At 43.0% G+C, this 144179-nt stretch overlaps 4 protein-coding genes across 4 annotated transcripts; all 4 read left to right on the forward strand.

The window, feature by feature from the left end:
- Window positions 1-18294: 18294 nt before the first annotated feature.
- On the forward strand, window positions 18295-56303 carry NUDC (nuclear distribution C, dynein complex regulator). Its single transcript, XM_060784516.2, has 9 exons — window positions 18295-18497; window positions 28005-28082; window positions 38053-38256; window positions 38622-38708; window positions 41753-41866; window positions 42919-43113; window positions 43869-43952; window positions 47240-47358; window positions 54744-56303. Exons 1-9 carry the CDS (start codon window positions 18402-18404, stop codon window positions 54793-54795), a joined length of 1029 nt encoding a protein of 342 aa, XP_060640499.2. The 5' UTR covers window positions 18295-18401; the 3' UTR covers window positions 54796-56303.
- Window positions 56304-61458: 5155 nt separating this feature from the next.
- NR0B2 (nuclear receptor subfamily 0 group B member 2) lies at window positions 61459-69680 on the forward strand. The gene is made up of 2 exons (XM_060784518.2): window positions 61459-62283; window positions 67367-69680. The coding sequence occupies exons 1-2, from the start codon at window positions 61761-61763 to the stop codon at window positions 67606-67608; spliced, it is 765 nt and encodes a 254-aa protein (XP_060640501.1). The 5' UTR covers window positions 61459-61760; the 3' UTR covers window positions 67609-69680.
- An 881-nt stretch (window positions 69681-70561) lies between these two features.
- GPATCH3 (G-patch domain containing 3) lies at window positions 70562-85171 on the forward strand. The gene is made up of 7 exons (XM_067473725.1): window positions 70562-70940; window positions 75814-76247; window positions 78922-79105; window positions 80769-80828; window positions 83101-83222; window positions 83466-83593; window positions 84813-85171. The coding sequence occupies exons 1-7, from the start codon at window positions 70601-70603 to the stop codon at window positions 85024-85026; spliced, it is 1482 nt and encodes a 493-aa protein (XP_067329826.1). The 5' UTR covers window positions 70562-70600; the 3' UTR covers window positions 85027-85171.
- Window positions 85172-89187: 4016 nt separating this feature from the next.
- On the forward strand, window positions 89188-104608 carry GPN2 (GPN-loop GTPase 2). The gene is made up of 6 exons (XM_060784517.2): window positions 89188-89265; window positions 91705-92137; window positions 96121-96277; window positions 98261-98421; window positions 100016-100146; window positions 103532-104608. The coding sequence occupies exons 2-6, from the start codon at window positions 91721-91723 to the stop codon at window positions 103602-103604; spliced, it is 939 nt and encodes a 312-aa protein (XP_060640500.2). The 5' UTR covers window positions 89188-89265; window positions 91705-91720; the 3' UTR covers window positions 103605-104608.
- Window positions 104609-144179: the final 39571 nt, after the last annotated feature.

A 144179-nucleotide genomic window follows, 5' to 3' on the forward strand; every position in this document is an offset into this window, starting at 1 on the left:
CTACATACAAAGTAATGCTTCATCACTGAAGGAAAGGCTACCCTCTACTCATAAATATTACATTGTTCTGCCCATGCTGTGGCAAGAAATTAAGGTGGCTCTGAGAGATCCCTGCTCATCCATGGAAACCCACAGTGTCATGTTTGGCGAGCTATACTCTCTTGCAATAAGATGAAGACCATGGGAAATCTCTGGACTCGATCAAGATTTTCTGACTTCAAGAGGCACATCAATAACAACTGGTCATGTTGGTGGTAGAGTCTGGGAGGGTTTCTCAAAATAGCTTTTCCAGGCTATAACAAGAAGAGCCATGCTATATAAAAACCCAAAAGCTCATTGTTTCTTACAATGGTCAACTAGAAGTCCCTGGGAACTCCGTAGGTATAATAGCCTGCTGCTCGTGCTCCCTAGCAAACATGTTCAGAGATACGCTGAAATGGTTTTCATGCAAAGTGGAGGTCCTATGGCTTGGAGGTTCCCTCCTTTAGCAAACAAGGAACAGTAGCTATTAGGCAACGAGTGGGAGCTGTGTGTGGCATAGATGTCCTGGATCCTTAAGAACAGTTCTGCTGAATTGAACTAAACCCTCTCCTAGCACAGCATTCACCTTCACCCTCTCGCTGCTAGCTACATGATTTGGTGAATGTCACTAGTAGGGCTGGAATGCAGTACAGTAGTTATGAGGGGCATTCATTAAAGATTTCCCCTGACCCACTTCTATTTATCGCAGGATGCTGAAACAGCACATGTGTAATGATATAAGTCTCTATAGGTTACACGCTAATTTACAACTCGGAACTGATAACGGTCTTGATTTGACATTTGCTGAAGTGATGTGAGGTTTAACAATGGACCCAGTGGAACACAGAGCAGTCCTCAAGTTCCTTTCCTTGAAAGGTCGCACACCAAAGGAGACGTTCAATGAGATGAAAGTGGTTTATGGTGATGATTCCCCATCATATGATGTAGTCAAGAACTGGCATTGTCAATTCAAATGTGGTCGGACTTCGGTGGAAACAGCTCCAATTCCAGGGCGACCCCACTCTGCTATTGAGGAACAAACACACCATCCAGGAAGTGGACGTCGCCATTTTGGAAAATCATCGCGTAATCATTCGCCACCTAGCCCAAAATGTCAAGATTAATGTGGGGTCCATGGAAAAAATCACCCAAGACCATCTTCACATGCATAAGGGATCCACTGGGTCCCCCAGCTGCTCACACCTTTCCAGAAGCAGGAACGAGTTGAATGCTCTCAGGCTCTATTGACAGTGATGTGCCATGGAAACCATGAGGCCTTTACAATAGTCTGATCACACAGGATGAAAGCTGGGTCCATCACTCTGATACTGAGACTAAAGTCCAGTCCATGCAATGGAAGCATCGTGACTCACCGCCCCCAAAGAAGGCACGTGCCCAATGCTCGGCACGCAAGGTCATGCTCACTGCATTTTGGGACCAGCACGGAGTATTATTAATGGATTTCCTAGTAAAGGGGACCATGATCACTGAGGCATACTATGCTTCACTGCTGCGGAAATTGCAGGAGGCCATCAAAACCAAGGGGAAATGTGGCATGCTCACCAAAGGTGTCCACTTTCTGCAAGACTATGCACCGGTTCACAACTCACTTGTTGCCCAAATGGAAGCATGCTCGTGTGGCTTTGAAATTCTATCACATTCCCCTTATTCACCTGACCTCGCACTATCGGACTTCCACCTCTTTCGAACAATTAAGCTATTTTTGAAGGGCAAGCATTTCTCAGATGATAAGACTCTGATTTCCGAAGTCACAACGTGGCTTTTGGAGCAACCTGTCAACTTCTACAAGCAAAGTGTTTACTGTTGCTTAAAAAGGTGGGAGAATTGTGAGTCGCTAGGTGACACCGATGGAGAGGAGTCATAACTGTGCCAAGTTTCATTGCTCTCAGTCCACAGGAAGTGGGTCAGGAGAAATCTTTAATGAACGCCCCTCGTAGTTACACTTTCACAGGAGTTAGGTACATGGGACCTTGTCAAAAGTGGAAAAATGTTAATAGCAACATTTTTCTTAGACACCTTTCTAGCAATCCCTAAATCAGGGGTCCTCAAACTTTTAAAGCAGAGGGCTGGTTCACTGTCCCTCAGACTGTTGGGGGGATGGACTATATTTTGAGAAAAACATGGACAAATTCCTATGCACACTGCAGATATATTATTTGTACTGCAAAAAAACATGAAAGAACAATACAGTATTTAAAATGATGAACAATTTTAACCAACATAAACTTACCAGTATTTCAATGGGAATGGTGAGCCTGCTTTTGGCTGATCAGATAGTCAAGTTAATTCAGATTGTTGTTGTTTTTTTGTGTGACTTGAAATTGTTTCAGACTTAGGGTGACCCTAAGTCTAAAATTTAGACCAGGGGGCGAGTAAATGACCTTGGAGGGCCGCATCCAGCCCGGGGGCCTTAGTTTGAGAACCCCTGCCCTAGATCCTACAGGATGACTCTGTGGTTAACTTCTGTAGGATGTTGATATTTGTGGGTTGGAAATCTTGGTCCTTTTCGAACAGGCATATCTTCTAAGGGATGCCCCCTTTTTGGAGTCTTGGAAAGCTTTTATTTTTATATTTGCTGAAAACAATTTCAAACATTCTTGTGTTTTGGGGTGTGTGCCCTTCATAAAGACAGAAATGTGCGCATTACATGACTTATGAATGTGGATAGTGTGTTAATTGTATAGGGAAGCATGTGGTGGAGATAACTGAAGTCAATACTTTCATTTGGGTAAATAGCACGCAAACCTTTTAGTACCTACTTCCTGATTGGCAGCCTGCATGTCATGACTTTCAGTTCTCCTTTACTGCTGTTTTGAAAAATCTGGCAATACTAGTAGCCTTTGATTGTTATCGTGTGCAAGTGAACCAAATGAGGTTTGGGAGGTGGAGGTTCAGCAGTCAGCCCTCCACTTTCACATCCCCACGAAAGTGGGGAAAACACACACACACACAAAAATTTATTTGTTCTCTAGGAATCTCTAAGACCAGCAGCATAACTGTGATTAACTTATGCTGGAAAGTGACCATAAAATCACACTATAGGACCTAGAGATTTCTAGACATAACAATTTAATGCAGCGTTTCTCAACCTGGGGGTTGCCAAACACCATCAGAAAATACAGTATTTTCTCTTGGTCATGGGGGTTCTGGGTGGGGAGTTTTACAGATATTTACATTACGATTCATCACTGTAGGAAAATTACAGGCACGAGAGACAGGGCCTTCTCCGTGGTGGCCCCTCAGCTGTGGAACTCTCTCCCTAGGGATATTAGATCAGCCCCCTCCCTCCTGACTTTCCGAAAAAGAGTAAAAACTTGGCTCTTCGAGCAAACATTCGGAACCCCGGAGTAAGCGGACAAACTAGAGTTGGAAATTGACCCAGGAACGGCCAAGACAATGTAATGGATGAAGATTTGAACAAGAGGACATAGTTTCTTTTTAAATTGTTTATTATGCACTGTTGTTTATGTTTAATTTGCACTTGATGTTTTTGCTTTATTAATGTATGTATTTTGTTTCAGCATCGAATTGTGCCGACTGTGTATACCGCCCTGAGTCGCCTTCGGGCTGAAATGGGCAGGATAGAAATAATGTAATAAATAAATAAATAAATAATACAGTTATGAAATAGCTACAAAAATAATGTTATGGTTGGGGTCACCACAACATGAGGAACTGTATTAAGGGGTCACGGCAGTTGGAAGATTGAGAAACACTGCTCTAGCTACTTATTCCAATAATAACATCGATTCATCACCCTTCCATTGGGCATAAATTCTAAAACAACTTCTTTGAGGAAAGGTTATTAGGGTCTCTATGACTTTGTATTGCCTCAGAGAACCCAAAGTTTGCCATTAAGACGATGAATGAAAATTCATAGTTAGCTGCGTCTTGGCAACTATGCCATTGATTAAATTTGGAAAAACAGATGAGTTCTTCTGAAAGTGCCTTCATTAGCTGTGAAACCTGTTTGCATTGACTTAAAAGTCAATTTGGAACTTAATGGTGCTTCTGCATGAGCAAACATAGGCTTGTGCTGTACATTTGAGGTGCTTTCTACACCAGAGAAAGACAAAGCTAGTGAAGCCACAGTAATAATTTGGATGATAAACCACAGACTGCAAAGCTCGTGTCTGGCTCTGCTTTTCCCAATTACAAGGTCACCGCTGTGTAGTGCCACCGAGGCCACTTTGTCACTGAAGCCCAAAATGTTCAGGAGCCAAGGTCTTGGCTGGGATTCGTGCAAATAACCTACCCTGTCCTCCTGCTCCGGGAACAAACAGACTCTGTGAGAATGGACTTCAACCCTCCATCCAACCAGCAGGTCCTTTTTGTTGGTGTATTGTCAGCCCCCCCCCCCCCCTTTAAAAAACCTGATGGGATTATGGTGATGACTTCTTTAAGCACAGAAAACCGTGGAGAGATGGGAAGATAATTTTGACTTCAGTATTTTGTTCAAGTAGAAATTCTTCACCTGTCTATATCCATGAGCGGAAATAATCAAGCAGATTTTTCTGGCAAGGCTGAATTGCACATTACAGAGGGGACTAGCCTGCAAACAAGGTTTTGGCCAATGCCAGGTCAACACACACAAGCCAGACCTTGATTTCATTGACACCAGACAAAGTGCACTAGGTGAAAGCCAGGAACAACCAGCCAGTCTGATAACTAAATAAAACACATCGTCCCCAGAACACAATAGCCCTGTGTAGGTCAAGAGGGTTAGAGAAATAATGGGAGAAAAAAGTACAAGAGTGCAGGACTTTCGTGTGCATGCAGCCCTTCTTGAAGTTAATACATCACTTTTGGTTAACATCCATCCATCCATCTGTCTGTCTATTTATCTATCTATCCACATCTGTCTATAGACATTTGTTGTTGTTGTTCATTCATTCAGTCGTCTCCGACTCTTCGTAACCTTATGGACCAGCCCACGCCAGAGCTCCCTGTCGGCCGTCACCACCCCCAGCTCCTTCAAGGTCAGTCCAGTCACTTCAAAGATGCCATCCATCCATCTTGCCCTTGGTCGGCCCATCTTCCTTTTACCTTCCACTTTCCCCAGCATAATTGTCTTCTCTAGGCTTTGCTGTCTCCTCATGATGTGGCCAAAGTACTTCAACTTTGTCTCTAGTATCCTTCCCTCCAATGAGCAACCGGGCTTTATTTTTTGGAGGATGGACTGGTTGGATCTTCTCGCAGTCCAAGGCACTCTCAGAACTTTCCTCCAACACCACAGCTCAAAAGAATCCATCTTCCTTCGCTCAGCCTTCCCTAAGGTCCAACTCTCACATCCGTAGGTTACTACAGGGAATACCATGGCTTTGACTAGGCGGATCTTTGTTGCCAGTCTGATGTCTCTGCTCTTTACTATTTTATTGAGATTGGACATTGCTCTCCTCCCAAAAAGTAAGTGTCTTCTGAGATCCTGGCCACAGTCTGCATCTGCAGTAATCTTTGCACCTAGAAATACAAAGTCTGTCACGGCCTCCACATTTTCTCCCTCTATTTTCCAGTTGTCAATCATTCTTGTTGCCATAATCTTGGTTTTTTTGATGTTTAGCTGCAACCCGGCTTTTGCGCTTTCTTCTTTCACCTTGATTAGAAGGCTCCTCAGCTCCTCCTCACTTTCGGCCATCAGAGTGGTGTCATCTGCATATCTGAGGTTGTTAATGTTTCTTCCAGCAATTTTCACCCCAGCTTTGCATTCATCAAGCCCCGCACATCGCATGATGTGTTCTGCATACAAGTTAAAAAGCTTGGGTGAGAGTATGCAGCCTTGCCGCATGCCTTTCCCAATCTTGAACCAGTCTGTTGTTCCGTGGTCAGTTCTGACTGTTGCTACTTGGTCCTTGTACAGATTCCTCAGGAGAGAGGCAAGGTGGCTTGGGATGCCCATCCCACCAAGAACTTGCCACAATTTATTATGATCCACACAGTCAAAGGCTTTAGAATAGTCAATGAAGCAGAAGTAGATGTTTTTCTGAAACTCCCTGCCTTTCTCCATTATCCAGCGGATATATACATAATAAAAGTGGAAAATGAGTATATGGCAGAGGTGTCCACTTACACAGACAACCTCCAAAAACAGGCTACAGTTCCAAGTGCTGAGAAGCTGCCAAAGATTCTCCCTCAAATGACATTGTAGGTTATAGCGAGTGACATGAACATGTTGCCCAAACCCTGCCAACGTCCTCCCCAAACACCATACTGCCCACTACCCAAGGAATGCTTTCATTCAGGGACAATTTCACCCTAGATTTGATGTGTTTCCTCCATCACAGGCAGGCATCCCAGGGTTCCGCAGTTTGGGTGTCCTCCTGGACTCATCACTTACGCTTGAAGCTCAGGTGTCGGCGGTGGCCGGGAGGGCCTTTGCACAATTAAGACTCGTGCGCCAACTGCGACCATACCTTGTGAAGGCGGATCTGGCCAGGGTGGTCCACGCTTTAGTCACCTCCAGATTGGACTACTATAATGTACTCTATGTGGGGCTGCCCTTGAAAATGGCTCAGAAATTTCAATTGGTCCAACGGGCGGCGGCCAGGTTGTTAACTGGCGCTCCTTACAGGGAGCAGTCAACCCTTTTGTTTAAGGAGCTCCACTGGCTGCCGTTCATTTACCGGACCCAATTTAAGGTGCAGGTTCTTACCTACAAAGCCCTAAACGGTTTGGGACCTGCCTACCTGTGTGACCGCATTTCTGTGTACGGACCTACACGATCTCTCCGATCATCTGGAGAGGCCCTGCTCATGCTCCCACCTCTGTCGCAGGTGCGACTGGTGGGGACGAGGGAGAGGGCCTTCTCGCTGGTGGCCCCTCGTCTCTGGAATTTACTCCCTAAGGACATTAGGCATGCCCCAGCTTTGGCAGTCTTTAGGAGGAGTCTGAAAACGTGGTTATTCCAATGTGCTTTCCCAGAATAAGAAATTCCCAGCAATCTGTCCTTAAATGCACTTTATTAATGACCTAGGATTGTTTTTCCATGCCCATCACTTCCTGAAAATTCACCATTAATCATATTTTACCTGCCATGTCCAGCATATTTTAAAATTTTAGTTATTACATTTGGCCCAGTCATAAGTTTTTTAAATGTCGTTGTGCTATTGTTAATGTTTACTGTTTATTTGCTGTTATGTGTTTTATTTACTGCTTGTACTATTGTTCTTTTTGCTTTGTTACTGCTGTGTTGTGGGCTCGGCCTCATGTAAGCCGCACCGAGTCCCTTGGGGAGATGGTAGCGGGGTACAAATAAAGTATTATTATTATTATTATTATTATTATTATTATTACCTGTGTGGAATTTGCATGGCCCTATCCAATGCCTCTCCTTAACCCTTTTCTACCCTGTAGAAATTGATCATGGCAGGGTTTGGGGTTGATTGCCCTGGGAATCTCAGGTTTGTAGTTCACCCTTATCCAGAGAACACAACCCAGCCAATGACAGATCAGGACCAAACTTGCCACACAGACCCACCATGGGCAACTGTGAATACTGACTGTCTGGGTTTAGGGGTGATTGCCCTGGGAATTTGGGATTTGTAGTTCACCTTTATCCAGAGAGTACTGAACCCAGCTTATATCAGATTTGGTCTACATTCGAGACAACAGACTCAACATGGCCAACTTTGAAAAATGGCAGGATTTGGGAAAGCCTGGCCCACGATTCTGGAAATTGTAGTACACCCACATCCTTATGCATTTTCTAATGGGAGCATTTATAAAAATAAAAGCAAAGACTGGCTTTTTTCTAATAAATAGCTTTATACATTACCAAACTGATATTACCAAACTTCGAAAAACAAACAATGCCTTTCTCAAATAACCCGGTCACCGGCAGGTTCCCAACCTAGTACATATATAAATATAGAAAGTGGTTAAAGAATCAAAGAAGGAAACTAAAATGATTTTTTTTTTCTGCAGAGGAAATCTACTGTGATTATGACACAGTAGATTTCCATTCCCACAGTAGAAAATAGGGAAAACTGGTCCTTCAAGTCCAGGACATTCTGCCCTTTGAATTCCCCTGAAGCTATATGTTGTATGACCAAGAGACAAACGAGATTTTTAACCCATTTTTCATAAATTCAGGCCAAACCAATGCAACTTTCCATCTCTTTGTCAACCCTATTTTCGGTCAGCATTTTTATTTTTGCAGATCAACAACTCACTTCCAGGAACCAGATGTAAACAATTTTGGGGAAAAATGGTCATGACTTTAAAGGGAAATTGTGCTGAGCAAAGAAGGCAGAAAGGGAAGCAAAATTCTGTGAAATGTTGTCCCTCCTGATGTATTACTTAAAGCAGTGTTTCTCTGCTCCTCACTTTACTTTGAAATTCTGTCAGCCTGAAGAATGACTGAACCAAGAGACATCTATTACTTTAAATACACTACAGTTGGCCTTCCCGACATTTGCGAGTTTGGTTATTCACAGATTTCATTAAATCAGTGGTTCTCAACCTTCCTAATGCTGCGACCTCTTAATACAGTTCCTCATATTGTGGTGACCCCCAATGATAAAATTATTTTTGTTGCTACTTCATAACTGTATTTTTGCTACTGTGTGAATCGTAATGTAAATATCTGATATGCAGGATGTATTTTCATTCACTGGAACAAATTTGGCACACATACCTGATATGCCCAAATTTGAATACTGGTGTATTTGCGAGGGATTGATTTTGTCATTTGGGAGTTGTAGTTGCTGGGATTTATAGTTCACCTACAATCAAAGAGTATTCTGAACTCTATCATTAATGGAATTGATCCAAACATGGCATCCAGAACTCCCATGACCAACAGAAAATACTGGAAGGGTTTGGTGGGCATTGACGATAAATTTGGAGTTGTAGTTCACCTACATCCAGAGAGCACTGTGGACTCAAACAATGTTGGATTTGGACCAAATTTGGCACAAATGCTCAATACTGAATGCCCAAATGTGAATCCTGGTGGAGTTTGGGGAAAATAGACTTTGACATTTGGGAGTTGTAGTTGCTGGGATGTATAGTTCACCTACAATCAAAGAGCATTCTGAACCCCACCAATGACAGAATTGGGCCAAACTTCCCACACAGAAGCCCCATGATCAACAGAAAATATTGTATTTTCTGATGATCTTTGACAATCCCTCTGACATCCCCCTGGTGACCCCTCCAGGGGTCCCGACCCCCAGGTTGAGAAATGCTTACCTAGAGCAGGGATCCTCGAACTTTTAAAACAGAGGGCCAGGTCACAGTCCCTCAAACAGTTAGAGGGCCGGATTATAATTTGAAAAAAAAACATGAATGAATTCCTATGCACACTTCACATATCTTATTTGTACTGCAGAAAAACACTTTAAAACAATACAATAATTAAAATGAAGAACAATTTTAACAAATATAAACTTATTAGTGTTTCAATGGGAAGTGTGGGCCTGCTTTTGGCTGATGAGATAGAATTGTTGTTGTTGTTGTTGTTTTTGTGTGTTTTCAAGTTGTTTCAGACTTAGGTTGACCCTGAGCGAGGGCTGGGTAAATGACCTTGGAGGGCCGTATCTGGCCCTCAAGCCTTAGTTTGAGGACCCCTGACCTAGAGGAAGCTGCCTCATAGTGATGAGATGATGATAATGATGTTTATTTACACTCTGCTTTTTCTCTTCACAAAGGAGACTGTTTTTTGTTCCATTTAGCAGCCCATGGGCAGCATGCTGTGGCTTTGCCCTCAACACCTTTGCCTCCAAATGCCCTCAAATACCTTCTGAAGGTGGAGAGGGCCTTTCTGCCACATTTTGAGGCCCTTGGATCCCATTGTTGTTGTTCATTCATTCAGTCGTTTCCGACTCTTCGTGACTTCATGGACCAGTCCACGCCAGAGCTCCCTTTTGTTCATCACCACCCCCAGCTCCTTCAAGGTCAATCCAGTCACTTCAAGGGGACCATCCATCCATCTTGCCCTTGGTCGGCCCCTCTTCCTTTTTCCTTCCATTTTCCCCAGCATCATTATCTTCTCTAAGCTTTCCTTTCTTCTCATGATGTGGTCAAAATACTTCATCTTGGCCTCTACTATTCTTCCCTCCAATGAGCAGTCAGGCTTTATTTCTTGAAGTATGGACTGGTTGGGTCTTCTCACTGTCCAAGGCAGTCTCAGAACTTTCCTCCAACACCACAGCTCAAAAGCATCTATTTTCCTTCGCTCAGCCTTCCCTAAGGTCCAGCTCTCACATCCATAGGTGACTATGGGGAATACCATTGCTTTAACTATGCGGATCTTTGTTGCCAGTGTGATGTCTCTACTCTTCGCTATTTTATCAAGATTGGTCATTGCTCTCCTCCCAAGATCCCATAAGATGAACAAAAAATTGCAAAAAGATGTTTTGCTACCCAAATACATTCCAGCCTAGCGGCTATGAGGACATTTCCGGCAATTTGAGGCTGTTCCTGGGTCACTTTAGCCCTAAGAGAAGCCCATTTTAAATACTTGGGTTACTTCTACTGACTTCCTGTTGTTAAGAAAAAAATCCTCCTCGGCGAAAAATCATGCAAGATGATCTGAACTGATAGTGAAAATGTCCCACTTGTTCCCTTAAGGGCATTTGAAAGTTTAAGAAACTGCTTTCTTTTTGCAGAAATAGATGTGACAAGAGGGAGTGGCCCTCCAATGTTTCCTAAGGGGCTAATGAGTTCCCCCACCTTCTACAACTGTCCACCTCTGATCTAATGCTTTTGGAAAGGCATGACCTTTTAGAGATCATAACCTTCTGGAAACATAACCCTTTTGGAGATTAATTGCCATTCACACTATTTGGAATAAGCATAACCCTTTGTACAGTATTATCTTCCTAAGAAGAGTTAAATACTTGTTTGAGTGAATCTTCTCCTGAGTAGTAAATTTCCACTAGTATTCATGCGAAGAAAATTAGGTTTCTCAGTTGTTAGACTGATATACCTGGTTATCCCTCTGAACTGTTAGGAACAAAGATACAAAATATATAGATCAGTGGTTCTCAACATTCCTAATGTCGCGACCCCTTAACACAGTTCCTCATGTTGTGGTGACCCCCAACCATAACATTATTTTCGTAGCTACTTCATAACTATAACTTTGCTACTGTTATGAATCGTAATGTAAGTATCTGATATGCAGGATGTATTTTCATTCACTGGACCAAATTGGGCACAAATACCCAATACACCCACATCTGAATACTGGTGGGGTTGGGGGGGATTGATTTTGTCATTTGGGAGTTGTAGTTGTTGGGATTTATAGTTAACCTACAAGCAAAGAGCATTCCAAACTCCACCAATGATGGAACTGAACTAAACTTCACACACAGAACTCCAATGACCAACAGAAAATCCTGGAAGGGTTTGGTGGGCATTGAACTTGTGTTTAGGAGTTATAGGTCACCTACATCCAGAGAGCCCTGTGAACTCAAACCATGATGGATCTGGACCAAACGGATACTCAATAGGTCCAAATGTGAACACTGGTGGAGTTTGGGGAAAATAGACTTTGACATTTGGGAGTTGTAGTTGCTGGGATTTATAGTTCACCTACAATGAAAGCATTCTGAACCCCACCAACAAGAGAAGTGGGCCAAACTTCCCACACAGAACCCCCATGACTAACAGAAAATACTGTGTTTTCTGATGGTCTTTGGCAACCCCGCTGACACCCCCTCGTGACCCCCCCCAGGGGTCCCGACCCCCAGGTTGAGAAGCACTGATATAGATGTTCAGAAGTGTTGTTTCAGTTGCCCAAAAACATCTATTCTCCCATAAAATATATTGCTTTTAAATCATGCTCTCAAGAGAATAAAAATAGTATTTTTTGTTAAAGTAACACAGTTGATTTACTTACAAACTTCATGTATTCAGCATACAAGTACATTTCTTATTGGCTGAGAATTTAAACAGTAAGTTCTCTAAAGTATTCTGTTTCAATCTCTTTATTCTTGCATACAGGCTAACACTCTCTTTAGTCTAATACATTACTGAACATTGACTCAATACAGACTGGCTACACACTGCAGCATACTGACTGCTGACTTCTAAACTGCACTGTACTGCTTCTGATGCAAAACTGATTTCTAAAATGGAGTATCAGACTGAATAGGGCCAGATCTGGTCACATGGTCTGTAGTCCCTCCCACAACCTCAAACAACATAGAGTTAAGGGAAAACGGCTGCATATCAAAATATACAGACAATAAACAATCTGAATTATATACATAACAAATAACTAGTATAGACTTGTAGAAGGTTGCTATTTCCAACAATTCCAAATTGATTGCCTGGATTGGGCAGCATCTCGCAATGATTTCAGGCATTAATATTTGCAGACCTACCACAAGATGCAAGGAAATGAATTTAGAATTGTGTATAGTCTTTGTCAGGAGCCCCCGGTGGCGCAGTGGGTTAAAACACTGAACTGCTGAACTTGCAGACTGAAAGGTTGCATGTTCGAATCCAGGGAGGAGGTGAGCTCCTGTTGTTAGCCCCAGCTTCTGCCAACCTAGCAGTTCACAAACATTCAAATATGAGTAGATCAATAGGTACTGCTTGGGTGGGAAGGTAATGGCGCTCCATGCAGTCATGCTGGCCACGTGACCTTGGAGGTGTCTCCAGACAACGCCGGCCCTTCAGCTTAGGAATGGAGATGAGCACCAACCCCCAGAGTCAGACATGACTGGACTTAATGTCAGGGGGAAACCTTTACCTTACCTGTCCCAGTACCATTTAGGAGGCCTGTGCATCAGTTAGTTTCCCTTTTAAGAGTCATTTAAATATTTTAAGGGTATCATCTATGTTGGTCCTAGTAATACCAACCCATTCAATCTGTCTTTGCAACTTCTTATACTGCCTTGCCTTGTCTTTTAGAATGAAGGAAACACAACACAAAAACATTTAAGAAAAAGTCGCCTGTGTCCACTGGGTGGCAGATTAGAGCTGAGTGTGCCATCAGATTAAATTGGTTGTGAATTAGAACCTGCCTTGTATTAAATCAGGCCTCTCTAGCCCCTTATTGTCATCTCTAGTTGGCTCACTAGGGTTTCAGGAGGGACTCTTTCCTAGCTCTTCTTGAACCTGATACTCTTGGTATTCACTGGGTTTGGTTCCAGGACCCACCATGAAAACCAAAATCTGAGGATGGGTCATTCCATGCCAAGTGGTCTAAAATTTTAAAAAGTTCCCACCATCGGGTTCTCCAATTTTGTTCAAATTTTAGCTGTAGCACCAGTCAGGTGTTAAACTAAGTCTCCCAAAAATTGAGGTCTCTAACTGCAATAGTTGCTGATGTAGCGCCCTTATTTGAAGGGTAGTCTGACAGCATGCATACAACATTTTTGAGGTCTAATAAAATTGAAACTAAATGTATAAGAATGGCTAGTAAATTCAAATCCTGTACAGCCCCCCCCCCCCCCCCCCCGCTGATTCCGATGAAATTAATTTTAACATTATGGATGCAAAAGTTGACTCAAAGTGGGCATCAAAATGTGACAAATCTTGACCAATATTCAGACTGCAACAATTTCCGCGCAAACGAAGATACGGACTTGAAATTTTGACCAAGCATTATGCTTGTGCTGGACATAATACTGCCCAATTTGCAACTATCCAGCATCTATAGCCACCTAAAAAAAGCATCTACCTGAATATGCTTGTGAATAGTATCATCTGAAAGAGAAAAGTTTGCTCTACAAGACTGATTCATTTTCATTTTGCAATGCAGCCATTAAGTATCCATTTACTCAGGTCAAAATATGTTATATTTTGTGCATTTATGCATTGTGCTTTCTGCATCCTCATGACCCTGCTAGTTACTGCATGGCTATTGGGCTTGACCCCTGTGGCGATGGGGATGCTGGTTTCAGTGTGATATATAACATACTAATGAGGTCGAACCCAGAACTCCCTGCCTTCAAGCTGATCTGACCTGCAGCAGGGAGTTTCTCAGTTCTCCATTGCCCCGCTTGGGCCAATCTGTATGAACGTGGCCACAGCAGCAGCTGCAAATCAGGAGCCTTATTACTTCGCTTTCTTGCCCCTTCTAACATTATAACTAACCCCCCAATAAAAGTATCAATTAATTGTAATCTTTTTCCTCTCCACAGTGTTACTTTGTGTCCTTTTATTGCCTCTAACCTCTCTCCGCATGAACCTTTCCTCTCCCAGACTGCAGATCGCTGCCGGTCCGCCCGGGATGCGAACCTGGCCACTTGTCAACAATGGGACATCCTGCCTTCAGGGAAGATCAAGATGTCCCATCCACCACTCTCATTGTCTTTGCCCCTTGGAATGAAACCCACACACAGATAGCATCAATCAATCCCATATCTGAGACAGAAGGATATCAAGGCTTGGCAGCAGTTCCAGCCACTTTTGCATGTTTCAACCTCTCAGGACAATACAAGGCCAGCTTGAGGAATCTCCGGATTATCGCCGGCTATCGGACAACACATTAAACCACAATAATCCAATCATTTTTCCTCTCGGTTCATTGTTTTCCCACTTGTACTGCTTCCTTGACTCCCATTGGCTCAGGAGCCGGAGCGGCGCTGGCTTCCCCATTGGCTGAGGGCGCTCAGGGGTGGCTCAACCCATTACGCAAAGTAAGCATTTGCAGTATAGATTATTTTGGCCAGGGGCGCTCTTGAGGCGCTCTTGGGGGAAAATAGACCTATGAGAGTTGTAGTTACTGGGATGTATAGTTCACCTACAATCAAAGAGCATTCTGAACTCCACCAATGATGGAATTGAACCAAATATGGCACACAGAACTCCCACGACGAACAGAAAATATATATCAGTGATTGGTTGGGGGGGGGGGGCGCCAAAACACTGTTTGCCACCTCTGGCTGCGCCTCCCTCCAGCAGATGACACCAACCAATCAGCGCAAAGCCGGCAGAGGGGCGGGGGGCGAGAAGTTTGAATCTGACAATCTGTATTTTCTATAAAATGTACCCTTTTCTCCCTTGCCAAACATGTCAACTTTGGCAAGAAATTGTGGTTTGACATCCGTACCAGCTGGGACGAAATAAAGACAACTCGGTGGCTTTTCTTCAACTTGGTGAGACTTTTATTGGGAAAAAATAGGAAAAATCTTGGGTGCTTTCTTTGTCTCGCCAGGGCTCCGGACTCTCCTTGGTGAGTCTGATTGGTCTTTGCCTCCTGGCAAAGACCCCTAAATTCTTGCTCAATATCACTTTGACCTGAGTAAATGGATACATAATGGTCGTGTGTATATGGCATTCTCTGTGTTAATGGCTCAGTCTGAGATGACATCTAAATAAAAGAGTAAAATATAATCCCAAGTACACACATCTGGATTCTTAAATACTTTCTTAGTGGAATAACAAATTGGAGAGAATTTAGGATGACACAACCAACATTTTTATCTTTCACTGCATGCTCTTCTAAAATCAAAACTAATTTTCAGCCAGATTGTGTCTGATACTATAAACATACAACCGTAAGATTTGACAAATGGTCATGGTCCCCACCCTTTTTTCTCAGAGAGTGCCATCTAACAGCTAATTTCTTATGGAAGCTTTGCCAGGAAATATAAATACAGGCACCAAATGCAAGTTTCATTCGCCTTGAAAAAAAATTCATGCATGACACTGCACAACAGGCGGCTGCTAGACAATAAAAAGTGTGCCTTGCCTCTCTCCCTCCAGGGCTGTTTTCTTTAATTGAGCAGAACAACACAAAACCTGTTTCTAGAAATGCACTATTCTTATTCTTTTTCTTCAGCATTTGTCCTGCTTGATGGCGGGGTTTGCTTTACAAGTTTACTGGCACCATTTCACCTGATCGTGCGCCTGATCAGGGTGTATGCCAGTACTCTTCAGATGGTTGTACAATGTGTCCAGCCAGCATTGCTTCAGTAGTCAGAAAAGCACCCACCTTGTCCACCTTCCGTAAGGACTTAAAAACTTGGATGTTCCGTCGCGCCTTTGATTAGGCAACTGGCTCGACCCTATCTAAGCTCCTGCAGTTTAGTTTGGCCTACCCCCACTAATCTCGACACTTTATTGCCAAAGGTATTCCCTCTAGATTGGCACATTTGAATTTTTGCACTTTCCCTCAGCTCTACTTAGGAATTCGCTGCACTTACTTGAGCTCTGATTCTGTTTCCAGCCATGATATTGTTTCTATGATGTTGTTGTTGTGACTGTGTTATGTTTTTATTTGATTGATTTTAATGCTGTTGTTTTTATCTGTGATTTTTGGGCTTGTCCCCATGTAAGCTGCCCTGAGTTACCTTGGGGAGATGGTGGCGGGGTATAGAAATAATTTTTTTTATTATTATTATTTAAAACACAACAAGTTGAGGCCACAACAAACAAAATCACTCTGCTGGCTGTTGTATTGGATCACACATCGGGCACTTCGCAAGTGTCTAGGACTGTGTGATGTATCGGCAAATAATAGGTGTAGATCCCAGTAAGGTAGCCTTTTGCAGCTGACAGATGGTAATTTTGTCAGCACCAATTGTTTTTGAGTGCAGGCCAGGGTCTTTAGGCACTACACCCAGTGTGCCGATCACCACTGGGACCACCTTTACTGGTTTGTGCCAGAGTCTTTGCAGTTTGATTATATTATTATTATTATTATTATTATCATCATCATCATCATCATGATTATTGTATTGTCAAAGGCTTTCATGGCTGGAATCACTGGGTCGTTGTAGGCTTTTCGGCTAGAGAGAATGTTCTAGAAGCATTCTCTCCTGATGTTTCACCTGCATCTATGGCAAGCATCCTCAGAGGTTGTGAGGTCAAGGTCTTTAGGCACTGCACCCAGTGTGCCGATCACTACTGGGACCACCTTTACTGGCTTGTGCCAGAGTCTTTGCAGTTTGATTATATTATTGTTATCATTATTATTGTATTGTCAAAGGCTTTCATGGCTGGAATCACTGGGTTGCTGTAGGCTTTTCGGCTAGAGAGAATGTTCTAGAACAGTGGTTCTAAACCTGGGGTCCCCAGATGTTTTTGGCCTACAACTCCCAGAAATCCCAGCCAGTTTAACAGATTTTAGGATTTCTGGGAGTTGAAGGCCAAAAACATCTAGGGATCGTAGGTTGAGAACCACTGTTCTAGAAGCATTCTCTCCTGACGTTTCGCCTGCATCTATGTCAAGCATCCTCAGAGGTTGTGAGGTCAAGGTCTTTAGGCACTGCACCCAGTGTGCCGATCACCACTGGGACCACCTTTACTAGTTTGTGCCAGTCTTTGCAGTTCGATCTTTAAATCCTCATATCATGACAGCTTTTCCAGTTGTTACTCTTCAATCCTGCTGTCGCCTGGGATTGCAACATCAACGATCCATACTTTGTTGTTGTTTATTATTTGGTCTCTTGCCAGGCATTTCTAAATCAAGAGCTGTCTTGCAAATGAATTTGACTTCACCTCGGCGAGTATGACCATATCAAGTTTCTATACCAGTGTTTCTCAACCTGGGGGTCGGGACCCCTGGGGGGGTCGCGAAGGGGTGTCAGAGGGGTCGCCAAAGACCATCAGAAAATACAGTATTTTCTGTTGGTCATGGGGGTTCTGTGTGGGAAGTTTGGCCCAATTCATTGTTGGGGTTCAGAACACTCCTTGATTGTAGGTGAACTATAAATCCCAGCAAGTACAACTCCCAAATGTCAAAGTCTATTTTCCCCAAACCCCATCAGTGTTCACATTTGGGCATATTGAGTATCCGTGACAAGTTTGGTCCAGATCCATCATTGTTTGAGCCCACAGGCCCTTTCCTGTTCCTTTTCCCTTTCCTTTTTCTGCTTAAGCGGCTAAGGGGGAAAAGGAAAGGGCCTGGGGCTGTTAGGAATTGTGGGAGTTGGAGTCCAAAACACCTGGAAGGAGGGCCCAAGTTGGCCCAGGCCTGCTATATAGCCAATTTCAATTCACTAGGTTCTTGTGGGTTTTTTCGGGCTATAGAGCCATGTTCTAGAGGCATTTCTCCTGACGTTTCGCCTGCATCTATGGCAAGCATCCTCAGAGGTTGTGAGGTGGCTCTATAGCCCGAAAAAACCCACAAGAACCTAGTGATTCCAGCCATGAAAGCCTTCGACAATACAATTTCAATTCAATTCTAGCACTTCCTATCGGCCCTTACAGAAGAGGCTTCGTAACCATAGCAACGGACGCCACACCACGAGGCCCAACGGACAGCCCGCTGACTTCCTCCGAGCCCTGATTGGAAGGCCCGCCTGCCAATTAAGCTCTCCCGGTCGGCGATTGGCCAGAAGCAACAGGAAGGGGTTGGACAAGGCCTTCGCTTCCTGTTCCTGAGGCAGTGCGGGCCGTGCGTGTCAGAGGCTCTCCGTCGCCTGTGGTGAAAGATTTCGGAGCGAAGAGGAGGCGAGATGGGCGCCAGCGGGGAAGAGGCGGCTGAGAGTGAGGAGCGCTTCGACGGCATGTTGCTGGCTATGGCGCAGCAGCACCCGGGCGGCGTGAGGGAGGTGAGAGGCCGGGCAGGGCGAAGAGGGCCTTCCTCCTTCCCTCCCTTCCGGAGAGACAGGGTCTCCTCTCAGGCCCTGCTGACCATTGTATCCCCCTGGACCGCCTCGCGGGAATGGGACTGGGAAGCACTGTTTTCCAGTGGCTTCGACCCTTCTTGGAGGGGGATTCTTGTTCGACCCATAACCGTTGACCTGTGGGGACCTGAGTTATTTATTTATCGTGTCATCAGCAACCATACCATTGTGTTACAATTCTAACAGAACAAAACAAATACACAGATTAAAAAGAAAAGAAAAAAACACAGATTTTGCAATTTTGGTAGTTGGTTAAATGTCCTTTGACCAGTATCTGGCCACTTGGAGTGCTTCTGGTGTTGCCGCAAGAAGGTCCTCCATTGTGCATGTGGCAGGGCTCAGGGTGCATTGCAGCAGGTGGTCAGTGGTTTGTTCTCCACACTCGCATGCCGAGGATTCCACTTTGTAGCCCCATTTCTTAAGATTGGCTCTGCATCTTGTGGTGCCAGAGCGCAGTCTGTTCAGCGCCTTCAAAGTCTCCCAGTCTTCTGTGTGCCCAGGGGGGAGTCTCTCATCTGGTATCACCCATGGATTGAGGTGCTGGGTTTGAGCCTGCCACTTTTGGACTCTCGCTTGCTGGGGTGTTCCAGTGAGTGTCCCTGTAGATCTAAGAAAACTATTTCTTCATTTAAGTCGTTGGCGTGCTGGCTGATACCCAAACGGGATGAGCTGGAGATGTCTCTGCCTTGGTCCTTTCACTATTGGCTGCTACTTCCCGGCGGATGTCAGGTGGTGCAATACCGGCTAAGCAGTGTAATTTCTCCAGTGGTGTAGGGCGCAGACACCCTGTGATAATGCGGCATGTCTCATTAAGAGCCACATCTACTGTTTTAGTGTGGTGAGATGTGTTCCACACTGGGCATGCATACTCAGCAGCAGAGTAGCATAGCGCAAGGGCAGATGTCTTCACTGTGTCTGGTTGTGATCCCCAGGTTGTGCCAGTCAGCTTTCGTATGATGTTGTTTCTAGCGCCCACTTTTTGCTTGATGTTCAGGCAGTGCTTCTTGTAGGTCAGAGCACGGTCCAAAGTGACTCCCAGGTATTTGGGTGCGCTGCAATGCTCCAGTGGGATCCCTTCCCAGGTAATCCTCAGAGCTCGGGATGCTTGTCTGTTCTTAAGGTGAAAGGCGCATGTCTGTGTTTTAGATGGATTAGGGATCTGTTGCTTTTCCCTGTAATAGGCAGTAAGAGCACCTAGAGCTTCAGAGAGCTTCTGTTCAACCATCTCAAAGTTCCTTGCTTGAGCGGTGATGGCACAATCATCAGCATAGATGAAACTCTCTGTCCCTTCTGGCAGTGGCTGGTCATTTGTGTAGATGTTGAACATGGATGGAGCAAGGACGCTCCCCTGAGGCAGGCCGCTCTTCTGTTTCCGCCATCTGCTTCTCTGGCCCTGGAACTCAACAAAGAAGCTCCTGTTTTGTAGCAGGTTTCCTATGAGGCGGGTGAGGTGGTAGTCCTTTGTGATATTATACATTTTTCTCAGGAGGAGGCGGTGGTTCACAGTATCATAGGCTGCTGACAAGTCAATGAAGACAGATCCAGAAGCAACCAGGGGACCTGAGTAAACCGCAGGGTTCAGGACTGTCCCCCATGTTATTTATGTGACCCTCCAGCTTTTTTGTGCCACCAAGTCCCATAATTCCTGGCTACTGAACAAGCTGGCAAAAGCTCCTGGGAGTTGGAGGCCCAAACACCTGGAGGGTCGCAGTTTGAGGATCTCTGACTATATAGTGTACTTTCAAACTTCATAATAATCTATATATATATAAATGCTCTGTGCATAATGAGTACCTTAAAAACAAAAGAACCAGTGAATGAAATCACACCAAATTTGGCAACAAAATGTCTCACAACACAAGGAGTGACCATCGCTCAAAAAAAATGGTTTTATTTATTTATTTATTTATTTATTTAAAAGTTTTGTATACCGACCTTCTCACCTCTCTTGAGGGACTCAGACCGGTTTCCAACCATAATATCACATACAATCAATAAAACATCATAATACATGTTACAGTAAAACATTAAAACAGCAATTACAGTCAATAACTATAATGGTCAGTCGTCATACTAAAATCGTTGATCATCATCCTCCATCCATATCTCAGGGTATTGGCTCACTCGTCGAATGCCTGTCTCCATAACCAAGTCTTCACCTGTTTCCTAAATGTCAGGATAGAAGGGGCGGTTCTGATCTCCAGTGGGAGAGAGTTCCAGAGTCGAGAGGCCACCACCGAGAAGGCCCTGTCCCTCGTTCTCACCAGACGCACTTACGAGGCTGGTGGGACCGAGAGCAGGGCCTCTCCAGACGATCTTAATAATCTTGATGGTTTTGTCATTTGGAAGTTGTAGTTGCTGGGATTTATAGTTCACCTATAATCAAAGAGCATTCTGAACTCCACCAACGATGTGATTAAATCAAACTTGGCACACAGGACTCCCCTGACCAGCAGAAAACACTAGAAGGGTTTGGTGGGCATTGACCTTGAGTTTTGGAGTTGGAGCTCACCTACATCTAGAGAGCACTGTGGACTCAAACAATGATGGATCTGGACCAAACTTGGCACGAATACTCAATACGCCCAAATATAATCACAGATGGACTAGGTTTATCATTCACCTACAATCAAGGAGCATTCTGAACCCCACCAACGACAGAATTGGGAGAAACTTCCCACACAGAAACCCCATGACCAACAGAAAATACTGTATTTTCTGGTGGTCTTTGGTGACCTTTCTGACACCCCTCGCAACCCCCCCCCCCCGGGGCCCCAAACCCAAGGTTGAGAAATACTGCCTTAAGGCCATCCAGTCCAACTCCCTTCACCAGGGCAAGAAAACATAAAGCCCTCCTGACAGAGAGCCATCCAGCCATAGGTATAGATAAATATATATGATTCTCACACACACACACATACATGTTTATGATATATATAGTACCATAGATTTTAAAAGGACCCCTAAAGAAGGACAATTATATGTTGCATGTTCCAGAGTAGGAAAACCAGACAATATTTATATCAGCACTGACAAAGAAACAAGAAATACTGTTTACGCACAAGGATTGAGAAATTACATATATTAGAAACCAACACTTTCTCATTACTTTATTTTCCAGATTACCAGACTGGGCCACAGTGATGCGTGGCAGGGGATGGCTAGTAATCTATATAAATACAAATGTAATGTTCATTTGTGGTATTCACAGAACTCAAAAACCACTGGGGCAATTGGCACCAAATTTGGACGCGATACACTAACAACCCAATTTCTATGTAAGATATAAATACAATATTTTCTATATTGTTATATAGATTACTATGTAATATGTTACTATTATATATTACATAATACAAATTAAATATACTTACAGAATAGAATTGGAAGGGACAGTCAAGAAGTAACGAGAGAAGGAGGGAAAGAGGAAAGGAATGAAAGGAGGAAGGAGGGAGGGAAAGAAGGAAGGAAAGAAAGAAAGGAAGAGAAGCAAGAAAGGAGAGAAGGAAATAAAAAAGTGAAAGGAAAAATATAGGGAAGGAAGGATGTAACCAAAGAGCAAAGAAAGGGAGAAAAGAAACAGGTAGAGATGGAAGAAAGAAGGAGATAAATAGGAAGGGAAAGAAAAAGAGGAAAGGAAGGAGAGAAAGAGGGAGGGAAGGTTGGCCACTGCAACGCGTGGCGGGTACAGCTAGTAAATAATAATAAAACTTTATTTATACCCTGCTCCATCTCCCCCAAGGGGACTCGGTGCGGCTTACATGAGGGCAAGCCCATCAATGCAGTACATCATAATATAAAAGCATAACAATAACCAGAAAATAAAATACATGAAATCCAAAGAAATATAATAGGCGACAACAGACAATATAAAAACATGCAATTAAAAACAAAGGATTTCACTGGGCAGGGCCACCTTCAAGGCTAAAATTTTAAAAACTCTGCGAGATAGGATGGTGCATATCATCAGGATGAGGATCCGAGAATGAGGGAGGATTCAATTGCACGAATAAAATGCTTCTAAGGACGTTTAGTGCAAAGTTTGGTCAGGGAGTTTCTTACATTCAATCACTGAAGGCACATTGGAATAGCCAGGTTTTCAGGTTCCTCCTGCAGATTGCTAGCGGGGGGGGGCTTGCCTAATATCTCTGGGGAGTAAGTTCCAGAGCCGGGGGGGGGGGCCACCACAGAGAAGGCCCTCTCCCTCGTCCCCGCAAGTCACACTTGAGATGCGGGCGGGAGAGAGAGAAGAGCCTCTCCGGAAGATCGAAGAGATCATGTGGGTTCATAGTTGGAGATACGGTAGCTCAGGTAGGTGGGTCCCAGACCGTTCAGGGCTTTGTAGGTCAATGCTCTTTGATTGTAGGTTAACTATAAATCCCAGCAACTACAACTCCCAAATGACAAAATCAGTTTTTTTGAGTAATGGTCACTCCTTGGGTTAGGAGGTGTCTTGTGGCCTAATTTGGCAGCAATTCGTCCAGTAGTTTTTGAGTTATATGATAATCCCCAAACGAACATTACTTTTTTATTTATATAGATTCCACATACTAGTCTATAACCCAATGTCTTTAAGCATATAGATATAGTATAACTGTACTAACTGAAGTCTGAAAGGAGACAAATTGCAATCTACCTCCTTAATACTGGTAGCCAAATTTTGTTCAGTTTCATGGTTTCCTCCTTTTTCTGGTTGAGTGGACCTAAACTGGGCTCTCTGGACCAATGGAGACTCCACCATGGATATCAGAAGAGCTGCAAGGCCAAGAACAAGCCACAAGAATAAATACAAAGATCCGCCCAGAGCAAAAGTGTTCTTACCATGCATCAAGGGAACCACTGAACGCATAGAGAAGCTGATGAAGATACACAACCTACAAACGATCTACAGACCCACTAAGAAAATCCTACAAATACTACGTTCAGCAAAGGACAAGAGGGATCTTCTCATCTTCAGTAGTCTAGTGTATACCATGCAGCTATGGACAAGTCTACATAGAGACTACCCAACACAGCATTGCCCGGTCACGAATCAAGGAACACAAAAGGCACTGCAGACTATTTCAACCAGAGAAGTCAGCCATAGCAGAGCACCTGATGAACCAACCTGGACACAGCATATTATTTGAGAACACAGAAGTGCTGGACCACTCAAACAGCCACCATGTCAGACTACAGGGAAGCCATTGATATCCACAAGCATGTGGACAATTTCAACAGAAAGGAAGAAGCCATGAAAATGATCAAAATCTGGCTACCAGTATTTAAAAAAAACTCTAAAATCATAACAGTAAAGAAAGAACAACACTCACAAAACAAAGGAATTCTAGACAGGAAACAATCAGGGCCAGTTAACACCTCCCAACAAAGGATTCCCGCATGCAGCAACCAGCCAGGCATTGAAGCTGTAACGCCATTAAATGCTAATCAAGGTGACCAATTGCTTCACACCTGTCTCAAACAGACAAGAGTTCTTTCTCACACCCTAGACATTCCACAGATATATAAACATCCCTTGCCTAGTTTCCAACAGACCCCTCAACCTGCCGTAGATGCAGGCGAAACATCAGGAGATAATGCTTCTGGAACATGGCCATACAGCCTGGAAAACTCACAGCAACCCAATACAATTACAAACATATAAAAAGTAAATACTAATATAGTCAACATTATAGGATTAAACGACTTACAATATTCAGATGTGAGTGAAAGGGTAAAATGCTATTTTAAAAGATGAAGGGATCTTAAAAACAACTCTGTTAAAATAATACAGCAGTCGAGCAAACCTTGATTTTACCATTTGATATAAGGTGTGTCATTTTATTTCACCATTGTTTATAACAGGAGTATCCATGAACTTTGGTATCCACCAAACACCAGTGGATGCCATGGGCCCACTGTGCAATGTGTTCCAATGTAGTGTCTTTCAGGTGCGTTGGACAACTTCTGTAATCTCCAGCTAATAAGGCCGCAGTTCCTGCCAAAGTTGGAAAATGTAGTCCAGTACATCTGGATCATGCTAGGTTGTGTGAGGCTGCTCTAAAAGACTTCCTTATGTCTTTTGTGTTGACCTTACATAAAAGAGAGAGAGAAACTTCTAACATGGTTATATATGTTTGCTTGCAGAAGTGAGTTTAGCTACTGTTTTCTCTCTTCGGGGAGTGGGCTTGGAACCCCATGGAGTTCTGGAGCCCAATAATACGTAATGGTAGAGAAGCTTCTCTGGAGGATAATATGCTTATCATTCTTCCGCAGTACAATGTTTAAGAAACACTTAACATTTCTTGTAGTGCATTGTCCATTCATGCAGTGTGATATTTAGGGTCAGATGTGTACTCAAGAGCTCTTCTAAGAATACTTAAATTTTTGTGGGAATATCATGATAGATGAGTAGATATCAAAAGGCATCTTTGAAGGGCCAATATGTTAAACTGGAAGATGATCAGATGCCAATGTGAAGGAGGGAATTTTGACATAAAATCATCAAGTTGGAAGAAACCGCGAGGAATATAAGCACTCAAACCTATAATGTACAGTACTGGCAAACTCCAGGGCAGAAACACAAGGTTCGGCGGGCTCAGATAGCTTTATTCAGGAAACAAGATTTAGGACACTACAAAATTATCAGAACTGAAAACTTTCAGTTATATACTTAAAACACCAAGTGGTTCAGACCTTTTTGTGGGTTTTCTTCCCATCTATCAACAACCTAAAAACATTCCGTCTTCTCAGGCTTTACCTCTCTTATCTCCTACTAAGTTTCTCATAGGGGTGACCTTACAACTCATAGCTTGCTTTCCCTTCCCTACACATCTGCTCAATACCTCAAGTTGCAAATGAAAAGCAATCCCTCTTCCCAGTATCATTAGCTGTGTAGCACATCCTCTCATCCTGCATTACAAAGCATATGCGTGATAAGCCAGCATGACAAGACCTATGATCCTGACAGCAACATACGGGCATCAAGCCTGTTAAAAAGCCTCCCGAGAAGGAGACACTGCAACAGCATATTTCACAGTCAAGCATCTCTTGCTATCAATAAGGTCTTCCTGATGTTTAAGTGAAATCTCTTACCTCTGTCATCTGACATGTTCACTTTGAACTAAGGAGTCCTCCACCCTCTGTATATCTGTAATACATATGCTCTATGTAACATGTAGCAGTCTCCTTCCTTATAGATTCTTTCGTCCTTTGTTGATCACCTTAATCTGTTCTCTGCCTTATTTTTTATCTTTACTATGTTTATTTTATCCTTACTATGATTATTGGCCACGGTGGTCCAGACTCTGGTTATATCTCGTAGAGATTACTGCAACGCACTCTACATGGAGTTGCATTTGAAGACTCTTTGGAAACTCCAATTGGTCCAACAGGCGGCAGCCAGGTTGCTCACCAGAGCGGTGTACAGGGAGCATACAACCCCTCTATTATGTTAGCTCCATTGGGTACTAGTCTGCTACTGAGTACAATTCAAAGTGCTGGCTTAAGCCTATAAAGTCCTAAATGGTTCCTGCCCAGTTTACATGTCCGAATGTATCTTCCCCCTCTGAACCACCTCGGAGATTAAGATATTCTAGGGAGGCCCTGCTCTCAGTCCCACCTTCTTCGCAAGCGCAACTGGTGAGGACGAGAGACAGGGCCTTCTCAGTGGTGGCCCCTTAGCTGTGGAACTCCCTCCCTAGCAACATTAGATCAGCCCCCTCCCTCCTGGCCTCCAGAAGGAGAGTAAAAACCTGGCTCTAGGACCAGGCCTTCAGAGAATCAGTGCAATAATATAATATATGTGCAATGACTACGGAATGGCATCAGACTACAATTTTTGGATTGTGTGATTTTAATATTGAATATAATTTTAAAGTTTTAATATGCATTAATTTTAATTCAATGGATTTTAAGCTTAATTTTGTATGTGTTTGAGGCATTAAATAGCTACCATATGTAAGCTGCCTTGAGTCCCCTTTGAGGTAGAGAAAGGCAGGATATAAATAGGGTAAATAAATTATTATATGCTATTTCTATCTATGTTGTGAATCTTTTTAATGAAATGATACCTACATATAACATGGGGTTACATTATACCTAACCATATGTAACATGGCTTTTAAAAACCAACAATTAATTATGAATTCATGATTGGTGTTCTATCTTACCCAATATGTTGTTTCTGGGAGATGCTTTGATAACAAATAGTTTGTTACTTGACATGTTGCCAGTGAACCAATGCATTGGATTAGATCTTCCAGAAGCACCATGAAAAGGTTTGAAATATAACCTTTCAAGACTACAATTCTGTATAATGTAGAAAGATACCAACCTTGAGCATTCTAGTCTGCTGACATCACAACCTCAAGAGAAATTCCCTGTATTCTCTGTGAAAGATTAATACATAAAGCAGGGGTCCTCAAACTTTTTAAACAGAGGGCCAGGTCACTGTCCCTCAGACTGTTGGAGGGCCGGATTATAATTTGAAAAAACACATGAATGAATTCCTATGCACACTGCACATATCTTATTTATAATGCAAAAAACCCACTTAAAAATCAATAGAATAATTAAAATGAAGAACAATTTTAACCAATATAAACGTATTAGTATTACAATGGGAAGTGTGGGCCTGCTTTTGGCTGATGAGACAAGATTGTTGTTGTTGTAATTGCATGCTTTTAAGTCGTTTCAAACTTAGGTTGATCCTGAGCAAGGGCCGGGTAAATGACCTTGGAGGGCCGTATCCAGCCCCTGGGCCTTAGTTTGAGGACCCCTGACATAAAGTAATGGCGAGCTTTCTCCATGGCCAAGATTTTCATAATTGTCACCATAGCCACTATTTTGGGCAACTGGAATTGACTTTCCGTCCTTCCCAGTCACTCCTGGGAGCATTATGTGGGTATCATTTGCTGTTTTGAAATCAGAGGGAGGACAAAGCAGCATTTTCATGCCAGAAATAGCCCTGGGAGGATACTGGATAAAATCTTTGGTCCTCTAAACAGCTAGTTTAATGATTTAAATTAAAGTGAAGTGATTGTTTGAATGGAAATGGCAGTCACATTAATGCGGAATGTGTCAAAACGTCAGTTAAAGATTGTTATTCAATACAAGGTCCATTTGAGAAAGCTAGGCCATGAAACCTCATTAAGTGTCCTACTCTGTATACACAGTTTCTAAAATGTGTACACAGTTATGAGTGGAGAAAGTACTTAATGCTGGTTTCTTGGTGATTTGTTGCAGATTTCTGGGCCAGAAGGATATTAGTTCTGCTAGAAGGTTCTATAACATGCTTGCTAACCTCCTTTATGTGGCCAAGAACATATTGCAAACAGGAAAAGCTACTACAAGGTTTTTGAAACAACTTTGGTCACCCCCAAGACAGTGTTAGGATTTTTGAAAAGAAAGTGTTATTATCCCTTGAAAACATCCTGTCTCTTTTCCTTACAGCTTGTGAACACCTTCTTCAGCTTCTTGAGACGCAAAACTGATTTCTTTGTAGGAGGAGAAGAGGGCGCTGCTGAGAAGGTATGTGACCAAAGAACCACCCCTCACTCTGTGAAAAGATAGTACATATCAGTTGCAGTCTGAATGACTTAGTTCAATATCATTTTGTGGCTCAAGCATGCCATTAAATTTCTTCCAAGTCTACTGTAATGTCTGGAATCTGGAAAGTAACAGAAGAGGCTACGTGAAGTAGTAACTGACCTGTCTGGGCAGGTTTATTCAATGGATGACACCAAAATAAATTTTTGTATTGTTTTTGTTTGCTTGAGTGGGGGGGAGTGTGGGGCTGTTCTTTGACCAAAGGCTAGTTTGAAAAGCTGGCAAACCAAAATGTGCTAATTTAACTCTGGCAGACAGCACAAGATCAATAATTTGAGTTTACTTTGTTCATTCCTAGAAAAGCTCTAAAGTCCACTTTCATAGCAGTGACATTGCAACCAAATAGAGTTTACCTAACCTATATGTGTGTGATTAGTGCTCCTAAATGAGGGGCGGGGAAAGAGCAACCCATAAGTGGCTTTTCACCCACTTTTCAGCCTCTGAAGCCCCCTTCTCCTTGAGGACTCTGGAGCTCCTCCTTTAAAAGGTCACCCTGTGTTCCAGCCAGGATCATTTACCTCCAAAAAGACCCAAACCACCACCACCATAAAGACATAGCTACTGGAGGCACGTTCCCCCTCTGCCCCTAATTTTTTTTTTTAAATATATGAAAACACAGTTTATGTCATTCAATTCTTGTGGGTTTTTTCAGGCTATATGGCCATGTTCTAGAGGCATTTCTCCTGACGTTTCGCCTGCATCTATGGCAAGCATCCTCAGATTTGCCATCCAAAATTTGGATGAATGTTCCATCACTTTTCAGACCCAGAGTCATGCTGTGTCTCATGGGTAGGGAGACTCTTGACCCATGCACCCCATTCTAAATGCTGTGTGATTTGGTTTCTTTTCTATTTGAAGCGAGGATTGGAATTTGACTCCACCCTCACTTTTCTAATATTATATCTCATAAGTAATCTGATGGCAAGTGTAAATCATCCTCAGGAATCATACAGCCCTCCAGATATTGTTGGAATATAGCTCTCAGCATTCTTCACATTGTTCTGGCTACAGCTGCTAGGAATCGTAACCCAGTCACAGCTGGAGAACTATATGGGTCTTACATCTGACGCAAATAGACCCAAAAAGCCATATTTTCTGAAAATCTTTAGAAATTTGGCTAAATTCGATCCATTCTCTATTATCAACAGACAGATTTTATAGTAAATATTTAATCTGTCTAGTGATGGCATTTTAAAAAAAGAAAGCAAAAATTTAAATTGGTCTGGAGTCTGTGTCTTCTTGTACCACCGCTATTATTTTGCCTGTTCTTGAATGTCTTATAGTAGGAAAATTCATGCCCCCCTCTAAAAAAAGTAAATGAGGTTTCTGAAGTAGAGGTAGGAATGTGATTACTGCAGCAAGGTTTATTTCCCTAAGGCCAGGGGTTCTCAAACTCTGCTCCACAGAGCCCTTGGGGTTGTTGATGTTATTATTTGATACATAACAATATTAGTACACAGCAAACAAGATCACTATGCTGGCTTTTGTATTTGATCACATGTCGGACGCTTCCCAAGTGTGTAGGACTGAGTGGTGTATCGGTGAATAATGCGTGCAGATCCAAATAGGATGGCCTTTTGTAGCTGACAGATGGTAATTTTGCTAGCACCAATTATTTTTAAGTGCAGGCCAAGGTATTTAGGCACTGCACCCATTGTGTTTATATGTTGGGTTGTTGACAGGCTTGTTCCATAGTCTTTGCAATTCTATCTTTAAATTCTCATATTGTGTAAGTATATAAATATAGAACTGCAAACTGTTATTATTGTTATTATAGAGGCTGGATGTCCATCTGTTGGAGGTGCTTTGATTGTGCTTTTCCTGCATGGCAGAAGGGGGTTGGACTGGATGGCCTCGGGGATTTTCCACTGAAATACTGCTAAGTTGGTTCAAATTGTTCTTCATTTTAAATAGTATATTGTTCTTTCTTTCTTTCTCTCTTTCTTTTTGCACTGTGTGAATTAGTTCACACAAACACTCTCAATTTATCTGCCACTGGCCCAGCCCTTGCCTGATAGATAGATAGATAGATAGATAGATATTTTATAATGTATCATATATAAATATTTCTTTGGTCTTAATGAGAAACCTGTGCTTCAAAAAGGACTTAGCAGCTGAAAAAGTTTGAGAACCCCTGCGCAGAAAATTAATTTTGAACATTTATCTCAGGGATAGGAAACTTGGTTCTCCGTGTTATTTAGGAAGCCCTGGACATTATGGCCAGAATATTTTGAATTTAAAATATTGGGAATTTTCAGAATCAGACTTTTCTCTTTTTGAATCATGGAGCATTCAAGAGGCAGTGTATGATCACTAATCTTAGGAAGCAGGAATGCTGTGCTACTCCTTAAAAGCCTAAGAAACAATGCCCAGAATCTCTTCCTGTTTTCAAACTGACAAATAGAATTTTGAAAGTTTAACAGATTTTTTAATGTATGATAAATCCACTAGATTCTGTGTTGAAAATTAGATTGCACATTATAGAAATGGGGCCAGAGAGTTATTTCTCTCTCTCTGATATAGCAGGCTGTGTTTTTGTTTTGTTTTTTTTGTTTTTTTGGTTGTTAAATCATCATTTGTGTTTATATGTTGGGTTGTTAAATTTCGTTACTATGGATGTATTGTTGTTGTATTTGGGCATTGAATGTTTGCCTTTTATGTTTGTAATCCGGGGAGATAGAGCGGAATATAAATAAAGTATTATTGTTATTATTATTATTATTTGAATGTATAATGCCCAGACAGTATGCTGTTTAAAGATTCCTTCTTTCCAGCACTATTTGTTTAATCTGAGAACGGCACAATGCCATCATGGTTTTTTGCTAGTAGGTACAAGTCTCCAACATGTCAGTGTCCAAAGGGCATATTAGATCACAGGTTACCGATTCTCTGGCTTTTGTTTACAGCCATCACTTGCTGCGACAGCTGTGAAGGTCACCCAACAGTGGGAACCCTTGAAATTTGGTCAGTTTTGCAGTCAGATGACTGCATCACCTCCTGGAGCAAACATTCTGGAGCCCTGACCTCAGTCTGTTTCCTCTAAATTGTGGGCAAAGGTAGCTGCATTTGTTCCCATTCTGAATCCTTGGGTGGGAGGGAGACAAATACATCGTTTTTTAAATGTTTCAAGCTTTTCAGTACTTTCTGTAACTCTTGTTAGAACATTGAATGAGGAAGAAAGTGCACTTTGCAAAGATCTGTAAATAACTTCTTGGACGGTATAGAAGCTACTAGAGCCGTAGCCTTGAGAAGTATTGGAGCAATCCTTAGGTTTTACAACACTGCAATATAATAATCATCATCATCATCTTTATTTATATAGAATCATAGAATCATAGAATCAAAGAGTTGGAAGAGACCTCATGGGCCATCCATTTATTTATTTCTTGCATTTATTGACCGCCACTCTCAGCCCTAGGGCGACTCGTGGCGGTGAACAGCAACATAGAAAGACAATGTACAGTAAATCACGACAATACAAACCAGACTACTACAACATAACATATACTTATGCTAAAAATCCGCTTCGTCAAATCCTGGGGTCATAGCCGATTTCATAGTCCTAGTCCATTCCAGTGTCGTTCCAACGATACACTCAGTTGAAGGCCTGCTCGAAGAGCCATGTTTTCAGGCCCCTACGAAAGGCCATCCAGTCCAACCCCCTGCCAAGAAGCAGGAATATTGCACTCAAATCACCCCTGACAAATGGCCATCCAGCCTCTGCTTAAAAGCCTCCAAAGAAGGAGCCTCCACCACACTCCGGGGCAGAGAGTTCCACTGCTGAACGGCTCTCACAGCCAGGAAGTTCTTCCTAATGTTCAGATGGAATCTCCTCTCTTGTAGTTTGAAGCCATTGTTCCGCGTCCTAGTCTCCAAGGAAGCAGAAAACAAGCTTGCTCCCTCCTCCCTGTGGCTTCCTCTCACATATTTATACATGGCTATCATATCTCCTCTCAGCCTTCTCCTCTTCAGGCTAAACATGCCCAGTTCCCTAAGCCGCTCCTCATAGGGCTTGTTCTCCAGACCCTTGATCATTTTAGTCGCCCTCCTCTGGACACATTCCAGCTTGTCAATATCTCTCTTGAATTGTGGTGCCCAGAATTGGACACAATATTCCAGATGTGGTCTAACCAAAGCAGAATAGAGGGGTAGCATTACTTCCTTAGATCTAGACACTATGCTCCTATTGATGCAGGCCAAAATCCCATTGGCTTTTTTTGCCGCCACATCACATTGTTGGCTCATGTTTAACTTGTTGTCCACGAGGACTCCAAGATCTTTTTCACACGTACTGCTCTCGAGCCAGGCGTCCCCCATTCTGTATCTTTGCATTTCATTTTTTCTGCCAAAGTGGAGTATCTTGCATTTGTCACTGTTGAACTTCATTTTGTTAGTTTTGGCCCATCTCTCTAATCTGTCAAGATCGTTTTGAATTCTGCTCCTGTCCTCTGGACTATTGGCTATCCCTCCCAATTTGGTGTCGTCTGCAAACTTGATGATCATGCCTTCTAGCCCTTCATCTAAGTCATTAATAAAGATGTTGAACAGGACCGGGCCCAGGACGGAACCCTGCGGCACTCCACTTGTCACTTCTTTCCAAGATGAAGAGGAAGCATTAGTGAGCACTCTCTGTGTTCGTCCACTTAACCAATTACAGATCCACCTCACCGTAGTTTTGCCTAGCCCACATTGGACTAGTTTCCTTGCCAGAAGGTCATGGGGGACCTTGTCGAAGGCCTTACTGAAATCCAGGTACGCCACATCCACGGCATTCCCCGCATCTACCCAGCTTGTAGCTCTGTCGAAGAAAGAGATCAGATTAGTCTGGCATGACTTGTTTTTGATAAATCCATGTTGAGTATTAGCGATGACTGCATTTGTTTCTAAGTGTTTGCAGACCGCTTCCTTAACAATCTTTTCCAGAATCTTGCCCGGTATCGACGTGAGGCTGACCGGACGATAGTTGTTTGGGTCGTCCTTTTTTCCCTTCTTGAAGATTGGGACCACATTGGCCCTCCTCCAATCTGCTGGAACTTCTCCCGTTCTCCAAGAACTCTCGAAGATGGTTGCCAATGGTTCCGAAATGACTTCCGCTAGTTCCTTCAGTACTCTTGGGTGTAGTTGATCTGGCCCTGGGGACTTGAACTCATTAAGAGCGGCCAGGTATTCCTGGACGACTTCTTTCCCAATTTGGGGTTGGATGTCCTCCAATCCCTCATCCACTCCATCTTGCTGAGGTTGAAGACTCTCTTTTTGTGAGAAGACCGAGGCAAAGAAGGCATTAAGTAGTTCTGCCTTTTCCCTGTCCCCTGTCAGCATTGCCCCATCTTCTCCTCGAAGAGGTCCTATCGCCTCCTTGTTTTTCCTTTTTCTACTGACATAAGAATAGAAGCCCTTTTTATTGTTTTTAATGTCCCTGGCAAGCCTGAGCTCGTTTTGTGCTTTAGCCTTGCGGACCTTTTTCCTACAGGTGTTGGCTATTTGTTTGAATTCTTTGGTGATTTCTCCCTTTTTCCACTTCTCTCCCTCACAGTTAGATAGTTCTTCCTCATGTTCAGGTGGGTTCTCCTTTCCTGTAGTTTGAAGCTATTGTTCTGCATCTTAGTCTCCAGGGCAGCAGAAAATAGGCTTACGCCCTCCTCCCTATTACTTCACCTCACCTCTTGATTCATGGCCCTCATCATGTCTCCTCTCAGCCTTCTCTTCTGAAGGCTAAACATGCCCAGCTCTTTAAGGGCTTGTTCTCCAGACCCTTGATCCTTTGAGTCACCCTCCGGACCTTTTCCCTACAGGTGTTGGCTATTTGTTTGAATTCTTCTTTGGTGATTTCTCCCTTTTTCCACTTCTTGTGCATGTCTCTTTTGTGTCTTAGCACAGTTAGAAGTTCTTTGGACATCCATTCTGGCTTCTTTGCACTTGTCCTATTTTTTCTTTTTGTTGGCACGGTTTGCAATTGCGCCTTGAGTATTTCACTCTTGAGAAATTCCCATCCATCCGTAGCTCCCTTGTCTTTTAGTATCTGTGTCCACTGAATGCTGCTCAGCGTTTCCTTCATTTTTTGGAAGTCAGCTCTCCTAAAGTCCAAAATGCGGGTTTGACTTGTCTTAGTTTCGGCCTTCCTTTGTACCTCAAATTGCAGGAGCACATGGTCACTTGCCCCTAAGGATCCTACCACTTCGACCGCATCGATCAGGTCCTCCGCATTTGTTAGGATGAGATCAAGAGTAGCCAATCCCCTTGTTGCCTCTTCTACCTTTTGGACCATGAAATTGTCTGCAAGGCAAGCGAGGAATTTGTTGGACCTTGTACTCCTGGCCGAGTTTGTTTTCCAGCAAATATCGGGATAGTTGAAATCGCCCATGACTACTACATCTCTTTTCTGTGCCTGTTTGGTCAACTGTTGGCAGAAGACTTCATCAAGATCTTCCTCCTGGCTTGGGGGTCTGTAGTAGACGCCTACAACGACATCTTTTTGAGTCCCAGTTCCCTTGATTCTTATCCAGATGATTTCAAGCTGGTTTCCCAGATTGCTGTCTTGAATTTCTTCTGCCGCATAAGAGTTTTTGACATATAAGGCTACTCCGCCTCCTCTCCCCTTTGTTCGGTTTCTGTGAAAGAGGTTATACCCCTCGACATCTACATTCCAGCGATAGGAGTCATCCCACCAGGTTTCAGTGATGGCTATGATACCCACCACCATTTCCCTGAAGGGACTTGGGGCAGCTTAAAAGGCACTCTAGGGTGCACAATTTTAAAACAACGGTAGACAATACTAACTGCTGTCAGTTCACAAGGTGACAAGTCTCAGCTTCATATGGGCCCATTCAGCCTACTCAAGGTCAAAGGCCTGTCTTATGAACATCCATGTTTTCAGATTAGAACGGAAGGATTGAAGGGTGGGGTCTAATCTAATTTCTTTTGGGAGGATATTCCAGAGCTGAGAGGCCACCACAAAGAAGGCCCTATTTCTCGTCCCCACCAACTGTTCTTGAGATGGTGGTGGGACTGAGAGAAGGGCCTCCCCTGTCGATCTCAGAGCCTATGCCAGTTTGTAGAAAGGACAGCTGCATGTCCCAGCCCTGAAAATATTCCAGGGAAAAGTCATTTCCCAGATTCTGATTGTGCTGCTTTCTGGGATGACTCCCAGGTGGCCATATTGGAAACCCTTCAGAATACTTCAGAAACTGTTAATTCTTCCCTCTGGCTTGCCTTAGTTCCTGCAGCCTTAGTTCAAGCAGAAGTTGGCTTGCCTTCTATTAGATCTCATATACACTTGATTGTATTGAACTACTGCAGAATTTTAAAAGATATTCCAATTAGTATTTTACCCGAATTAAGTTTTAAACATCTATCAAACTGTGTTGTTGAAGGCTTTAATGCCTGGAATCTCTGGGTTGCTGTGAGTTTTCCGGGTTGCATGGCCATGTTTCATAAGCATTTTCTCCTGATGTTTCGCCTACATCTATGGCAGGCATCCTCAGAGGCTGTGAGGTATGTTGGAAACTATGCAAGTGGGGTTTATATCTGGAATGTTCAGGATGGAAGAAATAACTCTTGTCTGTTTGAGGCAGGTGTGAATGTTTCAATTGGCCAACTTGATTAGCATTGATTAGCCTTTCCGTTTCAAGGTCTAGCTGTTTACTGTCTGGGGAATCCTTTGTTGGGAGGTGTTAGCTGCCCCTGATGGATTCATGTCTGGAATTTCTCCGTTTTCAGAATGTTTCTTTATTCACTGTCTTGATTTTAGAGTTCTTTTTAATACTGGTGGCCATATTTTGTTCAGGCTATACTTTGTCCTTACCAAATACAGGGTGAGGCAGCATAACTTTCTTTTTTCAAAACTGAATAAAACCCATTGTATGAATCAGAAATTTTAATTTTTTTATAATGTAGGCGCCTACCTAAAGTTTTGTTTTACATAGTTTTGAAGATCAAATTAGGTAGGTTATTTATTTATCGTGTCATCAGCAACCATTGTATTACAATTCTAACAGAGCAAAACAAACACAGAGATTAAAAAGAAAAAGAAAAAAAACGGGAAAAAAACCACACAGATTTTGTAAATTTGGTATTTGGTTAAATGTCCTTTGACCAGTATCTGGCCACTTGGAGTGCCTCTGGGGTTGCCGCAAGAAGGTCCTCCATCGTGCATGTGGCAGGGCTCAGGGTGCATTGCAGCAGGTGGTCAGTGGTTTGTTCTTCTCCGCACTCGCATGCTGAGGATTCCACCCTGTAGCCCCATTTCTTAAGATTGGCTCTGCATCTCGTGGTGCCAGAGCGCAATCTGTTCAGCGCCTTCCAAGTCGCCCAGTCTTCTGAGTGCCCAGGGGGGAGTCTCTCATCTGGTATCACCCATGAATTGAGGTGCTGGGTTTGGGCCTGCCACTTTTGGACTCTCGCTTGCTGGGGTGTTCCAGCGAGTGTCTCTGTGGATCTAAGAAAACTATGTCTTGATTTAAGTCGTTGACGTGCTGGCTGATACCCAAACAGGGGATGAGCTGGAGATGTCTCTGCCTTGGTCCTTTCACTATTGGCTGCTACTTCCCGGCGGATGTCAGGTGGTGCAATACCGGCTAAGCAGTGTAATTTCTCCAGTGGTGTGGGGCGCAGACACCCCGTGATAATGCGGCATGTCTCATTAAGAGCCACATCCACTGTTTTAGTGTGATGAGATGTGTTCCACACTGGGCATGCATACTCAGCAGCAGAGTAGCATAGCGCAAGGGCAGATGTCTTCACTGTGTCTGGTTGTGATCCCCAGGTTGTGCCAGTCAGCTTTCGTATGATGTTGTTTCTAGCGCCCACTTTTTGTTTGATGTTCAGGCAGTGCTTCTTGTAAGTCAGAGCACGGTCCAAAGTGACTCCCAGGTATTTGGGTGCGCTGCAATGCTCCAGTGGGATTCCTTCCCAGGTAATCCTCAGAGCTCGGGATGCTTGTCTGTTCTTAAGGTGAAAGGCGCATGTCTGTGTTTTAGATGGATTAGGGATCAGCTGGTTTTCCCTGTAATAGGCAGTAAGAGCACATAGAGCTTCGGAGAGCTTCTGTTCTACCATCTCAAAGCTCCCTGCTTGAGCAGTAATGGCACGATCATCAGCATAGATGAAACTCTCTGTCCCTTCTGGCAGTGGCTGGTCATTTGTGTAGATGTTGAACATGGATGGAGCAAGCACGCTCCCCTGAGGCAGGCCGTTCTTCTGTTTCCGCCATCTGCTTCTCTGGCCCTGGAACTGGCCCTTAGGTAGGTGACGTCCCCCATTCTCCATACACTGAGTAAACCGATTTCTGGCGTTTGTCATGACTCTTGCCAGCATAGCAGGCATTATGTTGCCAATTTCTTCCTGGATGTTGGTCTTCAAATCTTGTTGGGTCCTTGGACAGTTCACATAAACACGGGATTTCAAAAAACTCCATAGAAAAAAATCACAAGGGGTCAAATCTGGAGAGCGGGCCGGCCACTCCAAATCCGCTCGAAAAGTAGGCCTCAATGGCAAAAGCGCACTCCTCACTGTTCCAACGCATGATGGCGACTGAACCACTAGCGCTCCGCTACGTCTTCAACCGACTGAATGGCGCATATTTTTAAAAAAGGAAGTTATGCTGCCTCACCCTGTACATCAAATTCTGGATTTTCTGGAAGTAATCATTAATTATGTGGCTGCAGCTCTTTGAATAATTGGGATTCATAACACTGTTTTTAGATGCTACAGTAAAGCTGTGGAGCAGTTAATGAATTATGGCTCTCAACTCTCCTGGCATTCGGTAATCATAAATGGGGGTCTGGGGAGTTGGGAGTACACTAGCCACAGGCTGCAAACACCTGTATGATAAATTACTACTCCTTCAGTAGTTTTTCACAGGGCTTATTCACACCAAAGCCTCTAACTCTTCTAGCTAATCACAGAGACTTTCAGCCGCCACAACAAGCTGGCTCAGAAGGCACAGAATGAGAAGAAGGCCCGTCAAGAGGCGGAGCAGAAAGAAAAAGCAGAACGTGCTACTAAACTTGCCAAGGAAAAAAAGCAAGAAGATAGTGAGCCACGAATTAAGGAGCTGACAGATGAAGAGGCAGAAAGGTTGCAGCTGGAAATTGATCAGGTAGGACTTTCATTTGTTAAAACTGGTGAGAAGTTCAAGTGGCATTGTTTTTCAATAGGTTGCTTCCAACTTGATTGAAGACTGCATTTCAAGAAAGCCTCCGTTTGTATAAATAATCATTTTCTGTCTTAGTGTATCACTTATCCATTCTCTTAACTGCATTTATTGTACTTTCCCATTCTTTATGCACAAACTGTACCTGAAAATTCCCCACCCTAACATTCCAGTTGGGTTGATTCATTTTTATCACCTGTGTTGAACATGAAAAATGGAGAAGGCTTAATAGTAAATGAACATGGGCTGTTTCTAGCTCTTAATTCAAATTTATCGACATGTTCATCTACATGTGTCTTCTTTTGAAACAGAAAAAAGAGAAAAAAGACGATGAGGCCCAGAGTATCCCAGTTGAACCTTCCAAGAATTCAGTGGAAACACCAGAGTCTAACAAGCAGGTAATGTCCTCTTAGAAGTTTTTGAAGATGTAAACATGTATTGCTTCCCATATTGAAATTGCATTTACTTACTTACTTAGGCGATCCCTCGTAGCCCGAGGATGAAGCTCCTCCAAATGCAGTGTCTTGGCTGGCAGTAGGTCCCTAGGTAGATATGGAGTCCTATTCTTGATCCGCATGTTCTCCCACAGTGAGGACATTGGTTTGCAGGTGGAAGGTGATCCCGGTCAGGGTTTGCTTGATGCACCTTCCTTTTGGCATGTTTCGCCCTTTCACCCTCCATTCGTGCCTCTTTGAATTCTGCAGCACTGCTGGTCACAGCTGACCTCCAGTTAGAGTGCTCAAGGGCCAGGGCTTCCCAATTCTTGGTGTCTATGCCACAGCTTTAAGGTTGGCTTTAGGCCCATCTTTAAATCACTTTTCCTGTCCACCAATATTACATTTTCCGTTCTTGAGTTCGGAGTATAGTAACTGCTTTGAGAGACAGTGATTGGGCATTCAGACAATGTAGCATTCAGTCCAGTGGAGTTGATAGAGTAGGAACATCGCTTCAGTGCTGGTGGTCTTTGCTTCTTTCAGCACGCTGACATTTGTCTGCCTGTCTTCCCAAGAGATTTGCAGGATTTTTCGGAGGCAATGCTGATGGAATTGTTCCAGGAGTTGAGTGCGACATCTGTAGACAGTTCACATTTTGCAGGCCTAAAGCAGGGTTGGGAGGACAATAGCTCTATAAACAAGCACCTTGGTATCCCTACGGATGTCCCGGTCCTCAAACACTCTCTGCTTCATTCGGAAAAATGCTTCACATGCAGAGCTCAGGCGGTGTTGTATTTCAGTGTCATTGTTGACTTTTGTTGAGAGGTGGCTGTCAAGGTAGCAGAAATGGTCAATATTTTATAATGTTACACCATTAAGCTGTATTTCTGGCATTGCAGAGGGATTGACTGGTGACTGCTGGAAGAGCACTTTGGTTCAATGAGAGGCCGAGCTTCTCGTATGCTTCTGCAAAGGTGTTTAGAGTGGCTTGTACGTCTTCTTTCATTGCTGTGACATGGTTCTTGTGGATGATACCTATAACATGGTTACCAGAATATGTGAAATCACAGATTTTCTGTAATTATAATAAAGTCTGTTAACCATAAAACATACAAATAAGGCATAAAGTTTAAATTGAAAAAACCCACCAGAGAGATTTCCAGAAGGAAAGAAGCTTGCCTGAGATTCTGGAGAGCTTCTGCCACTCACTGATACTGATGGTCAAATGAACTTGGTAAAAGGCAGCTTCCTGTGTTACACAATAAGCTTTCATGGTCTGTATTTGAAATGTTAATTCTTAGCATATGCATGTGACTTCCAAGTACGAATAAGCAGTGAGGGTACAAGAATATGAAATACTAAAAGTGTATTTCTCTTTGGCATTTCCATTTATGTATACAATCTATAAAAAAATTGTATATATACCCTAGATCAGGATAAAACATCATGCTTCAGCAGTGGAATTGACCGTATGTACTCATGTTTAAGTTGAGGGCAAGTTTTGGTGCCAAAATTATGGATTTTGATGTGACCCATGGTTAATCCAAGGGTCATTCTACAAAGTGTCAGTTCCACCTGAGAGGAGACCGCAGAGGAGGTCAGGGCTCTTGCCATGCTGCTCAGAGCAGGGCAGGGTTACTTGACTTCCATTGACATGTGCATAATTCAGCCCAGGTTTGTTGGGTCCATTTCTTGACTTAAGTTTCTAGACTTGTACTTGAGTGTATGCAACATTCCATGAAAATATTTTGTCATATAAATTGATTAAATGTTCAGACTCTCTGTTGAAATTTCAAATATATGTTTCAGGCAGTTTAAACTATACAGTCAGCCATTATTATTATTATTATCATCATCATCATCATCTCTATTTATATCCTGTCTTTCTCTCCATGGGGACTCAAGGCAGCTAACATCTATCCATACTAAACAGTTTACAAAGAGCAATACAAAAGTTAAAAAATAATTAATAAAATCAGATTAAAATACAGCAAATACATTAAAATGGCCTTTAAAACTTATATCCCCACCAAGTCCACACACCCTCCCTCCCCACAGCCTCCCCCAAAAGCCTGTTGGCAGAGGAAGGTCTTGACCTGCTTGCGGAAGGTCAGCAGGGATGGGGCCATTCTGGTTTCTCTTGGAGGGGAGTTCCACAGCCTGGGAGCAGTCAAGTTATTTCTTTATTTGTTTATTATTTACCACATTTATACCCAACTCTTCTCACCCCAAAGGGGACTCAGAGCGGCTTTACAGTAGGCAACAATGCGATGCCGCACAAATGCATTCAATTAATAAGCAAATACATTAAAATCCAAAAAGTTAAAAACATCAAACATTAGACATTAAATAGTTTATTAAAACCATATAGTCCAAGATTGTAATCAAGAGCTATTACATTCGTCATTGCAATATTTCATATTCACTTATTGCACTGTTTGGAAATTACTGACCAAAGGCTTGGTCCCATAGCAATGCTTTTAGTTTTTTCCTGAAGGTCAGGAGGAAGGGAGCTGATCTAAGGGAGCCTTCTATAGCCATGGATTCTGCATCCACAAATTCAATCATCCATGGATTGAAAACATTTTTTAATTTAAAAAGGAACCTTCACTTAGATATTTTACCATGCCATTGTGTATAATCATCCGTAGATTTTGGTCACCCATAGATTTTGTATGCATGGAGTGGATACCACCTGGAACCAAGCCCTAATGCAGTGGTTCTCAACCTGTGAGTCCCCAGATGTTTTGTCCTTCAACTCTCGGAAATCCTAACAGCTGGTAAACTGGCTGGGATTTCAGGGAATTGTAGGCCAAAATACCTGGGGACCCAGAGGTTGAGAACCACTGCCCTAGTGAATAACAAAGGCTCACTGTATATGCAGAACAGCTGAACCACTCTTATTCAAGTAATGCAGCCGACAGGAAAAATCCCCCTATGTACTTATTAAGCTTGATAAAAGTTGAATTTGTGTGAAGACTGTATATGCTATGATTGTGTTTCATTAGGATACAGATGAGGAAGAAGAAGATGAGAAAGACAAAGGCAAGCTTAAACCAAACTCTGGGAACGGAGCAGACCTTCCAAACTATAGGTGGACACAGACCCTCTCTGAACTAGATGTAAGTTCAGTCTTTGATTAGAATTTGAGAAAGTTTTTTTTTTTCATTAAAGTGGCTTGTATCCATTTGTGGCTAGGTTGAATCTATTAAATAAGGAAGCAGAGTCGGGATCCCTTTGCAGTTTAGCATCACAGAAAGAAGGTGAAGAACACTGGGAGTTAGTCTTCTTTGTTTTTCATCTTGTTAAATTGCAGCTTCACATGATACACATTTTTGTCATTTAAAAAAAAACTAGGTATTTTTAATTACAAAAAAGTGAGTCAAGCACTAAAAGGGCTAAATGGATACAATAACTCGGCAAAAGCTGCAGTTCAATATAAGCAGGTGTGCCTGTAGCTTAGTAGCCATCAGTCTGAGGGAGCCCTCAGTGTTAGCAGACCTCAGTGTTAGTTCGCCTCAGTGGAAGAAAGGTTTCAGTCTGTGAGAGATCTCTGTGGGAGAAGGGCCTCAGTGTGCTAGTAGGCTTCAGTATGGCCTCAGTGTTAGTATGAGTAGGCCTGGTGCAAGAAGCTTCGGTGAGAGAAGCCCCAGGTTGAAGGCCATCATGGGTGAAGCTCCAATGTGTGAAGGCTGCTGTGTGTATAAAGCTACTGTGTGAAGTTCGGTGTGAGAAGAGGCTCTGTGAGAGTGAATCTTTTTATCTGCATGAGAAAGAAGCCCAGTGTGGAAGCAAAGAAGGAAGTATAGAGAATAATAAGTTACTCAACTGTAACAAATTTGGCCACAGAAAGCAAATCCAAAGGATTTGACATTTTTGTGGTGCTCAAGATCTCCATGGATCAATCCCCCCCCCCCCATACTTCTGTGCTCCAAATTATGACATAATGACCTCTAGGGCTGGGGAAACATTTTTTAAAAAGTGAAAATGTCCCCAGGTCCCCAAGATGTTCTTTAGGGACAATATGTATATGCCAGGCTCCTAGCCTTCTGTGGTTGCCCATTCATGATTTAGGTTATAATAGATCATCACAGTGATCTGCACATCATCTGTAACAGAGAGGTTTCTATGATAATTCAATACTTTCCTTTCTTTTGCTTCCTCTGTTGTTTAGCTGGCTGTCCCAATCCAAGTGAACTTCAGGCTGAAGGGGAGAGATGTGTTAGTCGATATACAGCGACGGCACCTGAAGGTGGGATTGAAGGGCCAGCCACCTGTCATTGACGCACCCTTGTTCAATGAGGTGAAAGTGGAGGAGAGCTCATGGCTGATCGAGGATGGGAAAATAGTCACCGTGCACTTGGAGAAGGTAACAACAAAACCTTTTGTGTCTAGGTTTGTAGCTAGGTTTGCTAGAGTTTGAACTGCTAGTAGTAATATCACTTGGAGAGAGGAGCTTCCAGAATGAGACAGATTGCTGTGAGTTTTCTGGGCTGTATGGCCATGTTCCAGAAGCATTCTCTCCTGACGTTTAGCCCACATCTATGGCAGGCATCCTCAGAGGTTGTGGGGTATATTGGAAACTAAGCAAGGGAGGTTGATATATCAGTGAAATGTCCAGGGTGGGAGAAAGAACTCTTGCCTGCTGGAGGCAAGTGTGAATGTTGCAGTTGGCCACCTTTATCAGCATTGAATGGCCTTGCAGCTTCAAAGCCTGGCTGCTTCCTTCCTGGTATCCTTTGTTGGTTGGTGTTAGCTGGCCTTGATTGTTTCATGTCTGAAATTCCCCTGTTTTCAAAGTGTTCTTCTTTATTTACTGTCCTGATTTTAGAGTTGTTTTAAATACTGGTAGCCAGATTGTGGTCATTTTAATGGTTTCTTCCTTTCTGTTGAAATTGTCCGCATGCTTGTGGATTTCAGTAGCTTCTCTATGTGGTCTGACATGTTAGAGTGGTTCTGTGTTCTCAGACTTTTAAGTATAATGGGTTATCTTACTGTGATGAGAAAGTGAGTTACATGTCAATCTTTACTCACTAATAAATATAAAATGCTAAATTCCTAATGCACTCATTCCTTTCATAGAAGTTGCTGTTACTGTGAAATCCTTAATTGTCTTTCCTTTAGATCAACAAGATGGAGTGGTGGAACAAGTTAGTTCAAACAGACCCTGAGATTAACACCAAGAAAATTAACCCAGAGAACTCCAAAGTAAGTGCTTCTTTTTAAATGAAACTTTAACAGGACGGTTAACAACATCTTGTCCTTTTATTTTACAAACTTAAGAACTTATCAAGAGATTTAGTTATCTGGCTGAAGCAGGTACATTGCCAAAGTGTTAAAAATAAGTATACCATATATACTCTTATATAAACTGAGTTTTTCAGCCATTTTTTAAGACTGAAAAAGACCCCCCTCGGCTTATACTCGAGTCAAGGTTATTTATTATTTTACTCTATTATTATTATTACATTTATTATTTTACTCTGTTATTATTATTACATTATTTTACTCGATTTATTACTGTTATTACATTTATTATTTTATTCTTATTACATTTGTTTTACTCTATTATTATTATTACATTTATTATTTTACTTTATTATTATTATTGGAAGGATACGTAAGCACATTTACATTGAAGAAGGTTAGAATAATGGTTTAATTAGAGTTGGACAGTCTTATCTTAAATTACAGTTTTATGTAAATACTCAAAAACATTTAACCTACGTATGCCTCAATTAATGTAATTTTATTAGTTTCTATTTTTATTTTGAAATTGACCAACAACTGCTGCATTTCCCACTCTCACCTTATACTTGAGTCAATACATTTTCCCAGTTTTTTTGTGGTAAAATTAGGTGCCTTTGTTTATATTTGGGTCAGTTTATACTTGAGTATATACGGTAATCCTTAATCCAGGGGGTGTTTGCAAAGGAGACACAGAGTCCCTTTTTATATGATACTAGCTTGGGGATCTGGCAGTGCCCAGGTTAGTTGATAAAGGCATTGTTTGTTTTGCGAAGTTTGGTAATATCAGTCTGGTAATGTGTAATGATATTTATAAGAAAAAAACAGTCTTTCCTTTTGTTTTTTTAATAAAATTTCCCATTAGAAAATGCATAAGGATGTGAACTACAGTTCCTAGAATTGTGGGTCAATCCTTCCCAAACCTTGCCATTATTCAAAGTTGGCCATGTTGGGTCTCTGTGCCAAGTTTGGTCCAGATCCAACATCAGCTGGGTTTAGTGATATCTAGATAAGGGTGAACTACAACTCCCAGATTCCTAGGGCAATCACCCCCAAACCCAGCCAGTATGCACAGTTGGCCATGTTGGCTCAGTGTGCCAAGTTTGGTCCAGATCCATCGTTGGCTGGGTTCAGTGCTCTCTGAATAAGGGTGAACTACAACTCCCTTATTCCCAGGGCAACCACCCCCAAACTCCTCCAGTCTGTTCAGCTGCTAATCAATTCCTCTGTGTTTACTTTGGAAAGGGTTAAGGGAGAGAGGCAGTGGGCGGAGTCATGCAAATTCCACACGAGGAACCCTGAGATGCCTACCTGTGGTGGAGAAAACACATCACATCTATGATGACATTCTCCCTGAATGAAAGCATTTCTTGGTGGTGGGCCATAGTGTTTGGGAAGGAAATTGGCAGGCCTTGGCCTACATGTTCATGGCGCTCGCTATAACCTGCAATGTCAGTTGAGGGAGTGCCTTTGGAGGCTTCTCAGCACTTGGAACTATAGCCTGTTTGTGGAGGCAGAAGGCTGTGTTTGTAAGTGGACAACTCCGTCACATACATAGACATTTTTCACTTTTATCATGTGTATAGATTACCGGATACTGCGGGCAAGGGATGTCTTGCCTTCATCAGGGATTTAAGAAGCATCTACACTGCCATAGAATGCCACTTCAGAATGCAGATTACCTGCATTGAATTGGATTATATAGCAATGTAGACTGATATAATCCAGTTCAATGCATTTAATCTGCATTCTGAAACTGCATTCTATGGCAGTGTAGATCCATCCTGAGCAAGTGCTGGCTGCTTAATCTCAAACCTGTGGTGGGAGATCTTCCATAGAGGTTGTCAGTGGCTAAAAAGACCAATGAGCAAGGAAAGAATAGAGCAGGAAAGGGTTTCAGCTATGCTGGAAACCACATTATTTTGTTATTGATGGTAGTCTTTTTGCTGTTGGTATTTTTATAATCCTGTTTCAAAAGGTGCAGCCATAAATAAATTAATTAATTCAAGGCCCAGTGTACCTGTCCAAACGTATCTCCTTCTACGTCCCACCTCGGAGCTTAAGATAATAATCATCATCATCTTTATTTCTACCCCGCCACCATCTCCCTGATGGGGACTCGAAGCGGCTTACATGGGGCCAAGCCCGGCCAACATAATACAGCAGTAAAATCAAAGCATATACAGCAGACAACAACAACATTATCCAAATGACATTATTATTAATAATAATAATAATAATAATAATAATAAAAATTCCAATAGACACAATCACAATAGAGATGACAATGGGCGGGCCACATATTCTGAATAAAAACAACTAACAGACTATGATGAGATAAAATAGGAGCAGGACGTTTAAATGGAACTCATAAAACACACAGCGTTGTGGGACAGAACATCCTATTTGGAGGGCACGAACTCCATTAGCCGAAAAACTTTGAGGGGGTGTAAAATATGCTGTGCACCTACTCGCCAAAAGTGCAGCAGAAAAGCCAGGTTTTGAGGTTCTTTTTAAATATTTCCAGTGAAGGGGCTTTTCCTGATCTCTCCAGGTAAAGAGTTCCAAAGTCGGGGGGCCACAGAGGTGAAGTCTTTCTCCCTTGTGCCCACAAGACGAGCTTGTGAGATTGGTAGAGGCGAAAGGAGGACCTCCCCTGAGGAACGATGGGCCCGGGTTGGTACATGGAGTGAGATACTCACGAAGATCCTCTGGGGAGGCCCTGCTCTCAGCCCTGCCTTTGTCTCAAAAACATTTGGCGGGGACGAGGGACAGGGCCTTTTCGGTGGTAGCCCCCCGCCTGTGGAACATGCTTCCTGAGGAAATTAGATCATCATCTTCCCTCCTCACCTTCAGAAAGAAGGTAAAATCGTGGTTGTGGGACCAGGCCTTCGGGCAATCGGGTTAAAGGACAATGGATAATATTTGACTATGGCTTGGAAGTGGATTTGGATAAGTGAAGCGGAGTAATCATTAGTATATGGCTAAATAAATAGCCACCAGACTGGCTATAGCTAAATGGATCGTAAGTATACTGTTTAATTTTTATTTTGGTTTTAATTGTTATTTTTGCTATTTGTATTTTATGAAGCGGCATTGAATTGTTGCCAATTGTAAGCCTCCCTGGGTCACCCTAGGGGTTGAGAAGGGCGGGGTAAAAATGTTATAAATAAATAAATAAAATAGGATGTATATTTCTTAGATGCATAAATGAATAAACACGCACTTTCTTGTTCTCATTTTTTAAGCTCTCAGACTTGGACAGTGAGACACGCAGCATGGTGGAGAAAATGATGTACGATCAGCGTCAGAAGTCCATGGGTCTCCCCACATCAGATGAGCAAAAAAAGCAGGACATATTGAAAAAGTGAGTAGAGTCCATTTGTGGGCGCCTTGAAATATGCGATAGAGAAGAGGATCACAAATGACCCTTGTCCTTATTACAGGTTTGACTGTAGGTTGGATCCTGCCCTTCAGCGCGGCAAGTAGCAACGTGCTGTCGGGACTCAGGAGCCTGGTAGTGCCATCTATTCCTGAACCATGACATGGTGTTTCTGGTTCTTAATCTCCTTTTGCCTCAATTCAAGATAACATGACTTCCTCCCCGCCTCTCTCAAATGTCGGGGTTACTAGACAGCCATACTGTTATCGCTTTATTGCCCTGCTTGGCAAAAGTGCGCGTAGAAGCTTCTGTGAGTAATTCCCCTTCTAGGGCCGCACAGGGTGACGCTCCCTGTTCTCAGGTTAGCACCTGAGTCATTAAGGGCACACGGCTACCTTTCCTCCATTCTGAATAGCTCTGATGGTGGTAGGGGAAATGATGCAAGGGGAGTGGGTTTTTCTAGTATCCAGAGACCAATTTAATGTCTCCAGATACAAATCCCACTTCCGATAACTCACTACTTAAAGCCCTTCAGTGGGTGAGCTGAAATATAGCACCATCCTCTGATATTTACCAAGTTTTAAATATTGCACAATTTTCACCGTGAATCCTCTTTCTGCTGTACTGCTGCGAGAAATTGAGAGAAAGCTGATCTCATTTTTGTGCTACTAAATGGCAGATTTTAATACGCTATTTAGCTCTGACACTTAACTCTTTGCACATTCTGTTGAACACAACACTTCACATGCACCGCCTCCCCCTCAAAAAAGGGGGAGTGAATCGTTCGTATGCATTTCTCTTTTTTTTTAAATAGGTGTGTTTTATCAGACTGAAGGCCTATCTAGTGCAACACTGTATTTCCTTGAATGCATTTGGAAAGCCCAGAAACTAAAGATGAGTGCAATAGGATCACCCATTTTTGTTTTCAGGCTGCCAGCTTACACAAATAGGTTTCCTTTGGTACTGAAGATAGTACAGCCATCACAATTGATACATTTTCTTAATACCTAACATATGCATGTTGATGGTTGTCATTGTCACTAGAAATTCAATGTGCAGATTTGACAAATATGAATTTAATATGATGTGTGGGAATGAATGGAAGAATGGAAGGATGTATGAATGGAGTTAATAATTTTGGAAACACCAGTATAATATTAAGGCCTGCAATGACTAACTACCTGCTTGCTGGAACTGTGATCAAAACCTGCTAATGAGAATTGATAAGAACTGTGACAATGTATTGTCGAAGGCTTTCATGGCCGGAATCACTGGGTTGTTGTAGGTTTTTCCGGGCTATATGACCATGTTCTGGAGGCAATTTTTCTCCTGACGTTTCGCCTGCATCTATGGCAAGCATCCTCAGAGGTAGTGAGGTCTGTTGGAAGTAGGAAAAATGGGTTTATATATCTGTGGAATGACCAGGGTGAGACAAAGGACTTTTGTCTGCTGCAGCTAGGTGTGAATGTTTGTCATTCCACAGATATATAAACCCATTTTTCCTACTTCCAGCAGACCTCACTACCTACATATAGCCCGGAAAAACCTACAAGTTCTTTCAAGTTAAGGAAATGTTTGCAACATTCCTTATGTTAAGAAGGAAGTCAACACAAGCCTTGTGTTTGTCAACACCGATCAAGCAGAGTTAACATCTGGCCAGGAAACTGAGATGGATCCAGGATGGAAGATGTCTATCATTAATTTACAACTTTGGGACTACATCAACAGAATATTCCTATAAAAGACGCAGTCTAATAATGCTCAAATTGTGACCGACCTGAGGAGTCTGGTTCACCCGCTATGCTCTGCTCCACGGGAAGGAGAGAGATAGTGTACCTATGGATAGTGGCAGATTTGCACGGGAGCAGTCTGGTCCCTTTGGGGCTTCTTTCTCAAGGGAAAAGGAAGAAGTGCGCTTTTGGAGTTTTCGATTTTGTGCAGGGAGTCAGGTTCTGCTGTATGGAAAACAGATCTGGTCCTTGGCATTGTTCTTAGGGAAGAAGTTTTGGCATTTCAGCGTTTTGAAGTGGTGTTATGGAAGTTATGGAACTATACATTGGCAGGGAAGCAGGGTCTGGCCTAACAGGTGCTTCTCCAAGGAAGGAAAAAATGATATGGTAATATTTGGATACATGTGGATGAATGCGTGTACATATATGTGAATGTTAAGTGAAAATGTAATTCCCCTTTGTTTGTTTGTTAACCAATGTAATTGTAAATCCAATGTAGTTGCATAGAATCTGTATGTCTAATGTCATTTTTTGTCTAAATGTTTTCTGTAATCTGATATACCTTCTCACACTGGAAATTGCAATAAAAAGAACGTATGCTTCAAAGTTATTGGAAAGTCATTCAGGACATAATGATATCTTGTGGAAATACATTCCATTTGGTTGCTGTGAGTTTTCTGGGCTGTATGGCCATGTTCCAGAGGCTGTAAGGTCTGTTGGAAACCAGACAAGTGAAGTTTATATATATGTGGAATATACAGGGTGGGAGAAAAAACTCTTGCCTGTTTGAGGCAAGTGTGAATGTTGCAAATTATCACCTTGATTAGCATTGAATGGCCTTGCAGCTTCAAGGCCTGGCTGAGTTCTGCCTGGGGGAATCTTTTGTTGGGAGGCGTTAACTAGCCCCGATTGATTTTTGTCTGGAATTCCCCCTCTTTTGGGGTGTTGCTCTTTACTTACTGTCCTGATTTTTGACTTTTTAAAATACTGGTAGCCAGATTTTGTTCATTTTCACGGTTTCCTCCTTTCTGTTGAAATTGTCCACTTGCTTGTGGATGTCAATGGATTCTCTGTGTAGTCTGATATGGTAGTTGTTAGAGTGGTCCAGCATTTCTGTATTCTCCAACAATATGCTGTGTCCAGGTTGGTTCATCAGGTGCTCTGCTATGGCTGACTTCTCTGGTTGAATAAGTCTGCAGTGCCTTTCATGTTCCTTGATTCGTATGTGGGCAATGCTGCATTTGGGGGTCCCTGTGTAGACTTGTCCACAGCTGCAATATATACGGTAGACTCCTGCAGAGGTGAGAGGATCCCTCTTGTCCTTTACTGAACGTAGCATTTGTTGAATTTTCTTAGTCAGTCTGTAGATAGTTTCCAGGTTGTGCTTCTTCATCAGCTTCCATATGCAGTCAGTGGTTCCCATGCTGATGGTAAGAACACTTTTCCTCTGGGTGGGTCTCTGTCTTGACTCTCGTGGCTTGTTCTCGGTCTTGCAGATCTTCTGAAGTCTGTGGTGGAGTCTCCATTGGCCCGTAGAACCCAGTTGAGGGGGTTCATTTCACCTTGGAGAAGATGGGCTTCACAGATTCTTTTTGCACGGTCTGCCCAGGCTTTAATTGTGCCTCTTTTTTGACTTGGGTGATGGTTGGAGTTTTTATGTAGGTATCTATCAGTGTGTGTAGGTTTCTACAAACTGTGTGGCCCAATTGTTGATCTGGTTTGCGGATGACTAGGACATCTAGAAATTGCAGTTTTCCTTCATTTTCTTTTTCCATGGTGAACTGGATGTTTGGGTGGATGCTGCTAAGTTCTTCTCCATGGCTCCAAATGGTGAAGATGTCATCCACATATCTGAATCATGTGGTGGGCTTTTTTGTTGCTGTTTCCAGGGTTTGTTTTTCAAAGTGTTCTATGTAGAAATTTGCTATGACTGGTCTGAGAGGACTTCCCATAGCTACTCCATCTTTCTGTTCATAGAATTCATTGTCTCACTGGAAGTAGTTTGGGTGCAGCAATGGTGAAACAGGCTGTGACGTCTTCAGGGAAATTCTAGTTGATTACTGCAATGGTTTCTGCTACCGGGACCTTGGTAAATAGAGACATCACATTGAAGCTGATCACTTTGTCATTAGTGTTGAGTTTGAGGTTGCTGATTTTTTCTATGAAGTGAGCTGAGTCCTTGATGTAGTATGTAGTGAGCCCAAAATGGGGTTGTAGCTGTGCAGACAGAAATTTTGCCAAGTCGTATGTGGGGGATCCAATAGCACTCATGATGGCTCTGAGTGGGGTAGAGTTTTTATGGATTTTTGGGAGTCTGTTTACAGTTGCAAGGCTATTCAGTGCTAATCAAGGTGATCAATTGCAGCATTCACACTTACCCCCAACAGACAAGAGTTCTTTCTCCCACCCTGGACATTCCACAGATATATAAACCCTACTTTCCTAGTTTCCAACAGACCTCACAACCTCTGAGGATGTCTGCCATAGAAGTAGACAAAACGTAAGGAGAGAATGCTTCTGGAACATGGCTATACAACCCGGAAAACTCACAGCAAACCAGTGATTCCTGCCATGCAAACCTTCGAGGATACATTCCATTTAACTACCCCCCCCCCTTTACATTTAACTACCATATGTAAAGACATACATCAGATTCTTCTGTCCTGAATCTCTTTTCATTTAGCCTAGCTGGATGACTCTATATTTTGATATTTAGAGAGAGAAAAAGAAATCTTTTCCTTTTTCTGTGTCCATTATTTTCAATATCTCTGTTGCACCTTATCACATATCTTGTTTTGACCGAATATTAATAATAATAAAGATATTAAATGTAATATAATAATAATAAAGTAAAATCATGTAAATGTAATAATAATAATAATAATAATAATAATAATAATTAACAATAGAGTAAAACAATACATGTAATAAAAATAATAACAGTAAAATAATAAATAACCTTGATGCGAGTATAAGCCGTGGGGGGCTTTTTCAGCATAAAAAAGTGCTAAAAACTTGGCTTATAGTCGAGTATTTATGGTACTTTTTTAAGACAGGTGCTACGTGTCTGACCTGGAGGTAAGCGTTCCCAAGGGCATATTTGATTAATTTGCCATTACTTGTTTACAGCTGTAGTGTATCGTATTGGGGCAATTACTGATATTATTAATGAGAGAGTTAATGTGGCTTCATAGGCAGTGACCTCAACAGAACTACACAGATAGCAGGGAAGCCTGAGACTTTACACTATAAGTGGGAGATTGTTCTGCAGTAGGGTTTTATGCAACATGCAAAAGATATAGCATTAAAGTATGAAATCTGTCACCTTTCAAACTTAGAAGCCTTTTTTTCTGGTAGGAGCCAGATAAAATCACTTCATTGGCAGAATTTCCCTTATGAACCCCTCACTTAACTTTTTTGTTAGTAATTCAATTTCTTTGGACATATTTCTATAATTAAAGATATTTCTATCTTACCTTATTATAGAACATCAGCCAATGAAAACACCATTTAAAGCAATCAATAAAATCTATATAAATAAAAATGTAATGTTCGCTTGTGGGATTAACATAATTCAAAAACCACTGGACGAATTGACACCAAATTTGGACACAAGACACCTATCAGGCCAATGAGTGACCATCACTCATAAAAACACTGAAAAACACAGCAGAAGGGACTTAAAAAGCCAAAAAACAAAATTTGCATGACAACACATGAACAAAACCACACACAAACACACATATACACAAATATATACACACACAAAACACATATACATAGACTTGGCCACAGCAACGCGTGGCAGGGGACAGCTAGTAAGAACTAAAGCAGATTTAAGCAAAAAAAAAAAAAAAAAGAAAGAAAAGAAAAGAAAAAAAGAAAACTACTACAAAGCATCTAGAAATCAGATTATATGGTAGGATATAAATCCTATAAATGATCACATTGTTCTTTTTCCAAAGGCCTGTGCTTGCATATGTAAAAACAAAAAACAGATGTATTGTATATACTCGAGTATAAGCCGAGTTTTTCAGCCCTTTTTTTAAGGCTGAAAAAGCTCCCCTTGACTTACACTCGAGTCAAAGTTATTTATTATTTTACTGGGTTATTATTATTATTATTACATTTATTATTTTCCTCTATTTACTATTATTATTACTTTTACATTATTTTACTCTATTTTTATTACATTTATTATTTTACTCTATATTATTACATGTATTATTTTTCTCTATCGTTATTAGTATTACATTTATTATTTTACTCTATTAATATTGTTATTGTTACATTGACATTATTTCGCTCTATTATTTTTATTTTTATTGCATTTATTATTTTACTCTATTATTATTACATTTATTATTTTTCTCTGTTATTATTACCTTTATTATTTTACTAGGATGAATTTCTCCTCAAATGAAAGCATTCCTTGGGTGGTGGGCCGTAGTGTTTGGGGAGAACATTGGCAGCATTTGTGCTACATGTGAATTGCACTTGCTGTAATCTGCAATTGAGGGAGGGCCTTTGGAGTATAGCCTGTTTGTGGAGGCGAGAGGTTGTCTGTTGTGGAGGCGAGAGGTTGCCCGTACCTTGGGAAGCCTGACTTGCCCACGGTAGTCCATGCTCTAGTCACATCCCGTTTAGACTATTGCAATGCTCTCTACGTGGGGTTGCCTCTGAAGACTGCTCGGAAGCTTCAAATGGTCCAACGATCGGCAGCCAGGATGCTAACAGGAGCGGCACTCAGGGAGCACACCACTCCACTGCTGCGCCAGCTCCACTGGCTGCCAATTTGCTACCGGGCACAATTCAAAGTGCTGGCTTTAGCCTTTAAAGCCCTAAATGGTTCTGGCCCGACCTACCTGTCCGAATGCGTCTCCTCCTATGAACCAGTTAGGAGATTAAGATCGTCTGGGGAGGCCCTGCTCTCGATCCCGCCGGCTTCACAAGCACGCCTGGCAGGGATGAGAGACAGGGCCTTCTCAGTGGTGGCCCCTCGGCTGTGGAACGCCCTTCCTGCAGATATTAGATCGACCCCACTCCTTGCTAGCATTCCGGAGGAAAGTAAAGACCTGGCTGTTTGAACAGGCATTCGACTAAGCAGTGTGATTGATTGACTGAACACGGAATATCGGATAACGAGTTTGGATTCTGATTTCATTGATGAGACCTGATGGATTTGTTATATTGATGTAGTGATGTATTGATATTGATGTTTAATTATTTGTGATGCTATTGCTTTTAAATGCTTAATGATTTTGTATTGTGTATACCTAAATTCTTGTAAACTGCTCTGAGTCGCCTAAGGGCTGAGAAGAGCGGTATACAAATAAAGTAAGTAAATAAAATAAATAAATAAATAGACACCTCTGCCACATACAGATTTTTCACATTTATTATGTTTATAGATTACTAGATATTGTGGGCAAGGGATGTCTTGCCTTCATCAGGGATTGAAGCCTCGTCTTATATTTGGGTTGGTTTTATACTTGAGTATATATGGTACTTATTCCCCAGAATAAAAGAGCTGGTAACTGTTCTGAGAAGGACGTGAATTGACTTTCAAGTATTCATGGTATAAGATTGCTGTATCTCCCTAGCCATCTCAAGTAATGTGAATTTCTCTTCTTCTCTTAGGTTCATGGAACAACATCCAGAAATGGATTTCTCCAAAGCAAAATTCAACTAATGTGGTTTCTACCCTGACCCCTTTTTTCTCTCTCCCTCTCTCTCCTTTCCCTTTCTCCCAACGACTTTTAAAGAAAAATATTCCTGAACAGGACATTATGTCCCTTTCTTTGAGATGCTGTGAATGTTCACACTATCTTCAGAGTGAGCTTTCCATATAAGAAACGCAGTGCTGTTTAATCCATGTTGCCACCTGGAATTTCTAGCAGTGCTATTTATCAGCCTGCTTTGCTTTTTTTTTTTGTAGGAAAAGTTATGTCAAGGAATTAGAAACGAAGCAAAGGGGGATTCATTGTAGAAATTGTGTGTTTCCCTTGCATCTATATTATTCTGACAGGTTTAGGATGAGATTTGGTTGTTTCGAGCATTGATGATGCCAGCCTTGCTCATCTGCTGCTCTTTCAGCCCCTGCTTTTGAATTGAGAACTGGGCATCCCTTCCTCAAACACCCAATCATCATTCCCTCCAGCATTCCTGCACCAAACTAAGTAAGCCCTGTCAATGTAACCTCAGTGCAGGATCTCTAAAAGTTGTTTCACTGGCAGATGAGCCTGTGAGTGTCTCATGCTTGTTCTAACCTCCCAAAAGTGATGCTGTTTAAGAACAACATGCCCTTTGTTTGCATAGGTTCTTATGTGGACATTAATGTGTAAGCACAGAAAGGAGTATCGTGAAGAATACTTCTATCTGCTTGTCAGTACTTCTACAAACATCCAAATTTACATGATTGAGATACTAAATACACATAATTAAAAATTTGGCTAGATTGAAATGAGAGGGCTGTTCAGATCAGTCACATCAGAATCTGGTATATTCCTACTTTCATCAGCTCTGTCTTCAACTGCTACTGCCAAGCCCTGTTGTAATAATTTCAGATCTTCTGTGGTATATATCAACCCAAAACACTAGAGGGTTGAATTGCAGTACTGTTTCTGCCTTAGAGAACCGTGTTTTAGGAGTAGATAGGGCTGCTAAATGTCTGAATATTTCAAGGAGGTTGACTTAGACCAGAGATCTCAAACTTGTAGCCCTCCAGTTGTTTTGGCCCCCAACTTCCAGAAACCCCTATTGCCACCCTGTCCAACAGCCAGGAATTCTGGAAGCTGAAGTCCAAAACAGCTGGAGGGTCACAATTTTGACACCATTGACTTAGACTCTGCTTAAGATAAATTGAACCCATGTGAACTGTGCAGATGTTTTACTGTAGCCTTCCCTGACATCTTACAGATTTGTTGGAACTGCCACCCATTGTTCCTAGACAACATAGCCATTGGCTGGGAATGATGGGAATTGGAATCCAACACATCTGGCAGCCTCCCGGTTGAGGAATGCTGCCCTATCTTATTACAGTAACATTAAGCAAGTGGCTGTTTTCGCTGTTAACAGGGGCACATTGGATGGCAAGCATATCTTTGATGTGTTGGAAGATCAGATGTCCTTGCTTTTTCCTTCTTCATTGCTTAAAGCAGCTTGTATTCTGCATGTACAATTAAAAAGGTTATGTTTTCATGTGGTGTCAGTCTGGGTTCTTTATTATTTTTTTTACCTACGTACCAAAATAATACCGAAGTAACCAGCAACTTTAGTAGAATCTTAGGCATTGTGTTGTATAATTAAAACCATTTGCCAGGTCTTCCCCCTTCAGTAAAGAAATGTTGTACACAATATGGGCTACTCTGGTAGTTTTGGACTAGAAGTTGTAGTCCCACTCAGGTGGATCTATGGGTCAAGGTACAAGGGTTATCCAGAAAGTAAGGTTGCAAGATTTTTTTAAATGCAAAGAATAAATATATTTTAATAAAACTTATATGGATTGTAGCATAGGTATTACATTATTTTTCCGCATAATCACCATTCAGTTCAATACATTTTGTCATCCATGGGATGGGTTTTTGATGCCTGTGTTATAGAAGTTTCCCTCCACCTTTTTCGGCCAGTTCGTCACTTCGATTTTCACCTCCTCCTCATCAGAAAACACCCAGGTGTTCCTTCAATTTAGGTAATCACAGGGTACACGATCGGGGCTGTGAGAGGGGTGGCTTAAAACATCCCAGTGAAATAAGGTCAACAACTCTTGTATTGCATTAGCGATGCGGATGCATGTTGTCATGAAGGAGACAAGACTCCCACCGTCAGCATCCCATGATATTTGTTTTGGATGGCTCTACAAAATTTCTTCATGGTCTCACAATATAGCGGTGGTCAGGGGAGCTTTTCAACAATTAAAACTTGTGCGCCAGCTGCGCCCGTACCTTGGGAAGTCTGACGTGGCCACGGTGGTCCACGCTTTGGTTACATCCCGTTTAGATTACTGCAACGCTCTCTACGTGGGGTTGCCTATGAAGACTGCCTGGAAGCTCCAACTAGTCCAACGAGCGGCAGCCAGAATGCTAACACGAGCAGGATACAGGGAGCATACTACTCCTCTGTTGCGCCAGCTCCACTGGCTGCCAATTAGCTTCCGAGCACAATTCAAAGTGCTGGTGTTAACCTATAAAGCCCTAAACGACTCCGGCCCAGTTTACCTGTCCGAACGTATTCTCCCCTATGAACCATCTAGGTTGTTAAGATAGTCTGGAGGGGCCCTGCTCTCGGTCCCACCGGCCTCTCAGGCGTGTCTGGTGGGGACGAGGGACAGGGCCTTCTCGGTGGTGGCCCCATGACTCTGGAACTCTTTCCCACTGGAGATCAGAACTGCCCCCTCCATTCTGTCGTTCAGAAAACGGGTGAAAACCTGTCTATGGGGTTTGGCTTTCGACGAGTGAATCAATATTTCTGTGATCGGATAGATGACGATGAATGATGGACAACAAATTCACTATGACGACTGACCATTGTTATTATGTGATTGCATTTTGCTATTATAACGTTTTAATTGAATATGCCATATGATGTTTTTAATGATTGTTTTGTGATTTTATTGTTGGAAACCGAGTCCCCCGATAGAGGGGAGAAGACCGGTATACAAAATTGCTAAATAATAAAATAAATAAATAAATATACCGTACCCAATTGTCACATGCTGTCTTGACATGACATCCTCTCCATAAACTGAAATGATTTCGCAATGAATTGCAGTGGCATTCATGCATTTAGGTAGCATATTACAGCACAAGCTTCGCACTTGGAGGGAAACGGAATGAGGATGCTCATCTCTAACCTTCACCACAATGCCAGTCAATGAGCTACTGACGACTGGCACTGCTCGTTCACTCCCGCTTGCTTCCTGCTACACAGCAGTGATACCAACTTTCCCTGAGAAAATTCTCCATGAGAGCTACATGCTAAGTGCTAAGTGCCTGGATAAAAAGTTAAAGGGGAAAAACTTAGACAAAAGAGGGGATTGGATAAAGGTTGGAATGAAGAAGGAAATGGTTATGGAAGAATTTAGAGAAATAGAATTGACATGGTTCCATTGTATACAATTAGAACAATGGTTTAAAAATTGGGGAAAAAATAATAAAAACAGAAGTAAGCTTAACCAATTTGAACAAATAATACAAAATGGAAGGGTTGTAGAGAAGCATGAAAATTTGAAAGGAGTAACTAGTAAAGTATATAAGATAATTGAAATAAAGAAAGGAAAAACAAAAAATTACACCTGCAAGGAGGTTTGGGAAGAAGATTTAGGGATAAAAATAAATGAAACAGTGGCAACAATTATGGAGACAAAGACATCTAAAAATGTATCAATATGGGTTAAAGAAAATTATTATAAGCTAATATGGAAATGGTACCTAACACCAGTAAGAATAGCAAATATAAATAAAAACTATTCAAAAAATTGCTGGAGAGGATGTCAAGAATCAGGAACATATATACATATGTGGTGGCAATGTAAATATGTAAATAATGTTTGGGGGAAAGTATTTAGAGAAATAGAAGATATAATGAACATTAAAATAGAAAGAAGTCCTAGTATAGCTTTATTATCATTATATAATAATAAACAATTTAAAAAAGAGGATAAAGATGCGATAACGAATTTATTAACAATAGCAAGATTGCTTATAGCAAGGAATTGGAAAAGAGAAATAAATATACAAACAGAGGAGTGGTACAAGGAAGTATGGAAATTGGCAATAAATGCTAAGCTGACATGTATTTTAAAAGTTAAAAGGGGTATATGGAAACAAAGTGATTTTGATGGAGAAAATTTATTGAAAAGGATTGAAAAATAAAGAAGGAAAGTTACCTCCACAAGAAGAATTGAAATTTTGGACAGATGATATGTAAAAGCCGTGGCTTTGGGGGGGGGGGGGAGTACAGCGGTGAGGGTTAGAAAATACTTATAAGCAGAAAAATAATACGAGATGCCAAAAGTTAAAGCATGGTAGGTTGTATTGAATAATATTTATCTGCTGTAAAACAAACACTGTATAACAAATGTATTGAATCATGATAAAATAATAAAAATATAAAAAAGAGGAGCCATCTTCCATGATGTGATGAGTCAAAGCTTAGTATTTTCAAAACATAAGAATCCCATCTTAATACACTATGCATCCAGAAATATGGTGTGGTGTGGGTGAGTGTGTGTGTATAGTATATCCCAATACGATAAGGTCCTAAGAGAGCCTTTGGAAAGGACTGTATAAGGGTTACTTACTTACTTACTTAGGCGATCCCTCGTAGTCCGAGGATGATGGTCCTCCAAGTTCGGTGTCCTGGCGGTGGGTCCGTAGGTGACTGTGGAGCCCTATTCTTGATCTGCATCTTCTTTCGCAGTGAGGGCATTGGTTTCCAGGTGGAAGGCGGTCTCAGTTGGGGTTAGCTTGACGCGCCTTCCTCTTGGCACATTTCTCTTTCACCCGCCATTCGTGCCTCTTCAAATTCTGCAGCACTGCTGGTCACAGCTGACCTCCAGCTGGAGCACTCAAAGGCCAGGGCTTCCCAGTTCTCAGTGTCTATGCCAGAGTTTTTGAGGTTGGCTTTGAGCCCATCTTTAAATCTCTTTTCCTGCCCACCAACATTCCGTTTTCTGTTCTTGAGTTCGGAGTAGAGCAACTGCTTTGGGATACGGTGGTTGGGCATCCGGACAATGTGGCCAGTCCAGCAGAGTTGATGGCGGAGGACCATCTCTTCAATGCTGGTGGTCTTTGCTTCTTCCAGCACACTGACATTTGTCCGCTTGTCTTCCCAAGATATTTGCAGGATTTTTTCGGAGACAGCGCTGATGGAATCGTTCCAGGAGTTGCATGTGATGTCTGTAGACAGTCCATGTTTCACAGGCATATAGCAGGGTTGGGAGGACAATAGCTTTATAAACAAGCACCTTGGTCTCCCTATGGATGTCCTGGTCCTCAAACACTCCCTGCTTCATTCGGAAAAATGCTGCACTCGCAGAGCTCAGGTGGTGGTGTATTTCAGTGTCGATGTTGACTTTGGTGGAGAGGTGGCTGCCAAGGTAGCGGAAATGGTCAACATTTTCTAGTGTTACCCCATGAAGCTGTATCTCTGGCATTGGAGAGGGGTTGGCTGGTGACAGCTGGAACAGCACTTTGGTTTTCTCGATGTTTAATGGCAGGCCGAGCTTCTCATATGCTTCTGTGAAGGTGTTTAGAGTGGTTTGTAGATCTTTTGAATGTGCACAGAGGATGTTGTCATCAGCATACTGGAGTTCTATAACAGATGTTGTAACCTTTGTTTTGGCTTTCAGTCTGCTGAGGTTAAACAGCCTGCCATCTGTCCGATAGATGATTTCCACTCTGGTGGGAAGCTTCCCATCAACAAGATGGGAAGCTTCCCACCTTCCATCTTCATCTCATAGCGATGAAGATGGAGAATAAAGTTGGGGTAATATAAGGGTAAAAAGCTGTTAACAGCATTGCAAGTGGTAGTTTCACTATGCTCTATGCTGCCAGTCTTTTACAACATTTTTCCCCTGCTGGAAGTTGCAAGCTTTCCTTTTTTTCTCTCTCCTGATCTGAGAACAGGCCATTGACCCCATTCCTGTGTGCTTTATGACCATTCACTGACTGCAGGGCTCCCTGTCGTGGTGCACCGGTGTGTCACGCCTTGTCATTTCACAAATCTTTGAAAGGCCTTGATTGTTCACTGGCTCTTACGGCTGGCACTCAACTAACTTTCCTCCTATTGTGTAATTTTATGTGTAAGACCTGATCTGTGCAAATCTGATTATCATATCTTCGGTTCATTGATTAATGGGGTGCAATGTGATCACCTGTTGGATCAAAATCCAGGAGAAATAGGGGAGACAGAAACAGGTGCATGCAGTTTTGCATAAAAGGAAGAGGTGTAGCCACTGTAGTATGTGTATTCTTCAGTAGAAGCCTCATAATACTTGGTCTGTTAGGTGTTTTTGGTCTCCCCACCCTTTCTTCATTATCAGCAAAGAGCAACTGTCTGAGTTAAACAAACAACTCACAGATAAATTGACTTCCAGGTTGCTGGTTCCAAGGCTAAATCTTTATGAGCTGTTTTGCCACTGGGCTGTCTTTCTTGGGCTGTAAATGGAGTGTGTCTGTGTACATACTCCTTGGCAGTGACCCCGGCCATATCCTGAAACCTGATTACACACCTGAAGCCTTGGTGCCTTGGTACAGGCTGGGTTAATGACTTTGTTTATACTGATAAGGACAATTGAGATAAATGTAGTCCCCTGGGTCTCCTGGCCCCGGCTGGCACCTTCATTGAGAAAACCTTTCTCCGGGCCACGTGAAGTCTCCGTTTCTCCCCAGCCAATTGGTTCAGGGTTGACTTGTTTTTCAATGAGCCGGTGGCTGCTTGTCAAAGGGAGGTCAAGGCTGCTAGTGGGGGTGGTTTCCAATCATCCCTTCAGGGGCCTTATAAGTGAAGCTGGGAAACGGCAGCTACAGAAAAGACGGGAGAAACTGTGGAGTGAGCAAAAGGTGTGGTAGGACCAAGACAGTTGCCAAGCCACCTGTATAGGGAAAGCGTTTGCTTTTCAGATAGCGGTTCCTTACGTTCTTCTCCAACCTGATCATGGAGTGCGAAAAGTGCCCGTGGCACCATGAAGAAAACCAGAACGCCATCCTCTACACCCTCCTGAGCCAGAACTTGAGCCCCAACAGGAGCAGCGCTGGCTTTTCCCAACAGAGCTGCATGTGCCACAAGCGCCGCACGGTCTGCCTCCGGACCCCTCAAGTGACCTGCCAGGCAGCCTCTGATGTCTTGGTGAAGACCATCACCTTTGTGAAGAACCTGCCGTCCTTCCAGCTACTGCCCTGGGATGACCAGCTCCTGCTGCTAGATAGCTGCTGGGCACCTCTCTTCCTTCTGGGGCTGGTCCAGGAGATGGTGACCTTTGAGGTGATGGAGACCCCTGCCCCCAGCATGCTGGAGAGGATCCTCCTCGATGGGCCCTGCAAGAGGCAAGAGCCGCAGAGGACACAGCCCACACTGGCCAGTGTGCAGCGGCTACAGTGCTGCTTGAACTCTTTCTATAGCCTGGACCTGAGCCCTAAAGAATATGCCTATCTGAAAGGCGCCATTCTTTTCAACCCTGGTAAGTCCTGCTTGAACCCATGTGCAGTAAGAAGGTCTGTGAGAAACGGGCCAGCTTTTCATAAAAAATAGGAGGGAAGAGGAAAGCCAGTATGGTGTAGAGCAGCATTTCTCAGACTTCCTAATGCCACGATCCCTGAGTACAGTTCCTCATGTTGTGGTGACCCCCAATCATATTATTATTTTTGTGTCAAGAGTGCCATGAGAAACTAAATTGTTTCTGATGTGAGAGAATTGACCATCTCAAGGACATTGCCCAGGGTACACACCAGGGTGTTTGATGTTTTACCATCCTTGTGGAAGGCTTCTCTCATGTCCCCGCATTGGGAGCTGGAGCTGACAGATGGAGTTTATCCGCACTCTCCCCAGATTCAAACCTCCAACCTGCCAGCAGAAGGGTTTAACCCACTGTGCTACCGAGGGCTCCATTATTTTAGTTGCTGCTTCATAACTGTGATTTTTGCTACTGTTATGAATCATAATGTAAATATCTCATATGCAGGATGTATTTTCGTTCACTGGAACAAATTTGGCACAAATCCCCAATACACCCAAATTTGAAAGTTTGGGGGGTCGATTTTGTTGTTTGGCAGTTATAGTTGCTGGGATTTATAGTTCACCTGCAATCAAAAGAGCATTCTGAACTCCATGAACTATGGCATTGAACTAAACTTGGCACACAGAACTCCCATGACCAACAGAAAATACTGAAAGGGTTTGGTGGGCATTGACCTTGAGTTTTGGAGTTGTAGTTCACCTACACCCAGAGAGCACTGTGGACTCAAACAATGATGGATCAGGACCAACCTTGGCACGAATATGCAATATGCCCAAATGGGAACACTGGTGGAGTATGTGGAAAATAGACTTCGACATTTGGGAGTTGTAGTTGCTGGGATTTATAGTTCACATACAATCAAAGAGCATTCTGAACTCCACCAACGATGGGATTGTCACACAGAACTGCCATGACCAACAGAAAGTACTGTGTTTTCTGATGGTCTTTGGTAACCCCTCATGAGCCCCCCAGGGGTACCAACCTTCATAAGGCTCACATTTATTTATCTTGCAATTTTGTTGATGAAAAATTATAGGACAGCTTTACTAGAGTAACAGCAAACCGTAACAGGTGTCACCCCTGCAGGATGAGATATTGATAAAGGTGTGCCGTTACAAGTGACCTGTAGAAAAAAGATACCAGGTGGTACATCAATGGCAATGTTGGTTGTAATTTCTGATATCCAGAGCATGAGCAATCATGTTCTGATTACAAGTCCCATAATATCTGGTTGGAGTTGTAAGCTAAAGTATTATTGCAGCCTCCCGTTAGGAAAGAGATTATGCCAGGTATGGGCAAACCCAGGTCTGGGGTCGGATGTGGCCCCTTGCGCTGTTTTCTTAGGTTGTGTCACTATCCTATCCTTCCTTCCTTCTCGCTTTCCTTCCTCCTTCTCTTCCTTACCTCCCTCTTTCTCCATCCCTTCAACCCTGTTGTCCTTCCTTCCTTTCCTTCCTCTCCCCCTTTCTCCTTCCTGTTGTCTGTCCTTCCTTCTCTCTTTCCCCCCTCCCCTCCCTCCATTCCCTCTTCCTTCCCTTCCTCCCTTTCTTTCTTCTCTTTTTCCTTCTTCCTTTCCCTATTGAGGATATTGAACTGGGAGAAGAGAAGGTAGAGAGGGAACATGAGAACCATGTTTCAAGATTTCAAAGGGTCTCCCATTGAAGAGGAGGGGAAAACTGACTTTCTGCTGCTCTAGAGACCAGGGCACAAGGGAGCAATGGTTTCAAATGGCAGGGAAAGAGATTTGACTGAAAAGCTGAGGAAGAACTTCCTGTGAGTAAGAGCTGTTAGAGAGTGGTGTAGGCTACCTAGGAGTGTGGTGGAGTCTCCTTCTCTGGAGGCTTTTCCGCAGAGTCTATCAGGAGTGCTTTGATTGTGCTTCCCTGCATGGCAAAGGGTTGGACTGGATGGCTCTTGGGGTTCTCTTCCAGCTCTAGGATTCTATATCAGGAGTAGGCAATAGGGGTCCCATGGATACACATTTTCTCTCCTGTCCACCATCTCATCCTGACCAAGGCCAACCCTTTTGGGATCCAAACATTTCCTGTTTTTCCTTCACTTTCTGCCTCTGAAAGAGAAGAGGAAGGGGAGGAAAGGGTAGGGAGGAGACTTGGGGGAGAACCCCCTTCCTCCCAGCTCGCCCACCCTGTTCCAGCCCAGACAGGAAAAAGCCTCCAGAGAAGGAGGCTCCACCACACTCCCGGACAGCCTAGGCTACTCTCCAAGAAGTTTTTTCTAATCTTTTCAGTCGAATCTCTTTCCTTGCCATTTGAACCCATTGCTCCCTTGTGCTCTGGTCTGTAGAGCAGCAGAAAGTCAGTTTTCCCCCTCCTCCTCCTCAATGCGACACCCTTTAAAATCTTGAAACATGCTTTTCGTGTTCCCTTTCTACCTTCTCCTGGCTAAACATCCCACAGGAGGAAAGGAGGAAGGAAAAAGAAGAAAGGGAGGGAGGGAAGGGTGGAAGGGAATGGAGGGAGGGAGAGAAGGATGGAGGGAGGAAAGAGAAGGAAGGAAAAACAAAAAGGAAGGAAGGAGAAAGAGGAAAGGGAGATAAAGAAAGGAGGGAGGGAAGGAGGAAGGAAAGAGAGAAGGAAGGATAGAATATTGAGAGAGACGAGGGCCTGAGAAAAGAGCCCAAGGGGTCACATTCGACTCACGGGCCTGGGTTTGCCCATGCCTGATCTAGCCCCTACACTCAATTTATTATGATACTAGCTTGGGGACCCGGCGGTGCCCAAGTAATTTCAGAAATGCATTGTGTGCCAAGATTGGTTATTTATGTGGCTCGCAGTGGTCTCAAGAAGTTAGTGAAGGTATTGCGAGTCCCATCGTCCATGGTTCATCCTCCTCCAAATAGCACCAGGACATAGAGTGGCTCATGGGGGCTCTGTGTGCCAAGTTTGGTCTTGATCAGTCATTGGATGAGGTTCACAGTGGACTTGGGAAGTGAGTGAATGTACTTCAAGTCCCATCTTCTGTGGTCCACCCTCCTCAATACCGCACCGGGATGTAGAGTGGGTCATGTGGGCTCTGTGTGCCAAGTTTGGCCTTTATCAGCCATTGGATGAGGGTCGCAGTGGTCTCGGGAAGTGAATGGAGGTATTTCAAGTCCCATCATCCATGGTCCGCCCTCCTTTATCGGTCTTTGTTGGGGTCCACAGTGGTCTGTGGGAACTGAAAGATTTGAAAATGCTACAAATCCCATCATCCATTGTCATTCCTCCTCCAAACAGCACCAGGATGTAGAGTGGGTCATGGGGGCTCTGTGTGCCAAGTTTGGTCCAGATATGTCACCCATGCTGGTCACAGTGGTCTGTGAAAGTGGGTGCCAATCAGAAAGCTGCCACATACATCTCTGCATACGAACATACAAACATTCACTTTTATTATATACTAGCCGTCCCCTGCCACACGTTGCTGTGGCCCAGTCTGGTGATCTGGAAAATAAAGTAATGAAAAAGTGTTGGTTTCTAATATATGCAATTTCTTTATGCTTGTGGGTAAACAGCACTTCTTGCTGTTTCTTGTCAGTGTTGATGTGGAGATTGTCTGGTTTGCCTACTCTGGAACATGCAACATATAATTGTCCTTCTTTAGGGGTCCCTTTAAAATCTATGATACTCTATCTGTCATATATGTGTGTGTGTGTGTGTGTGAATCATATCTATCTATCTATATCTATGGCTGGATGGCTCTTTGTCAGGAGGGCTTTGATTGTTTTCTTGCCCTGGTGAAGGGAGTTGGACTGGATGGCCTTAAATATTTTCTGTTGCTCATGGAGGTTCTGTGTGGGAAGTTTGCCCCAATTCTGTCGTTTGTGGGGTTCAGAATGCTCTTTGATTGTAGGTGAACTATAAATTCCAGTAACTACAACTCCCAAATGTCAGGGTCTATTTCCCCCAAACTCCATCTGAGTTCACATTTGGGCATATGGGATATTTGTGCCAAGTTTGGTCCAGATCCATCCTTGTTTGAGTCCAGAGTGGTCTCTGGATGTAGGTGAACTACAACTCAACGGCAATGCCCACCAAACCCTTTTAGTGTTTTCTGTTGGTCTTGGGAGTCCTGTGTATCATGTTTGGTTCAATTCCATCATTGGTGGAGTTCAGGATACTCTTTGATTGTTGGTGAACTATAAATCCCAGCAACTACAACTTCCAAATAGCAAAATAAAAGAAATTGAGTGAAGGACATACATTGGGTTGTTAGGTATATGCTGTCCAAATTTGGTGTCAATTCGTCCAGTGGTTTTTGAGTTATGTTAATCCCACAAACGAACATTACATTTTTGGATTGTTGTAGGTTTTTCCGGGTTATATGGCCATGTTCTGGAGGCAATTTTTCTCCTGACGTTTCGCCTGCATCTATGGCAAGCATCCTCAGAGGTAGTGAGGTCACTACCTCTGAGGATGCTTGCCATAGATGCAGACGAAATGTCAGGAGAAAAATTGCCTCCAGAACATGGCCATATAGCCCGGAAAAACCTACAACAACCCAGTGATCCCGGCCATGAAAGCCTTTGACAATACATTACATTTTTATTTATATACCGTATATTCCGGCATATAAGACGACTGGGCGTATAAGACGACCCCCAACTTTTCCAGTTAAAATATAGAGTTAAGACAACTCTCATGCATAAGACTACACCCGCGTATAAGACGACCCCTGACTTTTGAGAAGATTTTCTTGGGTTAAAAAGTAGTCTTATACGCCAGAATATACTGTAGATATAGATTTATTATTTGAACAAAAATTTACTAGACTTGAGTAATATCGTTTTGTAGTAAAAGAAAACTAGAACGAAGTTTTAGCTTTTTACAAAACGAAACGCTGATAAAACTGAAGAAATTAGTGTTTAAAGCATTGATTTTAGCTGAGTTTGTACTGGCTTGGAACTGTAATAAATATTTGAGATAATGCACAGTCTTGAAGGCACTTGAAATTCATCTGCTTCCAGGATTCCAATGAACATGTTCACAGTTTGTGGTTAATCTGAATATTCCTCTCTCTCCTCCTTCAGACATTCCTGGTCTTAAAGCGTCCTCTTACATCGAGAGCCTCCAGAAAGAAGCTCAGAGAGCACTCCAAGAGGTCTTGGCGCTTCTTCACCTGGAAGATCAAGGCCGTTTTGCCCGCGTCTTGCTGGTTTCCTCCTCCTTGAAGTCCATCCCTCCTTCTCTCATCACCGAACTTTTCTTTCAGCCCATCATTGGCAATATGGACATTCTCGAACTGCTCTCGGATATGTTGCTAGTGAAATAGCTCCTTCAACATCACCTTCTGTGCATGCATCAAAGCTATGACTCTTTACTGAATTCAAGATGTGGATAAGAGCATCCTAATGAGACTTTGCAGATAAAGAGACTTATTCTTTGTCTAGACCTCAAAACACAAGAAGGTGAATTGCAATTTGGTCTTTCAAGCAACTAAAGTCAGAATCACGTTATGGCGGGGGGAAACCCTCCTATTTTTGTGCAGCATTGCAAAGGATATCAGAAATACAATCACAATGTATGAAATAGGGGTAATGCGGGTCAAAACCCCTGCAGCATTTAAGGGCATGCGATTGACACACTTATATTGATTTTCCTTCCATCGTAACTCTTATAACATCCTCATACTTCTCAAAGGATGCTGGGAATTGCAGTTTTCTGATGGCGCTGAGATGTCTTCATATCCACTGCCCTTCCTCAAGGGACTGCAGCTTCCAGTAACGTTTCAATGAGAGGAAACCCATCTCCTTCTGTAATAATACATCACCGCTTTTGAATATCTTAGTCATGATATTTATCTCGCTTTCTTTTTGAAATAATAGATATTGGGACTAGTTCAGCTTAAATAAGGGATTTATTTACACATAAACCAACCGGCATGTTCATCTCTTGCTTAGGTGCAAGTACTCTCTCCTTATCACATCTTCTGAGAATCACTTGGTTTTAGCTGGTGTCAAGTGGCGGAGACCTGTGTATTGTGTCTAAGAATCCAAATGTGCCGCCTTGCACATTTGTTGTGTGTTTTTCCTTGATGAAAGAAGCTGTGAGGATATACAGGACGAAAGAGGCCTGCTGATGACTAGTGGAACAGTTTCCCTTATAGTACTCCAAGTTATAGCCCTCCAAGGGTTATGATGCTAGATGACAAAACAGTTCGTCTCAAATTGCACTGTTTGGTATGAATCAGTCAAATATATTTTGATGTGGATGTCTGGAAAAAGAGGCTGGATGGCTACCTGCTGGGAAAGCTTTAGCTGAGGTTGTGCATGAGTAGCAACTTGGACTCAATGGCCCATGAGGCCCCTTCCAACTCGACGCTTCTATGACTGTGGGGCATCTCAGGATGGATCTACACTGCAGAATGAATGCAGATTGACACCACTTTAACAGCCATGACAGAAGTCCCTGGTGGGACAACGGGTTAAATCCTTGTGCTGGCAGGACGGATCTGGGGAGAGAGCGGGTTGAGCTCCCTCTGTCAGCTCCAGCTCCCCATGTGGGGACATGAGAGAAGCCTCCCGCAAGGATGGTAAAACATCAAAACATTTGGGGGTCCCCTGGGCAACATCCTTGCAAACGGTCAACACTCTCACACCAGAAGCAACTTGTAGTTTCTCAAGTCACTCTTGACATGGACAAAAAAACCAGCCATGACTCAATGCTGTGGGATTTGTAGTTTGGCAAGACCGCAGCACTTTTCGGCAAAGAAGGCTACAGACCTTACAAAACTACAACTCCCAGGGCTCCACAACATTAAGTCGTGGCAGTGATGTCAAACAGCATTCATTCTACGGTGTAGATGCACCCTAATTAACCTTTGATCCTCATGTCGTTTAGAGGAGCAGTGGGTTAAACCCCTGTGCTGGCAGGACTGAAGACCAACAGGTCGCAGGTTCGAATCCGGGGAGAGCCGGATGAGCTCCCTCTATCAGCTCCAGCTCCTCATGCGGGGACATGAGAGAAGCCTCCCACAAGGATGATAAAACATCAAATCATCCGGGCGTTCCCGGGCAACGTCCTTGCAGATGGCCAATTCTCTCACACCAGAAGTGACTTGCAGTTTCTCAAGTCGCTCCTGACATGACCAAAAAAAATGTCATTAAGAACAGCTGAAGGACAGAAACCTTCATTCCTCTTTCCAGCTTTTCATCACAAAATCTCCTCCACAATGGATGTTTTATCCAGGGAAGTGGCTGCTTACTGCTTTAGTTCACACAACTGCTGCATACACAGAGTAACACTATCTTTGCACAGGCCCTTGATGTCGGTATTTTGTGTATACTGTGTCTCTATGTGATTGTATGTTAACAACAATTTGCTAATTTATTATTTTTTTAAAAAAGAAAACAAATAAAATGTTTTGAAATACAACCAACAGTTGGTGTCATTTTGAAGATTACGGAGATTGTGGTTGACAGATCGATTATAATTACTTTATTTGGGATACTGAGTCAATCCTATTCTGGGCTCGGTGTAAAGAAACATGTGGACAAAACAGAAACAGGTCCAATGGTGACCAAGGAAGGAAAGGAAGTCATAGAATCATAGATTTGGAAGAGCCATCCTGTCCAACCCCATTCTGCCAAGAACTAGTGAAAATCAAAGCACCTCCGACAGATGTCCATCCAGCCTGTTTAAAAGCCTCCAAAGGAGCCTTCACCACAGCCTGGGATAGAGAGTTCCGCTGCTGAACAGCTCTTCTCACAGTCGGGAAGTTCTTTCTAATGTTCAGGAGGAATCTCCTTTCCTGTAGTTTGAAACCATTGTTACACTTCATCCTAGTCTCCAGGGCAGCAGAAACAAGCCTGCTTCCTCCTCCCTATGACTTCTCCTCACATCTTAACTACAAACCCAAACATTATGCAGAATTGGCGCCTATCTATTCCAATGAAAGCTGAATAACAAAATAGAGAGGATGAGAGAGGAGGAGCTTGGCTTCTATCAGTGTTTCCTAGACTCTTGAGGCCTCCAGCGGTTTGAGACTTCATCTCCCAGACGCCCCAGCCAGCTCAGCGAACGTGGAGGAATTCTGGGAGTTGAAGTTCTAAGTCGACAAGAGGGAGTCGGTGACGTCTGGGCTGGGTCACGTGCCCGCCATGTTGGGAGTCTTTCCAGCGAGTCACGAGAACGCCTTGTGACGTCTGGGCTGGGTCACGTGCCCGTCTTTTGCGGCTGTCGTCCCGACAGCTGCAAAAAACGGGCACGTGACCCAGCCCAGACGTCGCCAGGCGTCCACGTGACTCGCTGGAAAAACTCCCAACATGGCGGCGCTCGCTCCGAGTCCGTCTTCTCTCCCTCCCGGCGGCCGCTATTGCCTGGTGAGCGGCATTCCGGCCGGGCTCCGTTCCGCCGACCTCCGCGGCTACTTCAGCCAGTTCGTCGAAGCCGGGGGATTCCTCTGCTTCCATTACCGGCACCGTCCCGAAAAGGAAAGTCTCCCTCAGCACCCAGGCCCGACCTGCTGCTGCCTGGTGGCCGTGAAGGCCGGCTGGTCCCGCCGCCTGGTCCGCATGTACTCCGGGAAGCGCTGGCTCGACCGCCAAGGAGACACGCTGCCCGGGCGGTGCCTCATCCGCAGGGTCCGCGTCTCCCCGCAGGAAGGTGAGAGTAGGCAGAGCAGAAAGGGGGAAGCCCAGGGTGCTTTGGAATGCTTGTCATTTCCTGTTTGGGTTGCTGTGAGTTTTCCGACCTGTATGGCTATGTTCCAGAAGCATTTTCTCCTGACGTTTCGCCGCCATCTATGGCAGGCATCCTCAGAGGTTGTGAGGTCTGTTGGAAACTAGGAAAATGGGGGTAATCTATCTGTGGAATAATGTCCAGGGTGGGAGGAAGAACTCTTGTCTGCACGAGGCAAGTGTGAATGTTGCCATTGGCCACCTTGATTAGCATTGAATAGACTTGCAGCTTCCTGCCTGGAGGAATTTTTTTTGGGAATATTTTTTATTAAACATTTTAAACAAAAACACATGGAAAGAGGGGGAACAATACTAAAGAAGATAGGAAAGTAGGAAACCCAATCACCCTCAAAAGAGAAAAAGGGGGAAGAAAAAGAAAAAACACCACCAAAAAGTCAAAAATAGGGAAAGTAAAAAAACAAAAAAACAAAAACAAAACGAACTATTCTAAAATGACTTCCACTCCAGCCTCAGGATCTTCTCTGAATACTTCTTGATCAAACTAATATATTCTTAGCCTCTATTATTCTTCTATTTTTTTCATACTCATAAAAAAGGGTCCAATCCGTCCTTTTTACCGATTTTCCGGTATTTTTCCTCATCAAAAAAGTTAATTCATCCATGTCTCTTATTTCTTTTACCTTATCCATCCATTCCTCAATAATAGGAATCTGTTCCTTTTTCCAATATCTGGCAAAAGTAATCCTCGCTGCTGTTGTAATGTATGTTAATAATTTGTCTTCGTTTTCTTCCAGTTGTAGGTCTAAATCTGTGAAGCCTAATAAGTAATACTCAGGCTTCTTCTTAAACTTCCTTTTCAGTATTTTTTTGTGTTTCCTCATGTATTAATGACCAATACTTAGACGTTTCTTTGCATGTCCACCACATATGGTAAAATGTACCTGTTTGTTCACTACACTTCCAACATTTGTCTGAGATATTTTTGTACATATGACTTAACTTATTGGGAGTAAGATACCATCTATAGAACATTTTATACCAATTTTTCTTTAAGTCCATTGCATAAGTATATTTCAGCTTTTTATTCCATATTTGTTCCCATTCTCTAAATTGGATGGGCCTTCTTAGATTTTCTGCCCATTTAATCATGCATGTTTTAACCTGTTCTGTTTCTGCTAACCATTGTAACAATTTATTATAAAGTGTTGTGACTATTTTCTTTTCCATTTTTAGAACTTTGTCCCATATATTTTCCTCCCTGCCTGGAGGAATATTTGTTGAATTAGTTTGCAGTGCCTTTCATGTTCCTTGATTAGTGTTTGAACACTGCGTTTTATGGTCACTGTTCTGGAACAGCTGTACCAGGAGCTCCAATTTTGTTTGCTTTGCATTGAATGTTTGTTTGTAGTCCTAAGTTTCAGGGACTCTGCAGATAGGTGGCTTCTTTTGGCTGCAGTCATAGGGCAGGCCACCTGTCCGTCATCGTTAAGTTTTGGTCCTGCCCCTTGCTCAAGGTAATTGGGAGAGAAAGTGAGCCATTTTGTTAGTTTATTTATTTATTTTTTATTTATTTAGCAATTTTGTATACCGGTCTTCTCCCCTCTATCGGGGGACTCAGGCCGGTTTCCAACAATAAAATCACAAAACAATCATTAAAAACATCATATAACATATTCAATTAAAATGTTATAATAGCAAAATGCAATCACATAATAACAATGGTCAGTCGCCATAGTGAATTCGTTGTCCATCATTCATTGTCATCTTTGCCCGATCACAGAAATATTGATTCACTCGTTGAAAACCAAACCCCATAGCCAGGTTTTCACCTGTCTCAGCCAGGTTAGCTTATGTATAGGATGTGTGTAACTTCCCCTGTACAAAAAGCTTCAACCTTTAAGAACTCCAGGGAAGCATTCCTACAGCTTTAAGAATTTCCAGGGAAACAGCCTTAAAGACTAAAGAACTCCAGCTGGAGAATATCCACTGCCTTGCTGGTAGGTCCACTCAGCGTCCGAGAAGCAGTTCGGCCCGGTAGCGGAGCCCACATCAGTGAGGGTTGGATTTCAGTCAGCCTGGGAGAAGTTAAAAGGGGGAATTTTCCTTTAAAGAAAAAGTTATTGAAGATAGTGCCTGTCCCCTGTGGACAAGATTGAGGGAGCCAATGGTTTATCAAGAAAGCCTTGAAGTACCTGTTTGATTTCATTAATAAAAGATTTTGTTGTACTTCTCAAGCCATCTGGAAACCTCTGAGAACTTCTCCTTGGGCCCCTGGCTTCCTGCTGGGCAAAGGTTACACATCCTATTTTAAAAGTCAACCAAATACAGGCCCAGTGCGCGACAGAACAGTCACTATGTAGGCTTGTCCACAGCTCCAGACTAATTCAGCCAGAGAAGTCACCCACAGCAGAGCACCTGATGAAACAACCTGGGCACAGCATAATATTTGAGAACAGAGAAATGATGGACCACTGTCGTAACTATCATGTCAGACTACTCAGAGAAGCCATTGAAATCCACACAAAGCACGTGGACAATTTTAACAGAAGGGAGGAAACTGTGAAAATGAACAAAATCTGGTTACTAGGCTTGGTTGATTAAAAAAAAGGTTTCAGTGCTCGTTTCGGATGTAGGTGGCACTGGTGGTTCAATTCTAAAGTCACTTCTGATTTTTTAAAAAATCAAAACTTTCCAAAACTCTGAATCGATTCTTTAATGGCAGACACGAATGCGCAGTAGGCAAAAAAAACAAAAAAAAAACAGGACTGGCACTGGGGAAACTTCGGGGGATTCTCCCTCCCTCATTCTGACATCCATTTGCTTCCTCTACTGAGTTGGAGGGACCCTCAAGACACATCCATCCATTTATTCCTATTTGCAGGTTCAATCGATCATTTTATTTTATCATTACTTAATGATGTAAAAGGCTGGCTGTGGCCAGCTACCCCAGTGCCTTGTTCATGGCAATCAGGCCAAAGTGAAATGATTGGTTTTTAAGCAGTGTATGTTCTCTTGGCTTTGCAAAAGTTGCTTATTGCTTTGCTGCCTTCTTTAGACACCTTTGTAGATTCAATGGGTTTATTTTATATTTAGTTGAAGACTGCTACAGACAGCTATAGGGGAGGGGTCCTTCAGCCATTGTAGCTAATGTAGTTTAACAGCAGGGCCTTTTGCAATCTCTACCATTGGGGGCCTGGCCTTCACAACCTACAACAATGGCTGTGCTTAGCCATGCCCACCTCATCCTGCCCTTGCATCACCAGGGAGGGAAAGTATGAGATTTTAAAACTTTTTAGGCTTTACCAAAGTTGCTTAATGGTTCTGAAAATTAAAATAACCTTGGGAGACATCCAAACATTATGGAATATTTCCGTGGAAAAAATGTTAGTGGTTCAAATTTGGATTTGCCCCTCCCACCTTGCCTGCATGGTTCAAAAATGCTTCAAAAGTAAAAAGTCTGAAGTTTTTTATGAGTTTCAGGCTCTTCCGAACGAACCTATCCAATCCTACTGGCTATGTGTATTTAAAAAAACCCTCTAAAATCAGGACAGTAAAGAAAGAGCAACACTAAAAAAAAAGGGAATGTCAGACAGGAAACAATCAGAGCCAACTAACACTTCCCAACAAAGGATTCCCCCGGCAGGAAGCAGCCAGACTTTGAAGCTGTCAAGCTAATCAGTGCTTATCAAGGTGGCCAATTACAACATTCACACCTGGCTCAAACAGACAAGGGTTCTTTTTCCCACCCTGGACATTCCACAGATATATAAACCCCACTTACCTCATTTCCAACAGACCTCACAACCTCTGAGGATGCCTGCCATAGATGTGGGCAAAATGTCAGGAGAGAATGCTTCTGGAATATAGCCATACAGGCAGAAAACTCACAGCAATCAAATGATTCCAACTATGAAAGCCTTCAACAACACATATTTCTTGTTTCATTGTGCGGTCCTTACTTTTAAAGTAGTTGTTCTACTCCAGTAACTTTGCTTTTGTGTCTTCCACAAACTAGGTTGAATTGGTTGACACTCGATGATGGAAAAACTATTGCAAAATGTGCTGCACGATGTTCCTCCTACAAAAAACCCACCATTTCCCATGTTCTTCTGGTAGAACCAATTAGGAATTGACATTTATAACCCAGGACCAAAAATTGTGTGACATAGTGTAATGATATCCTTTCAAATATTTAGTCTCAGTCTTTTATTCTCTAAGCCAAACCTACCCAGTTTTGCGAGAGGAAATGTCCCAGCAGTTTTCTCACATTTCGTAATTCATAAATGATTTGAAGACACACAACAACAAGAAAGTAGAACACAAGCCTCTGGAAGCATTAACTACATTTAATTGGAATACTTTTCATCTGCAACTTATAGGTGGCACTTTCTACATTACATAGCTTTTGGGAGTCACACTCTACATTTCTGTCAAATGGGCTGGACTAGGCCTACCAGGCACCTAATTATGAATGTCACGAACATGGGGACAAATAATTCATTTCATAGCTACAGTTACATTTACTGCTATAGAAAAGAGAGTGACTTGTTGAGTTTTCAGTCTCGTATCAAAACATGGATATTGGTATGTACCATTACACCAGGAGATCAGAGGTAGTCCTTGTCGTCCATTTTGGACAGTCCTGCCAGTGGAGTAACTCACTGGGTGTCAGAATGTGGTCACAAGAATTTAAGTGTGCCTTGTACTTTCTGAGTATTTGTTGTAACAGTTGGAGAAAATTTGCTTGAAAAAGACTTTTTCTCTTGAGAGGCGAGAACTTCAAGCTGGGTATATTGATTACTTCTTAAAATCCATTCTGTTTATATATTTTTTCTCAGATGTTGATACATTTGCCTATAAAACCAAAAAGGAACATCACAGAATATCAAAGGAATCCTTCACTCAAGGTGATTTAAAACACCTCCCTGAACTAAATCCTCCTGCATTCATGCCTTATGGGAATGTAGGAACTCCTCTGAGAGTCTTCTTGGATCTCATCAAAGCTTGCCGGATGCCTTCCAGTATTATCAGGAAGCTGCAGTTGCAGTTCCCCAGATCAGGTTCTTCTCGCAGATACGGAAAAGTGCCATTTACCTATAAGGAAACTGAGACAGTTGTAGAGGAGGAGCGAGTGTACACAGCTACCGGTGAGGAGGTCACAGAAGGAGAGCCCTCGCCAAAAGAAGGAATGGCCAATCATGATGGAAGCACCGAGGAGAAAGACTGGGGAGATGCAGGGGAGGAAGAAGCAGCAGAGTCTCCACAGAACAGCGTAAGTACTTTACTCTGGTTAGAAGATGTGAAAACATAGTTTTAGCTCTTGTAGAGATGTAATCTAATGAAGGAGGAAGTGATTTTGTGAATATTTGGTATTTGTTGTTTGCCTTCAAATCAGTTCTGACTTATTGAGACCCTAAGGTGAACATATCACACTGTTTTCTTGGTAAGATTTATTCAGGGGGGGATTGCCTTTGCTTGTGGTTGAGAGAGTGTGATTTGACCAAGGTCACCCAATGGGTTTTCATGGCCATTTTTCTTTGCTCGTGTCAGGAGCAGCTTGAGAAACTGCAGGTTGCTTCTGGTGTGAGAGAATTGGCTGTCTGCAAGGACGTTGCCCAGGGGACACCCGGATGTTGTGATGTTTTATCATTCTTGTGGGAGGCTTCTCTCATGTCCCCGCATGAGGAGTTGGAGCTGATAGAGGGAGCTCATCCGTGCTCTCCCCGGATTCAAACCTGCAACCTGTTGGTCTTCAGTCCTGCCAGCACAGAGGTTTAACCCACTGTGCTACCAGAGGCTCCATGGCCATGAAGTGATATCATTCAAATACAATAGTAATATTAAGTCTATCACATAAAAATGTAATGTTCGTTTGTGCTATTCACAGAACTCGAAAACCACTGGGGGAATTGACACCAAATTTGGACACGATACACCTAACAACCCAATGTATGTCCTTCACTCAAAAAAACCCCCAAAGAAACAGCAGAAACCCCAAAAATCCACACAAGGGAAGAGCTGCCGTTACAGCATTGAGAGCCAAGCGCATGCGCACGCACAGCCATATAAACAGAACTGGCACAGCAGGCAGCACCGAGCTTCCTCCCTCACCGCGGCAGGGAGCTTCCTCCCTCACGGCAGCATACTCGGGAGCCTATCCCGCACACATGGCCACACACATACACACAACTTCACCTTCCCCTTGCCCTTTGCTTTTTCTTTTAAAGGTGAGGCAAGCAGGAGAAAAAGAGGCATTTCGCCCTGACGGTTGTGTGTGAGTGAGAGAGAGGGGGGAAGGAATCTCCCCGCAAGGCTTGCAAGCCCTCCTCCTTTCTTCCTTCAGGCAGCTTCCTCTCCTTCTCATTCCTCCTTCTCCTGCCTCTTTCCTTCTGTCCCTCGCTCCTTCCCCTTGAACTTCCCAGGTGATCTCCATGGCGCCATGAACCCTTCCTTTTCACCTTCCTCCTTGCATGCTGTGGCAATGGAGGAAAGAGAAAGGAAGAAGAGAGGAAAGAAAGAAGGAAGCATGGGAAAGGAAGCACAGCCCAGGGGGGAGAGAGAGAGAGAGAGCCGGCCGGCATTGTCCATAGACACCTCCAAAGTCATGTGGCCACTGGCATGACTGCATGGAGTGCCCTTACCTTCCTGCCAGAGTGGTACCTATTGCTCTACTCACATTTGCATGTTTTTGAACTGCTATATGAATTGAAAATCATTCTTTCTATCTATCTTTTACAACTTGGCAACATAAACATGTTGGCAGAACAACAGTGAGTGCGTATGGGTGTGTGGAGTTGTGAAAATATAGTGGGATTAATACAAGATCATCCCCACAATAACCCCTCAAGACATGCACTCCAGCAGAGCCACTTATTTCCCGCGCGACTGTGTGTATTTGAGGGGAGAGTTGAGGAAATATAGTAAAACTAACATCCATGTAGGTATTCTCCACAACTTCCTTTCAACATAGACATTGCCATATTATCCACACCCATATGTGTATGTGTGTGTGTGTATGCATGCACTATATCTCCCCCCAAAGAAAGGAGACAAAGAGGGAGGGAAGGTTGGCCACAGCAACGCATGGCGGGTACAGCTAGCATATAATAAAAACTATAACAAATAAAATATAAATTCATAGTGTCTCATTGTTAAAAATGTTGTCCGGTCTCATTGTCTATAGTTCCATTTTCCTATGTCAGTTAGTCTGCATTTGCAAATGCTTGCTCAAAAAGCCACGTCTTGACTTTTTTCCGGAATGTTAAAAGGGAGGGTGCTGATCTAATATCTATAGGGAGGGCGTTCCACAGCCGAGAGGCCACCACTAAGAAGGCCCTGTCTCTCAGCTCCTCCAAACGTACTTGTGATGAAGTTGGTAACAAGAGCAGGGTCTCCCCAAACGATCTTAAGGTCCTAGATGGTTCATAAGGGGAGATGCATTCGAACAAGTTGGGCCAAAACCTTTTAGGGGACCTTGTTGGGAAACCAAACTAGTGCCTGGCTGGAATCAGACTGAAGATCTGTTAATAAATCATTACCTTTTCTTCAAAGCAACAGCATGGACATTAATTTTGTGAGGTTCCTTGTTCCAAAAGAAGGCAATCTAGCATCCCCCAAGCTGACAGAGAGTTAAGACACATTAATGCCAAAGAGGCCTTAAAAGCAGCTTGGATGTGACAGCACATTGACTTGAACAACTAGCTGCCATCCTGCTTGGGCCTGGTTTTCTATGGTCATATAAAGAGACAGAGGCCATGATGGTAAGACAGGGAGGGTAACGCTCTCTATAGACATTCAGACCAACTATTGTCTGAGCAACCCATCCCACCTGGCTGATTAGGAATACATTTCCTCTACTAGAATTATTGAAGGGAGGAGTTGGTTAAAGGAGACTGAACCCAACCTTAGATGTCCTGTTATTCTGTCCCCCCACTTCTTTGCTACAGGAATCAGATGATGATAGATGTGAAGAGTGGGAGAGACACGAGGCTTTGCATGAAGATGTCACAAGCCAGGAACGAATCAAGGAGCGCCTCTACGAGGAGGAGATTGAACTGAAATGGGAAAAGGGAGGCTCTGGGTTGGTTTTCTATACAGATGCACAGTATTGGCAGCAAGAGGAAGAAGGAGGTAACAACTAAAGACATACTAACCTTTGAAGAATTATTTTTTAACCCTAATCCAGCCTGCAGTCAGCTTGCAGAAGCCCTTTGGTTAATGCAATATCAGGAAATATTGGATAAGTGGTTTGAAATACTGAAAACTGCTCCTAGCATATATCTTTCTTGATTGCATACAGGAGTCTTGATGTTCCTTTTCTTTCTTGATTTATTTAAAACAGGGGTTCTCAAACTAAGGCCTGGGGGCCGGATGCGGCCCTCCAAGGTCATTTACCTGGCTCTCCCTCAGGGTGAACCTAAGTCTGAAATGACTTGAAAGCACATAACAACAACAACAATCCTATCTCATCAGCCAAAAGTATGCCCATACTTCCCACTGAAATACTAATCAGTTTATATTTGTTAAAATTGTTCTTAATTTTAATTATTGTATTGTTTTTAAGTGTCTTTTGCACTACAAATAAGATATGTGCAGTGTTCATAGGAATTCATTCATATTTTTTTCAAATTATAATCCGGCCCTCCAACAGTTTGAGGGACCCCTCTGTTTAAAAAGTTTGAGGACCCCTGATTTAAAACATTTATATTCCGCCCTTCTCACCCCAAAGGGGACTCAGGGCAGAGCACAGCATATACACGGCAAACATTCAATGCCGGGACACAGATTCACATACAATACATAAACATTAAAAACATTTATCAAAATATTAAAATACACCATTTAAAACCGTCCTAGTCATCCGCGTCAAATCATTGGCCTGGTCATCTTTCCTATTGCTGCTTTATTGCCCTGTCCCGAAAGCTTGGTCCCACAGCCAAGTTTTTACCATCCTTCTAAAGGACAGGAGGGAGGGGGGCCGACCTGATCTCTCCAGGAAGGGAGTTCCATAGCCAGGGAGCAATCACCGAGAAGGCCCTGTCTCTTGTCCCCACCAATCGTGCCTGTGACAATGACGGGACGGAAAGCAGGGCCTCCCCGGAGGATCTTAATCTCTGCGATGGTTCATAGGGGGAGATGTGTTTGGACAGATAATTTGGGCCGGGGCCGTTTAGGTCTTTATAGGCCAAAGCCAGCACTTTGAATTGTGCCCAGTAGCAAACTGGCAGCGAGTGGAGCTGGCGTAACACGGGAGTTGTATGCTCCCTGTATGCCGCCCCAGTTATTAACCTTGCTGCCTCTCGTTGGACTATTTGAAGCTTCTGAGCAGTCTTCAAAGCAACCCCACATAGAGTGCTTTGCAGTAGTCTACCTCTATATCTCTCAGATCCTTTGGTGCTGAGGTCACTGTATTATGTTCTTGCTGACTTCCATTGCCCACTGGGAGGGACATGCCTTCTGGCTCATGCCTATCTTTATTATTGCTTTTTCCTATTGCAACACAATATTTTCCATATCTCGGACCTGTCACTCCTATCTGCCTTCTGTCAGATACAAGGCTCAGTTTTTACTCCTTCCACCATCCCTCCATTCCCTCAATGATTGGCTGGCATCAGACAGGGTTGCCCAGCTCCTTTCTTCACTGTTGATCATGATAAGTCAGACAGTGTTAAAATCCTGATCCAAACATTGGCAGAATCCCTAAAACATTTGGGCATGACGATTGTGCTGCTCACAAGAGCAATGTTTAGCTGGTACAGACTCATGGCTTCACATGTCACTTTTCTTTTGACAGATTTTGATGAGCAGACAGCAGATGACTGGGATGTAGACATGAGCATCTACTATGACAAAGGTATTTGAATTAAATGTCTCCATTTATGATGACTGGGATGTAGAGAGATAAAGTTGGCATAGCATACACTATATAAACTTTCTCGTAGTGCAATTGAAAAGTATTTGGTTTGTCTTTCTGGCTGGGATGGAGCATCACAAGATTTTGCATTGTCACCTTTTAATACTCCAAGACAATTCAAGGTAGAGCAGTGGTTCTCAACCTGTGGGTCCCCAGATGTTTTGGCCTTCAACTCCCAGAAATCCTAACAGCTGGTTAACTAGCTGGGATTTCTGGGAGTTGTAGGTGAAAACACCTGGGGACCCACAGATTGAGAACCACTGAGGTAGAGAGTGTGTGTGTTGACCACCCTGCCTTCCCATAGACCATGGTCAGTCTACAAAGGAGCTACTGGGGTGTTGATGTAACACACATGTCAATGATCCTTTCAACCCTCCCTCATCTCAGTGTCTCACCTGTACCCAGCTCAAAATGACACATAAAACTTCGTATTGTAATGCTCTATTGCTATGTATTAACAGAAACCATTTCCTACTTCCCATGTTGGAAATAGCAACCGCATAGCCTTTCACCATTTATTTGTGTGTATGTGTGTGTGTGTGTGTGTGTGTGTGTGTGTGTATATATTGCTTACCTGTATTTTATGTGTATGTTGACTTCCCAGTTTGACATACCTCTTTGGTGTGGGAGGGGTTATAGACATCTGATTGTACTGAGCATGTTCAGACTCAGGACTCCATTTTATATTCAGTTTTGTGTTCAGTTTTCTATTCTACATCAAAGAAACAACTATCCTCTGCTTATCTATATAAGTAAAAATGTAATGTTCGTTTATGGGATTAACAAAACTCAAAACCATTGGACAAATTGACACCAAATTTGGACACAAGACACCTAACAACCCAATGTATGTACTTCACTTTAAAAAATTGATTTTGTCATTTGGGAGTTTTAGTTGCTGGGATTTATAGTACACCTACAATCAAACAACATTCTGAACTCCACCAATGATGGAATTGAACCAATCTTGAGACACAGGGCTCCCATGACCAACAGAAAATACTAGAAGGGTTTGGTGGGCATTGACCTTGAATTTGGGAGTTGTAGTTCACCTACATCCAGAGGGCATTTTGGACTCAAACAATGATGGTTCTGGACCAAACTTGGCATGAACCCTCAATTTGCCCAAATGTGAATACTGGTGGAGTTTGGGGGAAATAGACCCTGACATTTGGGAGTTGTAGTTTCTGGGATTTATAGTTCACCTACAATGAAAGGGCGTGCTGAACCACCAACGACAGAATTGGGGCAAACTTCCCACACAGAACCACCATACTTAAGGCCATCCAGTCCAACTCCCTTCACCGGGGCAAGAAAACGTAATCAAAGCCCTCCTGACAAAGAGCCATCCAGCCATAAATATAGATAGATATATATGATTCACACACAGATATATAGTATCATAGATTTCAAAGGGACCCCTAAAGAAGGACAATTATATGTTGCATGTTCCAGAGTAGGCAAACCAGACAATCTCCACATCAACACTGACATAGAAACAGCAAGGAATACTGTTTACCCACAAGCATAAAGGAATTACATATATTAGAAACCATTGCTTTATTTTCCAGATCACCAGACGGGGCCACAGCAACGCGTGGCAGGGGGCGGCTAGTCAAATATATTTTTGTAGTGGCATGTCTTTATCCTTGGCAGTTTAAATACATGGTTCTTCAGTTAACATCTGAGTTACCTGTGTGCCATTACATGAATGCTTGTGAATATCACTTGCTCAAAGAGTTGACTTCTAACAAGGTCATGCTTTTCTTGACTTGTAGTTTTCAAAAGGTGGTCTCCACATGTTCATGGAGATTCACGTTTGCCAAACGGATGTGACATCATTTTTACCTTTACAATGAGGTTATGGTGCAGTTATTTTCAATAAGTTATGGAATTTCTAATATCTCCTACCTTTTATAGGTCAAGCCATCCATATATGGTTGTTTACCAGACTCTTTTTTTAAAATGTTGCAGTTGTTACACCATTTGGTGTCTGAAACATTTTCCAATCTACTGCAATGATACAGCCTTCCCATACCTTGTCCCATTGACTGTCTTGGGCTCCAACCTCCGATTTCAGGGATTCTTGCATAATAAATCTGTTAGCACTGATTTAGAATGGTTTCACTGAGCTATAAGCTCTCTTTCTGTTTCATAGCTCTTGGCTTTTTTCCTGGAGCAGAGACTGATATGGGATTTCTCTTCATTCCAGATGGTGGTGATAAGGATGCTCGCGATTTTGTCCGGATGCGGCTCGAGCAGAGGCTTCGGGATGGTTTGGAAGATGGGTCTGTTGCAGGACAAACAATTGGGAACTTTGAAAAATATACCAAGGTAAGAATTGAAATTGTGTGAAGCAATGGGGAAGGTCCTTCAGTGTTCCTAATAGAGCAGATTTTGAAGAACCTAGCTTGCTTCATTTTCTAGGCCAAGAGAACTGAAAGCTGATTTCAATATAAAGACTTGTTTGGCATTCCAACCATCCTTCTCTAATAATACTGACTGTGTATAGATGGAAACTTCATTATTATTATTTTCTTGAATCAGTAACTTTAGAAATTCTTCTCCCTCTTTCAGGGCATCGGCAGGAAAGTGATGGAGAAACAGGGCTGGACTGAAGGCCTTGGTCTGGGAAGCAGCAATTCAGGGATGCCGGAAGCACTGATTGGTGATGGCCAAAATCCCAAATGCAAGAGGGGCTTGGGGTAAGTGAGGGGTAAAAAGGTTAATGTTTTCCCTTACATTAAATCTAGTTGTGTCCAACTCTGGGGGGTGGTGCTCATCTCCACTTTTAAGCCGAAGAGCTGGCGTTGTCCATAGACACCTCCAAGGTCATGTGGCCAGCATGACTGCATGGAACACTATTACCTTCCTTCAGAAGTGGTACCCATTGATCTACTCACATTTGCTTGTTTTGAAACTGCTAGGTTAGCAGAAGCTGGGCCTAACAGTGGGAGCTCACCCCCGCTCCCCAGTTTCAAACCATTAACCTTTTGGTCAGCAAGTTCAGCAGCTTAGCAGTTTAACCCACTGTCCCTCCAGGGACCTATAAGTGATGGGTTGCCACCTTAAAAATACCTAGTTACTGTATATACTCGAATATAAGCCTAGTTTTTCAGTTCTTTTTTAAGTCTGAAAAAGTCTCCCCCGGCTTATATTCGAGTCAATGTTATTTATTATTTTACGTTATTGTTGTTGTTGTTATTATTACATTTATTATTTTATTATTGTTATTATTACATTTATTATTTTACTTTATTATTATTATTTTACTCTATTTATTATTATTGGAGGACATGTAAGCATATTTACATTGAAGAAGGTTAGAATAATGGTTTAATCAGAGTTGGACAGTCTTATCTTGATTTACAGTTTTATGTGAATATTCAAAAACATTTAAACTACTAATGCCTAAATTAATATAATTTTATTGGTATCTATTTTTATTTTGAAATTTACTATTAGCTGCTGCATTTCCCACCCTCGGCTTATACTCGAGTCAATACATTTTCCCAGTTTTTTGTGGTAAAATTAGGTGCCTCGGCTTATATTCGGGTTGGCTTATACTCGAGTATTTACTGTAATTTTTTAATATTTCTGACATATATGGACATATATGGGGGCTCAAAAAACCATTCTGGTGTCTTTATTGCCCACATTGTATTATAACATAATTCCTCATTATATTATTTTTGGAAGAATCTTTAAATCTGGGGACCAGTCGGTGGGGACCAAGAACTACACTAAACCTCACCCTCGGGCTGCTTACTAGCCATGTGCCACAGAGATCTCACATCTGTGGACTATTGTGTGACTTGCATCTATTACATCTAAAATGAAATGCATCCTTTGGTTGTCAGGACAAACACAATTTGCCTTCTCCGTGTTTCTGAAAATTGTGACTCTTCCTAACCTTTCCTTTAGGTACCATGGTGAGAAGCTCCAGACTTTTGTCAAACCCAAGAAGCCTCGGCAAGATGGCCGTCCGCTGATCTCCACCATCTATGACGACCCCCATCCGGAGGACGGAAAAGAGCAGCTGCTTCGGCGTCAGCTTCCGATCAGCTTGAAGTATCGGCAAGATGTGGACTTTTCCCATGACATTCATAGTTTTCACAGGGGCTCTGATTTGTCCTGAGAGACTACCACTAAGGACTGACTTGTACTTTTGCAACAGCATTTTAAAAATTTATTCTATTTGTGTGGTTTTTTAAAAAAATAACAGATGTAATTAACCACATTTGGACCAAAAACTAATTAAAAAAAACATGGTGAACAGATAAGTACTTTATGGATACCTTTTTAAAAAGGGCTAAAACCTACAACTTACTCATTAGGTTTCCACTTCCTGGTTCAAGAGATTTGCTAGAACAGGGCTTACTTACTTACTTAGGTGATCCCTCGCTTTCCGAGGATGATTGTCTTCCAATATTCTTGTGGGTCCGTATGTGGCTCTGCATCTTCTTCCACAGTGTGGGCATTGGTTTCCAGGTAGAAGGCGGTCTCGGCCAGGGTTGGCTTGACGCGCCTTCCTCTTGGCACGTTTCTCTTTTTCACCCTCCACTCGTGCCTCCTCAAATTCTGCAGCACTGCTGGTCACAGCTGACCTCCAGCTGGAGCGGTCAAGGGCCAGGGCTTCCCAGTTCTCAGTGTCTATGCCAGAGTTTTTAAGGTTGGCTTTGAGCCCATCTTTAAATCTCTTTTCCTGTCCTCCAGCATTCCGTTTTCTGTTCTTGAGTTCGGAGTAGAGCAGCTGCTTTGGGAGACGGTGGTCGGGCATCCGGACAACATGGCCGGTCCAGCGGAGTTGGTAGCGGAGGACCATCGCTTCAATGCTGGTGGTCTTTGCTTCTTCCAGCACGCTGACGTTTGTCTGCCTGTCTTCCCAAGAGATTTGCAGGATTTTCCGGAGGCAGCGCTGATGGAATCGTTCCAGGAGTTGCATGTGACGTCTGTAGACCACGTCTCACAGGCATAGAGCAGGGTTGGGAGGACAATAGCTTTATAAACAAGCACCTTGGTATCCCTACGGATGTCCCGGTCCTCAAACACTCTCTGCTTCATTCGGGAAAATGCTGCGCTTGCAGAGCTCAGGCGGTGTTGCATTTCGGTGTCAATGTTGACTTTGGTGGAGAGGTGGCTGCCAAGGTAGCGGAAATGATCAACATTTTCATTTTCAGGGCTTACTGCTATGATATCAGAAATGATTGGAGTCCCTTTCAGGATGTTGTAATTCTCATCCTGAAGGAAGCACAGCTAATGAGAGAGCCAGGAAAACCTATGGAAAACCTGTTTTTCCTGAAGCACCCAGCTCTTGGTTATGGAGGGCTATTGAGGGGTTACAAATCTCCCATTTCATTTCAAGGTATTGAGGCAGTTTATGCCATGTCATCTCTAGGCATTTTAGGCCGACACTAATTACTGTATATACTTGAGTATAAGCAGAGCTTTTCAACCCTTTTTTTAGGCTGAAAAAGCCCCCTGGGCTTAGATTCAAGTCAAGATTATTTATTATTTTACTCTGTTATTACTATTATTTTTATTATTTTGCTCCATTTATTATAATACTATAACATTTACATTAATTTATTATTTTTATTCTTTTTCTATATTTATTATTACATTTATTATTTTACTCTTTATTATTATTATTACATTTATTATTTTACTCTGTTATTACTGTTATTACATTTACATTATTTTACTCTATTATTATTGGAAAAATACATACACATTTACATTTAAGAAGGTTAGAATAATTGTTTAGTCAGAGTTAGAAAATCTTTTCTGAAATTACAGTTTTACGTAAATATTCAAAAACATTGAACCTACGGATGCCTCAATTAATGTAATTTTATTGGTATCTATTTTTATTTTGAAATTTACCAGTAGGTGCTGCATTTCTCACCATCGGCTTATACTCAAGTCAATACATTTTCCCAGTTTTTTGTGGTAAAATTAGGTGCCTTGGCTTATATTTGGGTCAACTTATACTCTAGTATATAATAATAATAATAATAATAATAATAATAATAATAATAATAATATATTGTCGAAGGCTTTCATGGCCGGAATCACTGGGTTGTTGTAGGTTTTTCCGGGCTATATGGCCATGTTCTGGAGGCAGTTTTTCACCTGCATCTATGGCAAGCATCCTCAGAGGTTACCTCTGAGGATGCTTGCCAGATGCAGGCGAAACGTCAGGAAAAAAATTGCCTCCAGAACATGGCCATATAGCCTGGAAAAACCTACAACAACCCAATAATAATAATAATAATAACATAACAACAACTACTACTACTACTATTTTTATACCCCACCTCCATCTCCCCGAAGGGACTCGGGATGGCTTACAAAGGGATAAGCCCGAAAAAACAGATTAAAACACAGTGCAATAAAGTAAAATAAAAAACCAAAATCAAAATATCAGACATATAATAAACAATATACAGTATTTAAACCAATTTTTAGTCCTGCTTCCAGCCTGGTTTCAAGACAAAAACTGCTTTGATTGAGGAAGTATTGATCCTATTGGTTCCCAACACTTGTTGATCACTTTTACCATGATATTCTTTTTGACTTTATTTTAGATACGTAAAAATAACAGAAGGCATAGTTTTCAGTATAGACATGAGGATTACATTCAAATCCCTATTCAGAAGTAACTTAAGTGTAATGAACATAAACCTAAATAGGAATATAAACATAACACTGGCACATTTCAGTTACCATATTTCATCGCATAATAGTTGCACCCCAGTTTTTGGGGTGGTAAAATATATATTTTTGTGTGCTTTGCATAATAGTCACAGAGTCATTTAGAGCTAACTCCTTCCTTCTTTCTCCAAGGCAAGGCACTTTTAAAAACCTGAAATTGAGGTCTCTGGAACTTGGATCTTCCGTCCTTTCAAGAGCTTCATTTCAGATTTTGTAAACTGCCTTTCCTTCTGAGAAAAAGGGGAGGGGAATTTTACCTCCTCCTTTCTCAGAAGCAAAGTAGTTTAAAATAAAAATAAACTGGAATGTTTGTTTGAGGCACTATGATCCCTACTCCTCCCTCATTTTATTTAAAACAGTGTTTCTCAACCTTCCTAATGCCGCGACCCCTTAATACAGTTCCTCATGTTGTGGTGACCCCCCAACCATAAAATTATTTTTGTCGTTACTTCATAACTGTAATTTTCATACTGTCATGAATTGTAATGTAAATATCTTATATGCAGGATGTATTTTCATTCACTGGACAAAATCTGGCACATATACCCAATAAGGCACCCAAATTTGAATACTGGTGGGATTGGAGGGGTTGATTTTGTCATTTGGGAGTTGTAGTTGCTGGGATTTATAGGTCACCTACAATCAAAGAGCATTCTGAACTCCACCAATGATGGAATTGAACCAGTCTTAGCACACACAACTCCCATGACCAAGAGAAAATACTGAAAGAGTTTGGTGGGCATTGACCTTGAGTTTTGGAATTGTAGTTCACCTACATCCAGAGAGCACTGTGGACTCAAACAAATCTGAATCAAAACTGAATCAAAACTTGGCACAAATACTCAGTATGCCCAGATGTGAACACTGGTGGAATCAACAGACCTTGGGAGTTGTAACGGCTGGGATTTATAGGTCACCTAAAATCAAAGAGCACTCTGAACCCAGCCCACAATGGATTTGCACCAAACTTAGCACACTACCTACATGGCCAACATTGAATACTGGTTTTTGAATTCTGGGAGTTGTAGTTCACCAACAATAAAAAGGAAGAGAAGGAGAGGCAGAGAGATCTTTAGCCTTCTCTGCTAAAGGGGTTCCAAAGCCATCAGAAATTTGTGTTTTCTGATGGTCTTTGCTGACCCCTCTGAAACCCTGACCCCCAGGTTATTTATTTATTTATCATGTCAGGAGCAACCAGACAGTTGTATTACATTTTTAACAAAACAAACAGACCTTCTTACAGCGACATCGGAGGCACTCCAAATGGTCAGATTCTGGTCAAAGGAAATTGAGTAGAATGCCATTTTTTAAAATTTTGTTGGTTTTTTAAAATGCATTATAACTGTATTCTCCATTTGCTTCTGACACGATAAATAAATAGCTCTATGGGTGAGTGTAATGCGGCCTCTTCCCTGCAGAGGGCGCTCGCCATGTAGGTTATTTTACTGAAGCGACTCCTGGCTTCCTGGAGGTTCCTCGGAACCTTTTTTTCCCCTTCCGTTTCTATCCGGATGAGAATAAAGAGAACACCGGAAGTCACGGATCGTGAGTGAAGCGATCCAACATTGAACCCATTGTGAGGGCGGAAGTCCAGGCGTTGTTGAGCCTTGCCTGGCGCGGTCCGATGCTGAAGAAGGTCCGTGTTGCAGCTGCTTGGGAGGTGAGTTGCTTATGCCTTTGCTGGAGAATTGTGCCAGTTTGGCGGCCACGTTAACTGCCACACTCACATGCTATGGATTTCTCAGAGTTTTGGTGCCACAACGAACTACCAATCAGGACGTGTGGCAATCACAACGGTGTCAAACTGCTATAAATCTGCAGTGTGGACTGTCTCTGAAATGCACCACTTCTGGTTTTCTTTTTGATGCAGTCAGTTTATAATAATGTTTATTAATAATGTTTATTTATGTGTTTATTTCAAATATTTGCCCTTTTTTTTACCCCCTAAGGGGGACTCAGGGTGGCTTACAGCTGGAAACAATTCAACGCGCCACATATACACCAATAAACAACAGTTACATAATAACTTAGATTTCAAACCATTTAAAATAGTACAAATAGAATTAGTTGGTGTATCAAGTCCGCGTTCTACGATCAACAACTTAATCATAGTCCTTTTTCCATAGCATTATCGTCATTTCTATTGTCAGCTGCTAACCGAATGCCTGGTCCCATAGCCATGTCTTCAACTTTTTTCTAAATGAAAGGAGGGAAGCCATTGACCTGATTTCGCTGGGGAGTGAGTTCCACAGGCAAGGGGCCACCTCCGAGAAGGCCCTGTCCCTTGTACCCACCAAGCGCGTTTGTGACTAAGGTGGGATCAAGAGCAGGGCCTCCCCAGAAGATCATAAGTTTTGAGGTGGGACGTAAGGGGAAATACGTTCAGACAAGTAAGCTGGACCAGAACCATATAATTTGTGATATGGTAGCCCCCGGTGGCGCAGTGGGTTAAAGCGCTGAGCTGTTGAGCTTGATGACCGAAAGGTCGCAGGTTCGATCCCGGGGAGCGGCGTGAGCTTCCGCTGTCAGCCCTAGCTTCTGCCAACCTAGCAGTTCGAAAACATGCAAATGTGAGTAGATCAATAGGTACCACTCCGGTGGGAAGGTAACAGTGCTCCATGAAGTCATGCTGGTCACATGACCTCCGAGGTGTCTATGGACAACGCTGCCTCTTTGGCTTAGAAATGGAGATGAGCACCACAACCCAGAGTCAGACATGACTGGACTTAATGTCGGGACAACCTTACCTTTTAGGTAAAAGTAAAGATTTCCCCCTGACATTAAGTCCAGTCGTGTTTGGTTCTGGGGGTTGGTGCTCACCTCCATTTCTAAGCCAAAGAGCCAGCATTGTCCATAGACACCTCTAAGGTCATGTGGCCGGCATGACTGCATGGAGCACCGTTAGCTTCCCGCCGGAGCGGTACCTATTGATCTACTGCCATTTGAATGCTTTCAAACGGCTAGGTTGGCAGCAGCTACAGCTAACAGCAGGAGCTCACCTCACTCCCAGGATTCAAACCACCAACCCTTCTGTCAGCAAATTCAGCAGCTCAGCAGGTTAACCCACTGAGCCACTAGGTACATGATATGGTACAATATATTTAATTAATTAATTAATTAATTAATTACAACATATGTATGCCGCCCTTCCCACCCCAAAGGGGACTCAGAGCGGTTTACAATATATATATATATATGTGTGTGTGTGTGTGTGTGTGTGTGTGTATACATGCAATGTATTATATTATTAGCATTATATATTATATACTACCATATTGTACTATACCATTATATTGTAATATTATTAGTAATATTACATGTAATATAAATATATAATTATAATATCATATTATTAGTAGTATTATATTGTATTACATTATAATATTATAAATATTATATGTATATACAATATATTATATTATATTATATTATATTATATTATATTATATTATATTGTTAGCATAGCACAGGAGACAAGGTGGAACTGTCTTCTGGCCCAGAGAAGCAGTTGGTGCTGGGGGGATGGGTCCCCAACTGATGACATATGCAGGAGATGAGATGAAACTGTCCCCTGGCCCCCTCTCTCTTCACTCTGGCCCAGAGCAGCAGTTGGTGCTAGGGGGAGGGGTCCCCAACTGATGACATATGCAGGAGACAAGAGGGAACTGTCCCCTGGCCCCCTCTCTCTTCAATCTCTTTTATATATAATATAATACTAATAGTATAACATGCTGGTAGTGTATTATATATATTGTGGTATAATGATATAGTACAATATAATAATATAAAATATGATAATTGTATATTATGTATTAAATATATTACTAGTTATATTGCAGTATAGGTAAAGGCAGAGGTTTTCCTCTGTCGTTAAGTCTAGTCATGTCTGACTCTGAGGGCTGATGCTCATCTCCATTTCTAAGCCGAAGAGCCAGAGTTGTCCATAGACGCCTCCAAGGTCATGTGGCCAGCATGACTGCGTGGAGTGTGTTATTATTTTTGCTGTAGATGTGGATTTGTTTTCAGGATCTCGCAGCTGGATCCCAAACACAGTAATGTGTGAACATTTGATAGTATACTTTTTGCGTCTCGTTTCTAGGAAAAAGGTTGGCGTCATGGCAGTAAGCCAGAAGCAGCCCGCATTAGCCTTTGGTCAGGCAGTCATCGGACCTCCCGGCTCTGGGAAAACGACCTACTGCTTCGGCATGCAGGAATTCCTTTCTGCAATTGGGCGCAAGATTGCAGTGGTGAATCTGGATCCTGCCAATGATGGGATGCCTTACCCGTGTGCTGTAGACATCTCAGAACTGATCACCTTGACTGATGTTATGGAGAACCTCAACCTGGGACCCAACGGGGGCTTGATTTATTGCATGGAGTACTTGGAAGCTAATTTGGACTGGCTGCAGGAGAAACTGGCCCAGTTTAAGGGCCATTACTTCTTGTTTGACTGCCCAGGACAAGTGGAGCTCTGCACCCACCACAGTTCCTTGAGAAACATTTTTGCACAACTTGCGAAGTGGAACTTCAGGGTACGTTTGACAGAGAGTACAAATAGTGACCTGACAAGTGTTGTCAGTTTGCAAGTCACATCAACCCCAAGAAAGCAAAGCCAGTGAGGGAGGATCATATGTATTGCAGGCCAGCAACATCTGGAGGCCCTCACATTGCCTTCTCTGAGCATTAAGAATTGAAACCATATCATATAGTAAGGCTTTGCTTAAGAATGCGTTTCCAGTGAGAAAATTCTGTGGGGTCAAGCTGATGCTGCAAGCAGTAGTATCTCACAGAGCTTCTGTGTGCCATTACAGCAGCGTTTCTCAACCTAGGGGTCGGGACCCCTGGGGGGGTCGTGAGGGGGCATCAGAGGGCTCACCAAAGACCATCAGAAAACACAGTATTTTCTGTATTGTTGAAGGCTTTCATGGCCGGAATCACTGGGTTGTTGTAGGTTTTTTTTGCCTATATGGCCATGGTCTAGAGGCATTCTCTCCTGACGTTTCGCCTGTATCTATGGCAAGCATCCTTAGAGGTAGTGAGGTCTGTTGGAACTAGGAAAATGGGTTTATATATCTGTGGAATATATAAACCCATATATATATAAATATATATGGGTTTATATATCTGTGGAATAGGGTGGGACAAAAGACTCTTGTCTGCTGGAGCTAGGTGTGAATGTTTCAACTGACCACCTTGATTAGAAGACAAGAGTCCTTTGTTCCACCCTGGTCATTCCACAGATATATAAACCCTTTTTCCTAGTTCCAACAGACCTCACTACCTCTGAGGATGCTTGCCATAGATGCAGGCGAAACGTCAGGAGAGAATGCCTCTAGACCATGGCCATATAGCCCGAAAAAACCTACAACAACCCACAGTATTTTCTGTTGGTCATGGGGGTTCTGTGTGCCCAATTCTATTGTCAGTGGAGTTCAGAATACTCTTTGATTGTAGGTGAACTATAAATCCCAGTAACTACAACTCCCAAAGGTCAAGGTCTATTTTCCCCAAACTTCACTAGTGTTCACATTTGGGCATATTGAGTATTCGTGCCAAGTTTGGTCCAGATCTATCATTGTTTGAATCCATGGTGATCTCTGGATGTAGGTGAACTACAACTCCAAAGCTCAAGGTCAATGCCCACCAAATCCTTCCAGTATTTTCTGTTGGTCACGGGAGTTCTGTGTGCCAAGTTTGGTTCCATTCCATCATTGGTGGAGTTCAGGATGCTCTTTGATTGTTGGTGAACTATAAATCCCAGCAATTACAACTTCCAAATGACAAAATCAATTGCCCCCCCCCCCCCAACCCCACCAGTATTGAGATTTGGGTGTATCGGGTATTTGTGCCCAATTTGGTCCAGTGAGTGAAAATACACCCTGCATATCAGATATTTACATTACGATTCATAACAATAGCAAAATGACAGTTATGAAGTAGCAATGAAAGTAATTTTATAGTTGGGGGTCATCACAACACGAGGACCTATATTAAGGGGTCATGGCATTCGGAAGGTTGAGAACCACTGCATTACAGCATTTTGAATGAAACATCACGTTCTGAGTATGTGGCTCAGGCAATTTAAGTTGTGCCGTAAGCTTGAGCCTCATCTTCATGGATTAGATTGGTTAGAAGACCCACTATAAGAGGTTGTTTAATTATAATTCACGGGCCATTTGCTGACATTATTATCAATATCAATATCAGATCATACAAGGACAGTTTTTCATAGCAATTCATTAAGTTTTATGTTTCAGACAGTCTGTCAAGATTGCTGAGTGTTCAGAAATGAAGAACAGCACTAAGAAGTGATTAAGTCACCATAGCTACCCTTTTTGAGGCATCTCCAGATGGGACTGCTTTACTAAAATGTGCACTCCCCTTTTCATATATGGTTGGCCCTCTACATTTGTGGATTTGTTTGATATGTTCTTTCTAGGAATCTCTAGGTCCTGTAGCACAATTCTATGTTCAGTTTCTACCAGAAGTTGATCATAGAGTCATGCTAGAGGACATAATTCTCTCAGGGTGCTTCCAGACAGCACTAAATTCCAGGTTTTAAACAGGGACAAAAAAAATCCCAGGACTTCAGAAGAAGTCCACATACAGACCTGTTGGTCCCAGGATTTCTGCCTCCATTGTCCAGACTTTATGCTTTGTTGCAAGATGTAGAGCAGTGGTTCTCAACCTGGGGTCCTCAGATGTTTTTGGCCTACAACTCCCAGAAATCCCAGCTAGTTTACCAGCTGTTAGGATTTCTGGGAGTTGTAGGCCAAAAACATCTGGGGACCCCAGGTTGAGAACCACTGATGTAGAGAGATGTGGAGGCTCCCAAGATGGCCGCCGCAAGACTTTAACTGGAAACTTTGGCTTTAAAAAAAACCCTTAACATGCAGATATGCGGAGAATCACTGCAGTAAATAACTGCAAAAATTTCATTATTTGTCCTGACCAGAAAAACTGTGCCCTCTACACATTTCATGAAGCATCTGCCACACAAACAAAGTTTATAAGGTAGGACCACTTCTGCGCAAGTCAGCACACACTTTTAAGCCAGGAACAGAACTTTGTCATTATTGACACTTTTTAGAGCCTGGCTGCCTGGCAGATTTGGTTGTGTACTTGTGGCATCAAACAACAGGGTGCTGTTCCTGGATTATTCATGGCTGTTGCCAATTTCTCTTCTTGTGAAAAGATGTACAGTGTTGACGAGGAGGCCACAACTTTGTCCTGGCCAGAGAAAATGAAAATGAACATTTCATGAAGTTTTTGGCACATAAAGTTGTTGCCTTCTACTCAGGTGTCACCTTCTTTTTAGGAACTGACTAAACAGGAACAAACATCTAAAATCCAGGAACAAACAAATAAAAAATCCCAAGATTTCCAATTGCAGGGACATACAGACATGTGAAGATCCAGATATTTGGCTCAAAACTGCGATATTCCCAAACCTGGAGATCTTGCATTTTTTCCCTTTTGTAGCGATTGCTTCCGTGTTTACAGGGAACGGCGTCTGGCCACCCTCCTGTTTGCTGCGGAAGCTCCTGGGGTAAAGGTACTGTCTGGACGGGCCCTCCATTAAAACAAGTAGTGGGTTTTTAAAATGTTTTTCCCCCTTTCACATGGTCTTGTGCCCCTAACCTCAGCTAATGCGAATGGCTGACTGTATTTAACACAACGTTTTGGGTCGTTGTGGGCATCAGTGCCCCTGAGCAGAAGAAACAATGCAAGACTCCATGTCCCTGAAGTGTAATTCAGACATCCTTGTTTAATATATATCCTCATCAGTTAAAGAAGCATCAATGTAAAACAAGAGTAGGCAAGAGTGGTTCTCTACATGTTTCAGGCCAACAGCTCGCATCAGCAGTGTTGCAGTCCAAGAAACAACTCCCTCATAAAAACTGGTAGAGGATGTTATCATAACCACTTTGCTATTTTAATACGTTAACCTGTTTAAATGCCCCAAATCATGGAGTCATAGAGCTAACGGAGAATTCAAGGGCTATCCTGTCAAACCCCCCACCCCCTTTTTTTTTATGTCAGGAGCAACTTGAGAAATGGCAAGTCGCTTCTGGTGTGAGAGAATTTGCTGTCTGCAAGGATGTTGCCCAGGGGACGCCCATATGTTTTGATGTTTTGCCATCCTTGTGGGAGGCTTCTCATGTTCCCGCATGGGGAACTGGAGCTGACAGAGGGAGCTCATCCATGCTCAAGCTGGATTTGAACCTCCGACCTGTTGGTCTTCAGTCCTGCCAGCACAGAGGTTTAACCCAGTGGTTCTCAACCTGTGGTCCCCAGATGTTTTTGGCCTACAACTCCCAGAAATCCCAGCCAGTTTACCAGCTGTTAAGATTTCCGGGAGTTGAAGGCCAAAAACATCTGGGGACCCCAGGTTGAGAACCACTGGTTTAATCCATTGCACCATCAGGGGCCATGCAGAAACACAGAATCCAAGCAAATGTTGTGGCAACTCTTTTTTCATTTGACTCTTTTTTTCCTCTTTTGCTCTTTGCAGCTGGCTGCAGTTCATTTGGTGGATTCTCACTATTGCACAGATCCTGGGAAATTCATCTCTGTTCTCTGCACTTCCCTTTCCACCATGCTACACGTAGAGCTGCCCCATGTCAACGTCCTTTCCAAAATGGATCTGATAGAACAATACGGAAAACTGGGTAAGAGCCACTGGCCGTGGGTTCATAAAAGGCTGTGAAGTAGGTAAGTCTAGACTTGTATTAAGTGCCAGTAGAGCCAGAGTAGTAGTGGTTTGAGCGTTGCACTATGACTTTGAAGTCCAGAGGTCAATTTGCTGCTTGGCCATGGAAACCTACTATTTATTATTTATTTATTTATTTACTTCGCTTGTATACCACTCTTCTCAGCCCTTAGGCGACTCAGAGCGGTTAACAACAAATTCCAATATACACAGTAGAAAATCATTAACATATAAAAGCAAGTGAGTAAACATCAATACATCAATACATCAATTTAACAATCCATCACGTCTCATTAATAAAATCAGAATCCAGTCTCCATATCCATTTTCCGTGTTCCAATAATCAATTCAATTGCACTGCCTAGTTGAATGCCTGTTCGAACAGCCAGGTCTTCACTCTCCTCCGGAATGCCAATAGGGAGGGGGCCGATCTAATGTCCGTAGGAAGGGCGTTCCACAGCCGAGAGGCCATCACTGAGAAGGCCCTGTCTCTCTTCCCCGCCAGGCGTGCTTGTGAAGCTGGCGGGATCGAGAGCAGGGCCTCCCCAGACGATCTTAGTGTCCTAACTAGCTGGCCTTACTGTCCCTACTAGTTGGCCTTGGGTGAGTCACAAACTTTAATCCCCAGAAAAACCCACAAAAAAACCACATTTGGGTTGCCATAATTACTTGAAGACAAACAACTACAACAGCAAAGAGATGTGGAGGTTCTGATCTGTTCCCTGAAGATGTCTAGCCAAATGCTAGATCCCTTTATTTCCAGTCAAACAGGATCTTGGATTTAAGTCAGGGGTCCTCAAACTAAGGCCTGGGGGGCGGATACGGCCCTCCAAGGTCATTTATCCGGCCCTCGCTCAGGGTCAACCTGAGTCTGAAACTACTTGAAAGCACACAACAACAACAACAATCCTATTTCATCAACCAAAAGCAGGCACACATTTCCCATTGAAATACTCATAACTTTATATTTGTTAAAATTGTTCTTCATTTTAATTATTGTATTGTTTTTAGTTTTATTTTTTTGCACTACAGATATGTGCAGTGTGCATAGGAATTCATTCATATATTTTTCAAATTATAATCCGGCCCTCCAACAGTGTGAGGGATTGTGACCTGGCCCTCTGTTTAAAAAGTTTGAGGACCCCTGATTTAAATAAAACAGAGGTAAGTACATTCTCTGCAGCTAGAGTTTGTAAAAAGTCCTTTTGTGGATACAGTTCTGAGAATTTCCCAGCCAGAATGGGGACATTTGTCTTACCTGTGTCTTACTTGTATCATTGGTGATATAATAATAATATTTTTTTTTTTGTCGTGTCAGGAGCAACTGCTCCTGTTGTGAGAGAATTGGCCGTCTGCAAGGACATTGCCCAGGGGACGCCTGGATGATTTTTGATGTTTTATCATCCTTGTGGGAGGCTTGTGGGAGGCTTCTCTCATGTCTCCATATGAGGAGCTGGAGCTAATAGAGGGAGCTCATCCGCCTCTCCCCGGATTCGAACCTGCGACCTGTCGGTCTTCAGTCCTGCTGGCACAGTGCTTTAACCCACTGCGCCACCAGGGGCTCCAATAATAATAATAATAATAATAATAATAATAATAATGATCTTTATTTATACCCCACTACCATCCCCCCAAAGGGGACTCGGGGCGGCTAACAAAATTACAGTCCACAAAATAAAATACAAGAAGCAAAAATGCCATCAAAATAAATACATGAAATAACGAAATAAAATAAACAGTTTCAAAATAACATGATAGAGAAATAGAACACAGTGGTTGGGCCAAATGTACTAGGAATAAAATTGATAAAACCCTGGATGAGATATGTAGAATGTGTTTCTAAGGGAGGAACACAAAAGGACTGGAACAGTAGAGTTAGGCCTACTTGATGTGAACTTTTGTCTTGAAATTTCCTCAACATTTTCTTTCACTTTTGTTTCAGCTTTCAATCTAGATTACTACACCGAGGTTCTCGATCTGTCTTACCTCGTGGATCACTTGGCCTCAGATCCTTTTTTCAAGAAATACCGTCGCTTGAATGAGAAACTTGTGGGAGTGATTGAGGACTACAGCTTGGTTTCCTTTGTTCCTCTCAATGTCCAGGTACTGACACCCAGTTTGCAGGAAACAAATGGTTATGGTTTGGTAATAGACACCCACAAGATGCTTGAGATACAGCGTAGTCGGAACTTTAGAATTTTTCAAGTAGCCATGTAAGAACAGCCGTGCTGACCAGGGAATTCTTGAAGATTCATTATTATTTTCCCTAAATGACATGAAGCAGAAATATTGTATAACGCCTTGGCTAATTGGAACTTGCACCTGGTTGAAGTTTATTAAGTATCATTAAGTATCAAATCTATTAAATATCATAGGAGCTTTTGCACAATTAAAGCTTGTGTGCAAGTTGTTCTCATACCTTGAGAAGTCAGACTTGGCCACGGCAGTCCACACTCTGGTTACATTCCGAATAGACTACTGCAATATGCTCTACATGGGATTGCCTTTGAAGACTGTTCGGAAGCTTCAGGTAGTCAGGTAGCCAGGTTGCTTACCAGAGCAGCATACAGGGAGCATACAACTCCCTTGTTGCATCACCTCCACTGGCTGACAATTTGCTACCAAGCACAATCCAAAGTGCTGGCTTTAGCCTATAAAGCCCTAAATCCATGATGGTGAACTTATGACACGGATGTCAGCACTGACACACATGGCTATTTTTGATGACACGCGGACACATGTAGCCACATACAGAGAAATACACCTTATAAGAGCCAATCTAATTCCATCCTTAAATTTAAAAGGCTCAACAAATTTAACATATGCATGTTTGAGCATTGTGCACTCCATAATGCAGCATGGATTATACATTTTTCTTATTTAAACTATAAATATTGCAAAATTATGGTTTTTTTCTTGACGTGACACTCCACCCAAGTTATGCTCAGGTTTTTGGCAAATTTTGACACACCAAGCTCAAAAGATTGCCCATCACTGCCCTAAATGGTTGTTGCTCAGCTTACCTAAGGTAAAAGTAAAGGGTAAAGGTTTTCCCCTGACATTAAGTCCAGTCGAGTCCGACTCTGGGGATTGGTGCTCATCTCCATTTCTAAGCCGAAGAGCCAGCTTTGTCCATAGACACCTGCAAGGTCATGTGGCCGGCATGACTGCACGGAGCGCCATTACCTACCTGCCAGAGTGGTACCTATTGATCTACTCACTATTGATCTACTCACATACTGAACTGGTAGGTTGGCATAAGCTGGGGCTAACAGCAGGAGCTCATGCCACTCCCCAGATTCAAACCTGCAATCTTTTGGCCTGCAAGTTCAGCATCTCAGTGCTTTAACCCACTGTGCCACCAGGAGCTCCAGCTTACCTATCTGAACACATCTCCCCCTATGAACCACCTCAGAGGTCAGGATCAGAGGCCTTGCTCTCGGTCCCACCTCCCTCACAGGCGTGACTGGTGGGGATGAGAGACAGGGCTTCCTCAGTGGTGGCTCCTTGGCTATGGAACGCCCTCCCCAATGCAGTCAGATCAGCACCCTCCCTCCTGGCCTTCAGGACTAAGCCTTTGGGCATTAAGCAATACAAGGAATGATCAGAGTTCTGTGCAATCGATATTTGATATTTGGAACGGCTTTGGGCCAAAATTTTTGTATTATGTGACTTTAATGTTTGTTCCTCTTGCCAGGATAAGGAGAGCATGAGGCGTGTGATGCAGGCAGTGGACAAAGCCAATGGCTACTCTTTCGGAGACATGGAGCACAGAAACCTTGAAACACTGATGTCTGCCGCAGTAGGAGCTGATTTCCACTTCCCATCGTATCCTTTCCACGGTTCTTCCACACATCCTCTTTCATCTATAGAACCTAGCTCATACATATCTCAGAAATGCAAAATATTAAAAATCTGTGTTTTCAATATCATGTTCCAATTTTTAAAAAGCCAGCACATGGACAATGAGAACCGATCATTCAGTTGTGAATTAAATCATCTTCAGGTAATTACTGTGCATGAAGATCTGTTTCAGTTGTTAAAACGTATTAAGCCTATGGCAATTAAAATGGGTTCTCATATATTGTAACATGGAATAGATGAAGATTTAGCTTAGCAGATGTTGTTGAACTGCAGCTCCCAACATTCTTCATCATAGCTATGCTGGCTCAGGTTAATGGAAGTTCCAGTTCAAGAATATCTGGAGTAGACCCATTGCAATTGGCTAGACTGAAATCCTTAAATTTCCTCATTTTTGTTGGGCTTATTTATTTATTTATTTATTTGGGGCTTTTATATCCCGTCCTTTCTCAACCTCCGCAGAGGGACTCAGGGCGGCTAACAAAGTGGCACCCCATGTGGCGCCCACATCAAAACATAAATATACAATTAACAGCAATGTAATAATAACAATATAAAACAGTATAAACAGTATAAAACCGTATAAACACTATAAAAACAGACAACAAATAGTCAGTGGTCACCGATTTAAATCATTATCCAAGGACAGTCCATCAGTTCTAAATAAGTCAACACGTCAGTAGGTCAACCTATTCTCCAAAGTCCTGATCCCATAGCCAGGATTTTACTTGTTTCTGGAAGGTCAAGAGGGATGCAGCAGATCTAATTTCACTCGGGAGTGAGTTCCATAGCTGGAGGGCCACCACAGAAAAGGCCCTGTCCCTTGTCCCCGCCAGACGCGATTGTGACAATGGGGGGACAATGAGCAGGGTCTCCTTAGATGATCTTAGTGCCCTAGGTGGATCGTAGCGGGAGATACGTTTGTAGCGGGAGATACGTTATTCTAGAGCAGGCACGGGCAAATTTCAGTCCTCCAAGTGTTTTGGCTTAAGCAGCTGAGGGGGAAAAGTAAGGGGCCTGAGACTGTTAGGAATTGTGGGAGTTGAAGTCCAAAACACCTGCAGGTCCCAGGTTTACCCATTCCTGATCTAGACGAATTACTTCTCCCCTTTTGTTCCTCCGTAGCTTCAGTTCCTTTTTGGTATCGCTCCCCTTTAAATCGGTGACCACTGACTATTTGTTGTCTGTTTTTATAGTGTTTATATGGTTTTATACTGTTTATACTGTTTTATATTGTTATTATTACATTGCTGTTAATTGTATGTTTATGTTTTGATGTGGGCGCCACATGGGGTGCCACTTTGTTAGCCGTCCTGAGTCCTTCTGCGAAGGTTGAGAAAGGACGGGATATAAAAGCCCTAAATAAATAAACAAACAAACCCAACAACAATGAAGAAATTTAAGGATTTCAGTCTAGCCAATTTCAATGGGTCTACTCCAGATATTCTTGAACTGGAACTTCTGTTAACCTGAGCCAGCATAGCTATGGTGAAGAATGTTGGGAGCTGCAGTTCAACAACATCTGCTAGGGGACATCCTTGGTACAGCCTAAACATGGCTAAATCTTCATCTATCCCATGTTACAATATATGAGAACCTACTTTAATTGCCATAGGATTAATACGTTTTAACAACAAAAACAGATCTTCATGCACAGTAATTACCTGAAGATGATTTAATTCACAAATGAATGATCGGCTCTCATTGTCCATGCGCTGGCTTTTTAAAAATTGGAACATGATATTGAAAACACAGATTTTTAATATTTTGTATTTCTAATATATGTATGATGGAATGTCCTCATATTAATTGTGCTGTCAGCTAACCCTTGGCTAGAGATAAAGAAGGATGGGACAGCAAACTTCCATCGTCCACTTTGAGCATCAGTACCTATTTGTTGCTCCCTTCTCCCCCCGTTTATAGGGAGCGGTTGACTCCCATGTTCAAGGAGCTCCACTGGCTGCCGTTTATTTTCTGGTCCCAATTCAAGGTGCAGGTTATCACCTACAAAGCCCTAAACGGTTTGGGACCCTCCTACCTTTGTGACCGTATCTCTCTCCACGTACCAACCCTTAGATCTTCGGGGGAGGCCCTCCTTTCACCCCTACCAATCTCACAAGCTCGTCTTGTGGGCACAAGGGAGAGAGCCTTCTCCTCTGTAGCTCCCCGACTTTGGAACTCATTACCGGGAGAGATCAGGAAAGCCCCTACACTAGAAACGTTCAAAAAGAACCTTAAAACCCGGCTCTTCCGCTGCACCTTTGCGAGTAGGTGCACAATGACACCATTGCACCCCCCAACACTCTTCCCACTGGAATACACGCCCTCCAAATGGGAAGTTTAGCTTCACAACTCTGTGTGTTTTTACAAGTTCCTTGCAAATAACTTGCTCCTATTTTTATCTCATTAGAGCAGGGGTCTTCAAACTTTTTAAACAGAGGTCCAAGTCACAGTCCCTCAAACTGTTGGAGGGCCGGATTATAATTTGATAAAACCATGAATGAATTGCTATGCACACTGCACATATCTTATTTGTAGTGCAAAAAAACACTTAAAAACAATGCAATAATTAAAATTAAGAACAATTTTAACAAATATAAAATTATTAATATTTTAATGGGAAGTGTGGGCCTGCTTTCGGCTGATGAGATAGGATTGTTGTTGTGTGCTTTCAAGTCGTTTCAGACGTAGGTTGACCCTGAGTGAGGGCTGGGTAAATTACCTTGGAGGGCCATATCTGGCCCCCGAGCCTTAGTTTGAGGACCCCTGCTCTAGAGCTTTATACACAATGGCCTTCAATCTGAGGCTTCTCTCACCAAAGCTCCTCACACCAGGCCTACTCACACTGAGGCCTACCTCACACTGAGACCTTTCTTCCACTGAGGCCCTCATACACTGAGGGCTCTCTCAGTCTGAGGCTTTTCTCTCACTGAGACAAGCTAGGATTGTTGTTGTTGTGTCATTTCAGATGTAGGTTGACCCTGAGTGAGGGCCAGGTAAATTACCTTGGAGGGCCGTATCCGCCCCCCGGGCCTTAGTTTGAGGACCCCTGCATTAGAGTCTTTTAAACATTTTATCCTGTACATGTGGCCTGCCCATTGTTATTGTGATTGTGCTTATTGGAATGTTATTTTATGACTGTGTTTATGTGTGTGTGTGTGTGTGTGTATTCCCTTTATGTAATTTTGAGGATGTTGTTTGTTGTTTATGCTCTGGGTTTATTTTGCTGTAATATGTTGTCCGGGCTTGGCCCCATGTAAGCCACTCTGAGTCCCCATTGGAGAGATGGTGGCGGGGTATAAATAAAGATTATTATTATTATTATTATTATTATTAACTCCCAAATAATCAGCACCTTGGCGGTCCAGGAGAAGTATGTGCAGCCAGATGAGAAAACGGTGGAACAAGAAGTCATGGACATGTGACAGGCCTGCAGTAACGGCAGAAGGAAGGAAGTTCATCACATTGGGGCGTCACGCTGAAAACTTTGTATTTGTGCTGAACCTGAGCAAGTCATTTGTACCAAAACAGACTGTCACAATGCAGGTCCTACCTTTCAGCTCCCATAGCTGAGAGAAAGATGAGCCCACGGCTTTTCCTGCAGAAGATGATAGACCTGATTTGTGCCTGGCTAAAGAAAAATGGGTGGTGTCATGTGGATCAGAAGTCAGAAGAACTAGTGTGTTGTCACACTCGAGCTCAAATCTTCACAAAAATGGAAATAATAAGTACTGTTTTGAAAGACATTTCCATTAGAGGAAAACTGTTTGACATCTCTGCCTTTCTGTCATTGGGATTCTCCATTCTAGTCTACCCTCACTCTCTGTAAGACTGTAACATCTCGGAGTTGAAATCAAGCTCACAACAACAATATGGAGACAAATGATTTATTATCTTCTTTCCTCAGTCCCTGAAAGACAGTTCTAAAGTTTCCTGCTCAAATACCCTTTAATATAACAGCCCAACTCCCATCTGCCCTCTAGTGGTCAAACACTGTGCCCACAGTCTGTTAACTGCAATTTGTATTTCCCCTCACAAAACAGATGTCTTATTTACATTACCTTCACTGTACCCAGCCTCCTTTTCCTCCACCTCTCTTCTCTATGACAGAGAACCAAAGCAGCCAGTTCCAGGCTGATAAGGTGATCCCGACAACACAACAGCTATGGATGATGGGAGTGGAAATCTCATGCATAAGAAAGTTGCAAGTTTGAGGAGACTGCTTTATCCTGCTACCTGTCACAGGAGACCATCATTTCTTCTACAACTTGTTCCTCTTCAACGTTTTCAAATTTGAAGATGAAAATCAGTGATGCCAGTCTCTTTTCAAAAACAGATGTCCTCAAAACCACCCTTGCGAGGGCTTTGGACTGAGTCTTTTCAAAGTTGTCTTCTAATGAGACTGCTGAATAAATGTATTCCAAACATACGCATGTCTCTCTCTGTGGCGTAATGCAAACATTGGGTCCACCTCGGGTATTCCAGCATCTTCTATAAGGCCCCTTCTATACTGCCATATAAAATCAAGATTATTTCATTTGAACTGGATTTTTGGCAGTGTAGACTCATATAATCCAGTTCAAAGCAGATAATGTGGATTGCATGCTTTCAGACTGCTAGGTTGGCAGGAGCTAGGGCTGACAGTAGGGAGCTCACCCTGACTCGCAGCTTCGAACTGCCAACCTTCCAGTCAGCAGCTTTCCTGCAGCTAGCAGTTTAACTATATATATATATGATCTACATCATTTAAATTATACCCATTTCTATTACAGTATTAGAAATACGAGGGGTATTTTTTAAGTAAGGTTCGTTTGAACATAAGTACACAACGAAAGTTTATTTCAAAAAAGTTAATTTATTTTCAGAAAGTACGTACTTCACTCTATTTTTCGACATAGTTGCCAAGTTTGTTCAAACACGGACGGACGGACGGACAGACAGACAGACAGATAGGATTCACACACAGAGAGATATAGTATCAGAGATTTGAAAGGGATCCCTAAAGAAGGACAATGATATGGGAGGCAGTGCTCAGCTGCAAGGAATAGGGCAGCTGAAAGTGATGATGAAAGGGTGGGGAGCAGTTCATCCTCTGATGAGGAGTTATAGGATATAAGTTGGTTTGGTTTCAATGGGTCTTTGCAGAAGGCAAAGTGTCTTTTTGGGTGTTAATCTTTGTTACTGCCATTACTCTCAAGCTTGGGTCCTTGGACAAAAGATCTCCGTGATTTTGTGTGCTCCCACCTTGTTTTCTTGTAGACCAGGACCAGGACCAGGGACAATTTATCTTGATTGTTTATAATCACTGTGTTGTGATATTTACAAATTATGATAGCGTCAATTTATTCATGCTGGCTTCTAATGAGAATTCTGGGCCAGTTTATTTGTCTTTTTGGAAGTCCATGGTATCGGTAGAACTTTCCTCCAGCACCACAATTCAGACACGTTGATTTGTCCTAGATGTAGATTTCTCTCACTTCCTGTTGTCTCACCTCCGTTGTTAGCTATAAGTCATTTCTAAGTCCGATGTTTGTAACTTGGGGACTGCCTTTATTTAGCCAGAATGCAAACCTATTAATAGAGTACTCCTTATTGTACTCCCTGTACCATTATGAATGTTGACTTCCTTATTGCTGTTTTAAATGCCTGGCAGCACTAGCTGTACTACACTCCTGCAAGAGTGGCCCTCATTACTGTACAGTACTATTAATGCAGGTGAGGCCTATATATACCCTAAAGGGCATGAGATCCTGTGTGATCTCAGAAGCTAAGCAGGAAGACCAACAACAAACATCAGGTGCTGCAGGCTATATTTCAGAAGGAACTGGCAAAACCACCTCTGAGTATTCCTTGCCTAAGAATGCCTTATGACATTCATGGGGTCCTCATGAGTCAATGTTTCCATGTGGCAATGGAAAAGCAGGTACTTTGGTGCATTTGGCATTGCTTCCAAGGTGCCACAAGGAGGAGCTATTGGTGCAAAAAACAGGTGGGACTCTGTTGGGTGTGTCTTATGTTGAAGTTAGTCCCAAAGGCAGGTAATTGTCTATCTGGACCAGTGATTCTCAACCTTCCTAATGCCGCAACCCCTTACTACAGTTCCTCATGTTGTGGTGACCCCCAACTGTAAAATTATTTTTATTGCTATTTCAAAACTATAATTTTGCTTCTGTTACGATTTTTAATGTAAATATCTGATATGCAGGATGTATATTCATTTACTGGACCAAATTTGGCATAGATATAGATTGAATACTGGTTGGGTTGGGGGGGGGGGCATTATTCCACAGATGTATAAACCCGACTTGCCTAGTTTCCAACAGACTTCACAACCTCTAAGGATGCCTGCCATAGTTGTGCAAGAAACGCCAGGAGAGAATGCTTCTGGAACATGGCCATTGTTGTTTATTCGTTTAGTCACTTCCGACTCTTCATGACCTCATGGATCAGCCCATGCCCGAGGTCCCTGTCGGCCGTCACCACCCCGAGCTCCTTCAAAGTCAAACCAGTCACTTCAAGGATACCATCCATCCATCTTGCCCTTGGTCGGCCCCTCTTCCTTTTTTCTTCCATTTCCCCCAGCATCATTCTCTTCTCCAAGCTTTCCTGTCTCATTATGTGGCCAAAGTATTATTATTATTATTATTATTATTATTATTATTATTATTATTCTTTACAGTTTTTATATTCCGCCCTTCTCACCCCGCAGGTGGATTACAGTGAACACATATATGGCAAACATTCAATGCCAATTTTTGACATACAAACATATACAGACATACACACAGAGGCTATTTAACTTTTTCTGGCCGCCGGGGAGCTGTCACTTTCATCGTCCATCTGCGACGCTGACGAAGCACCTCCGCATTCCCCACATGCTTCCCAGCTGGAATGCTTCGCTGGAGTCTTCTTTATGGCTTCATAAATCAGTTAATTTAGCCTCCCCACACTTTAAGGTGGTACCTTATTTTCCTACTTGACAGATGCAACTGTCTTTCGGGTTGCAAAGGTCAACAACAGGCTACACAATTGGTTGGAAACCCACTCCAACCCGGGCTGGCTTCGAACTCATGACCTTTTCGTCAGATCTTAATGCAGCTGACACTCAGCCAGCTGCGCCACAATCCTGGTGCTTCAACTTTGTCTCTAATATCCTTCCCTCCAATACTAGTACTACAACTTTGTCTCTAATACTTTGTTTAGTACCTCAACTTTGTCTCTAATATCCTTCCCTCCAATGAGCAGTCGGGCTTTATTTCCTGAAGGATGGACTGGTTGGATCTTCTCTCTGTTCAAGGTACTCTCAGAACTTTCCTCCCAACACCACAGTTCAAAAACATCTATATTCCTTCGCTCAGCGTTCCCTATGGTCCATCTCTCACATCCGTAGGTGACTACGGGAAATACCATTGCTTTAACTATGCAGATCTTGGTTGCCAGTGTGATGTCTCTACTCTTCACTATTTTATCGAGATTGGTCATTGCTCTCCTCCCAAGAAGTAGAAGTCTTCTGATTTCCTCTCAGCAACCCAACTATTCTGGGCATTTTGCATTTAGAATATAGTTGTTTTCTATCTTGTAATGTAAGTGGAACTCAGTGGTTTTTAAGAGCATTTGCCCAATCAGTCCCTTCTTAGCATCAAATCCAGTAAGATTAAACTGGATTAAGGGCACAGTCACTGGAAGCAACACTGGCTTTCCCTGCAAGAGAATCTCCTAGAAGTGTCTTTGCTTACATTTGTCCCCATCTTTACCAATATGGTCCTAGGAGAGTGGAGGACAATTACTAAAGGGGAGATCTTTGCATACACAATTCCTGTGTTACCTCTTATCCTATGATAATAAGAATTGAGCCTGAAAGAGTAAGAGGAGCAGCTGCCATAAAGATGGAAAATAGTGGGAAGTCAGTTTTGAAAACACTCCAGACTTGAGTTTGCATGATGTACTGGTTTAAGCATTGGACTAGGACTCTGGGGAATCAGGGTTTGAATATCCACTCACCAATTGAAACTCATTGGACATTATAGTCTCGACCTTAGAGGAAGGCAATATCACATCTCTTAATAAATGTTGCCAAGAAAAACCAATGTGGTGTCTTTGTGTTATAGAGCTAAAATTTAGGGGTCTTTGCCAGGAGGCAGAGACCAATTAGACTCATCAAAGAGTTCTTTTTCCCTGGTGAGACAGAGAAGCATCCCATATTTTTCCCTGATTTCCCAATGAAAGGTCTCACCAAGTTGAAGAAAAGCCATCGAGGTTTTATTTGCGATTCAGCTGAAAAGGATGCCGAGCTGCAATCATTCGCCAGCAGAGCATGAGGAGAATACACCAATGCAGTCATATTTATAGTAAATTCAAAGTTGCAGAGTTCAAACTCCCCGCCCCGGCTTCCCTGCTGTTCTCCACCATGATTGGGCGATGGGCGAACAGCTGGGAGGTGGCCCTCCCGCCCCTGGCGCCTCTGGACCAGTCAGGAAGCTCCAGTGGTCCGTAGGATCCAATGGGGAGACCTCTACCATCTGGCGGCAACAGCAAATCAGGAGAGAGGGAGGCGGGATGATAGGACACACAAAGGAATCTGGGAAGAAGTCTTTAAACAAAGGAAATGCCATGTGGCCTGAGACCAAAAGCTCAAACAGGGCCGATCTATTGTGCTCATGAGTGTTGTGAATCAACATGTGTAAAGATATCCAGATCCTTCCTGGCTGTGAGACAGGAGAACAATGATGGCAACCTGAGGTTAATGCTATCAATGGGAAGTAAACAAAAGCAGAGGGGAAGATTTCCCCTTATCTTACTTGAAGAGTAATAGAAACTTTGCCAAACAATTCTTTACTTTAGTGGGCCATCTTCCGAGGCTAGAGATAAGAATCTCCTTCTTTTATCCATGCCAGTGTGTCTTTGGCGGGAGGTTTCAGTAACCACTAATGGCTTTTGTTTCTGAAGGCCAGGGGGTTTCCTTACATATTTCTTTAGAGGGAGAAGGGGCAAAGGGTCAGGAATACAAAGAAACACACAAAAAATATAGAAATTATCCACAGGGAAATCATATGCAGGTATCTTCCCATCCAGGGCCCCAGAGAGAAATTAATAATACCAATTATAAAAAGCAGACGATATCAGGACACAGCATGAATTAATAAGTTGTCTTGAAGAAAGTTCATGGGTAGAGAGCGAGTCCTTGAAGAGAGTGAAGTCCAGGAATGTAGCAGAATTCAAAAAGCCACCAAAGGGAGTCTATGGAGTTCCACTGGGCCAGGGCACAAAGCCCTGCAGCGCTGGGATGGAAGCCGGTCCCATGGTCCTTGGAAAACTACAGCTCTCTCGAGAGAGAGGCAGAGACCCCAAGGTCTAGCCATTCCCGAAGTTTCATGGGGTCCTCATTGTTGTTAGGGTCTTGGCAAATTGACCAAGGCTTAACCCCTATTGTGCAGTCTGGTACCTTTGTCCTTTGCAGAACTATAAGTCACCATCCTTTGTTGGGGGGGGGCATGCTCAACTTCATTTGTACGCCCAAGTCACATTGGAGATAGGTACAAACTAAGTGCAGAAGTTAGCAAACCAGATTACTTTGAATGGGTAAAAATTGTGGAATGGCCTGTGCCACAATCAGAAGGCATGAGGTTCGGTGCACACCCCTTATCATATTCTAGCTCAGAGGGCAACATTGATCTTGGAACTTAGATGTTTAGACTTAGTCCTGTCTTAGACTGTTCTTTGAGATGTTTTAGAGTTGAACTCCTAATATCCTTGACACTTAGCCAATAATAATAATAATAATAATAATAATAATAATAAACCTTTATTTATACCCCGCTAACATCTCCCAAAGGACTCGGTGCGGCTTACAAGAGGCCGAGGCCCAACACATCAGTAAAACAACAGCATAACAAATACAACAATAAATAAACTAAAAAAACAAAACAATAAGCATTAAAACAATAGCAATACACATTAGACAATAACACCATGACGCATTTAAAACTAAGGCCGGGCCAAATGTAATGATTAAAATTTTTAAAAATGCTGGGCATGACCAGGTGAAATGAATAAGTTTTTGGAGATAGGTGCGGTATGTAGACAATCTTAAATCTCTAGTAAAGTGCATTTGGGACATGATGCTTGGAGTTTCCTACTCTGGGAAGGCACACTGGAACAGCCACGTCTTCAAGCTCTTCCTGAAGACTGCCAACGTTGGGGCTTGTCTGATGTCCTTGGGGAGAGAGTTCCAGAGTCAGGGGGCCACCACAGAGAAGGCCCTGCTAACTAGTTAACTAGTTAACTAGCCAAGCTAACTAGGTCTTCTAAGAATTGAAATCCTGAACACCTGGAGGATTGCAGTTTGATAATCATTAGTTTATGGGCCCATCCAAACAGGGCACAAAATGCGCGCCCTCCCACATTTTCCCCTGAGGCATCCAGACAACACCTCAGGTAAACGCAACTGCATTCGGCACAAAGCAGGAAAACCCTGCTTTGTGGTGAGTTATTTTGACACTGGAAAGATCTGGGTCTTCCTGAAAGACCCAGGTTGAATCCAGTATGGAGCTGTCTGCACTTCTCCCTCAGAAGTTCTGGACTTCTGAGGGAACAGTCCAGCCAGCCCTCTCGTGGTTTTTTTTTTTTTTTTGGCTGAATCAGCCCAGAAAACTGAGAGTGCTCACACCCCCTCCGCAGATCCCCCCAAAACCCTATAAAAATAAAATAACTTTCCGGGCCTCCATTAGGCCTCAAAACACATTTTGCGTGAAAAAGTGGGGGGAGACAGGAGCAATTTGGCCTCCACTTGCTTTCTCGCATGTAATGGTGCATTCCAGGAAGTGTGCACTGAGGTCTAATGGTCCCTGGTAAGTTCTTCACCATTTTTAGGGCTTTTCTGGGCTTTCTTTTCTTGGTGTCTGGATGCCTTGCTGGAAAGTCCAGCAGAGCATATGGACCCCCCCCCCCCCCCCCCAGAAAACACGCACTTTCTGGGGTGTGTGCAAACTTCAATGTTGTCCAATCGTGTTTTTGAAACTCGATTGCACTTGCATTAAAGTGCTGTGTGGAACCACCCTTAGTGTCTCATGGAATGGCATATCCCAGGATTTCCTGGGATGTGCCTTTGACAGACCAAGTGGTATGAATCTAGTATTGAGGCCGTACCCAGAACTCCCTGCCTTCAAGTTGATCTGACCCACAGCAGGGAGTTCCTCAGTTCTCTATTGCCCCGCTTGGGCCAACCGCATGAACGTGGGCACAGCAGCAGCTGCAACTCAGAAGCCTTCTCATTTCTTTGCTTTTTCCCCTTCCTAACATTATAACTAATTGCTCCAATAAAAAGTATCAATTAATTGTAACCTTTCCCTCTTCATAGTGTTACTTTGTGTCCTTTACTGCCTCAAAACTTCTCTTTCAATAAACCTTTCTTCTCCCGGGCTGCAGATGGCTGTCGGCCCTCCTGGGATGCAATTTTCGCAACCCGGGGAGGCTGAAACTGCATTCCCTTAAACCACGGATACGGAAACCCCTCGGGCCCCCGTATCCGCAAGTCAATGGATCGCTTCAAAAATGGTGTCAATCTTCTCGTGGGAGAATTCTAAGACTAATGGCTGTCTCGGTTTCATTCCGTTGCCCCTTCCGCCCTAGGAATAACCTTTTTTGCCTCTGAAACCCCAACCTGGAGTCCAGCTGTTTTTCCAAAGATGTTGCCTCGCTGCTACCATTTTGTGGATGTCCAAGAAGCTTGCTGATCCTGGGAAACTGTTGCAGTCAACCCATGGGATCCCTAAGATGTCGGCGGGCCGCCTTGGTCCTTGGTGTGGAGGGATCTGTAGTTCTCTCCATGGATCCCAATCTTCAGCGTTGGTGGACGGCCATAAGGACTCTGTGGACACTGGGACATCTTTTCCCACTGGCCTTTTCTGGATTTTACAACTTTGAACAACTTTCCCAAGCTTTCAAGGACTTTTAAAAACTTTATTGAACTTTTCCCCAAGCCCTATGGACTTCCTTTTCATGATTAAGGGATAATATGATTCTGTGCTTATGAACTTATTCCTCTGGACTCTGGTGGGTGGGATGGGTGTATATGAAATCCCCTTATGCTTAATTATTCCTTATGTATCTCCCTGACCCCTGTGTGTATGTCTGTATATGAAATATGGGAAGCCACCTTTTCGTGACCTCCAGCATGACATCAGCCTTGGTTAGTCCATTTCCCAAGGCATATCCCTATTGATTCAAAGTTTTAAACAAAGACTGAATTGCATGGCAATAACCCCCCCCCCCTCGAGTCTTGGAGCAGGACCGCTTGGGGGGAGCCCCCTGGTGAACTAGTAATCTATCAACCTGCTTTGGCCAAGAGCCCAAAGCGGCGCTGGTTTTCTGATTGGCTGAGCCGGCCGCGCCTCCCCACCAGCTGATGACAACAGCCAATCAGGGAGATGCTGGCTAAGGGGCAGGGGGCGGGAAATTTGAACTTTTGACAGCTCTGTTTTTCTATAAAAATGTACTGAAATGCATTGCATGTATGTCTCTCCTGACGAACTATCGTGGTTTGACATCCGTACCAGCTGGACGAAATAAATACAAGTCGGTGGCTTTTCTTCAACTTTGATGAGGTTTATTTGGGAAAAATCAGGGGAAATTCTTTGGCTCTTTTCTCTTCGCTCACCAGAGTACCGGATCCTCCTTGGTGGATCTAAGCGCTCCTCTCTCCTGGGTGGGAGCCTCTAAATTCTAGCTCAATATAAGTATGCCTGTGTTATATGGTGTGGACACTTCCAGTCTGCTGAGAACCAAGAAACAATTTCCAGAATGGTCTGAAAGCAGTTAGTATTACAAAACTGTAATAAGAGTGGTGCAAGAAAAGACTTTTTCTGCACTTACTTGTCTTGCCTCATTCACAGAAATGTATGGTCAGTCCAAATGATGACCTCTTTAACTTGTAACCTTAAGATGTTTGCCTGCTTCTTCTCTCATCTTCTTAATCTTCACCAAAAATGGGGGAAATTAAATTAGTCTTAATTATTGGTCCCAGTAAAAACTCTATTGTAATTAATGTATTGTCGAAGGCTTTCATGGCTGGAATCACTAGGTTCTTGTGGGTTTTTTCGGGCTATATGGCCATGTTCTAGAGGCATTTTTCCTGACGTTTCGCCTGCATCTATGGCAAGCATCCTCAGAGGTAGTGAGGTCTGTTGGAAATAGGAAAATGGGTTTATATATCTGTGGAATAACCAGGGTGGGCCATTGAAATCCACAAGCATGTGGACAATTTCAACAGAAAGGAGGAGACCATGAAAATGAACAAAATCTGGCTACCAGTATTAAAAAACTCTAAAATTACAACAGCAAAACAGCAAAGAGGAAACAACCAGGCACATCTTAACACCTCTCAACAAAACATTTTCCCAGGCTCAGCCAGGCGTTCAAATGCTAATGAAGGTGGTCAGCTGAAACATTCACACCTACCTCTAGCAGAGAAGAGCTCTGTGCCCCACCCCAGTTATTCCACAGATATATAAACCCATTTTCCTATTTCCAACAGATCTCACTACCTCTGAGGATGCTTGCCATAGATGCAGGCGAAACGTCAGGAAAAATGCCTCTAGAACATGGCCCTATAGCCCGAAAAAACCCACAAGAATCTATTGTAATTAATGCAATAACTTCACAGTGGACTTCAAATTAGTGGATTTTTCAGCCTTAGTGGAGTCATTGTATAACCTTTTTTTGACCAGAGACAACTCTCCACTTTGACCAGGGACCACTGTCCCCTCCCAACATCCTCATGGCCTTGGCACAATAAGAGGGTTTCGCCAGGTCAGTCGATCTCGTTGACACATAGTTTCAAGGCAACGGTGTAGTAATGGTGAGGCCGTGGACATATTTTTGTTCTTGTGGACCACTGGTGGTCCATGGACCACAGGTTGGGAACCACTGTTGTATATGCATTTGTTATACCTTTCCTGCCACCTTGTGTCCAGAATTGTATGGTTTGATTTATCAATAATAAAGTTCTTATAATGAAAATTAAATAAAACATAAAAATAATGAAATCTTATTGAAGAAAAGAAAACTGAAGTGTTATACAGACTTCAAGTTTGTAGTAGCTCCTAGAAATTTCCACTATGTCTGATTTGTTTGTCAAGGCTCATCTCAACTAGCTGCCGCAACTGGTCCGGCAGCTTTGACTATGTGCAGATGGGGCTATGCCATGTTCCTCTTAGCTATCCCAGCAGGAAACGTCTCTGGTAATAAAATAAAGGTCCCATTTTATACCTGTGCACAAATATTAAAATAAGCAGCAAAGTATATGTTCCCGCCATTGAATTAGGCAGAAAAATATATGTTCCTCACATGATCTGACAGCTTCAAACCTAGAGTGCAGAGTAGGAGAACAGGCTGTAGATGGCTTTTTCCTGAAATTGCTAATATCGCCTCAAGCAGTACTTGACCCAAACGTCATACATGGTCCCTCCTCCCCCTGAGAGCAATAGTACTTCTAGTGAGGGTGGGAAGCTTATTCTTCAGGTCTTATCCTATCTCTGGGCAAGGCTTTTCCTTTCCCCAAGTCCTTGGTAGGTAGCATGAGGGAACCGAGGCCCTGAGAAGCAGATGGCGAAAACAGAGGAACGGCCTGCCTCAGGGGAGCATGCTTGCTCCATCAATGTTTAACATTTACACAAATGATTAGCCACTGCCAGAAGGAACAGAGAATTTCATCTATATGCTGCCGATCATGCCATCACTGCCCAAGCAAGGAACTTTGCAATGGTTGAACATACAACTGTGGAGAAGAGGAAACCTATCACAGTGGTACTCAACCTTCCTAATGCCGCGACCCCTTAATACAGCGCCTCACGTTGTGGTGACCCCCAACCATAAAATTATTATTATTGCTACTTCCTGATTGTAATTGTGTTACTGTTATGAATCATAATGTAAATATCTGAAATGCAGGATGTATTTTCATTCATTGGACCAAATTTGGCACAAATACCCAACAACAGCGCTCCATGCTGTCATGTCAGCCACATGACCTTAGAGGTGTCTTTGGCCTAGAAATTGAGCACCAACTCCCAGAGTTGGACACGACTGGACTTAATGTCAGGGGAAAACCTTTACCTTACCTTACCCAATATGCCCAAATTTGAACACTGGTGGGGTTGGAGGGAGAATTGATTATGTCATTTGGGAGTTGTAGTTGCTGGGATTTATAGTTCACCTACAATCAAAGAGCATTTTGAACTCCACCAATGATGGAATTGGACCAAACTCGGCACACAGAACGCCCACGAACAACGGGGGGAAAAACTGGAAGGGTTTGGTGAGCACTGACCTTGAGTTTTGGAGTTGTAGTTCACCTGCATCCAGAGAGCATTGCAGACTCAATGATGGATCTGGACCAAACTTCACATGGATACTCAATATGCCCCAATGTGAACACTGGTGGAGATTAGGGAAAACAGACCTCGGAAAAGGGGGCGAGAAGAAAGGCTGCGCTCATGGCAAGGCTGTGAGTGCAGCCCTTCACCCCGCCCCCCATGCCCTTCTGAACTTGGAAAGGTGCAGGGGGTGAGCAGAAAGGCTGCACTCATGGCAAGGCCGTGAGCGCAGCCCTCCGCCCTGCGCCCTTCTGAACTCGAAAAGGCGCAGGGGGCGGGCAGAAAGGCTGCGCTCATGGCAAGGCCATGAGGACAGCCCTCCGCCTCCCCCCCCCTACCATATTCAGAAAGGTGCGGGGAGCGGGCAGCCCTCCCTTGCCCAAACGGCAAGGGTTGGCAGCCATTTTGGTGGCGGCGGGGCTGACCAAGGCAGCTTCGCGACCCCCTGAAAATGGCCCAATGACCCCCCTGGGGGTCGCAACCCCCAGGTTGAGAACCGCTGACCTATTACAATCCAGTCTGAGCCCTTCCACATGCACAATGGAGGACCTTCTTACAGCAACACCAGAGGCACTCCAAGTGGCCAGCTACTGGTCAAAGGACATTTAGAATAATGCCAAGTTTTTAAACTTTATGAGTTTTTTTAAACCACAGTGTGATGCAGCAACTAAAAAGCCACTACAATTGTGTCTTCCTGCCTGTCAGAAGGGGGTTGGATGGCTTTTGGGGTCCTTTCCATCTCTAGGATTCTTCACTTCTGATACAATAAATAAATAAGCATGAGGGAATCCAGACTGCATCCAGTAACTGATATAGGATAATGGGGATTTACTTCCTGTCTTCCTTCATCTTACAATGATGAAGGAAGACAGTTGGCATGGGTCAACTTTGGCCCTCCCCTCCAGGTGTTTTGAACTTCAACTCTCATAATTTCTAACAGCTTCAGGCTCTAGGTTCTTGTGGGTTTTTTTCGGGCTATAGAGCCATGTTCTAGAGGCATTTCTCCTGATGTTTCGCCTGCATCTATGGCAAGCATCCTCAGATCCTCAAGCGACCTCACACCTCTGAGGATGCTTGCCATAGATGCAGGCGAAACGTCAGGAGAAATGCCTCTAGAACATGGCTCTATAGCCCGAAAAAACCCACAAGAACCTAGTGATTCCGGCCATGAAAGCCTTCGACAATACAGCTTCAGGCTCTTTCCTTTTCCCCCGTCAGCCGTTTAAGGACTTTTACCAGATATTGCTTATTTACCAAGCAGATAACAGCACCTGCTGACACTCCTTCTTCTACACAGACGTTCAGTATGTCCCTCCCCAGTTTTTTTTACTCTGCTAACCCTACCCAGCACTTCCCAGTTAAGGCTTCCACAGGTGTTGGCCCTGAATGCCGCCTCCAACAGTTTATGAGTTTTCTGCATTCTTCCATAGGCGGTGCTTCAGAAGCTGTTCAGTATTTCCTCACCAAGGCAGCCTTTCATCTCTGGCTGCCTGCAAGCCGGCTGAGGGGTGGGCGCTCGCTTTGCACACCTGTGAAAGGACCTGCAGCTCTGCCAGCCTTCGCAACTACCTTGCAGTTTCACCAGGGAGTAGGGGCAGGGCTGTGACGGGTCCTGGCAGGCCTGGGGCTGTTGATTTCCTTCTCTTCTTGTTCTGTTGTGACCTGGTGGGGACTGTGCTGAGCTCAACACACCTTCTTGGGGAGGGGATAGTCATCAACCACCTTTCCCCCCCAAAAGTACAGAACTTCTCGGAGAATAGTGGATATAATGTTTGTTGTGTGTGTGTGTGTATGTGTTTTTGAAAAAGAAGGATGCAAATCTTTAACTACTTCAGATTCTTCTTCCTTAAGACTGAATAACATCAAGAAGTTGTGGTGATGATCTTCTGGGAGGTTATCTTATCTGTTGATCGTAATCATTTTCATCTTCTGGGAGGTGAGAGGAGGAAAAATCAGAATTTGGAAAACAGCTGGACAAATCCTCCCATTGTGGAATTCTAGGAGTTGTGAACCTCAAAAAGCACCCACAAAAAGGGTGCTTTGAATGCAATTTTCCTGCTTCTTGACAGGGGGTTGGACTGGATGACCCACAAGGTCTCTTCCAACTCAATGATTCTATGGTTCTATGAATATCGTATATTGTTGCCTTTTGACATATTGTATTCATTTGTGTGAATACAAATTCCTTATGGTCTAAACAGTATGTTCTCTAAAGTATTCTGTTTCTACTGACTTCTAAAATGTAGTCTGAGATCTAAATAGTCCTATAGACTACTGCATCCCGCTCTACGTGGGGCTGCCTTTGAAAAGTGCTCGGAAGCTTCAAATGGTCCAGCGTGCGGCAGCCAGGTTACTAACGGGAGCTGCGCTCAGGGAGTATGTAACTCCACTGTTGCGCCAGCTCCACTGGCTGCCAGTTTGCTATCGGACACAATTCAAAGTGCTGGCTTTAGCCTTCAAAGCCCTAAACGATTCCGGCCCAGCTTATCTATCCGAACACATCTCTGGATTTTCTAGGAAGTTAAGATCGTTTGAGGAGGCCCTTGCTCTCGATCCTGCCTGCCTCACAGGCGTGTCTGGTGGGGACGAGAGACAGGGCCTTCTCGGTGGTGGTGCCTTGGCTGTGGAACTCCCTGCTCAGGGATATTAGCTCGGCCCCCTCCCTCCTGACCTTTCGGAAAAGAGTGAAAACTTGGCTCTTTGAGCAAGCGTTTGGAATTTCAGCTTGACCAGATAAACTCATAATTGAAATATGAACACGGAACGGCTAAGACAATGTAAACGGATGAGGAATTCAACTGGAGGACATTGATTTTATAGATTCTTATCGTTTTTATTGCTTCTATGGTTTTTATATGTATTTATGATGTGATTTAATTGCTTTTAACCGATATATGTATATGTAGATCTATATCTATATTTATATAGAGATAGATAGATATAGATATAGATATAGATATAGATATAGATATGGCATCTAATTGTTGGCAGTCTGTACACCGCCCTGAGTTGCCTTCGGGCTGAAATGGGCAGGATAAAAATGACGCAAATAAATAAATAGATCTGATCACATGGTTTGCAGCCTCACCCACAAGATAGAGTTAAGGAAAACTGCATACCAAATGCACACATATCCAATACAGTAAGCACAAAAATATACACAAAAATAACTAGTATAGCAGGCTGTAGGAGGTTGCTTTTTTCCAACAGTATCTGCATGTAGATTGACTCTAGAATGCCTGTTGGTAATAGTCTCCCCCTTTTTTGAGGCTTCCACCTGGGTTGAGATGGAAGCATTCTGGAAACTTTGAAGTCACGGGGGAAAATACAAGTGTGAGTTTCAACTTTAGTTTGGGGGAAAAGGTGCAAGACATATTTTCATATCAAACCCAAGTTTCATTTACCGTACTGTTTTCGCAAAATGAAAAGCTTTACTCACTTACAAAGTGTACCACTTGGCGTGCTTATTTTAAAGACTTGATTTTGTACGAGCAAAACGATGCATATTATCTGTGCTAAAGAGAGCAGCAAAGTGCCTCAACCTTCGTTTTTGCCATCTGGGAAGCAATGAAATAAGAACAATTCCCTTCCCACCCACCTATGAGAACTTTCTCAGACAAGGTGGAGCTCGGCAGTCCAGTTGCACCTGCTCCTGGCTTTTCTTCCCCAGCATCTGTCCTCCTTCGCCTGCACCATCCACGCCCCATCCCTTGGTGCAAAGAGCTGTGTTAGCAAAGCTTCATCTCTTTGGTGGCCTGTGTGAGAAGATGCCCTGTTCCTCCACCCTATGCAAACTGCTTAGTAACGACTTTTTTCTTTCCAGAGCCCCCTCCAGGCCTCCCAAGAGAAGCTGCTAGACCGGCTTCGAGGTTGTGCTTGCCGGTGGCAATACTAGCCCTTTCAGCTTGCTGGAGTCTCTTTCAAAATTGGGCAAGCCAGCTCTCTGCTACCTCTGTTAACTCCTTGAAAGCCTTCAACCTCCTTCTAGCCTAGTGGTTCTCAACTTTCCTATTGCCACGACCCCGTAATACAGTTCCGCATGTTGTGGTGACCCCAAACATAAAATTATTTTCATTGCTACTTCATAATTGCAATTTTGCAACTATTGTGAATCATGGGTTGTTGTAGGTTTTTCCGGGCTATATGGCCATGTTCTGGAGGGAATTTTTCTCCTGACGTTTCGCCTGCATCTATGGCAAGCATCCTCAGAGGTAGTGAGGTCTGTTGGAACTAGGAAAAATGGGTTTATATATCTGTGGAATGACCAGGGTGAGACAAAGGACTTTTGTTTGCTGGGGCTAGCTGTGAATGTTTCAGCTGATCACCTTGATTTGCATTCAATGGCTTGGAAGCGCCTGGGGGGAATCTTTTGTTGAGAGTGATTTCATGTGCCTGTTCGTTTCCCCTCTGTTGTTTTGCTGCTGTAATTTTTGAGTTTTTTTAATACTGGTAGCCAGATTTTGTTCATTTTCATGGTTTCTTCCTTTCTGTTGAAATTGTCCACATGTACCATGCAGCTGTGGACAAGTCTACATAGGGACCACCAAACGCAGCGCCCAGACACGCATCAAGGAACATGAAAGTCACTGCAAACTACTCCAACCAGAGAAATCAGCCATAGCAGAGCACCTGATGAACCAACCTGGACACAGCATATTATTTGAGAACACAGTAGTGCTGGACCACTCTCACAACCACCATGTCAGACTACACAGAGAAGCCATTGAAATCCACAAGCAAAACCTACAACAACCCAAGGCCATGAAAGCCTTCGACAATATATTGTGAATCATAATGTAAATATCTGATATGCAAGATGTATTTTCATTCACTAGACCAGATTTGGCACAAATACCTGATATGCCCACATCTTATAAATTGGTAGGTTTGGCGGGAGTTGTAATCTCCTACAAACAAATTGCATTTTGAACTCCACCAGCAATGGAATCGAAGCAAACTTAGCACACAGAGCTCCCATGATCAACAGAAAATGCTGAAAGGATTTGGTGAGCATTTACCTTGAGTTTTGGAGTTGTAGTTCACCTACATCAACAACAACAAAACCCTATACGGCTCTGGCCCAGCGTACCTGTCTGAACGTATCTCCTTCTACGTCCCACCTCGGAGTTTAAGATCTTCTGGGGAGGCTCTGCTCTCGGCCCCACCTTTATCACAAGTGAGGCTGGTGGGGACGAGGGCCAGGGCCTTCTCGGTGGTGGCCCCTCACCTGTGGAACGTACTCCCCGGGGAAATTAGGTCATCAACATCCCTCCTCTCTTTCAGAAGGAAGTTAAAAAGCTGGATATGGGACCAGGCCTTTGGGTAAGCTGGCGGATGGATAAAAGACAATGACGACCAGAGTAGGAAAGGACAATGACAATGCTGGATGGAGTATGGACTCATGAATTGACGAACGTTGACCACAAGATGATTTTATTGCTGTTATTGTATTAATTTGATTGTTTTAATTAGTTATAACTGTTGTTGTTATATTGTATTTTGTATATTGTATTTTGTGAACTGTTGGGCATCGAATTGTACCTTTTGTAAGCCGCCCTGAGTCCCCCCTAGGGGGCTGAGAAGGGTGGGGTAGAAGCACTCCAAATAAATAAATAAAATAAAATTATTTATATACCGCTCTATCTCCCTGAGAGTTTCCAAGTAACATCATCAATACATCACCTGCTGCAATGCAACCTGAGCCCAGCCACATGCACAACGGAGGACCTTCTTGCAGCAACACCAGAAGCACTCCAAGTGGCCAGATACTGGTCAAAGGACATTTAATCAACTACCAAACTCACAAATTGTGTATTCTGTCTGTTTGTTTGCTGTTCTGTTAGAAATATATATAATATGACTGGTTGTCCTGACACGACAAATAAATAAATATATATATACAAAGTAAACAACATAAACATAAATTAACAACACAATATAAGTATAAAAAATCACAATAGCACATATATATATATTTAAAATAATTTTGCCTGTTCAAGGCAATTTAAAAGGCCGGGCCGAGGCTAGTGCAATTTGCACTGGATGGATTTGGATCAAACTTGGAACGAATCCTCAGTATGCCCAAATGTAAACACTGGTGGAGTTTGGGGAAAATAGACCTTGACATTTGGGGGTTGTAGTTCCTGGGATTTATAATTCACCTACAATCAAAGGGTGTTCTGAACCCCACCAACAATAGAATTGGGCCAACTTTCCCCCACAGAACCCCCATAACCAACAGAAAATACTGTGTTTTCTGATCGTCTTTGTTTAAAATAATCTTTATTAGTTTTCATTAAAAACATACAGTAACTAGGTGGGTAGGTATAGGAGCGGAGGGGGCAAGAGATGGGTTTGAGAAGGGGGGTGATAGTATAGAGGGGGTAGGATAGAAAGAATGCTGTTTGGTGGCTGCTAAAGATAGGTATTGTGACAGGTGTGGAAAAAGAAAATTAGAAAGATCACTGTGAGGGAAGGGTGTGCGTGTGATTGACGTAGATAATTCATTGACTTCCCGGAGGTTCTTCCTATTCCTTCGTTCTTGCTTCCTATTGTGCTTCTCTTCCTTCATCTCTCTTCTGCTCTCCCCTGTTTGTTTTACTTTCGTCTCTTTCATGCGATTATTTTCATTTTTTTCCTCTTTTGTCAAATATGTTGTTACTTGTTTCCAGTCTATTTCTGTTGATGGAGTGCCCCTTCTTTTTGAAAGTATGTAGGTTAGTTTGTCCATATTTCTTATGTCAAGGATCTTTGTTAGCCATTCCTCTTCTTCCGGAGGTTCTTTTTCCTTCCAGTGTTTTGCATATATTATTCTGGCTGCTGTCGTCAATAGAAATAGGAGTTTGTCCTTATTTTTTTCCATTTTTATGTTATGGATCCCTAATGAGCCAACAATGTGATATGGCGGCAAAAAAAGCCAATGGGATTTTGGCCTGCATCAATAGGAGCATAGTGTCTAGATCTAAGGAAGTAATGCTACCCCTCTATTCTGCTTTGGTTAGACCACATCTGGAATATTGTGTCCAGTTCTGGGCACCACAATTCAAGAGAGATATTGACAAGCTGGAATGTATCCAGAGGAGGGCGACTAAAATGATCAAGAGTCTGGAGAACAAGCCCTATGAGGAGCGGCTTAGGGAACTGGGCATGTTTAGCCTGAAGAAGAGAAGGCTGAGAGGAGATATGATAGCCATGTATAAATATGTGAGAGGAAGCCACAGGGAGGAGGGAGCAAGCTTGTTTTCTGCTTCCTTGGAGACTAGGACGCGGAACAATGGCTTCAAACTACAAGAGAGGAGATTCCATCTGAACATGAGGAAGAACTTCCTGACTGTGAGAGCCATTCAGCAGTGGAACTCTCTGCCCCGGAGTGTGGTGGAGGCTCCTTCTTTGGAAGCTTTTAAGCAGAGGCTGGATGGCCATTTGTCAGGGGTGGTTTGAATGCAATATTCCTGCTTCTTGGCAGGGGGTTGGACTGGATGGCCCATGAGGTCTCTTCCAACTCTTTGATTCTATGATTCTATGATTCTATAAGAAGGTTTCTGGTTTCCAGGGTATATCTATCTTTAGTATTTTTTGTAATGATTTTTGTATGTTTTTCCAATAGGATTGTGCTTTTGGGTATGTCCACCATAAGTGATAGTATGTCCCTTCCTGTTTTCTACACTTCCAGCATTTTGTGTTTGTATTTTTATTGAATTTCCCTAATCTGTGTGGTGTTATATACCACCTATGGGCTATTTAAAACCAATTTTCTTTGAGTTCCATTGCTTTTGAATATTTTAATTTCTTATTCCATACTTTTCTGATCGTCTTTGGAGATCTCTCTGATATCTCCTTGTGACACCCCCCCCCCCCCCCCCCGGTAAATCTTGCCTGGATTTACCTTTTTGCCCACACTCTGGTGTTGCTCAGCCACATGGATCCTAATTTTCTATTGTAAAATGTTGGCAGATATGCCATTCCATAGAGGTGGACCAGTTTGAGGATTGAATCTTATTTCCTCATTGGCAACAGGATGATGACCTCCATTACAGCTGAAACTGAAGACCTTAGAGTGGATCTGTAGTGAAGAATGTATGCAGTTTGACACCACTTGAACTGCCAGGGCGCAGTATCCTGAGATTTGTAGTTTGATGAGGCACCAGCACTTTTTGGCAAGAAGATTGTATACCTTGTAAAACTATAGCTTCTAGGATTCCATAGCATTAGGCCATAGAAATTTAAGTGGTGTCAAACTGCATTAATTCTACAGTGTAGATGCAAGATTAGTCCTGGGAGGCTCTGTCCTCTAACAGGGAAGGTCTTCCAAAAGCTCAGAAATAATAGCTCATGTTTTGCTGCCGTCTCCTCTCACCTTTTACCTGAGACAGTCAGCCACTCTGTCTAATGTTAGGTCTGGCTCCGATTACTGATGTAAAAGACTTTTCCCAACCCCATTCTCAGGCAGCAGGCATGATGACAATGCAGCCCTTTAGATTTTGTAGAGCCGCATTTCCCAGCATTCCTTATCTTTCCCTGTGCTGGTTAGGGCAGCTAAGGGTTGCATTCCCACAGTAAGTGAAGGTCTACATGGTTCCCATCCTTATCATACAGCAAAGAGTATCATGAACATATTAAATCAATAGGCTACTCCTAATTTGCATTTGTAATTGTCTGCCATAATATTTGGGAGTCAACAATCTAGTTCCCAGGCTAAATATTGTATGACTTGAGTCATCATAAGCCCAAAATGTCCAAAAATGCTGATGGAAACCATAAGCCTTGAGACTTTTGTCTTCTACTTTCCTCCAGTCTTTTTCAAGTACAGGTTTAGTATCCATTGACTGAAATGATCAGTTGTGCAAAGGATTTTGGATATGGTATACCTGTATTTGCATATACCGATAATGAGGTATCTTGGAGATGGGACTGGTTCCCATCTCTGAGTCAGGTTAATTTTAGCAATGTAAATAAATCTGCATATCTAGATATAACCAACTGTCCTAAAGAATGCATGCATACATTTTATAATGGTGGAGCACATGCATTGCAAATTTCCTCTTCTCAGAAGGAGCTTTTCCCTAGTGATACTTGCTCTTTGCAGATTGCATGCATTGCATTAAAAATTATAATAAATCTGTCACTCAACCAATAATATGTACATTTAAAAATTTGTTCCAAATGTCCTATAAGCCTGTGCAGATGTCAGTGTAAGGGGAGGTGGCAAACCCTTTGCACATAGCTTTTGCTGATGATGCCCCAACATTAACAACAGGCAGGAAAATTAAAACTCACACATTAAATTCACTGCATGTTGCCAATATATTCTTCAAGATGATTAAGATCGTCTGGAGAGGCCCTGCTCTCGGTCCCACCGGCCTCGCAAGCGCGTCTGGTGGGGATGAGGAACAGGGCCTTCTCGGTGGTGGCCCCTCGACTCTGGAACTCTCTCCCACTGGAGATCAGAACCGCCCTGTCTATCCTGACATTTAGGAAACAGGTGAAGACTTGGTTATGGAGACAGGCATTCAACGAGTGAGCCAACGCCCTCAGATATGGATGGAGGATGATGAGCAACTATTTTAGTATGACGACTGACCATTATAGTTATTGATTGTAATTGCTGTTTTAATGTTTTACTGTAATATGTATTATGATGTTTTATTGATTGTATGTGATATTATGATTGGAAACCGGTTTGAGTCCCTCAAGAGAGGTGAGAAAGCCGGTATACAAAACTTTTAAATAAATAAATAATAAAAAAATTATTACTTCACATTACATAGATACACTTGCATAAAAGGGAGCTATGGTTTCATTCAGGCATCTATCCCAAATTGTCCAAGGAGGAAGAAGGGGACAGGGCTTAAAAGAAAACAACATTCACTTGCAGAAGGCTGTCCTAAACCCATTCCTAACCAGCGAATTACTAATACCTTCCCAAACTCATTCTTTATCAAATACTAGCTAAACCCGACCACGCTTTGCTGTGGCTCTGTCTGATATGAAATGAATGAGATAGTAAATAAAAGTATAGATTCACCAAGAAACACATCATTCAATTCAATACCCTGCCTTGCGTTGCTGTGTCTATGTGGAATAAAAAGAAAGAAAACAGATTTTTTTTTTTTACAGAAATCATTTTTTATTGTAAAACTAGTGAATTGACTACATTTTTGGTTTGTCCGTTTTTTGCATAAACCTATATATCTGACAGTTTACCGACTCTGGAGCATACGACGTATAAGTGCCCTTGATAGAAGCAATCGGTTTCTATTCGAACCGCACACTTGCAAATATTTCCCCTGTACTTTATTGATCATATCATGAATGCAAGATGCATTGGAAACTGAAGTTGTTAGTACTCGAACACCATGTTGGTCGGAATGAGTGATAGGCCTACTGCAAGCAAACACAGCTCAGCTTTCATTTCTTATACTGCTGAGGTGAAATTTATTTATTTTATTTATTTATTTACTGTATTTGTATACCGCCTTTCTCAGCCAATCGGCAACTCAAGGCGGTTTCCAACAAATCAATACATATAAAAACATTGTTGTTGTTCATTCGTTCAGTCGTCTCCGACTCTTCGTGACCTCATGGACCAGCCCACGCCAGAGCTCCCTGTCGGCCGTCAACACCCCCAGCTCCTTCAAGGTCAGTCCAGTCACTTCAAGGATGCCATTCATCCATCTTGCCCTTGGTCGGCCCCTCTTCCTTTTACCTTCCACTTTCCCCAGCATAATTGTCTTCTCTAGGCTTTGCTGTCTCCTCATGATGTAAAAACATAATACAGATTAAAACATTAAACAATATAAAACACCACAAAAGCAATAAAAACAACATCATTAGCATCTCATTATTATCAAGCATTGTCCAATTCCATTGTCAAATCGTTTGATTTCCTATATTAGCTACTCTGCATTTGTAAACGCTTGCTCGAACAGCCATGTTTTAACTTGCCTCCGAAATGTTAAGAGGGAGGGAGCAGATCTAATATCCCTAGGCAGGGTGTTCCATAGCCGAGGGGCCATCACTGAGAAGGCCCTGTCTCTCATCCTTGCCAAACGTACTTGATACGAAGGCGGGACCGAGAGCAGGGCCTCCCCAGATGATCTTAGAGTCCTCCCCAGACGATCTTAGAGTCCTTAGAGAAATGACAGTTGTGCTGTGATTGGTTGGTATTTCTTATACTGCTGAGGTAAAAGGAAAGTTGCACTGTGCTTGGTTGTTATTTCTTCTACTGCTGAGGTAAAATGAAATCTGATCAGTTATTGCTTATTATTTCTTTTACTGCTAAGGTAAATGGTAAGCTGTGCAGTGATTGGTTGCTAGAGTTCATATTTCATTTCTTATACTGCTGAGGCAAAATGAAAGCTAAGTTGTGAGTGGTTGCTTTGGGCATCACAGATTCCACTTTGTCTATAACTGGACTGCTAGTTTTACGCTAAATACATGCCTGTGTTCAAATGCCACGTTGTGTCAATACTTCGTTTTACTATAAAAACATGCACATATTGCAATGTAACGTTGTGTCGATATGTCGAGTCAATCTATCACCTATCTTTCAAGTTTTGTGAGCACAAACATGTGCAAGCTGAGTTTTTATATATAATGATGATAGACTAGTAGTCCCATTTTCACCATCCATATTGGTCAGTATTGATGTTGTGTTGAATTGGGGGAGTTGTTATTCAGCACATTTGGTGCATACCATAGTAGAGGTGACTATTGCATCTGTTTCCAAATATCAACCTGATGAATTCCCACCAAGATCCTGTTGTTCCATGCTCTTTCAAAGTTTTCCTCTCATGTTCTCATGTTTTACAAGTGATCTATTCGCTACTCTTCCTTTCCAAACAATACAAAAAACCCGGCAAGGGGTCCATAGCTTAAGGTGGAGATAAGACCGAGCTGTGCCCTGGATATTGCAAACAGGGCGAGCAGGTTTGATCTTACATAGTGCCACCTCCCATGATATTACATCAGACAAAAGATGAGGAGAGTGAGACACACATGGGCTCCCATGGAAGTAAATTGCAATTAAGAGAATCTCTAGTTACATCATGAAAAAGACACCTCAGCAGTCTTGAAGCAAGGGATATAGGTCACCCCTTCACTGCAGGCATGGCCGTCTTCAGGACTGCCAACAACTGCCTGGTGTGAGCACCTTTTGTGGTGCTAAGGCAAAGAGAACCAATATCCTCTTTGTCTCGTCAAATTGGACCAGGAAGCCTAAACTGCTCTGAATAGCCTTCTCCAAGTGAAGTGAACAACAGATCAAGTATATTTCTCCTTGGAAGTATCCCAGTGGTCTCACATTTAAATTTGCAATTCATATAGCCCATGTGACCCTGTGACATTGGTTACCATTCCCATGGTCTAGCACAGTGGTTCTCAACCTTCTTAATGCCGCGACCCCTTAGTACATGTCCTCATGTTGTGGTGACCCCCAACCATAATATTATTTTCGTTGCTGCTTCACAACTGTAATTTTGCTACTGTTATGAATGGTAATCTAAATATCTGATATGCCGGATGTATTTTCAGTCACTGGACCAAATTTGGCACAAATACCCAATACTCCCAAATTTGAATACTAGTGAGGTTGAGGGTGATTGATTTTGTCATTTGGTAATGCTGGAGTTGCTGGGATTTATAGTTCACCTAAAATCAAAGAGCCTTCTGAACTCCGCCAATGATGGAATTGAATCAAACTGGGCACACAGAATTCCCATGACCAAGAGAAAATACTGGGAAGGTCTGGTGGACATTGACCTTGAGTTTTTTGAAGTTGTAGTTCACCTACATCCAGAGAACACTGTGGACTCAAGCAATGATGGATCTGGATCAAACTTGGCACAAATACTCAATATGCCCAAATGTGTACACTGGTAGAGTTTGGAGAAAATAGGCCTTGCCATTTGGGAGTTGTAATTGTTGGGATTTATAGTTCACCCACAATAAAATAGCATTCTGAACCCCACCAATGATAGAATTGGACCAAACTTTCCACACAGAACCCCCATGACCAACAGAAAATACTATGTTTTCTGATGGTCTTTGGCGACCCCTCTGACATCCCCTTGCGACCCCCATGGGGGTCCCGACCCCCAGGTTGAGAAACACTGGTCTAGCACCATCAGCAACACCTATACAAAAAGGCAGATAGTTGAGCAGCAAAGCTCTGGCTTTGGCATGCAAATATTTCAATGACTTGGGGAGCCATAGGCATCTGACCCAGACATCTACACTGGCAGCACCAGAAGTCAAAGATAAGTTGAGATTAAAATAAATAAATCCTGACGCATCAGAGAACAGTTGCCTATCAATTATTTATGAAGACAATAATCAAAAGGGATATGCAGATCCAAGTTTCATTCCACCTTTGACATGGGGGCAAAAGGTACTTGACTGACATAGCACAGACATATTTCATCTACCTATCAAGCATTTAGCATGCTTTGTTGTATGATTAAGAATTAAACAGGAGTTTTATTTGTGAGCTGAGCATCTCTGAGGAATCACAGGGAATTCCCCTTAACATATTTGGTCTTCAGCATTTATGGTTGCCATATCACAGGTTGGCTGACATATCAGAGAATTCAAAACATTTGAATTTTGTGTGAGAGACGGCTCTTGTTCATTCCCAGGTGGTGCTGGGCTCTCCAGATCATTGCAAAAGTGTTGGAATTGTGTTGCATTTGAGTCACATTGACATCGAGCATGCCCCCCCCCCCCCTAACAAGGGATGGTGACTTATAGTTCTGCAAAGGAGAAAGGTACCAGACTGCACAATAGGGGTTAAGTCTTGGTCAATTTGCCAAGGTCTTAACAACAATGAGGACCCCATGAAACTTCGGGAATAGCTAGACCTTGGGGTCTCTGCCTCTCTTGGGAGCTGTAGTTCTCCAAGGAAGGGAAGCAAAGCTTGTTTCCAGAGACACCAGGTCCATTTGGGCCACTCAAGAACTCCTGCCAGGACCTTTGTGCAACACTCTTGCGTTTTAGCCATCCCCTATTGACACTCTTTCCCCCCACATAGACAAACCTTATGAAATCTTGCCTTTTATGAACTTTAGATGTATGAAATGTGTTTTCTGATTTCTTTGTGTGGCAGAAGCCTTTCCCCTTTTCTTCTGACCTTTGTTTCCCCTATATACATGAAGAAACTCCACCAAAGGGACTACAAAGCCCCAAACATTCCAGGAATTTTTTTATCCACAACTTCCTTTTGCATGAACAATAGCCTAGGCAGCTGGTGGCCCTCGGAGGAATTGCCCAGCTCTCACCATGCCCCTTTGGCAAAAATCTTAACCATATTTCCTCCTGAAGGACAAAAGGTCCTCGAAAAACCTTTTGCCTTTGCTCTGATTAACTCAGTTATCTCCACCAAGAAACAATTACCCCAGTCTACACATGTTGATAGATCAGGCTGGCTTGAGATTTCCCCTTTGTCTCACCGGCCACATGGCATTTCCTTTCCCAGATTCCTTTGTGCTCCCTCATCCCGCCTCCATCTCTCCTGATTTGCTGTCGCCAACAGGTGGCAGAGGTCTCCCCATTGGTTCCTACGGACCACTGGAGCTTCCTGACTGGTCCAGAGGCACCGGGGGCAGGGAACAACAGGGAAGCTGGGGCGGGGAGTTTGAACTCTGCAACTTTGAATTTGCTATAAATATGCCTCTGATCAATATACTGGTATGCTTGTGGGTGAGCTATCCCCGCATTTGCATCTGACTCAGCTGAATCGCTCATTAAACCTCAATGCCTCTTCTTCACCTTGGCAAGAGTCTCATTTCAATTATTAATATTAATAAAATTGCTGGAATCAGGCTTCTCTGACGGCTCGCCAAGGTCATAGACCCTCTTTGGTGGGGTCCCATGGGTCTCTCTTACTGGGGAGACCCTCCTAAGTCCGTATTGACTTCAACATCACTAGTGCACTGAGAAGGACCTGAGGAGAGAGATAGTGGGTGTGTGAGCTGTCAGAAATATTAAATATTAACTAGCTATTTTTAAATACAAAAGTGTGAGTCAAGCACTGAAAGGGTTAAATGAATGCAATGACTCAGCTGCAGTTCAATATAAGCAGGTATGCCTGTAGCTTAGAAGGGCCCCAGTGTGTTAGTAGGTCTCAGTATGAATAATAATAATAATAATAATAATAATAATAATAATAATACCTTTATTTTTATACCCCGCCACCCATCTCCCCTAGGGGACTCAGGGCGGCTTACAAGGGACAAGCCCAAAAAAACAATTAAAACACACAAGTAAAACACTTACCAATTAAAAACATCAGATTAAAAACAATACAACACAATTATACACAACATAAGAGCAATATGGCTGAGAAGGAAGAACATAGCTGAGGTACAAATTCAATGAGTGCAATACATTTTACAGGAGCGCAAGAAAAGTGCAACAAACCAGCAAAGGCTGATCTGGCCGGGGTGGTCCATGCCTTGGTCACCTCTAGATTGGACTACTGTAATGCACTCTACGTGGGGCTGCCCTTGAAAACGGCTCGGAAATTCCAACTGGTCCAATGGGCAGCGGCCAGGATGTTAACTGGTGCTCCTTACAGAGAGAGGTCAACCCTTCTGTTCAAGGAGCTCCACTGGCTGCCGTTTATTTTCCGAGCCCAATTTAAGGTGCAGGTGCTTACCTACAAAGCCCTAAACGGTTTGGGACCATCCTACCTGCGTGACCACATCTCCGTTTATGAACTCACTTCGTTCATCCGGAGAGGCCCTGCTCGTGATTCCACCTGTGTCGCAGGCGCGTTTGGTGGGGACGCGAGACAGGGCCTTTTCTGTGGTGGCCCCCGACTCTGGAACACCCTCCCCAAAGATCTTAGACAGGCCCCTATATTGGCAGTCTTCAGAAAGAACTTGAAGACCTGGCTGTTCCGATGTGCCTTTCCAGAATAGGAAAACTCCAATAACAAGTCCCAGGAGCACTTTATTAGAATTAGGATTGCTGCACACTGCACTTACCCTATAATCCCTATATATCAGCACTTTTAATTCTGTACCCATTACTCTGGCCCGGCCCAGTTTTATTGTGTCTTGGTGTATTGTTTATTGCTTGTTGTTTAATATTGCTTTAATTAAGTTCTTGTGGGGGTTTTTTGGGCTATATGGCCATGTTCTAGAGGTGTTTCTCCTGACGTTTCGCCTGCATCTATGGCAAGCATCCTCAGAGGTGAGGTCTGAGGATGCTTGCCATAGATGCAGGCGAAACGTCAGGAGAAATGCCTCTAGAACATGGCCATATAGCCCGAAAAAACCCACAAGAACTTAGTAATTCCAGCCATGAAAGCCTTCGACAATACATTGCTTCAATTGTTTTAATTTGCTTTAGGTTTTGTATTGTTATGTTGTGTTTTGAGGCCTTGGCCTTTGTAAGCCGCATCGAGTCCTTCGGGAGATGCTAGCAGGGTACAAATAAAGTTAATAATAATTAATAATAATAATAATAATAATAATAATAATAATAATAGATTGGGCGGGAGTAGGCCTCTATGTTAGTTCACCTCAGTGGGAGAAAGGCCTCAGTGTGAGGTGGGCCTCAGTGTGTTAGTAGGCCTCAGTTTGAAAAGGTCTGGTGTTAAGGCAGAAAGGTACAGCTGTAGGTATGCAGAAAGGTACAGCTATAGAAAAGGCAAGAAGCACAGCTTAGTTTTTACTAAAGCTGCTGGGGTTTGCATGTAGAAAAGAGAACGGATGGACTTGACCATATATGGGAGACAAAGACAGACTAAAGATGAGTTTTTTGTGAAAGGGTGAAAAATCGGTCATGAGACTTGCCAACTTTGCAGAAAGGAAATGGCCAAGGCTAAAGTTAGAACTTGCCAAGATTAGCAGATGTTTTCAGCTGTAGTTTGCATGTGTCCAAGAAGGGGCTTGCTTATTGCGAAGCGAAACTTAAAAATATATGAGCTAATTGCTTAATATAATTAATATTGACAGCTTTCTTAACCAATGATTTAATCTTCGGGGCGGCTCTTAAAGCCGAACCCCTTTTGATGTATAAAAGAACACTACCTTTGATGCTCGGGGGCTTTCCAAGAGACGCCATTTGTTGTGTCGGGAGAGCCACTAGCAGCTGCTATAAATAAACTTTGATATTCTTGCTGAACCCAGTTGGCCGTCTTTCCTGACTCATCTGCGTCCGCAATTTGAACTGAAACGGAGCATTTTTGGCTGAGCCTTTGAGCAATTGCTCAGAGAAAGAAAAAGCCTGCTTCATTTTTGGAGGTTCCACCGAGATTTGATTCAGACGGGCCGGAGTCGGGGGAGACGGATCTTGTTGGCAAGACGATTTTTGATCAGCATCAGGGGCGCGAGAGGCGATTGCCGTTAGCCGAGACAAAGGGGGCCCCCGACTAATAGCCGGCTGCGACACTCCCCTCTTCTGTCGGTGCTGCTTGATCAAGGTAAATCGCAACTCTTCGGGTTCTCAAGAAATCAACTGGGAGTGGAGGAGTGATAAGAAGGATCCAAAAGGAGGAAAGTCCGGGGGACGAAGGTTGTTCCAACGTCTACAGAGACCCGGCAAGTATAAGTGGTCAAGTAAGACACTAGGTAACACACACCAGCGCTGGGGGAAAGGGGGACCACTAAGTATCCCGTGGGGTAGTGGGAGGACGGGGCAAACCTTGCAGTTCCTAAAACGTGCCGTCGAGTGTCCGGGCGTCTAGGTCAAGGTTTGCTCCCCACTAGAGGCCATGGGTGGGAGGAACTCAAAGATGCTAGACAACTTTGACAAGTTTGTAGCTGCATCGAGTCAGGGAGATCCAGGGGATTTTAAGGACTACAGATTAAGGAATCTGTGCACAGGAGAATGGCCCACCTTTCCTTTTGGGTGGCCTGCAGAGGGGTCGTGAGACCTAAAGAAGATTAGGCAGGTGGAAAAATTTTGTGCTAACCATCATCTGGATCAATATACTTATATTGATGCCTGGGACAACGTGGTGACCCAAAATCCTGATTGGGTCCGGAAGTGTAAAAAGTGCAGTGTATGATGATAAGGAAGGAAGAAAGGAAAGTCAAGGTTAAGGTCCTTGCCCAGGAAGAAGAGCCGGCAGAAGAACATAGTTACCGGGGGCAGCGATATGCAATTCCCAATGCGCCCCCGCTAACAGTGGCTATGGGCACTAAAAGAGAGAATGTACAGAGAAGGTGTCAGGAGAAGAAGGAGGCGAAGGACGAGGTCAAGACAGAGGCAGAGAAAGAGATAGAGGATGTGGAAGAGGCAGTGGAGGCTACACTCCGCACCAGAAGAGGGAAGCAGTAGTGGCTGCAATAGCAGAAGAAGAATGGGAGGATGCGGAGGAAGAGGAATGAACCGACCAGGCTCTTGTTTTGCTGGACCCCGGGGAGCCGATGGTCACTATAGAAGTAGGGGACCAGCAAGTTGACTTTTTAGTGGACACTGGGGCAGAACGATCAGTGGTGAACAAACTTATTGGTCCTACCAGCACAGAAGTCACCAAAGTGGTGGGGCTGTCAGGAAAAATTCAGAAATGCCCTTTTCTACAGGAACGGACATGTAATCTGGCAGGCCATAATGTGAGTCATAAATTACTATATCACCCTGATTGCCCAGTGTCATTATTAGGAAGAGACATTTTGTCAAAATTAAGAGCACAAATCCAATTTTTAGACAATGGCCAAATGGAATTGACAATACCCATGGAAAAGGAATGGAGGATCGGGCTCCCAGACTTGGAGAAACCGTTTGACTTGTTCGTGTCTGAAAAGGAAGGAGTGGCTATAGGGGTGCTTACCCAGACATTAGGATCATGGCAGAGACCAGTGGCTTATTTGTCAAAACAGTTAGACACGGTAGCACAGGGAATGCCGCCCTGTCTTCGTGCAGTGGCAGCAGCAGTAGATTTGATAAAAGAAGCAAGTAAATTGACCATAGGACAGCCACTGGCCGTCAAAGTACCACACCATGTAAAGGCGCTGTTAGACACCAAGGGACCGCGCTGGCTCACAAATGAGAGACTGACAAAATATGAGGGGGTGTTGTGTGATAACCCGATGGTGACCCTAGAAACTTGTGCCACCTTAAATCCGGCCACCTTGTTGCCTGCCCCAGGAGAGGAAACAGTCCACCAGTGCATTCAGGTGATGGAACAGGTATATTCCAGCCGACCTGACTTAAAGGACGTACCAATGTCCAAGGCAGACATGACCCTGTTCACGGATGGCAGTAGCTTCATGGAGAACGGTGAGAGGCGTGCAGGATATGCGGTGGTACAGGGGGGGGGAGAGATTCTGGAAGCAGAGTCGCTCCCTCCGGGAACCTCCGCTCAACGGGCTGAATTGATAGCCCTCACCAGAGCACTGCAGTTGGCAAAGGGAAAACGGGTCAATGTCTACACGGACTCAAAGTACGCCTTTACTACGCTCCATGCCCATGGAGCTTTGTACAAGGAGCGGGGACTCCTTACGTCGGCTGGAAAGGGCGTTAAAAATGCAGCTGAGATTGTGGCCCTCCTGGAGGCGGTCTGGGACCCGGACAAAGTGGCTGTAATGCATTGCAAAGGACACCAAAGGGGAGAAGACCCAGTGACACAGGGTAATAGACTAGCTGATTTGGCCGCAAGAGAGGCAGCTAAGCACCCCCACAATAAGCAGCACCTGTTGGCTGTGACGGTAATAAGAGATCCCCCATTAGAAAAGTTTACATACACAAAAGAAGAGGAGAATTGGGCTTTGGGGGAAAAAGGAGAATGGAAGGGAGAGGTCATTGTGATGCCAGATAACCGCGTTTATGTCCCTAAGGATATGGCGTGGCACATAGTCCGACATATGCACTCCAACACACACCTGGGTAAGACAGCCTTAGCTAAGCTGCTAGAACGGCAAATGTACATTGATGGACTCCATAGCCTGACAGCAGCAGCAGCACACAGATGCTGGACATGCGCCAAAAATAATCCTCGAGAAGGACCCTTAAAGCCACCAGGAATTCAACACATAGGCAACGTCCCATTCGAGGCAATTTTGACTGATTTTACTGAGATGCCCCCGCAAAAGGGCTACAAATATTTGCTTGTTTTTGTGGACACCTACACCGGGTGGGTAGAGGCATACCCAACCCGAACTGAAAAGGCAGTAGAAGTTTCAAGAGCACTTTTGAAAGACATAATCCCCAGATTTGGAATACCATTAGAAATAGGGTCTGACAACGGTCCAGCTTATGTACACAAGGTGATTCAAGGACTGTGTCAAATATTGGGCACAAAATGGAAATTGCATTGCGCTTATAGGCCCCAGTCCTCAGCTAAAGTTGAGAGAATGAATCGGACTTTAAAGACCGCCATGTCAAAAATCTGTCAGGAGACAGGGCTGGGTTGGACTGTAATACTGCCCATGGTACTATTGAGAGTAAGGTGTACCCCTCACAAAAGAACAGGTCTGACCCCCTATGAGAGACTATATGGCAGACCACCATTAAATTTGAGGTCGATACTGGACAGAGGGGGAGACCAACATGTGATTGGAGATAAACAAACCATTCAACAAGTACAAGCCCTGGCTGGACAGATAAAACAAATTGCACAATATACTTCAGAGTTAAATCCACCCTATCCTACCACACCTTTGCATTGTTTCTCGCCAGGTGACGAGGTGCTTGTGAAAGAGTGGAAGATTGACCCACTAGGACCTAAGTGGAGAGGGCCCTATACTGTGCTGATATCAACCCCTACTGCCATTAAAGTGAAGAAGTTAAACCTTGGATACATTACACCCGTGCCAAGCTGGCACCCCCCATGTGGGAGATAAAAAAGGCAGATCAGAGTGACCTGAGACTCAGGATCGTCCGGCAACTCCCTGAGGGGTCAACAAGGCCATGAAGCTGACCTCTTCGGGAACAACAGATCGTCGCAGGTCAAGTATGACGCAGTGTGGCCCAACGAAAGCCCTATCTTGGAAGTGGTGGATAAAGATTATAATGGGGAGGAGGGAAAGATGCCCTAGAAAACCAATAGGAGTTCGAACGGTTTTTGGATATATGATGTTTATAAACATGATCACTATGATACAGGGAAATTGGCTAAAAGAGCATGCTAGATTCATGTTTGATCAGCATGGAAAAGATGTGACACTCCTATATGAACACCCAGAGAAAGTAGGTGACTTCTCTTTCCTCCCTACCCTAATAGCTGACCCCCAGGTGGTACTCGGGGGGTTGCAAGGAACTATTCAAAATCCCACCATATTTTCTCAGGTCCCCGATGGATTAAAACACATTAAATTTAGACGAATAAGATATACTGCCACCACGAGAGGAATGTGTTTTTGTTGTGCAAACAAGGGTACATGGAATCAAAAATGGAAAGGCTGGGAGCACAGAAAAGCCTTCCTAACAAGGTTGACAAATTACACTCACTGTCAGGACAAGTTTTATTTGTATGGAACCTATAACTCCACATATGTTAACAAACAAAATCTGGCCGACACGGACTGGAAAGAACTGTACCCTGAATACCCACTGTTTGAGTCAAATTACACATCCCTGAAAAATGGAGGCAGTATTTGTTCAGGATGGCATATTAGAGATCCCAATATGTGGTTTTTCTTTGATAAATGGGCAACCAATTTTCATCCAGGAGGAAACCAGTGTGTTGGGGTAGGATACCTGACATTCCCTGTACGAGTCCTTAAACACCCTAGGAGGCTTCAGAGATCTTTGAAAGCCATAGCACCCCTAGGACCTGAGTGCTCAGACGAAGTGATTATAGACTCACAACTGTCCGAAACTGGAGGCTCAAGGATAGGAGGAGGATTAATAACAGGGTTCCTAACCCTCGGGTCCTATCCTGGAATAATGGCCCAAGAAAACAGAAAGAGTATTATGGGACTCACATGTAGATTAGAGAAAAGCATAAATGCCACAGGAAAAATAGTTAGACAATTACAATCAGAAATTGAAGAACTAAGCCAAATGGCAATGCAACACAAGCTAGCCCTAGATTATTTGTTGGCAACAAAAGGAGGATTCTGTTCTATAATAAAGGGCCAGTGCGTGGTCCAATTTCATAATCTGAACCAAACAATTGAAGATGATTTGGAAAAATTGCAAGAGTTAATAAATCATAACGTAAAGGAAGATGGATGGCAACCTTTCTCATGGTTAACGTCTCTGCTTCCTTCAGCATCATGGCTTAGAGAAATAATACTTGTGATCATGCTATGCGGTTTTGTCTTTTTGTTGCTAATGTGCTGTTTTCCAATTTTGCTTCAAGTTTGCCAGAGATATATGCATCAGGCAGCTTCGGTAGAAAAGATAGCTCTCATTAAAAGGCATAATTGGAGAGATCCGTAATATCTAACCCTTGCTGATTTGCTCTCGCTTTTGTAAATCGCTTCGCAAAACAAAAACATGTGGGAATAAGGCAGAAAGGTACAGCTGTAGGTATGCAGAAAGGTACAGCTATAGAAAAGGCAAGAAGCACAGCTTAGTTTTTACTAAAGCTGCTGGGGTTTGCATGTAGAAAAGAGAACGGATGGACTTGACCATATATGGGAGACAAAGACAGACTAAAGATGAGTTTTTTGTGAAAGGGTGAAAAATCGGTCATGAGACTTGCCAACTTTGCAGAAAGGAAATGGCCAAGGCTAAAGTTAGAACTTGCCAAGATTAGCAGATGTTTTCAGCTGTAGTTTGCATGTGTCCAAGAAGGGGCTTGCTTATTGCGAAGCGAAACTTAAAAATATATGAGCTAATTGCTTAATATAATTAATATTGACAGCTTTCTTAACCAATGATTTAATCTTCGGGGCGGCTCTTAAAGCCGAACCCCTTTTGATGTATAAAAGAACACTACCTTTGATGCTCGGGGGCTTTCCAAGAGACGCCATTTGTTGTGTCGGGAGAGCCACTAGCAGCTGCTATAAATAAACTTTGATATTCTTGCTGAACCCAGTTGGCCGTCTTTCCTGACTCATCTGCGTCCGCAATTTGAACTGAAACGGAGCATTTTTGGCTGAGCCTTTGAGCAATTGCTCAGAGAAAGAAAAAGCCTGCTTCATTTTGAGAAGCTTCAGTGAGAGAAGCTCCAGGTTGAAGGCCTCATGTGTGAAGGCTGCTGTGTGTAAAAAGCTACTGTGTGAAGCCCCATTGTGAAGGCTCCTGTGTATAAAGCTACTGAGTGAAACTTCTGTGTAATTTCATTGTGAAAAGAGGCTCTGTGAAAGCAGAGCTGTTTACCTGCATACAGAGGCGGCCCTAGGTAATTTTCAATGGTAAGCATACAGTATTTTGCCCCCCACCCCACCCAACCAATCACTGTTATATATTTTCTGTTTGTCGTGGGAGTTCTGTGTGCCATATTTGGTTCAATTCCATCATTGGTGGAGTTCAGAATGCTCTTTGATTGTAGGTGAACTATACATCCCAGTAACTACAACTCGCATATGTCAAGGTCTATTTTGCCCCAAGAGCGCCTCAAGAGCGCCCCTGGGCAAAATCAACTCTACTGCAAAGGCTTACTTTGCGTAATGGGTTGAGCCGCCCTTGCCTGCATAAGAAAAAAGCCCAGGTGGAAGCAAAGAAAACCTTGTTCATGTTATTGAAACCTTGTTTTTGTAAATAATGCAACCATATTATTTTACTATAAAGAAAAGCCTCCTATGGATTAAGCAGCTGAGGGGGGAAAGGAAGGGGCCTGAGGTTGTTGGGTATTGTCAGAGTAGAAGTCCAAAACACCTGAAGGGCACAAGTTTGCCAATGTCTGCTTTATAATGATGTAGGGGCTCCATCCCAATCTCAGCTCTGGGACCTTAAAATCTTGGGGAAGGAGATGCTGCTAGCTCAGCAACCCTATAAGATTAACTAAACTCAACAACAATAACCTCTGTCGTCCCAAACCTTGCCTGATACCTTCTAAATTATCCAAGTCCAGTTATTCTTGACAATGAAAAATATTTACTCCAACCTCTTTAGACAGTTTCAGGTTGGAAGAGGCTGGTGTGCTCTTGTTTGCCAGCCATGAGAGACGTCCCAATGGTCCATAGAAATCTTGATGATGCTTAAAGTATCCGCTGGGACCCAAGTGTTGTGAAAGATGTGCTAGCAGAAGTATGTAGGCCACCATGGAGAAACCCCAGGGACCTCTATTCTCATTGTTCAACCACATTCAGTCTGTGCCACACCTCACAAAGGCACAATGGAAGTCATGCTGGTTCGGAGCATACCAAGTTGGCCAACACTGTCTCAGCCCCACCCTTCCCCTGACTAATTACAGGCTGTTTGTCATTTGTACCGACAAGTGCTCAAAGTAAACTGCATATGTCAGCACGAACATCATGCTTAAATCCAGGCTTGTCCCAATCCCATGTAAATTACCCTTTCCCCAAACTCCTCTGACCTCTGTTTCTCAACTTTCCTAATGCCGCAATCCCTTAATACAGTTCCTCATGTTGTGGTGACCCCCAACCAGAACATTTTCATTGCTACTTCATAACTGTAATTTTGCTACCGTTATGAATTGTAATGTAAATATCTGATATACAGGATGCATTTTCATTCATTGGACCAAATTTGGCACAAATACCCAATACGCCCAAATTTGAACCAAGTCTGACTTGGCCACGGTGGTACACGCTTTGGTTACATCCCGTTTATACTACTGCAACGCTCTCTATGTGGGGTTGCCTCTGAAGACTGCCCAGAAGCTGCAGCTAGTCCAACGCTCGGCAGCCAGACTACTAACGGGTGCTGGGTACAGGGAGCACACCACTCCACTGTTACACCAGCTCCACTGGCTGCCAATTAGCTTCCGAGCACAATTCAAAGTGCTGTTACTAACCTATAAAGCCCTAAACGACTCCGGCCCTGTTTACCTCTCCGAACGTATTCTCCCCTATGAACCATCAAGATGATTAAGATCGTCTGGAGAGGCCCTGCTCTCGGTCCCACCGGCCTCGCAAGCTCGTCTGGTGGGGACGAGGGACAGGGCCTTCTCGGTGGTGGCCCCTCGACTCTGGAACTCTCTCCCACTGGAGATCAGAACCGCCCTTTCTATCCTGACATTTAGGAAACAGTTGAAGACTTGGTTATGGAGACAGGCATTCGACGAGTGAGCCAACACCCTGAGATATGGATGGAGGATGATGAGCAACGATTTTAGTGCGACGACTGACCATTATAGTTACTGATTGTAATTGCTGTTTTAATGTTTTACTGTAATATGTATTATGATGTTTTATTGATTGTATGTGATATTATGGTTGGAAACCGTTCTAAGTCCCTCAAGAGAGGTGAGAAGGCCGGTATACAAAACTTTTAAATAAAATAAAATAAATAAAGCTTCAGTTGAGACACTTTTTCCCCATGATAAGTCTTCTAGGAGTGGATTTCCCTTCCGTAGGGAAGATTTCTCTCACCTCCTTTTGTCTCAGCCCCGTTCTTAACTATGAGTTGTTTGTAAGTTGAATGTTTGTAAGTCAGGGACTGCCTGTATTGCAGGAGTTTTTTTTTGTTGTGTCAGGAGCGACTTGAGAAACTGCAAGTTGCTTCTGGTGTGAGAGATAGGCCGTCTGCAAGGACGTTGCCAGGGGACGCCCAGATGATTTGATGTTTTATCATCCTTGTGGGAGGCTTCTCTCATGTCCCCGCATGAGGAGCTGGAGCTGATAGAGGGAACTCATCTGCCTCTCCCCAGATTCGAACTTGCGACCTGTCGGTCTTCAGTCCTGCCACCACAGGGGTTTAACCCACTATGCCACCGGGGGCTCTCATGAGGGCTCTCATGGTAGAGTACTTTGAATGCTAGAATAAGACACTGGAGGCTGGTGTTCATTCCAACTCCCACTCAGCCATATAAACCTACTGGGTGATCATAGGCAAGGCACACCCTTTCGGGCTCAGAGGAAGACATTCGCAAACCCCATCTGAATCAATCTTGCCAAGATAAAAACGAGAGTAGGGTTGCCTTCAGCTGAAATTAACTTGAATACAGATAGCAATAATTAAGTAGAGAATATTGGGGAATCTTTCAAATACCTTTCTCTTTCTCTTTTTTTAATTATTATTTTAATTTATTTATGGTGCACACTGGAAACAAAACTGACACCAGAAAAAACAGAAAAAAGAAAAAAAGATATACAAAAGAATGGTATACAGTCAGTGCTTGTTAAACATATGAAAAATCAACTTTGATTGTACAGTTATTGTACCTTGGCTTTTATTGTCCCTCTAACACCACACCTGTGAACCCAACCCCCATGACCTCTGACACCACTCAAAATGGATCACATAACTAATCCACAACTACCCACATGTCTTCTTTCACTAAATTCCCTTTATGGCGATCTTCAAATCTACTTTTGTCTTCTTTTCGAGATATTCAATTGGCAACCTTCATTATTTCCTCTTCTGCTGCTATTTGTCAGTTTGGCCATTTGGATTTTTCTGTCGTTCATCCCTGTGTGTTTCTTGGACACAAGCACATCACATTTCTTATCTCGGCACAGTTCATAGAGCAGTTGTTCTTTGGCAGTTGACATGCCTTCAATGTTGATTGAGATTATTGACATGGTTGGTCCTGAAAAGGTCCGTTGGTTGGTTTGCTTGTTTGGTTGCATGCTGCAAGTTGCTTCCGGTTGCTTCTGGAGTGAGAGAATCAGCCGTCTACAAAGACATTGTCCAGGGGATGCCCGGATATCTTGCAATCCTGCGGGGAGGCTTCTCTCATGTCCCATGGCCATTTGGAAGTAATCTACTAATTTATCTCTCCAATCCTTAATAGTTAACTCTTATTCCCCCTTCCATGTTTTCGCTATTATTAGTCTTGCAGCAACAAAGCATTACTGTGTTCTGTTGTGCGCTGGGCCTGTAAATAGTTGTCTTTAAAACAGGACGTGCAACCTTTGCCTAACGGGAAGCCAGGGGGCCTAAAGAGAAGTTCTCAGAGGTTTCCACCACAAACAGTCTTTCGATGGTTTGAGAAGTACAACAAAGTCTTTTATTAATGAACAATCAAACAGAAACTTCTCTTGTCTTCAGTAAAGTTAAGTAAATGATTCCAAGCTTTTGGGCAACTGGTGAATTCCTAATCTTGCCCACGAAGGATAGGCAACTATCTTCAATAACTTCTTCTTTAAAGGAAAATCCCCTTTTTAACTTCTCCCAGGCTGACTGAATCTTAAACCTAACTGATGTGGGCACCACTACCGGGTTGAACTGTGTCTTAAAGCAAGGCCTGTAGTCTCTTCAGCTGGAGTTCTTTGATCTTTAGGGCTGTTTCCCTGGAAAGTCTTTGGAGACTCTTTTCCTTCTGTTTCTGTTGGAATTGCTGTAACCCTAGAAATTCTTAAAGGTTGAAGCTTTTGTACAGGAAACGTTTACACACGTCCTGTACATTGGCTAACCTAGCTGAGACTAACTAAAAAAATGGCTCCCATTCCTTCCCAATTGCCCTGAGCAAGGGGCGGGACCAAAACTTAATGATGATGGACAGGTGGCTTGCCTTGTAACTGTAAGCAAAAGAAGCCACCTATCTGCAGAGTCCCTGAAACCTAGGACTGCAAACAAACATTTAATGTAAAGCAAACAAAATTGGAGCTCCTGGTACAGCTGTACCAGAACAACTGACAGATATCTTCATAGCCTGCGCTAATACACCTTCTGAATATTCCTAATAAGCACATTTCTGGGTTTTTCTTGACTTTTTGTTAATCATTTTGTTTGTTTGTTTCACCACTTTTTCCCATAATTCTTTAACTATGTTACAGGTCCACCAAACGTGGAAAAAAGAACACTTCACCTTCTTACGTCTCCAGGAAGCCCCTCGTCCTGTTTTCTCTATTTTAGCCAGTAACTCTGGAGTTATGTAGGTTCTGTAAAACATTTTAAACATATTTTCTCTTCTCCCTTGTATTCACCACAAAACCCCTGGATGGCCTTGGTTAGTGTTGCCCTCAGACTGCTGTACCTTGCAGGGTTACTGTGGTGGTGAGCACAGGTGTCCTATACCCTGACCCCTGTGAATGTGGTGGGCTGATGGTACACACATTGGGCAAAAAGCAGGATAGAAAGTGACTAATGTATAAGTACCAGACACAGCAGTCATTCGTGCCATCTGTAACCCAATGAGTGAACACAGTGAGAATTCTGTTGAGATCCTGCCCCGCCTTGCAGGACTGCTGGTTGCTGGAGTTGCTTGAGGCAACAGAAGGACTACCCGCAAGTGGAAGGCAGGCCTTAACAAATGTCTAGTAATAGTAACTGTATATCAGGTACAAAAACACACCCAGTAAGCAACTGGGTGCAAAAGTAATCTACTTCCCACCAACATTTTGCCAAAGCTGTTAACATAAAATAAGTCTCTTAATTACAAAACTTTGATTTCTATAATTTATTTATGTATTTATTTACAGTATATTATATTCCACCCTTCTCACCCCGCAGGGGACTCAGGGCGGATTACAATGCACATATACATGGCAAACATTCAATGCCATTAGACATACAACATACATAGAGGCAATTTAACATTCCAGCTTTCCGGCTTCATGAGGGTATGCTCGATTCTGGCCACAGGGGGAGCTGCTGCTTCACCGTGTACTTGTGACACCGAGTCCTTGATAGAGCACTTCCTCATTCTTACACATGCTGCTG

This window comes from Anolis sagrei, chromosome X (assembly GCF_037176765.1).
Source record: "Anolis sagrei isolate rAnoSag1 chromosome X, rAnoSag1.mat, whole genome shotgun sequence".
In the NCBI taxonomy this organism is placed as follows: Eukaryota; Metazoa; Chordata; class Lepidosauria; order Squamata; family Dactyloidae; genus Anolis; species Anolis sagrei.

Coding starts and splice junctions, on each gene's coding strand:
- GPN2 (XM_060784517.2), top strand. CDS start 91,721: ATGGCAGTAAGCCAGAAGCAGCCCGCATTAGCCTTTGGTCAGGCAGTC. Junction 92,138..96,120: donor TTGCGAAGTGGAACTTCAGG/GTACGTTTGACA, acceptor TGCTCTTTGCAG/CTGGCTGCAGTTCATTTGGT. Junction 98,422..100,015: donor TTGTTCCTCTCAATGTCCAG/GTACTGACACCC, acceptor TCCTCTTGCCAG/GATAAGGAGAGCATGAGGCG.
- NUDC (XM_060784516.2), top strand. CDS start 18,402: ATGGGCGCCAGCGGGGAAGAGGCGGCTGAGAGTGAGGAGCGCTTCGAC. Junction 43,114..43,868: donor TCACCGTGCACTTGGAGAAG/GTAACAACAAAA, acceptor TCTTTCCTTTAG/ATCAACAAGATGGAGTGGTG. Junction 47,359..54,743: donor AAGCAGGACATATTGAAAAA/GTGAGTAGAGTC, acceptor TTCTTCTCTTAG/GTTCATGGAACAACATCCAG.
- GPATCH3 (XM_067473725.1), top strand. CDS start 70,601: ATGGCGGCGCTCGCTCCGAGTCCGTCTTCTCTCCCTCCCGGCGGCCGC. Junction 70,941..75,813: donor CCGCGTCTCCCCGCAGGAAG/GTGAGAGTAGGC, acceptor ATTTTTTCTCAG/ATGTTGATACATTTGCCTAT. Junction 80,829..83,100: donor GAGCATCTACTATGACAAAG/GTATTTGAATTA, acceptor TCTTCATTCCAG/ATGGTGGTGATAAGGATGCT.
- NR0B2 (XM_060784518.2), top strand. CDS start 61,761: ATGGAGTGCGAAAAGTGCCCGTGGCACCATGAAGAAAACCAGAACGCC. Junction 62,284..67,366: donor CGCCATTCTTTTCAACCCTG/GTAAGTCCTGCT, acceptor CTCCTCCTTCAG/ACATTCCTGGTCTTAAAGCG.